The following is a 144179-nucleotide window of genomic DNA, read 5'->3' as shown; positions in this document are numbered from 1 at the left end:
CAGAACCTGTCGCGTCTCCATGGTAACCACCGCACATTGCCAAACTTTCACACACACCCTTTCATCCTCAACGAGGGAGCAGACGATTCTTCCCTTGCGCGAGAAGCACATGGCAACACCGCACTCCTCAGTCATCCTCGCGAGCTGAGCTGTCAGAAATCATCATTCACCGGCCGGGGTATAACTAACTAACTCTATGGCCTATGGAACCCGGAGGTTCAATGCCGCGTTCACAAAAGCTTTCCACTGACCTCTATCCTTAACTAGCTGCATCCAGTTTCTATTTTGTATTCCAACCTCTGCGAGATCCATCTTAATATTGTCCTCCCATCTCCGCCTAGGTCTTCCTAATGGTCGTCTTCCGATTGGCCTTCCAGTCAAGACTTTGAAAGCGTTTCTTCTTTCTTCCATTCTAGCTACATGACCCGCCCACCTAAGTCTCCTAGACTTGACGACCCTAACAATGTTGGGAAAACAGTATAAATTATGTAGTTCCTCGTTATGAAGTTTTCGCCATTCCCCATTCCCGTTCCTCTTGGATCCGAATATTCGTCTCAGGATCTTATTCTCAAATACTTTCAGTCTATGTTCTTCCGTCAGAGTAAGCGACCATGTTTCGCAACCATACAGAACAACAGGCATGATTATCATTTTGTATATTTTAAGCTTCAGATTCCTCGACAGAATTCGCGACGACAAGAGATTTTGAACCGAATAGTAACACGAATTCCCTGCTTTTAGTCGACGTTTAATTCTCCGTGAATATGATTTTCCTATGTTAGTATTGATCCTAGATATTTGAAACTATCCACTTTATCAAAAGTATTATTTAATATTTTAATGCATCCATAATTTCCTGTATTCCGGTCCCGACGCACTTCCATGTATTTAGTTTTCTCTGCATTTACTTTTAAACCCGTGTCCCTGCAAGCGTTTAATAAGATCTCTGCATTTATTTCTATTGTTCTCCTATCATCCCCTATTAAATTTACATCATCAGCATGTGCCATAACCTGGTGAATACCGTTCAACTCTAAGCCCTGGTTGCTATCTTTGATTTTTCTTATATCGTATTCTAGAACAAAGTTAATTAATAATGGCGACAACGCATCTCCTTGTTTCAGGCCATTTTCTAAGTGAAAGCTCGTGGACATACATTTTCCTACCCGGACTTTACTTTGGGATTCATTTAAACATATCTTAATTAATCTAATTAGCTTTCTCGGTATTCCAAGTTCTGTAAGAACGTTGTATATGAAAATATAATGATTCTCTCCTAACCGAGTCGTACAATTTTCTAAAATCAATAAATAGTTGATGTACCGGGGTATTGTATTCCCACTTTTTTTCGAGTATTTGGCGAATGGTAAATATTTGGTCAATAGTTGATCGATTTCGTCTGAATAAGCACTGATAATCTCCAATAATTTGATCTGCGTATAGGGTCAATCTTGCTAATAGAATGTTTGAAAGGATTTTATAGGATGTTGACAGAAGAGAAATGCCCCGATAATTATTACAGTCAGATTTGTCGCTTTTCTTGTGAATTGGAACAATGATTGATTCTTTCCACTCTTGTGGCAATTCTTCCTTGTTCCAGATAAGGAGAATGAGTTTGTGTATCTTGTTCCACAATTTTTCACCTCCAGCTAAAATTAACACAGCCGGAATTTCATCTACACCCGGAGATTTGTGTTTCTTTAATTTCTTTATAGCGGTTTCTACTTCTATTCGGTTGGGTTCTGGAATATACGGGTCTGCGGTGTGTATCTCCTTCTCTCCACGCACACTAGTTTTTGGTTGCGTGTTAAGCAAATCGTCAAAGAAATCTTTCCATCTATTTAAGATGCTATTCGTATCAGTGAGAACTGTACCTTCAGAGTTCTTTAATATATAAACACGAGGTTGATAGCCTTTCTTAAATTCGCTTATCCCCTTATACATGTCCCGGATATTTTTATTTTTACTATTATCTTCAAGTTCCTTAATTTTAGCTTTCAAAAAATCGCATTTCTTTGTTCTAAAAGTTTTGGAAGTTTCCCGCCTGATATCTGCGAAATTTTGTGTAGTTATTTCATTCGGATTTTGTAGCCAGCGTAATTTTGCCTTTTTTCTCTCCTTTGTTAGTTTAATGCATTCTTGTCGAACCATGGTTTGTTCCTACGTATTTCCGCGTGAGCCAATTTTTCTTTTGCTGAAATTTTAATGCTATCTCTAATTTCAATCCAGGTATCCTCAACACTAGTGCACTCCCAATCTTCTAAAGCCGAGAATCTATTCGAAACTTCAATCTGGTATTCCTCTCTTACCTGGCTCTCTTCTAATTTCTTTAAATTAAATCTCTCCGTTTTCGGACAATGAATATTACCTTTATGCAACGATAACCTCGCTCGTATTATCGCTGCTACGAGGTAGTGATCAGTGTCACAATCAGCCCCTCTAAACGACCGGACATCAATTATGCTAGATTGCCTTCTTCTATCTACTAAAACGTGATCAATTTGATTATGTGCTTTTGCGTCTGGCAGGGTGAGGGCCAAGGGAGGGCCAAGGGAGGCCCCCTTGCTCAAATTCTTGGCCCCTCTACACAGTGATATTGCTATAGGTTGACAAACGATGAGTGGGTCGTTGCTACAAGTGAAACTACTACCAAAACGTCTCTCGACAACAGAATTACCAACTGCATAATACTATATGTTGCAATAGTCTGCGTTCCGAATAAAATATCTTTACTCGTTTTGATTGTAGTTCAGCAAGATCTAATTCACTGAAATCTGTGGAGTGGATATGCATTGACCTCACCACCTGAACATTCCTTTTAACCTCTGTCGCTTATCTAGTTATCTCCTTTTTTTGAACAAATAACTAGAAAGGAAAATCAAATCCATCGGCATTCTCATTCGCTTCAATGTTGAAAGTCATACAGTAAAAGCTCCTTATTCGCGCTTCCTTCATTCGCGTTTTCACTATTCGCGGGTTAAAAAAATGCGACCCAATTCCTATATTCGCGGCTAAAGATTTCTTTATTCGCGGATCTAATCAGTACGTACATACATAATAATAAAAAGGATTCCAATAGGTATCAAACCCAATGTCCTTTGTAAACGCCGTCAAATGGACTAATAAAATGTAAAGTAGACCTTATTACAACTTTGCCTAAAGTATGTTGTTAAATGATATAGCCGCTGTATTGTTTCGGACTTTGACATAAGCCGCCTTCGCCACGATCGGTGTTTTTGAGAATGTAAACATTAGAATGAAAGTAGCCTTATTACTCAATGAATAAAATATATTTTTAAATGCCGCCACATTATTAGACGTTGCGTCCTTTGGTAAGAGCCGCTTTGCGTGTTTTATTGTTTCGTCTTTCCATTCGTTACAAAAATTGTGATCGAGTAACACGTCTCTACCGCTGTCTTCCTAATTTATACAGTAATGTCAACTAAAAAAATGAGAAACGAGTTTCGACACGAAAAAAATCTGTTACCGCTTAAAGTGAAAATAGAAATGGTTGATCGCTTACGCCTTGGAGAGTCGTTTGTATCTATATCACGCTCATTCAATGTCAACGAATCAACTGTACGATCGATAAAAAAATCCGAGGATAAAATAAGGTCATCTGTGGCTTCAACTTCACTGTCAGTGAGAATTGTTCGTGATCCAGCAATAGAAAAAATGGAAGTGGCATTGTCATTATGGATCGAAGACCGCAATCAAAATAGGGTGCCCCTGAGTGGTCCAATGGTCCGGTAGAGGGCAAAGCGTCTTTACGCTCATTTTAAAGAACCTGATGGTTGTAGTGGTGAATGTACAGATGGAGGATTTCAAGCATCGGAAGGTTGGTTCAATAAATTTAAGGTGAGACAATCATTGCATAACATTAAAATCGTTGGAGAAGCTGCATCTGCAGACACTGCTGCAGCAGAACGATATCCAGAAGAATGTGCAAACTTATTAGCTGATGGAAGATACAAACCTGAGCAAGTATTTAATGCAGACGAAACTGCACTGTTTTGGAAGAGAATGCCAAACAAAACATTCATTTCTAAAAGCGAAAAGTCTGCTCCTGGATTTAAGGCAGCAAAGGATAGAGTTACACTGCTGCTATGTTCTAATGCATCTGGAGATTGTGTCATTAAACCACTAATGCTTTACAGATCGTTAAATCCCGGGGCTTTAAAAAATCAAAACAAGGACGACCTGCCAGTGTTTTGGCGTGCTAATAAGAAAGCGTGGGTTAAAAGCGCTATTTTTTGTGACTGGTTCCGGAATTGTTTTGTTTCTGAAGTTGAAACTTATTTAAAAAAAACAGAATTTAGACTTTAAAGCAGTTCTAGTTTTGGACAATGCACCAGGTCATCCTCGCGAACTTGAAACTATGCATCCAAATATAAAAGTAACATTTTAACCTCCTAACACGACGGCTTTGCTTCAACCTATGGACCAAGGAATAATCCAGGCCTTTAAGCTCTATTACATTAGACGAACCTTCAAAATCGTATTGGATAATATGGAATGTAATCCTGATATGAATGTTATGGAATGCTGGAAGAAATTTGACATAGCAAAATGCATCGTAAACATAAAAGAATCATTGGAAGAACTGAAGCCACACACATTGAAGTCATGCTGGAAAAAACTGTGGCCTGCTTTGACTGCGGAAAATGACGAAGAATATGTGCAAATTCAAACTTTGACTGCAAACATAGCCGAAATTGCGAATGGAAAAGGACGAGATGGGTTCGAACAGATAGAATCAAGTGACATTCAGGAATTGCTTGAATCACAAGATGAAGATTTGACTGAAACCGACTTGGAGGAAATGTCAAATTCACAGCCCATTGAAGAAGAGGCTTCAACAAGCACTGGAAACGTGATATTTAATTTGAAAAATCTTAGTGAAGGTTTAAGAATGGCAAATGAGCTTTGTGATTTCTTTATGAAAATTGATCCGTCTATGGAACGAAGTCTTATTTTTAAGAGGCAAATTGCTAATGCCACTGCTGAATATCAGTCTGAATTGAAGGAGCTTTTAAAAACTGCCAAGCAAGAAAAAATTACAAAATTCTTCAAATCATTGCCTAAGAATGAAGATAATAATTAATCAATATGGTCAGAAACTTCAATTACAGTAAATTGATTTTTTATATATGTATTTGTTTTTTTTATCTTGTCACCTAGGAACGTATCCTCTACAATCCCATATAAATTACCATTCCGTATTCACGGTTTCTCTATTCGCGGCATATTTATGGAACATAAGTTATACCCTACGAACAAAGAGCTTTTACTGTACTAAAATATGAGATGCTTACTTACAAATAACATACACTACAGAAAAACATTACACTTGCGTTGGACGAAAGAAGTTTTCGTACATTACTTATTATAATTTGTACACCAAGTAATTAATTCCCATTGTTTATGGCGACATAGAACGAATGCATAACATCCATTAAATAATTTGGCATTATTATTATTTTCAAAGCATCTTAATATCGAGCCGTCTTGTTTAATTAACAATAAAAGAGAGCAGAAGTTTTTATTACTTATCAAATAATAATTCCCTCTGTTGTTCGCATCCCGATCGTTTGAGAAAAATTAGATGCTGAATACTACGAGCAAGTACTATTTGCTACCGATATTGGTTCTCCCGCTCGATTACCTTCTGGTCTTGTCTTTAGTACGTCTAGTTGCCTTACGATCTTGGCCACTAGCAATTCTGTAGAATCCTTCTGGTACAATGTTAACAAGCAATACTAGCGGCCTCCAGGAAAACGGAGTCAGCGCTTGATGGACCGATACTACTAACTAAAGCCTGGAAAAATGTAATAAAATTCAGTGATTCTTTGTAAATAAATCGTTCAGAAGTATTTTCCTTTAAAAACTTCAACTGTACTTTAATCCCTAAAATGCTACTTCCAGGAACATTTCAGATTTTGCTTGGGGGAAGGGGCAAGACCCCTTGATATAAGCAAAATTTCGCGTTTTCCATTGATTTACTACTATTCTATTGATAAAATATATATACATCCCAAACTCGGGGGGGGGGGCAAATGCCCCTCCCTGCCCCCCTAAATGACGCCCCTGGCTACTTCATAGGGAAATTCCCAATTTATCACAGAGCCAGTGTTATAATCTCTTGATTATTAATCATCAGGTAAGATACCGAGATGATACAACTTGGTTGCGGCAGTAATGTTATTTTGTGTAATAGTGATAGTCCCATGACCAGGTTGTGTCATCCCGTTATCTTATCTGATATTTAGTAATCAGGAGTTTATGGAACTGGTCTATAAAGACTCCATTTAGTGAGTTCAGTCACTGAATACCAAATTTATTGCGGATTTATATTTGTTCTTCGTCAAAATATACGTAACCATTTCCAAGAAAATTACATCATAGCAATTATGCAGAACAGTAAATCAGTGGTGACGTGAATTTTCAACAGGATATAAGCCTACTAGTTAATGTTGTGCCTTCATATCCAATCTCAAAACTAACAATATTAATTTATTATCGACTACAGGATAGTAGCGTTAAGTTACTTCAACTACACTTGAATTTATTTTAAGGCTTCCCAGCCCCCGCCAAGTGAACTTTGTGGTGGACAAACACCGTGTGCGTGGGTTTCCTCGGGGTTCTCCCCTTTCCTCCTACTTTCTTCATTCCACCCATCATCACCGTCTTCTTTAGCCTAGCCGGCACAATCGTGGAACGTAAAACTCAATAATTTCATTTCATTTCATTTTATTTTAAGGCTTTGAAACACCCGAGGCTCAGAGAATATAAATGAGGGAAATGAGTCAATTGTTCCATAAACATTTCGCTAGTGAACTAAGGAAGAACCTTGGTAAACTACTAAGTCGAAATATTTGCCCACGAGGGATCGATCACATCATCTTCCGAATCTGAAGTCATTGTAATACCGCTAAACTCAAATGCACATCGTTGCTCATACTTTTGTTTTTGTATTCATATGCAGTTTTATTAACAACCTAAGTAAACTACATACTTTTTTTTTGGAATGTAAACTGTTACAAACTGGTATTGATCAATGCTTCTATGTGTTACAGCTGTCAAGCACACAAGTGAAATTAGCTATTTTAACAAGACAGTATAGACGAAGCACTGTTTTTGAAATGTATAATCTTCCACCTTTTCTGAAATAATACTGTCCGTTCTACCGTTTAACATAAAATAATTTGCCTAGTCAGTAATAATACTTGTTTATTAAAAGTTTTAGAAAGGTAACAAAAGTGTATAGTTTTACAAGTGTTTGAAGTGTTATATTTAATGTTTTTCTTTGTTGTGAGAATGAGGAAAAAAATAGAATAAGTTCAGTGTTAATGGAGTTTCCACTAGTCTGTTTGTGAAAACCTAACATAGCAGTATGCATATCAGCTTGGTTTGAAATTACAGCTAAAGCTCTGGTAGCTCTGCCTTCGTATATAATAAGCAAATTCCTAAAATAACTAGCATCATGATATAAGTGCAAATTTCAACGAGGCACTTTGTTCTCTTTTGATTTTGAGTGTGTGTATATATATTTCTCTGCTTCTACGTTCCACCTAAATTAATCAGCCACACATATTTTAAACGCTGTGATTAAGTAACTACTTAGAATGGAAATCAATTGTATAAATGTGCCCTAGTTATTTGAGGTAGTTAATTCTTATATTTTCGCTGTTTTGAAAACAGTAAAATCATGAACAACAAAGATGGAAACATTCATCTTGAACACACACACACACACACACACACACACACACATATATATATATATATATATATATATATATATATATATATATATATATATATATATATATATATATATATCATTGGAGATGGCCCCCTCAACATTTTCTTGGGCCCTTCGTTGGCCCCCCTGAAAATATTCTGGCTACGCTACTGCCGTCTGGTGATGTCCAAGTGTATTTATGAACGTCGTGATGTGGGAATTTTGTACTCGTAACTCTGTACTTTTAATGTTGCAAAGTTCACCAGTCTAACACCGTTGTCATTACTTTCCTTATGCAGACTTTCGTTCCGTATAATCGGTTTGAAAATATCCTCTCGTCCTACTCTCGCATTGAAATCCCCTAATAGAATTTTCGTATGGTATCGCGGGATTTGGTCAAATATCCGTTCGACTTCTTCGTAAAAGCTGTCTTTTATAACGTCATCCTTATCTTCAGTTGGGGCATGTACGTTTAAAACAATAATATCACACCAACGTTATGAGTAATAAAAGAAAGTCTGTCAGTAACAAATTCAACCCGTTTAATTGCTGGTAATATTCGTTTGTGAACGAAAAACCCTGTTCCTAACTGGTGACTTTTATTTCCTTCCCCGTAAAAGAACGTAAAATTTCCGGAATTCACAGATCCATTTCCTTCCCACCTAACTTTCTGAACCCCCTACTAGGTCCATCCTGTATTTCTCTAACTCACTCGTTACGGATTTAAACACGCCTGCCCTATAAAGACTTCTATATTCCATGTTCCAAATCTCATGTCCATTTTCTTTTGCTGAGGTCGTACCAAGTTATCAGTCCTTGTCCGAGGCTTTTGTGAATATTTCTGAACAAGTGCTTTATATATATATATATATATATATATATATATATATATATATATATATATATATATATATATATATATATATATATATATATATATATATACATATAGGATGAGGTTGTTAGCCTTACCCAAACCCCCAAGCTGGAGGACCACTCCTAGTAGGCTGTCCGCGACTGCTTATTCAGTATATTCGCAGCTAACCTCTATATCTAGAGGCCATCTCCTCGATCCGTAACCTGAGGACGCGCCATGCCGTGGTGACAGGAACCCACGTTACACGGTTTGTATTTACATAATGACTGAAAATCGTTGGAGAGCTTCTCTGTAGCGTAGGTCTAGTCTGTAGTTACGGGAACAGAAATGGAGAGACTGATTAACCGCCAACAATTTTCTGAAGAAAGAAAAAAAAACCTTATATTGTATTATAGAGAATTATACACGAAAATCCTAAAAAGCCAGGTTTTTATATTAACAATTTCCTACCGGAACAACTCAGGAATCCCCACTCGACTGAGGGGTATTCGAACCCCCCGGAAGATGGCCGCCAGAATAGACAATCCCTAAACCCGCCCATGTTCAAAACGCCATTTATATGCATTAAGATAAGAAGACACACATACATAAGAAAGAAACAATTCAACATGGCACATCAAAACATAAACTAGATGAACTTCTTTGAAGACATCTCATTTTGAAAAGCAAAGGTAGGAAAAAGATAAAAATGGGGGGGGGGTCAACTTAGAAATTATTTCTACATAAGAATTTTTTTTACGTGCTAAGTTATTTAATTACTGTGTATAAAAATGGATTTATTAACGGTAATTCCAGTGACGGTATGTCTTGATCATTGAAAAACCAGAGGGGGTATGGCATACCACCACACACCGGTACCACCTCACTTCGACCATTATACAGGGTTTTCATAAAGTATGGACGGATTTAATTCGCTTATAATTTACATAAAAATGCTCATATTGAAATCAAAAAAAGTGCAAACGGTAGCGGAAGGATTAAATTTTTACCTGTAATCTGCACCAGCTCAGTTTATTCACCGCCACACCTCCAACTGGGCGTCATTTACGTCCACACATTCGCGTAGGCGGTGCTGGAATTCCCTTACCCTGCTCACTGTTGCAGGCGATGTTGGCGGCCTCCCACTTCGAGGACGGTCCAGGACGCTTCCTGTCTCCAAGAACTTAGCATGCCAATTTCGGATTGCACTCTCAGTCGGTGCCGGCTTTTTGAACTCTTTGGTGAACTTTCGACACACCAGAATTGGTGATTTTAGCTCTGCGTACCACAGAACACATTGCGCTTTTTCTTTCACCGAAGCCATCTTTGATACGGTAAAAAAAATAGTCTTCTCAGAGGAGTTTTTCATTTATTTATTTCTTTAAAAGACACACACACCAATACAGCTTACAACTTACTTTTAACAGTCAACATTGAAACAACAATGAAAACAACAATGGATGGAATTTGGTAAGAAACCGACCCTTGCCCTCCCTCTCCCTCTCTCAACGTGTTCAGAGTTGCCGCTTATCTAACAGTGTTGCCAACTAAAAATTTAATCCTTCCGCTACCGTTTGCACTTTATTTGAGTTCATTATGAGCATTTTTATGAAAATTATAAGCAAATTAAATCCGTCCAGACTTTATGAAAACCCTGTATATATATATATATATGAGGGCATACTGAAAGTCGTGAGCAACATTTTTTCATGACCGTAATCTTTATTTGTAAGTGAAACCAAATATATCAATGTATCACCTCAATCTACAGACCTTTCTTTCACTTTTCCACATAATCTCCGCTTTTTGGCACACATTTTCTCCATCGTTTTGTAAGTTTGAAAAAACACTTGCGATAGAATTTCATTCCAGCAACCAGTAGACACTGACGTACTGTTTGCTGAATATTCTCCAGTATCTCGTAGTGATGGCCTCGTATCTGTTCCTTCACCAAACAGAAAAGATGGTACTTAGAGGGTGGCATGTCGGGGCTGTAGGGAGGATGTGGAAGTTTTTCCTACCAGAATCTCCTGATCTGCTTCATAGTTGCACGTGCAGTATCGAACGTGCATTATCCTGGTGAAGAATGATCTTTCAAGAATGTTTACCACGCAAGGCACGGCGGAGCTTGAAAAGTGTCTGGATGTAGCGGGTAGAATTTATGGTTTGTCCATCCTCAAGATTGTCAACCAGAATGCAACCCTTTCTTCTTCGGTGGCGAATTCAAGTGGTGCCATTCCATACTCTGTCATTTAGTTTCGGGTGCATAATGATGGAACCAGATTTCATCTCTAGTCACAATACTCGTCAAAAAGTCATCACCTTCATGTCAAAATCTCTTTTGAAGAAGGGTTTAGGCAATAGTTTGTCTTTGACGTTTGTGGTCCTTGGTTAATGAACGTGGGACCCAACGGGCACAAACCTTCCGATAAGCTAAGCTGTGAATCATTTCTTGCACCGCACTATGTCCAACACTAAGTTTTGCAGCGATTTCGTTCACAGTGATACGCCTATCTCCCCTAATTGCTCATTAACCCTTACCTCGTTGCGTTCCGTGAAGGCAGTTCGAGGGCGCCCGCTGCGAGGCTTATCTTCGATACTCGTGTTCCCATCCTTAAAATGTTTCACCGACCTCATCACACTGCTGGCACCCATGCACATATGTTCATAGACACGCTGCAGTCTGCGGTGAATTTCATAAGCAGATTAGTCCTCTTCAATAAGGAATTCAATCACAGCACACTGTTGAAACCAAACATTGCTCCCCACCATTTTGGAAATGGTCACGTGCTAGCAACAAACAGCGCCAACGTCTGGAAAGAAAGAAAGAAAGGTCTGTAGATTGAGTTGATGTACTTGGTTTCACTTACAACTAAAGATTACGGTTGTGAAAACATGTGAAATCATCTTATGAATCTCGTTTCGTCTCGGTTTTGTTATTTCATTTCATCAATACTAGTGCATGTGTAGTTTGAAATTAGAATTGCGTTCATGTTGTTAGCTAGTTTTAGTTATGGAGAGAAGAAAGGAGGAGAGGGAGGGGTCTTTTTACCAGACACGATTATGGGATAAGAAGGTGTATATTGGGTGGCTTAGCTGCACGGCGTTTGGTGTCGCAATTTTTTTGATGCGGAGTGTATCACCACTCCCACAGAACCTGGAAGAGTTGGAGAACCGGATCCGTACTGCCATATCAGTGACGCAGGACATACTTGCCCGAGTATGGGATGCATTTGAGTATCGATGTGATATTGTTGGTGTCGCTGATGGAGGACATATTAAACATCTGTAATTTGAACTTTGAACTGTAATTTGAACTTGAGAGCTTCGTAAATATGTGTGTAAAATTTCATACTCGTACGTCTTAAAGTTTAATAAATATATGCATTCGAAATATGTATATTCTTTATGAAACAGGGTGTAGTTGTTGTAAAATTCAAGAATTGGAATTGTTAGGACTTTATAAAGATGTAGAGTTTTCTATGCTCTGCAATCAAATTGATTTACTGACGTTTCTTCCATGTGTTGCAGGACATGTAGTAGTTAAAAAAGGTAACTCCTCCAGAAGCAGAAGAGCTCATTTATTATTTTGATTCAAGTATTCGGTTCATGCAGGAGATTAGGAAGGGAAGAAACTCTGAAAGTAAGACGCTTTCCGCTACGGTTTCTCCCAAAAATTGGAATGTGCATTTGGCTTGGAGAGAACCCACGCACAAATAATTCAAGCGAGGGTTGAACAATAAGTTTTTCCGACTTACTGGGTACAACATCTGTAACCATACGGTTCAGCTCAGTCAATTTTAAGAAGAAATTTTTAACTTTTTGAATGAACCTCGCATAAAAGCACTCTCAAGAATTTTTCTCTCAGCCAACAAACGAATGTGCATATATGTATGTGGGTTTTGACTGCGACGGAAATCGCAGAATTCCCCTCTCCTTCCCATATTAGGAGCTAAAATCCAGCACAATGGACAAACGTCGTCTCTAAAAATTCCAATGCATGGATTGTCATAGTTATTTTTAGCTTCTGACATCACCTAACTGCGAAGCAAAGCGCACTTTTGCCTAGCAACAAGACGAGACGAAAAGAAAGAGAAGTTAGTGTTACTGAGACACCCAAAGAAGCCACCACGAATGGATTAGCTGGTGCGTAAATACAACAGTAATGAAGTATTTGATACATACGTTTCGTAAACTTCTACTTAGAAAATAGAACGAACCACCGAAATGAACGAGCGACGTTGAATAATATTGTTAACAAGTACGAATAAAGTGATTTTGGCAGTATGGAGCTGGAGAACGGCATACAATTCAATTCGCCGCAAGGAAGATGAGGAAAGAGCAACCCGCAACCTACAGGACATCACCCCTGAATATCCAATACAGTCCCCCTTCCAGTGCCAAAGCAAGTGAACAGTGTCTGTGAAAGTGAAATAATCCGCAATGTAACGAAACATAACGAATAATTCGTGTCAACCGCGACATCCGCGTCTTCGATAATCAACGGGCCCAAATTGTATTAAATCAAAATATAATTATCATTACCAAGTATTCATTTGAAGTGCCATAAAAGTGATGTATTATTTGTTCATAAAGTTTTAGAGTTGTGAATTAAAAGCAAAAATCCAAAGGTTGAGTATCCTTTCAAAATAATAATTATGATTTAAATTCATATATGTTAATTTTAAGGAACAACTTAATTCATTTTTCTTTACAGCACGAGTGAATAGCGCCTATGCAACTTAGTAATTCATACATTAATAAATTGCATCAGCGCTAAAGAATACAATTGGAGTTAACTTTGTGCCGGTTTCCCGAAACGTTCTGACCGAACTCTGAACCTGTTGTCCAGCGGCTATATGGTCAGTTGCAATGGTCGATCAATCCCACTAGTTAATGCTAAAGAAGACATTCGAGCGGTGGAGAATCGAACCCCAGACCGTAGTAAAAGCGTAAGCCCACTTTGGGACCGTAGGACACGAACTACGTACAGTAACAAAAGGGTTTATCCCGAAAGGGAGTAAGTAGAATTAAACTCAATACTCTAGTATATGGTTAATCCCTATGTGAGACGTACCTGGATCGAACCCAGTACTGTTATATATGGAAAACAGACAGGGATAGACGAGAATCGAACCCAGGACTGTAATATATGGTTTTCTCTCACGGGAACGTACCAGGACTCGAACCCTAATACTGTAATAAATGGCTAAGCCCTTCACAGGACCAAACTACTGTTATAAACGGCTTCTCCCGAACGGGAACCAAAGAGAATTGAATCCTTTACTGTAATACATCCAACAATATGGAAGTTGGTTTAGTGCCTGCGATAGGACTGCCCAGCAGTGGAGATAGTGATCCTGCAGTATGAAAGGGGGCATCTGCCGAAAAAAAAAAGACAAAGCGAGTGTATGTTGATTTGCAGAACAGGCTGAGGTATTTGAGTTTAGATTACATTGACTTGAAGACTTTTTACGTAGTCATTCACAATGTGAGATTTTAAACATGACGGAATGCAAGGTGGTTATTATTGTTGTATGTACGAGTAATATAAGAGACTAGTACAACGAAGCTAACTGTGGATTTGTATTACACGAAATTAGACAATACAAAATTATATAATAGTGTAGTTATTGTTGTTGCATATAAGTTATGTTGTATATATGGTATTGCGAATTTAACTACGTGATTTGCATTATAAAAACAATAACATTTTATGGTTCCTGTAGTTTCACGTAAATTATGTTCTGTATACAGTAAACATCGATCCAGGAATAATAGAAAATGAAATAAAAGAAGTACCAGAATATTTGTTTGACAATTTGTTTAATATAATCAATTTGTTTCTCGAATATTCCAGTAGTAATAATTAGTCTACAAGGCTAGAAATTCTTCTACTAATACATCCAGGAGGTAAGTTTGAGTAATATATTCCAAAATGTTTTCTTACGTGTGTATGTTACGTACACAGTATTTACATATTGTTTTTCTTTCCTACCATTTTTCCGACCAAAAAACTACCCTGCATCATCCATTCTCTAAATTCAATTACATTTATTTGGAGGAGGGAATATTGTTGTTATTTATTTCAGATAGAAGGCTCTGTTATTCGTCAGCTGAAATAGTTATGTGGTTTTTATGGCCGAACATAATATCTCTATGAATACGGCAGATCATTTAACAGTGTAATTAAAGGTGAGTTCCCTGATTCTAAAGTTGTTAACAAGATTCAAGAAGGTAAAACTAAGGCAAGAAGTGTGATAAAAAATGTCATTTGAAAGAATTGAATAATATGTTACAGAAACAAAAATTCAATTTAATAATCGATTAGTCTACAGGTATTCTGACTACCAAAAAAATGTGTTTGTGTTAAATATGTCGATGAAAATAGTACGAAAATACAAACAAAATTTTGGCAGCTATTACAAATTTGTTTTGATAAAAGTGTGGGAGCTGCACATGAATGCGCCACTTCATATCGTCTCTATGAGGTCCTATATAATGCTTTAACAAAAAGTAATATCCCACTTGGAAATGTAATAGAATTTGAATCCGATGGGTGCAACACAATGATAGGAAAAGATAATTTTGTTGCAAGTAGGATACGTAAGAACTTTTCTGCTGGCATTTTTGTAAAAAAAAAAAAAAAAGCGTATGTCATTCATTGCATTTCTGTGCAAGCGAGGCTTGTAAACAACTGCCAAGTATCTGCGAAGAAATAGCAAGAGAACTCATATATTCTTCAAACATAGTTCGAAAAGAATTGCAGTTTGTTGAGTCTCAAACACCGATTTGGAATTCGAAACTGAAGATTACTACGTAAGTTTATAATATTTTATTACTATTATTAGTAGTAATATACTTGTTTCTACAATTATTACGTTCATAACGAATATATGATAAATTTTTGTAACATACGATAATTTAAAGATGAAAACCGATAATTTTGTTTCTGAGGTTGGCAACCGTGCTATGCACATGAACACAGATATAAATTATATAAGTACACAATATACATAATAAATATTTAAGGCTTCTGTACATCTCATACGATATACGTTGTTAACTTCATATTAAAATAAACTATTCAGATTCAATTTCAGTTGTGCAGTTAATTTTGATAAAACCAAGAAATAATATACCATATTTAATTGTGCCTAAGCGAAATATGTTAATCTATAAATTAATTAAATAAAATATGCACTTTTACTCAGTGAAATAAATATCAATCATACCCCAAAAGTAAAAGAACATCATTTAACGTATGCTTCAAATATCACGAATATTCTAAGCTTGATGTTCAAATTACCTGCTTCAAAGAAGCATCAAGCACTATAGGTGCAAATTGAACAGTGATATCGGTTTTGTTCAGCAACTTGCGCGACCCCGAAAAACAAGGGGTATCAGATTTCAAAAAGGATATCTTTGGAGGGTAATTTATAACCATTTTACCCCAAATTTTCCTTCTAATGTACACCATGAACATGTGTGTATTATCTAAAGAGAATGAACTATGATACTCGGATGAATAGTATTGAAACAGTATCTACTTAACTGAAAGTCAAGATTTTCCTTTTTTTAAAAAAGTAATCTACACTGGTTACGGGACAGAGGGGGAGAGATGAATAGTTTTTAGAAAGTACATCTTATATTGTGGTCTAACATCTCTAAAAAATAAAAACTAAATACTCCCAACACAACCTTTATTGACTGGACTAAAAAGGAAGTTCAACATTCCCATTGAATACAATGGAATATCACTACACATCGGATTTTTATGCAAATGCATATTTTGTTTGCTTATACACATCTCTGTTAAATTTAGTAGGTGTTTATAACAACAATATACTACTCGAATTTGAAGGTTTATAATACATATAATCAGGTGTAATAGTGGATCTGAAAAGGTAGGGGGACGCTTGACGTCACGCCTCTCCCGTGCTTATCTTTGCCCATTGTATTTTTTAGAAAGCGGAGGGACGCCACGGATATTTTTTGGAAGCGAGGGACGACGTCTCCCCGCGTTTCTCCTTACTTTTACCCCCTGCACACACAGAGGTTGTTCAGTCTACATTCGGCCAATTTCGACTTACCTAAAAATTTAGAATTCATGGCGCCAGGTCCGTAAGTGCTTTATGTGTTTCCCTTGGTTCCTAACAATAGCCCGACAGCGTAATTTCCACTGTAATAGGTTTCTCTGAAGAACTGGTAGGGGAATCTTGTCCCATTCCCTTTCCAAAGTCCTTCCACAGTTGTCACACGCCGTTTTCCCAAAGTCCGCTTCAGCAATCCAAATCCACAATAGTCCATAGGACTTGCATCTGAAGATTTAACAGGTACCTCATTGAAAGGTATCACCTGTATACCACTTGCCTCCTCCATCTCCCTGTAGAATGCGAGGGACGATCGGAAGGTATGTGATGAGGCCTTTTCCATGTGAATGCGCACCAGATTGGCGTCATTTCAGTACATTGTTGGAATCTCATACTCGTAGATCGGCCGCATGATCTGCTCCTGAAAATACTGCGAATTTATTTTGCAGTTCTTCGCCACCCTACGAATCTTCAGTTTACCTCGGTAACAGTAGTAGATGTCCCTGCTTATAGATGGCCGAGTCAGCGAAATTTGATCTTGTTTTCCTAGAAATCGATATCATTTCCTGGAATTGGGAGGCAAGTTTCGACAAGCCTTTAGTTGTTATGTTCATAGCCTTTTACGGCTACCACAGGAACCCGTGGGAAATTTTGTGTTGGTTTGTGAGAGCCGGCTGTTGCTATGCTCATAGTCTTGGATGCTCATAATCTTGGCCGGCTATCGGATCTTCATCAGAGTCCTATTAGTTATCACGATCGAAACTTCCCAATTGAATGATTGATTTTTGTCTTTTCGTTATGTTTGTTGTGGGAACCGGGTGTTGCTATGCTCATAGTCTTGGATGCTTATAGTCTTGGACGGCTATCGGATCTTCATCAGAGTCCTATCAGTTATCACGATCGAAGCTTCCCAATTGATTGATTGATTGATTTTCGTCTTTTCGTTATGTAATGAATAGCTGTTTTGCATAGCATTGGGTAGCTATTTTTAGACCTTTACCCCAATCCTTTGATATTCAGTGATCGAAGCGCTCCAATTTGATTGGTCTTCGTCTTTCCCCGTGCAAGGCCAGTACTTCACGATTTAGTTGAATTAATCCTTGCATGAAAAAAAAAATCACGTATTGATTTTAGCGCAGCATATGATATGTACATTGTTCGAAGCTCTTCATTTCGAAGCACTATAATGCTTTCAAGTGTTCAATGCTCCCTTTCTCTCTCTCTATCAGCGAGAATCGAACCCGGACCAAAATGGTATTAAAACATAAATAACAAACATAAAAATAAATTTAAAAAATACAGCATCACATTATTATTATTATTATTATTATTATTATTATTATTATTATTATATTGGATGAGTGAAAGTGAAATCGAACTTGGTACTTCATGATTTTAGAGTTGAACTAGTCCTTGCATGAAAAAAAATTCACTTCGTTTCACGACAGAAAGGAAAGAATTAACTTAATGTCTTAAAATATTTAATGCTTTCTCATCAAGAATCGAACCCGGACCCCCAAGGGTCGCGGTTTTTCGTAAGTATATGGGACATGTATAAACATTTTCGGCTGACTTGCACATCATCGAAACCAATTTCCCCAGAGGAACATTGTCTTAAAGTATTGAATGCTTGCTCATCGAGTAATCCAACTTGAGGTGAGCACTCTATCACTGAGCCTCAGTGCCCCGCATATAGATTAATTTTATTTTAAAAAAAACTTTTCGTCTTCTTTTTTTCTAGTCGTCTTGTATTGGATAGCTAGATTCCCCCTCATCCCCCAGACCCATCTTGTAATGCTAAGAATAGAAGTTCCCAGATTTTCTGCGAAGAGATTGAGGATTTTGACCTGGTCTTATTCTCACGAAACGCCTGGAAAATTTTCGTCTGGAACCTTCTCAGGAAATTGAGTTGATAAGACGGTTGTTGCAGTTCATGGTTGTTTTAAAACCTGATGGATTCCATTAATTGAGCATGTTCTAATAGTGGAACATAGCATATGTTTCAAAAACGTACGGAGAAAGTGGGAGGAAATTTACGTACACGGTGTTTGTTCACCACAAAGTTCACTTGATTGGAACAGGATTTTGAACCTAGGACCTTCCACGCACACGGTGTGTGAGCATCATGTTATTATTATTATTATTATTATTATTATTATTATTATTATTATTAAGTTTTCTGCCTTTCGGTAGGTCCTGGGACTAATGAGGATTTTTTTTTTAATTTTAGATTTCGGGCTGGAAATGTTTCTTCCACTTTTGTCGACCTTCAGCTTCCTCTTTTAACTCCCAATATTTTCTCCTATCTTTCAAATCAACGATCAGCTGTGTTCTTCTTCTTCCTATTCCTCGCTTCATTTCCATCTTTCCTTCTATGGTTGTGTGAAGAAGACATTTTTTTTTCGCAAGATGTTCCCAAATCAATTGACCTTTCTACGAAGGATGGTGGCTAGAAGTGTTTTTTGATTGTTTTAAATTGTGTAAATGGACAAAAATTTTCCTACCCGGATTTTACTTTAGGATTCACAAAAGTTACAGGCATTTCAAATTGCTAATTTTACCTGTCACGCATCAAAAGAGAGAGGTGTTTCTGTACCTTAAAGAAAATAAAGCGAAAAATATTTGCAGTAGCGATGCTTTCTATTCAGAAAAACTTGACGAGTAGCATTTCAGATTTTAATGAAGTCGTAGAAAAACTTGAAGCTCGAAAAGAACGAAGAAAGACCATAAACAAACTCTTTATTTTATTAGCGTCGTATCAAATGAAAAACCTTTATGTTCCATTTTGACGTTTATGTTGGATCCCTTATCAAGTTGGGTATGGTATTGGAAGATATCAAACATTTTAAATTGCAACGTTGGGCCAACAGTAGATAGTGTACAGTGGGCCAATCAACCAATAGACAACAGTTGCTACGTTGAATTACTGTTTTGTTTTCGCTTGTTGGCATCGATGGTTGCTGGATTATCGAATTTGCCGTTGGCATTTTGATAGTGGCTTTGCCATCGATGTCTACAAATAGACAACGGATGGCACACCGTTTGACAACGAAAATGTTACTTGAGCACCCCTGGGGGGCCTTAACTTCAACTCCTTAGATGATATTTACTGATTTCGGACATTTTATATTATTTTTTATCTTTTCGGTTCACTTCTCTGATCCCCCAAGACCACAGACATACAGAAAGATAAACACTTAGATATATTTACATTTATATTTCACAAGTATAGGGACGAATGTTTATGGGGTGTCAAACAATCATTGCATGAGTAATATAGTTTAATCTTTCATTCCAGGGGGCCACGGATGCTCAATGATAGAACGTTCACCTGTGATGCATGAGGCCCCCCGTGTTCAAATCATGTCCCCAAAAAGTGAACTTTATGTTGGATAAAATCATTGAATGAGTGTTGTGCTTTGACCTAGGGGGCCTCGGTGGTTCAGAGGTAGAGCGTTCACCTCTGATGCATGAGGCCCCCGTGTTCAAATCATGACCCCAAAAGTGAACTTTATGTTGGATAAAATCATTGCATGAGTGCTGTGCTTTGACCTATGGGGGAGTCCTCGGTGGATCAGTGGTAGAGCGTTCACCTGTGATGCATGAGGCCCCGTGTTCAAATTCTACTCCCGACAAGTGAACTTTGTGGTGGACAAACACCATATGAATGGATTTCCTTGGGAATTCTTCCGTTTCACTCCACTTTTTTCACTTCATCATTTCACTCATTTCTCATCATCACCTTCCATCCATTAGCCTAGTAGGCATAACCGTGGGACGTAAAACCCATTTTGTTTGATAGCTTTTCGGCTCCCTTCCTCCATTATCATCGTAGGCATAAACGTGGGACGTACAACTCAAAGATTTCATTTCTTTTTTCCCTTGTTCCATATTTTTTATTCTATTATCATTACTTAAAGATAAAGTGACTCGATGTTCCAGGGCTCTCCCAAGCACATACTACAGACATACAGGTAGACATGTTATTATAAAACTTTAAGACACATAACATTATTTAACATAAAATTAAAACTACTGTATTTTTTAACGTCCGATGTTTACTAACGTTTCTCACGGCAGTTGTTATCATTCGTTTAGGAGGACTGCAGATCAGTCTGTTGCCTAGTTGCAATGCGAATCATGAAAACATTTGGAAATGTTATCTTATCTGTTGCTCTTGAAACTAAACACTTTTAAGACGGAATTCAATGTGCTAACAAACAGAGAGAGAAAGAGATACTAGCAAACAGACATCCACATATATGTATGTATGTGTCTGTGTGTGTGTGTCTTTTTTTTAATGTTACAAACTGAACTCAGGCAAACTGAGCTATGAATAAATACATTTTATAATTTGTTGTTTCAACTGTCTTTATAACTAAATGAAGAAAGAACTGGAGGTCTGGGGAGATCGGTTCCGCTGATGTGCAAGTCAGTTGAAAATGTTTATACATATCCCATACACTTACGAAGAACCGCGACCCTTGGGGGTTCGGGTTCGATCCTCGGTGAGAAAGCATTGAATATTTTAAGACATTAAGTTAATTCGTTCCTTTCTGTCGTGAAACGATGTGCTATATACGTGAACCAAAATAATAATAATAATAATAGGGTTCAGGTTCGATTCTCGGTGAGAAAGCATTGAATATTTTAAGACATTAAGTTAATTCGCTCCTTTCTGTCGTGAAACGAAGTGAAATTCTTTTTTTAAATACAAGGACTAGTTCAACTCTAAAATCATGAAGTACCAAGTTCGATCCCAGCTCCCTAGCAAAGTGGATTTTTGTGTACAGAGTCTTTATTTCGTAAGTTAGCGAAGCTACAAAAAAGATTAGTTGTCTGCTTCACTTTCACTCCTCCAATATAATAATAATAATAATAATAATAATAATAATAATAATAATAATAATAATAATAATAATAATGTGATGCTGTATTTTTTAAATTTATTTTTATGTTTGTTATTTATGTTTTAATACCACTTTGGTCCGGGTTCGATTCTCGATGATAGAGAGAGAGAGAAACGGAGCATTGAACACTTGAAAGCATTATAGTGCTTCGAAATGAAGAGCTTCGAACAATGTATATCATATGCTACGCTAAAATCAATACGTGAAATTCTTTTTTTTCATGCAAGGATTAATTCAACTCTAAATCGTGAAGTACTGGTCTTGCGTTCGATTCCGATGAGAAAGCTTTCAAAATGAAAACATATTTAGTGTTCAGGTTCGATTCTCGATGAGAAAGCATTGAATATTTTAAGACATTAAGTATGCTCTTCGGTTTCCCAGGAGGAACGAGTCGGGGAAAGACGAAGACCAATCTAATTGGAGTGCTTCGATCACTAAATATCAAAGGATTAGGGTAAAGGTCTAAAATAACTAACCTATGCTATACAAAATAGCTATTCAATACATAACGAAAAGACGAAAATCAATCAATCAATTGGGAAGCTTCGATCGTGATAACTGATAGGACTCTCCCGGGTTCGATTCTCGCTGATAGAAAGAGAAAGAGAGAGAGAGAGAGAGAGAGAGAGAGAGAGAGAAAGGGAGCATTGAACACTTGAAAGCATTATAGTGCTTCGAAATGAAGAGCTTCGAACAATGTACATATCATATGCTACGCTAAAATCAATACGTGATTTTTTTTTCATGCAAGGATTAATTCAACTCTAAATCGTGAAGTATTGGCCTTGCACGGGGAAAGACGAAGACCAATCAAATTGGAGCGCTTCGATCACTGAATATCAAAGGATTGGGGTAAAGGTCTAAAATAGCTACCCAATGCTATACAAAACAGCTATTTATTACATAACGAAAAGACGAAAATCAATCAATCAATCAATTGGGAAGCTTCGATCGTGATAACTGATAGGACTCTGATGAAGATCCGATAGCCGTCCAAGATTATAAGCATCCAAGACTATGAGCATAGCAACAGCCGGCTCTCACAAACCAACAAAATTTCCCACGGGTTCCTGTGGTAGCCGTAAAAGGCTATGAACATAACAACTAAAGGCTTGTCGAAACTTGCCTCCCAATTCCAGGAAATGATATCGATTTCTAGGAAAACAAGATCAAATTTCGCTGACTCGGCCATCTATAAGCAGGGACATCTACTACAGTAGCCAGTAACGACCATCAACCCTTTTGGGAAGGATTCTTTACAGACACGGACCCATCTTATGAAGTTCTTGGCGCCTTTCTCTCGGTACATGATGGCTCTCAGTTTGCCGCAGTCGGAAAGGTAAATCCATGCTTCATCGAGCGTTACGACATACACCCACCTTTGTTTTGCCATATGCCGTTCGTACAGCTTCCGGGCGTTACACTTTCGTTCCTTTTGGCGGGCATCCGTGAGATGGCCGCGAGCTTTCATGACTTTTTCCAGCTTGAGTTGATGGTGTAACGTCCGGCTCACAGCCCCAAAGACAGGTCAAGACGATTAGCCATACACCTTTGTGTTGGCGGACTTTCTTGCCTTGCCATTTTACGAAGTTTCCTCTGCATGGTAGAGGTGGTCTTGGTGCATTCCCGCTTCCTAGGCAACTTCGTTGGGGATCCAAATGGTGGAGCTTCGTTGCCCTTGTACTTTTTAATAACATTTTTTTATTCCACTTAAACTGATGTTGCAACCATTTTTCTTGCACTGTTTTCTAATGACAGAAACACTAAAAAGTGCGTCATAAAGAGCTGCAATATAGCCTTCCCAAAACCGGCTTAGTTTGGGCGGCATTTTTGTCACAGAGCGGAAACCCATACACTTGGAAACAAATTTAATACAACATCACAACAATGGTCCTGTTTTATGCGTTATTGTCGTCCGCGCGGAAAAACAACTCCGTTCCCAGGAAGCCACTGCACAACACTGCAGGACGCAACGAGCCAGGTTGAGTGAGTCCATTCTGCCCGGGAGGGGGAAGGAGAGAAATCGGCCAAATGTAGGCTGAACAACCTCTGCAATTACATATTTCAAAAGTTAATGTATAGAATAGTGCTTAAAAGCATATTCAGCTTAAAAAAAAAAAAAAAAAAAAAAAAAAAAAAAATCAGACATGCTTAAAGCATGCAGTAAATCCAGTTTTAGTTTTCATTTTCAATACACTTAAATGTCTATGCAACAAGATGGCTTTTTGCATGGGAGGATGGAAGAATGCCTGGTTGCTGGAGGGCCTATATTGTTAGCGCCGATCAGCAGAGCACAGACGCTTACAATTGTCAAGGTGTTAAGAGAAATCTGATAATGATAAAAACCTATTCTAATATCATGTCGAGATCAATTCAGAAACAAGAAACGAGAGAAATGCTCCTCTGTAAATACTTAGTTCTAGTAGATGAAGTTGAGCACGAGCTCCAGTCGGTTCCTGGTAAATTCGGGCGTTCTGTGGAAAAATTGAGGAACGTTCCTGCCAGAAGCTCCGACTACAAAGCAATTGAAACAATGGGAAAATACCTTCAAAGGTTAGATTTCAATTGTCAGAAAATACAGACAGTGATGCTACACTTCCTCCTTTCTATAAATATTGTCCAGTAACATCTCTTGATCTCGTGACATATTGTGAGAGTAATTACGGGAAGCAGTAAATCCTTTAAAAACTTCTTTTTTTGTACAGTGGAATCACGTAGGAAAGTGAGACTCATATTATTTCGTGTTCTCATGTCATTGTGTTCACTTTGATCTCATAATATGCATGTGTTTTAAAAAGAATATATAAACCGTAAATATCATAAAAATAAATCCTGAAGGGAAGTCTCTAAGATAAAGTACATTTTCTATGTTACATTTCACTTACACGACTTTGCCACAACTGTGCTCCATGTTGGAAAATGCTCTCGTTTATTGCATTGTTAATACATATTAAGTGCATATTTTAACACTTTTAACAGCATAGTTGCATGCTTATTTCATGAACAAGTGCATAAAAATCCGATGTCTAAATATCACACACCAAGCAAGTATTTGTCATGCGCAGGTACATTTCCGAACTTCAACTACTTACATATTATTCTGTGTACTGTTCTTCACTCATTCCATCTAAAACTCAATTTTGATTTAGGTGGCGCTTGCATTTATCTTTCCCCGAGCCGTTCAAATTTATCAGTGCTTCCACTACATTATCTATTTGCCTAATTACTATTTAAGAACATTCACTTTGCTAATATTATTGCTTGTTTAATTTTTGCAACTTATAATTTATTTGTCACATTTTCGTGACACTACAGAGAAAGAAAGAAAGAACGAATAAGAAGACGATTACTAATTTTAAAATATATATGTAAATATTCACTATGATACCCTATATGTTATTTTCAGCAAAAACAACCAGCTTAACGAGGTATCTGGGAGAAGAGTTAGACGGGAATACTCCAAAAGTGTCTGTCTAATCCAATTCCTCTTCTCCTTTGTGTTTTCCCATACAAAGGGAAAGTTTGCTTCGGTTATAATGAGGTCAGATCCATGAATGAACCAACATCAATAATAATAATATACGAGTCACCGCACTAAATATTCTCACTCAAATTTTAAAAAAATCATATTATTTCGTGATACATTTATTATGAAAAGATTTATTTATGAAACTTGAATAAAAGGCGTTTGTGGAAAACTTCGTCCAAAGAAAACACACTCCTAAGAATGAACTACATTTCGTCGAATTTTTATGAAAAATGATTCATGCCATATTGTAAGGGTATTAATGAAACATTTGTTTATGAAATATAAAATCGCTTTAGTTGTTTTAAGAAAAGCACATGAAAAGAACTCATCTCAAGACTAAATACCATTTATAGGTCGTTAATTAAATACTAATTTATAAATTTCAAAAAGAAAAAAAATTATATATAAATAAACAAACTAAAATAAAAATAGTTTTCGAGAAAACTGCATCTTTTTTCCCTTCCATATAAACTAGTATTATATTTCGGGTTAAGAAGAAAATTCGCAATTCTCTTCCCCCTCAGAATGATATTTTAAAAAATATCATGGTTCCAAGAATTGTTCATTCCTCAACTTACCCTTCATTTGTACATAGAATAACTGGACTGATTTCTTTCTTTGCCGTAGCCATTAACTTGGGCCTATAAAGACTTCCTTGTAGACGAGATAATGTGATAGGGAATGGCCTATATTCTGAGGGTGGTTGGAACGAAAAGTGGTTTATTTATACCACTTAAAGATTGAATAAAAATTAAACAAAGGCCTCATTTTGGGGGCAGGAGGGCTCAATTATCCCCCAAGAGTTTGAGGAATACATATACTTTAACCGATTGTCTACTAATATACAGGGCGGCCCAAAATAGGTATACAGTCCCGTACTGATCGCCTCATGGCATTTTGTTTACTTATTGTTATCCATACAAGTTAACTTTGTTTCTTCATTATTTGTTCTTAATTCCTTTTCACTCATATCTGAAGCTCGGAACAGACCGAAGCAAATAAATTCATTATCTTACTAAATTGTCATGCTTGATCGATGCTGGTCTGTATACCTATTTTTGGGCCACCCTGTACTAGTATAAAATGTGACAATCTTATGCCGGTGGTGCCCTTTCTCCCCTCAAGCGAAGTCTGAAATGACGCTCCTGAAGTTAAAAGATAAGATGGTACGTATTCTTAGAACGCTCAATCGACTTAAAAAGCTTCTTGTTAACTGTTATAGTATTTGGTCTATGTTAGTCAATATTGAAACCGTAAGTTGTGATGGATTTCTATCATTTCTGATTTTAGTAGAAAGTTAAGGATCGAAATAGGGGACGTTTAATCAATCACAGGAAACCGCTTCTCGATATCTATTGCCGTTTTTCTACATTCTTGCATACTTTTAATAATTGAAGGAAAAAAATTAATTCATCAATTTAATCAAGATGAGAAATCAATCGAGAGAAAAATAAGCGTACAAAGGCAATTTCACTCAAGAGAAAGAAAAGGTATTTTTAGAACATAAATTCCAACAACGGAAATGATTGGAATTTATCGGAATTTTGCAATCTGTGACGAGACGCGCCCTTTCGTGTTGAAGTAATGTATTGTGATAATTCAGCATTCTTTTCCGCTTCCGTTGATAATGTTGTTTTCGGAGATTTTTGTACAGAGAAATTGTATTATTTCCCAAATTTATTTTTGTTTGCAAACGAGCAGGAGGAATAAATGCATAATCAATAATTCTGAAGTAATATAAAAAATTAGTCTCCAATTCTAAATTTAATAAAAATCAATATCATTTATATTTTAATTTTATAGGAAACTCTTCATATGTTTGTTATAAATGGGATCAACTTGCAACTGGGAGGCAAATATTTGATCCCAGACTGAAACAGAGGATCCGGTATACATGATAATCGGCAGTGTATTTGAATTACCCTTCACATCAAGTTGTAACTTGTTCGAAGACGTCAAATTGGTGCATTCTCTTCTATCACTGATCGAGTTCTGGGATTCCAACAGACTGATTTGACTATCCGTGGGTGATTGAACATTCCTCAGTTATTTATCCAGGGTGGCCCGCGATAGGTTTTCAGGCATGTCAAGGTTAGGTCCTGGAGGCAGCAATATGAGTTTCTTCTCCTTTTTGCTTATTTTCCCAACAAGATGAGACACCATGACCTTGCTTAAGGTAGATCGAGCAGATTGATATATCCTTTTAGACAGTTTTTCCTTATTACCGTCATTCTTGTTGACTCAATATTTATTATTATTACTTTTATTGTTATTATTTCTAGAATTAACTCCCTATTTCTTCTCTGATTTCTGTTTGTCATACTACGTCCATTTTGTTGGTGTCGCACGGCGTTTTGTGCGACCATCAAAGAAAGTTTGGTCATCTGATTACCTATTCTTGTAATATCAGAAGGATTATTGACTTGTTCTGAGGGGGGATTTGGACTAAGGTTGAATGTTTGCTGTGGTAAGCCGGAAGTTGACTGAGGAGGGGGAATATTCTGCATTGGCAGTGCAGAAGGCATAGGTTGTAACAACTGAAAAGATAAATTCTGCATAACTTGGGATGTTTGTACAGAGGAAATGGGTGCTTGCGCGGAAGAAATACATTGTTGAATGGGAGCAATAGATTGATGCAGTTGCGAAGGAGTGATTATTAGATTCCTAGTTTTGTTTAGGAGTTGCGATAGTGTTCAGGAAGATTGGTCGTAAAAGGAATACATAGTTTGCGATAGCTCCAGATAATCTCGTTTTCTCACTAGGTCTTGCGCACTTTCTAAACACTGGAGACGAGCTTACAAGACCTGGACTGTTTGGAATGGTTCCAGGGGAATTTTCTGCGGAAAAAAAGTACGCTGAAGTCCCAGTTAAAAGATTTTTTTTTCGAGGCTTCTAGTAGAAGTTGTCGAATTGCTCAAAAAATAAGCGTAAATTGATTCGTTCCCTCTTGTTGAATCTGGAGTAACTCAAGTTCGCCTTATATGCTGGAATTTTTGGATTACTTAATGAAATTAATTTTTGTTTAACTTGTCGTATGTTAATCTGTCTAATTAGTTTTAGTTTTGTAACTGGAGTACTAGATCTACAGCTAATTCTTTTCGTCGGTACAAGATTGTACTGTAGCTAGGAGGTCAAAAAGCGGTCGGGTCCTCAGTTATGCAACCAGACTCTGTCTTGTTGTTTCTATTGTTCTATTTCGTCCTGCCAAGTATTCTTCCCCGTACGGGTAATACACATAAAATGTACCTGTCTTAATGATTCAACTTTACTATCCCAAAAAAGTGCTTAAATAAATGATCGAGGTCCTGTTTTTAGTTAAAAAGAGCGTTCCGTAGGAAGATCACTGCCCAACCGACACGGTTACCATGTATTATTCGGTACCGTAACAGTACACGGGTTTTCTCCTTACCTTTTTCACTATAAAAGACATTATTCATTTGACATACAAGATTACAAATAAGTAATTTTCTAAAGTTCTTTCCTCAATAATTTGAATCTCTTGCCCGTTGCAGCTCAGAAATAGGACAGTTTCTTCTACCAGCTGCAGCCTGGCGATGGGTAAGGAACGGAACCTCTTGCCAGTTGCAGCTCAGAAGTAAGGTTAGAGGAGTCTCTCCCGCCCGATGCAGCTTCGAGATGGGTAGGATATGACCAGTTACAAACTGATGACCTCTGCCTTGAGATATACCCGTTTTTGTGTCCAGTCTTTGGAAGCGGAACCTGTGGGGGGGTTGAAGGGTCCTCTTCGTATCTCTTCATGTTGTTGGTTGTTGGCCGAAGCACATGGTTTTGTTTAATCATATGAAGAGATATTGCAGCATTTAAAAAGTTGGTAATCCCTACCCATTCTCTAAATAGAGAATGAACAAAATTAACCCTACCCTAAAGAAATATTGCTTTTAGATTAGAATTAGATAACAAATTAGTGTAATAATATCGACATTTTGTAAATTTTTTTTCTTCTTTCTTTTAATATCCATGAAATTAGCTTTAACTTATTTGACAAATTATTTTATGGCATTAATGTTTGAATATGATTTCGGGCATGTGGCCACTGCGGCTGGCGCGTAAGGCGTAATCTGGAGGTACAATTTTCATATACTCTTCGCATTAAATCAGGCTCTATTTCAGCCGCGACTGTTGGCTTCCAAGTGCTCAATTGTTTCTGGTTTATCAGTGTAGATATGCGACTTTACATATCCCCAGAGAAAATATTGTGATGGCGTCAAATCGCACGAACGAGGTGGCCAGTTAACAGGTCCATTTCGTGAAATTAATCGTTTATCAAATCTTTCTTTCAGTAAATTAATTGAGGTGCGCGCTGTGTGGTATGTGGCGCCGTACTGCTGAAACCACTTGTCTGCAACATTAATGTCTGTCAATTGAGACATGAAAACGTTAGTAATCATGTCTCTACCGCTCATCGTTGACTGTAACGTTTTGACCATCTTTTTTGAAGACATGTGGACCAATGATTCCACAGGTCCAATGACTCATTGGATGCATGTTATTGTTTAGAGTAAAGGTATTGCGAAAACGATTCATAGTTTCTCGAATTAATCGTTCTGATGGACGATTATGAGCACCGTAAAATGCATGTAATGTCCGATGAGTCTGTCGAATTGAATCATGGTCTTCAAAATAAATTTGCACAATTTGCACATTCTGCTCCGGCATGAGTGTATTCGTGATGAATTGCCAAATCAAACCAAACTTAACCTCAAAACAACCGAGAACTGTAATATCAGCTGTCACATAAAACAGTGTTGCCAGTTTAAAGTTCTCTGCCTCTAAAAAACATCCTTTATTATACATACTAACGAAACTACCTGTACGGCCTTAACCAGTATCGTTATAATTGTGTAAATTTAGTTCATTTTGTCAATGTAAAACATTGATAATTAATCCTACTTTTCTGTAGCACGTTGGTTCTTTTTATTTCCACTTACCCGTTTCTATCACATTGTGAGAGCTTTCTGATGTGAAATCGGGATCCTTGTTACTGCCGTCACATATCTTCTTTCGTCAGATTTCTCTTTTTTTTGTAGCGTTGGTATCCTCCGCGCTGGCTGCCATACTGGAAAATGTAGGTTGTCAAGTCTTTCAATCAAGAAGTTGACTGACGCTGTGTATTATACTATTATATTCTGACATCTGCTGTGGGAATAAGTGCCATAGGTAAATTCTGAGGGGTTATCAAGTTTTTCAACCAAATCCTTCTATTCTTCGAGATTAAGTATCGCATTCTGGCCGGGCGTTGTTGTACCCCATTTGAGGCTTTCTTCCTCATTCTTTCTTTATGGAAAATACGTTAATATTATTTTAGTTGAATATAGTTTAACTAACATACTATCGGAATACTGAGATTTTAATTTTACTGCCTGTACAAGTCAACTCGTCTGCAATAAAATGCCCAACTGCATGAAATTAAAAATTTATTTTAAGATATCTATTTGTTCTAGATCAAATAATACATTTTCTGTAATTTGATTCATTTCGCTGATACTTCTACATACAGCCTTACAATAGAAAAGTACAAGAAATGAAAATTCAGATATGTATGAATTGATACTAATAAGTCATCTATGAATGACAATGGGAATAAAGTCAGTCCTGAATCTTGTATTTAACTTAACAAAAATATATAAACTAATATATATCTTATATATAATTTATTTATGAGAGAGGTACAAACAGAAACTACTCACGAATCGTATTAGACAAGTGAGAAGGAATAACAATTAAACACACTGTCATTGCCATATATACCTAGGTATATTAATGCCATATAGATACATGACTTTATTTGAAGCGATATCTTCAATCACAGTCACCACCCTCATGTCAAGATATGTCATGATCAAATGCTTCAGGAGGTAACTTTCCTGTTTTCTGAGCTTCATCAAACACAAGAAGAACTTTATCTGGATTCCAAGAGTTATCTTCCAGAAATCTGTAAAAAGAAAATTTTTGTTACTTAATTTTAGAAAACTCTATTGGAGAAGATTTAAAATATACATGCTTCGCACAAGTGAAAGCCTATATTGAAGCTATAATATTTTCATCTTTTCAATGGAGAAGTTACCAGCAGAGAAGAAGAAGAAAAACATGTTTAAATACATTTTCTTCATTTATTTAGATTACATATGAATAGAAGAAGTTTCTTTGGTCTTAACGTAATTACGCAACAACGGAGGTATGAAGAATGAAACCTACATCTTAAATACGGCTGCCAGATCTTTCGGTTTTCCTGTAAGTTTTGCATATTTCTGGCACGTTATACGTTTTAGTTTTCCCTGTAAAACGGTTTGTTCTGTTTTTTAATAAATAAAAGAAATCATAGTCCTGGATATTTTGAAATTATTTTTATAATGCAATTTCGTTAGTGTAATTCTTTTAAATTAGAGAAAGTGATTTCTCACACACTAACAATGCAATCCATTGGTGTAACTTAATATTCAGAGAGATCTGTCAACATCATTTCAATCACATCGCAATTTCGATCTATCGTGATATACCGGTATGTGGAAGAGAAGCCACTGTGAACTAATAAAAGCTGAACTCCAAGTGCTTGTGAATTTTGTAAATATGTCCTGTGAATATTTTTGAACGTATATATATATATATATATATATATATATATATATATATATATATAAAGGATTTAGATTATTCAGACGTGGAATCTTTACTAAAATACAGTAAAAAAGCAACAAGAATTTCTGTAATATAATGGGTTGGTTGGATTTGAGCGTAGTGTCTTTTACAACACTGAGGTTATATGAGACGAACACGTGCGCCTTAACGTGGAATTCGAGCCACATTATTTCCCACAATATACTTTTTTGTTTTTTATGAGTCTCAATTGTTCTTTAATAACATTAAAAATCGTAAGATGTCATTTTTTCTCTCTGAAAAATCTAACAACCCTAAGGTTAAAGTGGGATCAAAACCACTACTCAGTTTGCACCCAGAACCCCATGATTACAAAGGCAACGAATCTATCCACGGAAGACACCTGATAGAAATACGTTGTACTCATCTTGTACACTTGTGAATATTTTAAAAGTCACTTCAGGAGGACAAACATATAAACAACTGTATAAGTAAAATCATTACATAGAATTATACAAGTATTAAAATAAATGGACAGTTTCAAAAGACAACGGAGTACAGATTATCTAATTTAGTCAGAATTAGGTTAACGAGTCAGAAATACGACTTAATTTAACTTGCATATCAATAAAAGAAGTAAATAAAGATATGAATAACCTGAGTTCACTCTGACTCTCAATCATTCATACATAAACACATGAAAAAAATACTTTTGATTGTAATATAGCACTTACATTCGTGTTTTCTGAGTTTGTAATATATGAGAAAACATCTAAATGGTTCGAATTACGAGGAGATTTCGCCATAAAGTTCACAAAGTTCACACCATTTTTCTCATTTTTGCTCTTAAATTCATTCATTCATTTACTTTGGTCTAAACCAATAAAAATAAATAAATGGTTTAAACCAGTCAACCCTGACTACCGAAACAATCTGAATATAAGAAGTGTAGAGTAAAAGGAAAGTAACAATAAAAAAGACAGTTTACCACGAACAACAGAAATAGAAATTTCTAAGTACACTATTAATGAGAGAACAAAATAATTATTTTTCTTAACTTCGTTCTAACATCTATTAGTTTTTTTTTTTTTTTTTTTTTTTTTTTTTTAAATCTACATTCTCCTATTTCGGTTTTAATGATATATTTTTCTTTTTTTAAGTCCCTCTATGTTATGGATAACATTCGCACATTATAGCAGGTAAAAGAGCTATAGCATTACTGTAAGCTTTGAACTGTGAGACTGACTCATCAGAGGATATTTTATCAAACTAATTCTTAGTGTTCATTTTACCTTTTAATGGATAAAATTATGAGAATCATGGTGGCACAAAAAGTGTGATTACCATTTATTTTACACTTAAGATCTTGTATTGGGCAGTACAGACGTAACACACAATCAGTATAGTTTGGCCCTTGCATTAGTTATACCTTTTCGACATAAATAATCGGCTTGAAGACTTTCGATGATTTTGTGCGAAAGAAGTTTACAAGGTGCCCGAGATTTCCTCTTCAGTAGAAGCTCAGGTCTTCTTGGACAGGATAAACTTCGAATCAAAGCCATGAAAAGCGCTTCGATGATTGCAGGCACATACACACTGAAGTCTTTTCACACTGGGAGTCCAGCAAGAGTTGTCGACCAGTGAATACCCTTTCCTCAATGCGAAGTCACTAGCAGTGAGTCGTGGCAAATCAGACCGATGCATGGCATGTCAAACCGTGTTTGGCCAGATATGTAGTGCTAATCTGTACCGTAATAGACGCAGCAATGCTATACTGAAATTTGTCTGTGTTCGGTGTTTGAGAATCGATTTGTTGCTGCTATGACGATTGTTTTAGCAGGCGCTTCTCATTCACTTTACAGATAAAGGGCAGAGGAAAGTTGTTTGTTTGCAAAACAAAAAATCTATCATGGCATGTCACTAGTATGATAGTGAAGTGGGATTGGGTTAAAAAAATCAAGATACGTAGAACAATTGCGTCCGAATCCAGAGCGTTATTTCTGACAGGTTGAGAGTGTAAAGCATTGAGAAGACTCAAGTACAATGCGGAATAATATAATGTTAAAGCAAGGATGGAGAAAAGCGAAGGATTTTAATTGAAAATCCGAAACAGTCGTCCAAAATTTTTTTTCTGGTTCCTAGTGGGTTATTCCTGAAGCTGAAAAGCTAATAAGGAACTTTTTTTTTTTTCATTCCTGCTAAGTTGTACTAGGCAAATGTGATCCGACCCAAAAACACTTCTCGTGTGGCGTATTTTTCAGCAACACTGAGCCGTTTATAACGGTTTCTGTAAACTGTGCACTTACCTCCAACCACAAGGAAAACACATCTATGTCTCAACCACACAATTTATTTTCGAAATAACTTTACTTCCAATCAACCGCCTCTTCATCACTAATAAACTGGTGAATGGGTTTGCAAATTCTAATTTGTGATGTTACCTATTGGATTGGGTTCCTGTAACCACAGCATGGCGCGTCCTCAGGTTGCGGATCGAGGAGAAGGCCTCTAGATATAGAGGTTAGCTGCGAATATACTGAATAAGCAGTCGCGGACAGACGACAAGGAGCGGTACTCCAGCTTGGGGGTTTGGGTAAGGCTAACAACCTCATCCTGTAAAAAAATGACACTTGTTCAGAAACATTCACAAAAGCCTCGGACAAGAACTGGTAACTTGGCACGACCTCAGCAAAAGAAAATGGACATGAGATTTGGAACATGGAATATTAGAAGTCTTTATAGGGCAGGCGCGTTAAAATCTGTAACGAGTGAGTTAGAGAAATACAGGATGGACTTAGTAGGAATTCAGGAAGTTAGGTGGGAAGGAAATGGATCTGAGAATTCCGGAAATTTTACGTTCTTTTACGGGGAAGGAAATAAAAATCACCAGTTAGGAACAGGGTTTTTCGTTCACAAACGAATATTACCAGCAATTAAGCGGGTTGAATTTGTTACAGACAGGCTCTCTTTTATTACTCTTAAGGGTTAGTGGTGTGATATTATTGTTTTAAATGTACATGCCCCAACAGAAGATAAGGATGATGATATAAAAGACACTTTTTAAGAAGTATTATGGGTATTCGACCAAGTCCCGCGATACCATATGAAAATTCTATTAGGAGATTTCAATGCGAAGGTAGGACGAGAGGATATTTTCAAACCTATTATAGGGAACGAAAGTATGCATTAGGAAAGTAATGACAACGGTGTTAGACTCGTGAACTTTGCAACATCCAAAAACCTAATTGTAAAGAGTACAAAATTCCCACATCGCGACGTTCATAAATACACTTGGACATCACCAGATGGAAAAACAAATAATCAAATAGATCATGTTTTAGTAGGTAGAAGAAGGCAATCTAGCATATTTGATGTCCGGTCCTTTAGAGGGGCTGATTGTGACACTGACCACTACCTGGTAGCAGCGATAATAAGAGAGAGATTATCGCTGAATGAAGGAAATATTCAATGTCCGAAAACGGCGAGATTTAATTTAAAGAAATTAGAAGAGAGTCAGGTAAGAGAGGAATACCAGATTGAAGTTTCGAATAGATTCTCGGCTTTAGAAGATTTGGAATGCGCTAGTGTTGAAGATACTTGGATTCAAATTAGAGACAGCATTAAAATTTCAGCAAAAGAAAAATTAGGACACGCGGAAATACGTAGGAACAAACCATGGTTCGACCAGGAATGCATTAAACTTGCAGAGAAGAGAAAACAGGAAAATTACGTTGACTACAAAATCCGAATGAAATAACTACACAAAATTTCGTATATATCAGGTGGAAAACTTCCAAAACTTTTAGAACAAAGAAATGCGATTTTTTAAAAGCTAAAATTAAGGAACTTGAAGATAATAGTAAAAATAAAAACATTCGGGACGTGTATAAGGGGATCAACGAATTTAAGAAAGGCTATCAATCTCGTGTTTATATATTAAAGAAAGCTGACGTAACAGTTCTCACTGATACGATTAGCATCTTAAATAGCTGGAAACATTTCTTTGACGATTTGCTGAACATGCAGCCAAGAACTAGTGTGCATGGAGAAAACAAGATACATACCGCAGAACCGTATATTCAAGAACCTACCGAATAGAAGTAGAAACCGCTATAAAGGAACTAAAGAAACACAAATCTCCGGGTGTAGACGAAATTCCGGCTGAGTTAATTTTAGCTGGAGGCGAAAAATTGTGGAACAAGATACACAAACTCATTCTCCTTATCTGGAACAAGGAAGAATTGCCACAAGAGTGGAAAGAATCAATCATTGTTCCAATTCACAAGAAACGCGACAAAACTGACTGCAATAATTATCGAGGCATTTCTCTTCTGTGAACATCCTATAAAATCCTTTCAAATATTCTATTAGCAAGATTGACTTCATACGCAGATGAAATTATTGGAGATTATCAGTGCGGATTTAGATGAAATCGATCAACTATCGACCAAATATTTACCATTCGCCAAATACTCGAAAAGAAGTGGGAATACAATACCCCGGTACATCAACTATTTATTGATTTTAGAAAGGCTTACTATTCGGTTAGGAGAGAAAAATTATACAACGTTCTTACAGAACTTAGAATACCGAGAAAGCTAATTAGATTAATTAAGATATGTTTAAATGAATCCCAAAGTAAAGTCCGGGTAGGAAAATTCTTGTCCACGAGCTTTCACGTCAAAAATGGCCTGAAACAAGGAGATGCGTTGTCGCCATTATTATTCAACTTTGTTCTGCAATACGCTATAAGGAAAATCAAAGATAGCAACCAGGGCCTAGAGTTGAACGTTATTCACCAGGTTATGGCATATGCTGATGATGTAAATTTAATAGGAGATGATAGGAGAACAATAAAAAGAAATGCAGGTCTTAATAAACGCTTGCAGGGACACGGGTTAGAAGTAAATGGAGAGAAAACTAAATACATGGAAGTGTGTCGGGACCGTAATACGGCAAATTATGGATGCGTAAAAATATTAAACAACACTTTTGATAAAGTGGATACTTTCAGATATCTAGGATCAATATTAACAGAAGAAAATCATATTGACGAAGAAATTAAATGTCGGCTAAAAGCAGGAAATTCGTGTTACTATTCGGTTCAAAATCTCTTGTTGTAGCGAATTCTGTCGAGGAAATCGAAGCTTAAAATATATAAAAACGATAATCATGCTTGTTGTTCTGTATGGATGCGAAACATGGCCGCTTATTCTGAGGGAAGAACATAGACAAAGTATTTGAGAACAAGATCCTGAGACGAATATTCGGACCCAAGAGAAACGGGAATGGGGAATGGTGGAAACTTCGTAACGAGGAACTACATAATTTATATGGTTTATCAAACATTGTTAGGGTCATTAAGCCTAGGAGGCTTGGGTAGGTAGGTCATATAGCTAGAACGGAAAAATATAGAAACGCTTTCAAAGTATTGACTGGAAGACCAATCGGAAAACGACCATTAGGAAGACCTAGGCGTAGAAGGGAGGACAATATTAAGATCGATCTCGCAGAGATAGGAAAAGAAAGTAGAAACTGGATCCAGTTGGCTAAGGATAGAAGTCAATGGAGAGCTTTTGTGAACGCGGCATTGAACCTCCGGGTTCCATAGGCCATAGAATTAATTAGTTGATTAGTTAGTTACCTATTGGCTTTTCCACTAACCTTATATATAATGGATAACGAAGTAATTAAATTATATCATCATTCGTATGCTACTGCACATAATACTTATATTTACCACCAGCGTGTCTTTAAATAACGCAGTTTCTTTCATATATAAGTCCTGAACTAAATTGATCAATCTCAGGAAGGTGTGAAATCCTGGGTAGGACAGGAAAAATCCCTCCATTTAATATTTTAAAAATAAAATCCCCCAGTAATAAATTACGGGGGATAAATAAAGGGATACTACTGTCGGAAGTTTGCAAACTAATTATATTAATTCAAATGTAATTAACACGCGCTCCATAGTGTTAACTAACGTGAAGAAGTGGTTAGTGATATCCCTAACCTTCTATAGTTTAATAATTATAAACGTTCAAAGATGTCAACTCTCTATATCGAGGCATTCCAGCGCTAAGTTTTTCTTCTTTCAAATTTATATACTACTACTTCAACAGTTACGAATTCCTACTTCGAATCACAGTAAATTTTTATCCTACATCTTACCAAGTCAGACAGTCTTTAAGTAACAAAAAACTGTATTGAAATCAGTTCATCTATTCAAAAGTTATTAAGGAAAGATATTTTGTCGGAGGGAATCCATTCTTTAAAGTGATTATATACGTATATTTTTTTATTTTGTATTATACATATTTACACTTACAGAATACATATGTATAATGAGCATGGGGAAAATCATGTACTGGATTTGTGATTGGCAATATGTTCTATTGAGTACATATAAAATTTGAGCATTGCAAATAAAACGAAATGAAAAGAGAGAGAGAGAAAGAAAAGGTTATACTTAACCATAGAAAGTAACAGTAAAATAGTTTTGGTGTAGAATGTAAACACTGTAATGCAAGCCTAACTAGGAAATTGATAATGACACTAAAATAGGAAGGAAGGTGAACATGCATTATGCAAGGATGCAAGGAGATAATAAGCTGGTAAGGAGGAATCCCCATGTAGGTAGATGGATAGAAGTCTTTGAGGATAAGACAAATGCCTGTCCGGGAGCAAGTGTTATTAAAGAATGTGTAACCGAGTGATACCATCAAAGCAGCCTGCAAATGAATTAAGAAAATTGTTATGTAAATAGTTTCGTTAATGTCACACAAATATGTACAAAAATAATTTGTTCAAGTTTTAGACTTCTCAACATGAAGAACACAGTTTCTATGGTTGTCTGATAGATAAGTTTCTTAATTTCTATTCCTGCACTAATCAAGTATAGAAATCGTTGATTTTGTCTTAATTTTCCTCGCTTACGGCTTCCTGTTCCATGTCCGTTTTGTTAAGAATGACCAAAATATTTATCAGGTGATAAGGAATGTTTGACATCTCAGCACAAAGAAAATAAGTAGATCCCAATAGCTTTGATTTGCCAAATATATCCATCTTTTAAAATGAATCCTCCGTACGATTCTTAAATTGGCGAAACTAAACCTTCTCTTTAACCATGGAAGATTACATTACATTTGATTATACCATAACACACTGGTTAGTTTTCTCTACGCTCAAGTTGCATACACGTTCACAGGCTCCAACCTTACTGGAAGTACAAGGGTTCAGGTAAAAATCTGGTTGTGACCTGTACCTCATTAATAATAGGCTACATCCTCCACAACCCCGGTGCTGTACAAGAATATCATGCAAAGGTCAAAAATTACAGTACATTGTCCATCACAATCTCATCTACGATGAAATTTCCGTGGCGGTATTTTAAAATTCAATGTCGTATTACGAAGAACTACCAATTCGTATTTACAGTTTCAATGAAAATTTTCGACTCCTTACCTTCTACTCCACAGTTTATTCATTCCAGTCTCATCACTAACTGAGCAGACTAGTGCTTGTTTGATTGCAGGGGATTGTTCATTAAATGCATGCTAAAAAGAAACAAAATTGTTTAGTAGTACCTTAGAATTAAAAAAAGAAAAGTATTTCGGGACAAATGAAAAGCACATCTTAACCAACAGTCTTTGCAGTTCACTGAAAGGAGAAACTGACGTTAGATCTGATAATCGATTCGAAACTGATTTGTATCTTTTCATCTTATGCTACAACCGTAGACCTCGATCATTTCCATTTCCATTTAACAAAACAGTAGAGCAGTTGCTCAAATTTTATGATTTAGACAAAGTTTCTGGGTTAGTTTTATTTTAAGTGAAAAATAAACTAAAGCAGAAAAACCTACACCTGCACACAAGACACAACCTGAGTATTTCAATGGAAAAATTATTTAAGTACTTCAACTTTCTGCAGTCACCGACTTTTGTTTAATATTGATGGTATATCTTTCAGATGTTACTTATTGTCAATTATTTCCAATTTTACATTGTGCTCAATTGTAACCAAGTGGCTAACGTGGATGGTTGTTCGTGCGTGGTCTCGGATTCGATCTGTAGTTGAAGTATTGAGCCTTGAATACAAACCAGAGTAGCATTTAGGATCTCCCTTTAAGGCCGCCTGCACATTGACTGGAAGCAAGACAATCAAACTGAGGAAGAGTGAGGCAGAAGAGATTGTGGAGAGAAAGGCCTGAGTGCATAAATCGTGTGTCTCAACCACAACGTTAGCGAGACCGTTGTCTAGCATGTGTTCGAGTGAATATGCAGTACGAGGTTTTGTTGCATTGCTTACAGTACTAAACCTCGGCTACGCTGTCCCGTTCTCTGGCCAAGGTGTGGCCGACTTAAACAAAAGTTCCGTCTCATATAGCCTCGATGCTGAGAAAGGATTGAGTTACAATAAATAGAATTTTACACACTGTTTAACAGTGACTGATTTTAATAATAATAATAATAATAATTTTTGAAACACACAGAAAAATGAAATTCAAACTGATTTTCCTCAGATTATCTACGGTTACAGTGGCCTCACTTAAAACGATTCTTCTTCAAAGTCAGGCCGCGAAATAAGCCTGTTTCTTCTTCAAACTTACCTCACAATAAACTGAAAATTTTTGAGTACATGCAGTAATGACTATAGTCCTTACCAATATTCAGTGAGTGGAAAAACGGCTATTAAAATTCTACTATATACATCCTGCTAAAATATTTTGTAAGTTAACAACCTATATACTTCTAATAAAATGAGAATCCGTCATGAAGGAATAAAAGCCAGTTAAATCACGAATATGCTCACTCAATTGCACTCAAAGTATAATTTTTGCTAAAACTTACTCTTGCTTGTTGACTTGTGACATCAGAAATATATAATGCGTCGTTGGTAATACAAAATCCATGTTCATATGGTATTAGGACGAAAATTCTCCCAAATGCACGAAGCGGGGTTTCTTTTGAATCTCTTCTTTCCTTCTCATTAAACACTCCGCTTACGGAAACAACTATCTGCTCATTCTGGAAGTAAAACATTATTGTTAAAATAGCGCTTCACTGGAGAGACAAATGCAAAATACAAGCAAAAATATTACAGAATTGTATACTTTAAGTAGGTGGCAGATTACCTTGGTAGAAAAGGTTGTCCATGATTAAAATAGTCGAATTTCACTGGCCTTCCTAAACGACGCATTTATCCAGTTACGTCTCGACACATTGTTGGTTATACTGAGGCCCGTACTTCATGACAATATCAGTTGAGTACGATCCATAGAATGAAGAAGGCAAAAGCGACAGCTTTCTGGGAAGAGTTCACTTATGAACTTTCCGAAGCCTTTTTATAGCCATTCAGCAATCGCAGAACGGTCAGCCGAAGAGTTTAATCATGGGCAAAGTTGGCCTGTCTCTCATTATATGATGATGTGCCCAACAGGGCTCTTGCGGTACGTGGTTGGTCGGAAATTGTGAGAACACGGTCCCAGGCCGCTGGAACTTTTAACACAGTGTGCGTCATTAGGAAAGTAGTGACATACGACAATCCTCCAACTCATAGAAGTTTGGCCATACGACATGGTGTCTCAAAAGGTATAGTTTCCAATATCATACAGAAAAATCTCGAACTGGAAGTATGTCGCAAAGCGCGCGTCCATCGCCTTACAGAATGTTACATCCAGAAGCTATTCAAAAACACCAGAAAACTGTATAACTCGCAGTCAAGGAACGCTTTTATTCCACGAAGTGTCTTTCAACACTAAAGATAACGCAGCTTACTTTCATGGGAATGTCACGCACCTTCTGAATGACACACATCCCCTACCTATGTGGTGAAGAACCCCAAATGCATGGATCTACATGGACGATGTCCATTCCTTCGATCATCCAAAACGTTCTATGCAAGAAAAGCAGAAGAGATGGGAATTCAAATGATTTCATTTTGTGAAAACCCAGAATGCCTCACCAATGTACTACTATGAAATAGAGACACTTGCTTGATGCTGTCCTTGCACTTTGCAGGGTCTTCAGAAAGTTGCCAAAGCGGTACGTTGAGACATTTCTATTCCTATTTTACACAGGAATTTGCTACAATGAAACTACACTGCTGGGCCGTGGACGTCCCATGGAACACAATCGGTGATGGAGAAGGGGTATTTACTACCCAAGTAAGTGTTTCAAATTCGACTACATCGGTAGTTCAAATGCACCTACAATCCCCACAGCAAACTTTATGCTAACCAAACTCATTCTATTTTCTTCTTACTTGTTACAACTACGCTATCTCATTTATATTTATTCAACTACTCTACATTATTATTAATCTGCAGAAGATTTCTTTCTTCTCACGTAACGGAATACGACTTATGAAAAATATTTATAAGGTATACAAACTTTACACTTCCGTCTTTATATATATATATATATATATATATATATATATATACATATATAAATGCCTCAGTTTGGAAACGACTGTACTGTTTGAATACTGTGAAACTCAACGCAACCACTTTGTTCATCAATTATCTCAGAGGATAACAATTCAATCAACAGAATAAAAGTGATTTTAAAAAATCTATGAACTGAGGTGCATTATTACACTAACTGTTATTAAGATCTGTTCAGTGATTTATGAGTAACGCTGTTAGAAACCCGTGATTACTTCCCAGTGTCTGGGAGAAGAAAAAAAAAAGTATGCCTTTCAAATGCCTTTCTGACAAACTTATCAGTCTTACTCCATTGTTACTAATTACTCCTGTAAGCTTTCGTTACTAATTGTTGAACGAAAGTTTCTTCTTTCCGTATTTTGCTGTCAAAATCACGTACAGTTCTTCGTAGAAACAGCTCTTAATGAAATTTTCAATTTGTTCGTAGATATATACACTCTTCCAAATCTTAATTGTGCGCATGAATTTTTTTTTAAAGGAGCAGTTCGACTTAGAAATGCACTTTTTACAATTCATTTCCATTTGTAGAGTTGAAAATTCTAAAAGGAATGGTGTTTGTTTGATCGCGATACGTTCAGTCGTTAGCGAGTAACAGAGGAAGAAAGATTTTGTGATGACGTCATAGGTGGGCAAAGAGCGAGAGCAGGCTTACATACTATAACAGTGCCAAGCATTTCGTTTGTGAGAGGTGCGGTGGCACGTTCTAAGTGCGGTTTCCTTTTTCAGAACTGATTGCAAAGACTTACAAATATCATCTGCATGTAGAAAATTATATCTGATGGTGGGCTGTACAAACGTTTTTATAATATTATAAAACAGCGTTTCCCAACCTTTTTCAACTTGCGGCACACTACGGGTGTAACTTGAATTCTCGCGGCACACTCATAAATATTATTATTATTATTATTATTATTATTATTATTATTATTATTATTATTTGTAAATATAAAATACAATGGTAATTTTTTCCGTGATTACTGATCTCTTTCTTGCAGAGAAGAAAGCTCGATCACTGTCTCTCTCCCATGGTAAATCAATATGTTTATTTTTCATTCTAATTTAAAAATAGAGAAGAATTGCAATAAAAATAGGACTCAGTTTTTTAAAAATGCACTTTCTTTTTCAAAATTGTATCCAATCTTTCACTAAGAAGGAATATCACTAAATAACGAACGAACAAGCAAATCTCTTGTACTTTTAAGACACAAATGTAGGTAATTTGTATGCATGTTTGCTTTGTCGAAAGGATTTTGCGGTATTTTAAAATTTCAAGTTACGAAGTAGTCTGCAAATAATGAAGCAATAATGGTCATAATAGTGGTAAATACTATTTTTAACATTAAAAATGTACAGAAAAGTAGCACAATAGGAAACTTATAATTTATTAAGATGGTTAATAATATACATGACAATTTTCAAATATTATATGAAGGTTATTGTTAAATAATACAGTATTAGTAATGTAACAATCTTTCAATAATATCTATTAAAGGTTACAATTGTTTAATAATAATACAATTTTAAAAAATTGTAAGACGAGTTGGTGCACGAAGCAAAATTAATGTGCAACTTGAGCTTGATGTTCTTTTATGATCTTTTTCAATTGCAGACAGATAGTTGATAAACACCCCCCTCATATCTTCCGGTTGTTACACTTAATGGTGTTCATTGCAGAAAATCTTGCTTCACTTAAGTAGGATGTAGAAAAGGGAATGAGAACTTTCACAACCTTTGTAGAAATAGGGCTGCTGGAGAGAAATCCAGAATGATGCCCTGTCTTGCTGTGAGTGCTAGAGCCTCAAACCTCGGTCATTCCTCACATCGACCAATTCACTTTCTTCCTGAACATTTAATTCTGCTGACTGTAGGAGAGAATTCGCAAAGGGGTACCTCACCCATTCAAATGAAGTCAACTGAAGTGTAGGAAAATACTTCTCAACATTGGTACGCAACAAAGACAGTGTGTCTGAAATGACTGTTGAGAGGTTTGTGTCAATTTTACAGCACTTTGTAAGCTCAAAAATGTCACATTTGTTTTGTTTTCTAATTTTGTTCTACCAAAGTGAGAGTTTCTTCCTAAATGAACAAATTTTGAGTTGAGTTGAGTTAATTTTGTCACTTAAAGTTAGTATATTTTCGTTTTTTCCCCTGCATGCTTTGGTTTAGTGCATTCAATGTTTGGAATGTGTCGGTAAGAAAAGGTACTTTATTGCAAGAAGAATCATTACTAAGGAAATCGGCATATTCACTTTCTTCGGACAGAAAGAATAGGAGAAGTTATTCTTTGAGTGTATAAAATCTTTACAACATGCGACCACGAGACAATTACCTTACTTCTGTGTGAATAAGCAACTGACTGTATTCAAAATTCATTGCAGAACATAGACCTGAAAATAGTTTTGTTTCAAGAGGTCTTGGCTTTATGTAATTAACCATTTTTACCACTTGATTTAATACTTTTGCAAGTTCAAAAACAAGTGATTTTGAAACAAGTGCTTCTCTACGGAAAAAACAATGTGTAAATATTATCTCCGGATTCTTTTGCTTTACTAATGCCAAAAATCCCTTTACGGAACCTGTCATAGAGGGATTGCCATCTGTGCCAACACTCAAACAAGATTTCCATGACAAACCTGCTGCATCAAAATAATCACTTACTATATCAAATATATTTTATCCCTCAGTTGTTTGGGAGAGCGCTTTACAAAATGAAAACGGTATAAATTTGAAAGTTCATTTCACCTCTCTTTATGGACTTTCAATTGAAGCGTAACGTAGCAGTTAACCGTGAAAATGTGTATGGGGATCTGGCAAATAAAATTCTATTACCGAAATACTATCTTTTGCACAGTATTGTATGTATAATAATATACAACAATTACAGTAATTTTTCCATTGTAAAAGTTCATGAAATACAAATATACATTGTTTATGTGTCTTGCAATTTGATTACTATAGAATTAATAATTTTGTTTCGATTTTCTCGCGGCACAGCAGCGGCCCTTTCGCGGCACACCAGTGTGCCGCGGCACACCGGTTGGGAAACGCTGTTATAAAACGTATCCTATAAAGCATGAGTTCAGTGTTTCAAAAAAAAAAAAAAAAAAAAAAAAAATTGAAACCGATATGTAAATAGATGGCGGACGAGATTGCTGCAACACCTAAGTATCTTTTCTTTAATCATTCTTCCGATTCCCAAACATAAGTATGTTCATTTTCACGTTTTGTTGCAATTTTTAACACTGACCCTATAATTTTGTTCTTCAAGGTATTACAGGAGCGTAACATATGAGGCAAAAATGAAATAACATCTGTAAAGTTTGCCAGAATACGAAAAACACTTCACCGGTTAAATTTCTTTTATTCTCATAGCTGTCCCCGGAACAACTCTCATCACCCGTTTCATCATCATTGTCACATGATACAGAGAAATTAAACGATGGATCAATGTCTTGAGGAACAGTCATCGTCACTGATTCCTTCTACAAGCCGGTATATTTCACTCCCTAATTCATATTGTATAGCTTATTTCTAAAGCAATATCTTCAGAATCATGAGTGACATCGTCTCTATTACCCTCTAATGCTTCGTCTTGACTACAACCATCAATTGCGTCTTGTACGATATTTGTATGTTGGTAACTGGACATAGATCGGTGCTTGTTCAATGGCTCGGATTTTAAACCTTTCAATAATATAGTTGGAACAGCATTCTTCATCAGTTTGCGTGTAAATAATTATCTTGGCATTAGCCAGAAGTGGATGTAGACGGTAAAAACTCAGGGGGGGGGGTCAGAACTCAGACTATGATATGTACATCATGTTTACTAAAAACTTTCAAAAATATCTAAATAATAACTTAAATCAATTTTGTCACTCAAAAACTGGGGGGCCTATTAACTTTTCTTTCATTAAACTTGACTTCTCGAAGACAAGCTCTTCAAGATGTTTGGAACACGAGTGATTTTATTTGGTTTCTTTCTTTTTTTTTTTTTTTTTTTCATTGATTTTCTTGGGCCATAATCTATATCAATCTGATGATTTCTCACAACTTAGAAACGTAAGAAAAGATACTTTACGTCCTCAGCTTTAATTGCACAAGAATTACAACCGAAAACACAGCAGGTGTTAGGCATTTCTACTTCACTTCACAGATACAGCACGCGCTGTACTAACATGTGTTTTCTACTTCACACTAGTGTTTCTTTCAGGAAAAAAAAATTCCGGGGGGGGGGGACACTTAGTATTCGGAGAGGCACATAATTTTTCACAGTACTATTATATTTATTACATTATAGACGTATTATTTTGGTCTCCTCCGGGGGAATCTCTCAGAGCTCCGGGAGACAGTGCCACCCTAAAAACGTGTCTGGAAGAAACACTGTTTCGCACAACAAACGTAATTACTGCTCTCTCTCTCTCTACTCTTTTTTATACTAATGCTATAGGAAAAACAACTAACAGAAACCTTCCTCAAGAAATCAACACAGAGCAAGACTGCTAACAAATCCAAAACACAATCTATTAAATCCAATGCACTATTAAAGGTTTATCAGCTGCGTACAAGGAAGTGGTTGCTGACTCACATTGAGTTTCTCACGTCCCACCAATGACGTCACCATTTACGATTCATCAAAAACAAATGCCTGTAGAGGCTGAACGAGACGGCCTATCAAGATATAAAAAAATACGGGTCTCTTATTTTTTGTTTCTCTTTCTATTGCACCAAACTTGTTTTTAACTCGAACTGCTCCTTTAAGTTCCTTAAAATTGGCACTTTGGCAACAGCGCACCGAAGGAGAAGGAGTAGTGAAGAATTCTAAACACTGTTCGTTAGTTAAAATATCCAGTTCCTATGTTATCTAATGCAATGTTACTTCAGAGCACAATAGAGCCTTGCAGAATACAGATAACTTTGTTGAATTAAAAAAAATAAAAAATAAACAAAATAAAATAAAAAACAAAAAATGTTGCTAAGGAGTTCATTGTCTATATACAAGGGTCGTTCAAGGATGACCTAGATTTTCGTACGTTAATAATCGATGAATAGCCGTATCATGATAAAACTTGCGGGTGACGTAATGTATTCCTTCTCGAGTAACTAGCGCCCGGTATTTGGCGCATGCGAAGCAGTTGCAGAGAACATGGCGGCAAGCAGTGTGTTTGTAGAGCAGTGGTGTGTAATCAAATTTCTTGTGAAGGAAAAAGTTAAACCAGCGGAGAATTTCACAAGATTGCAAGCACAGTATGGTGAACAAACGGTGTTACGGACAAGAGTGTACGAATGGTATGAACAGTTTCGCGAAGGACGGGAGCTGGTGACAAATGAAGCACATGGACACATTCGCCCGACTGTAGTCACACCAGTGAATATCGCACGTGTTGAGCAAATGATTCTTGAGAACCGGCGAGTAACAGTGCGGGATATTGCTGCCGAGATGAATATCAGTGTCAGTGTCGGGAGTGTTGAGACAATCATTCACGACCACTTACCCTTCCGCAAAATCTGTGCAAGGTGGGTTCCCCGCCAGCTGACATTTGATCAGAAGTGGACACGCATGACGGTGTGTGAACACCTGAAATGCGCTGGGAAGTTCTGCCCCATCCTCCCTATAGTCCAAATTTAGCCTCCAGTGATTGTCATTTGTTTTTACCCCTTAAAGACCATCTGGGAGGGAAGAAATTCATGACAGATGAAGCACTGCGGAACGATGTCTACCAGTGGCTACGACAACAACCAAGTTCTTTCTACGCCAAAGGAATCAGGGAGCTGCCATAACGATGGCAACGGTGCGTCGACGAGAATACTTTGAAAAACTGACATAGTTTGGTGCTTCTTGTGCTATTTGTTTCCTCTAAAAATATAAAAGTCTCGGTCAGCCTTGAACAACCCTTGTATACAACTGAAAGATAATTCTTCAGTAATTCAATACCATATATGTTGTTTCTCTGGGATTCAATGTTTTAAAAACTAGTTCAAGTTCTATTGGTTGATTTTTCCCGCTATTCTTGCCTCATAGTTTCCGACATGACTAATTTCTTATTTTGTTTCTGCAGAAGGCGTATTTTAGAAAGTCGCTAACTGTCCACGCTTTATTTTTGATAATTTCCAAGTATGGGATGAGGAATTTATATAAAGTACCATGTGTTTTCTAGACATTGGTTAGTGCTGAGCAATTTAGGAGCAAATCTTCAGAGATTTTACAGGCCGAGACTAGTGTTGCAGAATTTCCGGTAATTTTGAACCTGTTAGTAAAAAACAGTTTTTCCCGGTTTCTTTCCGGAAAAACTGGGAAAATAAAAATCTTTGTATTAGGTTAATTTTACTAGTAATTGAATCGTATTTTTTCGAACGCGTGAAAAATATGTTACCAAATTTCAATATTGTGAATATTTAAAAAAGAAGCATTCGAAAATAAAACTACTGTAATAATTCTTGAAAATGAATAGTCTGCACTCATTTCCTTTATGTGCTTTTTAGTTGTTTATTCTTGGTTGTGCATTAATTACAGAACTTTTACACTTGCATACACATCTACCATCATGAAACGTTTCTGTTGTAACAAATAGGGCTCTTGAATGAAACTTAGTTCTTAATGTGCTCTTTGATCCGATTAAGTTTTGTTAATTTTAACCAAATTACTTCTTAAAAGAGAGAGCAGTGGCCAAATTTCACTAATACACATGCACTAAAACATAGAATTACTTTATTTAATATTCTAATCTAATATAGACTTTTATATAAATTTTATGTACAAAATTTTGTATCTAAACAAATACCTACCTGTTTTCTAGTGAGAAAAATTATATAAAAATGAAAGTGACTATATTTGTAACCTAACAACTCTTGAACCACAAGATCGACCTGGATAAAATTTTCAATTTAGATGAGGTTCGCGCCTGGGATGGTTTTATCATTTCACTCTGAAGGTGCAACTTGGAGGGAGGAGGAGGATATATAAAATCATCGAAAATGACCGATATTAATTTTCGGGGTTGCTGAGATGAACAGTGACGTTTCCGATGCCGCTTAAGTCCAAATTCAGCACCAACTTGGGAGAAGGATATATATCGGGTGTTCAAAAAATGGCACCCACGGACCACAGAGCACTATTTCACACGCCAAAATAAAGCGTAAATGTTATATGATGGTATGCTCTCCGGAGCCTCCTTCAGCCAATATGGGGAATCAAAATTTCACAATGTAGCAACATCGTAGATTAACTTGGAGCCAATAGCATTATTCTACGAATACAACAAGCAGTAGAATCGATTGCTATGTTAATAAGTGATGCTAGTATCAATCAATATTGACTTTAGCTGCCATTTGGAAGGAATCAATTTTATTTGCGATGTTGCCACATAGTGCAATTTGTGTCTCCAGACGCGAATTCCAAAGATATAGAAATATTCAATTTTTATTCCCCTCCATTTTGACTTATAGAATAATATTCTGTAGTTTGTGGGCGCCATTTTTAGAACACCCGATGTATATATATATATATATATATATATATATATATATATATATATATATATATATATATATATATATATATGATTGAAAAAATAGCCGATATTAGTGTCGAATACATATTTTTCGGGGCCGCTGAGATGAACAGTGACACTTTCGATGCCATTTAAATCCAAATTCAGACCCGCAACTTGGGGAGGAAAAGATATATAAAAATTATCGAAAATAACTGACATTAGTGTCGAATCCATAGTTTTTGGGATCGCTGAGATGAAGAGTGATACTTTAGATGCCGTTTAAATCCAAATTTAGTGCCCATTAGCACTCCTAAAGGGGGAGGATGGCATGTAAAGGTAATTGAAAATGACCAATACTAGTGCCGAATTCATAGTTTTTGGGGTCCCTAAGTTCATTGATGGCAGTTTTGGAACCCTTTACGTCCAAAATGAAACTTATTCTTCCCGTGCGAATAACGGTTATTCTGATAGTCTTTAATAATAACGAACGGAAGTTTCACATATTAAATTCTTTAATATACTTCTTGCTGCTCAAATTATGCACTTGTGTGGTGTGTGTGTGTGTGTATATGTGAAAATAAGATCATCTCTCTCTTTGAGTTGTTCGAAAAATATACAAATAATAAAGAGGGATTTTTCCAGAAATCAGAAAATTAAAAAGTAAAATTAAAACCTGTTGCTCTAAGTATTTTTCCTGCTAGCGAAATACGTTGTATATATGCTGGAGACACGTTACAGCAAATAAGATTAGCATCAGGCGAAGAAATATTTTTTAAATTATATTTTCCGGTATTTGCTAATATTTCTGAACGAAAGATCTTTTTGAATGGGTTTCAAATTTCCGGAAATTTTACACAGCACAAGATAGATACGTATCTCCAAAAATATATATTTGATTTTAACATACCGGAATTAACTAAAATGATTCGGGTCCCGTTATTTTGACACTTCCCTACCATAAGATAGCTTAATATGATTTAAATGCGTCTATATTAATTAATCTAGCTGGGATTGTATTTTAGTATCTTTTGTAGCCACTAACTACATTCTATCACGATGCTAACTTTAAAGGAGTGGTGCACATATATTCGTTGCCACAAATTTTCCTTATTATAATACAGGAACCACAAGTACTCAATGACCTTAACTGTAAGCTATAAAATAGTTTTCATTTTAAAAGCATAATGTAGTAAAATATTAGAAAATTTCAATTTTTCCCAAATTTTTCGTTTTTCCTAAGCTCGGGAAAAAAGTATTTTTCTTTTTTTTTTTTAAACCCAAAATCATATTTTTTTTTCAGGCCTTTACAACACTAGCTGAGACTCCAGTATTCCTCACAATAATGGCTTTACTGCACTACAGTAGATTCCTATCTGATTAGGTTCGTTTTCCATTTTGGGTGTTTTTGTGTGTTGTTTAGTATGTGTCTGTAATAAAGATGTTTCAGTTTGTCTTTTCTTTACGGAAGTGTGAATGCTACTAAATTGTTATGAAAATGAATAAAATCATTTAATCTTCCTTGTGTAAAACAGGTGAACTCCCGATAGGTAGAAAACTCACCATTTGGAAGAAACACTGAATCTGACCCGAAGACTAAACAGGCTTTAAAGGAGCGAAGATATCCCTGCACCTCTCCGAAACTTTTTCATGTGACACTGTTCGGGGTAAGGACACTACCGGTGTTTTATGGAACTTTGTGAGCATTCTTATGGTGGACTATTTACCAAAACGTGCTACAGTGACCGGAGTACAATACTGTCAACTATTACGGAATTTGCGAGAAAAAGATGTGAAGTCATCGTGGAAATCTGTCTGAAATACTCATGATGCACCAAGGCAACAAAAAGGCTACTACAGATATAACAGCAAACTGCGAGGAAAGAGAACTGCTGCCTCACCAGATTTTATGCCTTCTAACCCGTTTTCTGTTTCCCACCTTTAGAAAGTTAAAAGGACTACGTTGTAGCAGTGATGAAAGAAATTATTAAAGCTCTTAGTGACTTCCTAGAATTAGAACTAGTTTTTATTTCCTTTCTTTCCTTCTCGGAAATTTACAAAAAAGTACTCTGGATCGATGTAAGCAGACTTGAACTCAGGAGGAATTACAATGAAAATCATAAAAGAAAGTTAGTTTCATGCATATGTGATTTTTTTGTCATTTTTGGTTGGGCTTGAAACTTGTCAATCATCTCCGGTATACACATAATAAAAACTGAGGCAAGAGTAGCGGAAAAATTTGAAAAAAAAAAGAAGAAGAAGAAGGATTAACCAGTAAGAATAGAACCAGGTTCAAAAGCATTACACTCCAACATAAAGAAGCAACACGCATAATTACCGAAACAATAGTAGAATAACCTTTTAGTTGTATTTATCCCTAACATTGTTTTCTTCATTTTTTTTAAAGAAAAATCAAAAAGAGAGTTTGTTCTTTAAACTAAAACAAAGTTTTCTCCATTTGCCATGGCATTATTTTGTTCTGGAGGTAACATTCCATTACGTAACAAAATAGGCGTTAAGTATTCCAAATAAAAAACTGCGACCTGTGTTTGGAAGTTTCGTCACTCAATTGTTATTTCTTTGAACAATTTGATAACTCACAGAGCTTTGTTGCAGAGACTTTTAAAAGCCAAATCGTGTTCAGGATATTTCAACACAAAAACAAGGAATTCTGAATACAGTTTATATATATATTTTCAAGCATTTATACCCGCTTAATTCTAACCATATCTAATTCAATACGTAAAATTTTAATCAACATATAAACGCCATTATGAACTACAAATATTTACTTTACTTACAGTATAGGACAAAAGATCAATTCCAAACGACAGAGGATCATGGGCCGTGTCAGGTAGCTTTGATATGAATTTAACAATATCTTGTTTCCCTCTTTTAAGCAACTTCAATCTATCATCCGCAGTTTTCATTTTCAACAAATTTCTGTTATTATCCTGATAAATTGTCAACCTAAATAAACAAGAAAAATAGTTATAAAAATAACATTTAAGTACACATGATATAATATATAATCTAAATTATAGGGGTATATATGAAAGTAATGTATACACTCTTTCGTCGATGCAGTATAATATAGTTGGAGTGCACTTCATGATATATTAAACTGCTCACGAAAATCTCAAGTTGACAAAAAGGTACACAGGAAACATTTCCATAAAGATTCTAATTACAATTAGAATACATTTAAGAACAGAAAATTACTTATGAAATTTTTGCTCCGAGCTTGCCCAAGATCTCCACTCTTCACATCAGAAACTAAGCAGATAATTTAACAATATAATCAACTGCACGTACTTGATATATTTTCATATATATATACACACACTGTATGCTTAAGTTTACAGCTTCACTACGATACACTTGTTTCAGTGATTCTCCAAATGGATGAGACAAAGAGCTGAATCATTTGCTACATTCTATGTCTATCAACTCTTGAATATCTTATGTTTAAAGTTTAGAAAGAGTGGATAAGTTGTGAGTAGTAAGTATGAAAATTCAACAAAAAAACTCTGCATATTAGTAATTATCCTGAAAGCTGTGGTTCAAGAAAGAGATGCTGACGACTATATGTATAATGATGAATATAGCAACCAAACGCATAACTGGCAGCACGTGGTTCCTTTTACATTTACTTTATCTTTGCAGTAAACAGTTTAACAACACGTTATTTTCAAAATATATATATTCACACAGAAAACAAGCACGCACATAATTAATTCTCAATGTTTGAGTTTCGTCTTTGAATCATGCCAAAATGCTTCTGTAGCGACTGCTTTATTTAATTATCAAGCATCGGAAAGTCTGCACAGATCAGGTAATTTATAGGTAGTAACGATTAAACTTTTTTAATGTAATGTCCTTAAATACTTATATATATATATAACACCATGTGGCACCTGCACAAACAAATAAAAAAGGATGCAGTTATTCAACACTTTCAAAGAAGTTTCTCCTTACAGAAATAACATTATTGTCGATATCCAACACTGTCCATCAAGAACAGATTTCAATTTGAGAAATTAAAAATTAGTCACTTTGCGCCAAATCAAGTGAATATATAGGATGTGGAAGAACTTCAAAGATACACTTAGTCGGTAGTTGATGTTATGACTGAATAGAGTAAATGGGTGAATTAGCCTGCTAAGAATTTCTTTTGGCGACTTTCTACGTCTTTGCTCTTATCTGCTATATGAGAATCATTTATTCTGCATTCATAGTCACATAAAAGAACAAGTTCCCAGTAAATTATTGCGCATTCTGGAAAATAGTGATCATTACTTTAACACCGATGCGTGAATCTTTAATTCCGTTGGTCGCCTTTGTCTTTTCATATCCCGAAAGAAGTCGTAAAACCAATCTTTATAATGGATCACGAATTAAATGAAAAAACGTTTAGTACCTGACCATTAAATCCGTAACAATTCTGGAAAATGTGTACTGTTAGCCTCTTGTTCGCTACTCGTGTTTAAACTGGAGTCTGAAAATAGAATTCTTAATGATCAATTAATGAACCACAATACAATCTGATACTATCTAGCCCATTCTGCTATCTGCTGAGTGGACGTCAATAGAGTAGTCAAGTACAGAGTCCATCTTTTCTGAGATGGTCACATCACGCAATTTTCGTAAACGTATATGGTTTTCAAAGCTCTACATGCTGAATCTAAATTGGCTTATACAATGTCTCAGTCTTTCATGATTAATGTTGTAAAATTTCCGAAAATTCTGAACCTGCTGGTAAAAAACAGTTTTTTTCGGTTTCTTTCCGGAAAAAATGGAAAAATCTTTATATTAGGTTAATTTTACTAGTAATGCAACCGTTTTTCTTTCAAACGCGTGAAAAGTGTAAGTTGAGAAATTTCAATATTGCGAATATTTTTTTTTTTTTTTTTTTTTAAAAAAAAAGAAGCATTCGAAAATAAAACTGTTGTAATTATTCTTGAAAATGAATAGTCTGCACTCATTTCCTTTATGTGCTAATTAGTCGTTTATTCTTGGTTGTGCATTAATTACAGAACTTTTACAGTTGCATACACATCTACCATCATGAAGCGTTTCTGTTGTAACAAATAGGACTCTTGAATGAATTTAGTCCTTAATGTGCTCTTTGATCCGATTAAATTTTGTAAATTTTAACCAAATTATTTCTTAAATGAGAGATCAGTAGGCAAATTTCACTAAATACTCATGAACTAAAACATAATTACTATTACTTAATATTTTAATGTAGGCTTTATATAAATTTTATGTACAAAATTTTGTATGCAAACAAATACCTGTTTTCTACTGTGACAAATTATCCATATATATAAAAATGAAAGTGACTATATTTGTAACCTAACAACTCTTGAACCACCAGACCGATCTCGATAAAATTTTCAACATAAATGAGGTTCGGGCGTGAGATGATTTTTATCATTTTACTTTGAAGGTGGGACTTGGAGATGTGTCTAATCCACAGTTTTCGGGGTTGCTGAGCTGAACAGTGACACTTCCAATGCGGTTTAAATCTAAATTCAGCACTGCAACTTGGAGGAAGGGAGAAGGTATATATATATATATATACAGAGTGTTAATGAACTATACCGACAAACTGAAAGAGGTGGCTCCTTACATCAAAATAAGAGAAAAAGTTCATATGGACATATGGGGAAAAGTGCATATTTCAGAGCTAGGGCTCTTCAAAATCGCGAAGAAGCTAAATTTCAACAGGCCCTATTTCGAATTCGAGAAACTATGGATGGTAGTAGTTATCAGGGTAAAGGGAAATACGCATGCGCAATCCAAAAATGCATATTTTATCAGTATTCAATAGGTGTACATGGTATTCCCTGCAGGATGAAATTCCCAGACATGCCGTTAGCCGAATTTTCAGATGTACTCTAAATTTATGCTTGGTCCAAAGTAGGCAAACGATAAGCTTTGACAGTATTAAATACGAGATCCTTTGATCGGATGTCGGAAGTGTTGAGGACCGTCAGCAGCATGGTCTCTCGTATTCGGGAAAAGGCGTGCTGCGGAGTTTTCTCTCACGCTTAGAAGTGCAAAAAACGTGAAATATACCGTGAGGAATTACATCACAGCACACGTTATTCCGAACATAAAGAACATAGAGCTGCCGATTCTTAAATCTTTCGACTTCCCTCCGAAGCGTTGGGTGTTCATTGTTGTCAATGTTTACATTTTGGCATTTGGATCCACCTTATAATCAGGGCATATCTGAAAACAATGTTGAGAGCATATCTGAGAATAGCATCCTGCAGAGAGTGCTCTGCACACCCATTGAACATTGATGAAATATACATTTTTGGATTGCGTATGAGTGACACTTTCCTTACGCTGATAAGGACCACCATCCACAGTTTCTCGAATTTCAAATAGGGCCTGTAGAAATTTAGATTTTTCGCGATTATGGACAGCCATAGCTCTGAAACTATGTACTTTTCCCCATAGGTTTTATATGAACTTTTACTCTTATTTTGATGTAAGGAACCACCTCTTAAAGTTTGTCGATATAGTTCATTAACACCCTGTATATATATATATATATATAATGATTGAAAATAGCTAATATTAGTGTCGAATTTATAGTTTTGGGGCCGCTGAGATGAACACTGACATACCGATGACATTTAAATCCAAATTCAGCGCCATTACTTCAGGGAGTGGAAGATGGATATAAAAAATGATCGAAAATGACCGATATTAGTGTCGAATCCATAGTTTTTTGGGGCTCTAAGTTCATTGGTGACAGTTTTGGTACCACTTGATGTCCAAATTAAACGTATTCTGCCAATGTAAAGAACGGGTATTCTGCTAGTCTTTATTAGGAACGGAAGTTTCATATGTTAAATTCTTAAGTATATTTCTCGCTGTTCAAATTTACGCACTTGTGCAGTGTATGTGTGTATATGTAAATAAAATCATGTCTCTTTTTGAGTTGTTCGAAAAATATATTAACTGATTCATACTAGCTTTGCTATATTGAATAACTTGTACTAAAAATACAAATCGCTGAGGAAAGCAACGTTTATTTATAAAATAATAAATGTGTGACAATTTCGCCAACTAATTGAACATATTAGCTTCATAGGACCACAGTGGCTCAGTGGTAGAGCGTTCACCTCTGGTGCTTGGGGCCCTGGTTGGATTCCAGCTCGCACCAAGTGTGATCTTTGTGATCGACAAACACCGTGTGCGTGAGTTTCCTCGGAGTTCTTCCGTTTCCTCCCACTTTCTTCATGCCACCATTTTATTTCTCATCATCACCGTCTCCTTTAGTCTAGCCGGCATAACCGTAGGACATAAAACTCAGATTTCATTTAATTTTTCATTTCGTATTGGCTTCATCAGACAGTGTCTGGTGAAACCAATATGTTCAGCTAGTTGGCGAAACTGTCACACATTTAACGTTGCTTTTCTCAGTGATTTGTATTTTTAGAAAATATACAGATAATAAAGAGGGATTTTTGCCAGAAATCAGAAAATTAAAAAGTAAAATTAAAATCTGTTGCTTTAAATATTTTTCCTGCTAGCGAAATATATACATTGTGTATGCGGTGCAGACACGTTACAACAAATAAGATTAGTATCAGGCGAAGAAATATTTTTTAAATTATATTTTCCGGTTTTTGCCAATATTTCCGAACAAAAGATTGTTTCTAATGGATTCAAAATTTTCGGAAATTTTACACAGCACAAGGAAGGTACATATCTCCTTAAAATATATATTTGATTTTAACGTACCAGTATGAATTAAAATTATTCTGGCCCCGTTACTTTAACACTTTCTTGCCATAAAGCGGGAACTTCATAAGATTGCTTAAGATACTTTACATGCGTCTATATTAATTAATGTAACTAGGACTATATTTTAGTATCTTTTGTAGCCATAACTGCATTCTATCACGATGCTAACTTCTTGGTAGATCTGGATTGTTATATCCTTTTTTTTTTTCTTCTTTCTTTCAGGTCTTTACAAGACTATTCATGATAGTTCCGGTTTTGGGGAAATCTGCATAGATCTCAGATATTGTGAACACCTGAGCACAAAATATACTATTCTCGATCTGTACTTTTCTTTCTTCTGTGTTTCCAATGTAGTCATATCATTCTTTCCCGCTCCTTGATGATCACATGATACACATTTTTGCCTTTGATGTAGATTCGAAATTTTTTCTGGTAGGATCACATATGATTCGGATTCCACATTAAGATACACGTCCACATCCATATATTCGTATTTCTGAAAAGGTACGTTAAGCTCGAAACCAATAAACCTTTCCTTCATACGGTGCACAACTATATATATATATCCAAATCTATTTTCTATGTACAGTATACTGAGATTACTAATAATATGAAGCTTTACCACAATAATAGTTATTAAAATAATGGAAACACCTGTAGTTCGCTACACGATATATGTATGATGTAATAACACTGAAGATGTATGTGCAGTGCTTGACAATTGTTAGTGATGTGATAACAGCAGAAGATGTATGTTGAAGATGGCAGACATTCTCTGAACTTCGAAAAGGCCAAAAATTGTATGTGCGCGGCTAGTAGGTGAAATTTATTTGATAGTCACTGTGTTAAGTGTGTCACAAGGAACGGTTTTCAAGGTAGTAACGAGCTATGGATTTCATAGTAAAACTACGCCGACGAAAAATAACAATGAAGGGACGAAAAGCTTTATTGAGAGGGTTCACTGAGCATTAAACAGTATTGTCACTAAGAATCACACAATGAATGCATCAAAAGTGACTACGGAACTCAATTTGCACCTGGAACAACCTACTGCTACAATCACAGTTCAATACGAGTTCCATTACCTGAATATCGGTGGTCAGGTTGCAACTGACAAATTGCTGATCACCGTAATACTGCTTTAGTCAAAGAAAACGATGCCAAGAATCTGCAGTCCATTGTCCTTGTAAACCATCAACGGTGGAAATGCGAATATGGCCCGACGAGTCCTCTTTTATCTTTCAACAACAGCCCGAGCTTATGTACGGTGCAACCAAAGAAGCTTATGCTCCGACCTGTCCTCCCTACTGTGAAATTTCGTGGAGGCTCTGTAATGCTGTGGATTGTAATTTTTGTTATTCCGTGGATCCAGTGATTACGCTCATAAGACGAATTACTGCAAGTAATTAAGTGAACGTATTAGATGATCACGTGGATCATATGGTTCACATGTTTCCCACCAACGATGCAATTTTCAAAGATGGCAATTCATTCGGCCATTCCATACTACTGGAAGTGTTGAAATGTAACTTCATGAACATCGGGATAGATAAACTACAACACTTCCAATGGCCCTCTAACAACAATATTACTGAATACCTGTGGTCAGTGTTGGAGCTCCGATTCCAGAGCAGATATCTTTTCCCATTCTCACTGACAGAACTAAGTGCTTCACTGCTAACCATCTGTAAGTTATAATTGAATCACTAATTGGAAATTAACGTCTCTTTTTTGTACCTTTCTATAGGAGACAATGGTTATTGCTTAAACTGAGGTCCAACCCACTATTCGGATCTTTATGCTTGATATCCACTGAGGATCAAACCTAGGAGCGCAGAAATGATACCAATTCTCCAATTGGTTTAGAAAGAACATAAAAATTATGAACTATTTAAAAATAAGAAATGTAAATGAAGAAATGAAAACAAAAAGGCAAGCTTCTCATAATTAGTTTAACATTATAATTGAGTTATCCTCGCAGTAAATCAATCCTCAAGTGTGCGTGAATTAAACAAAACGTACAAAAGTGCTTTAAAAAAATGAGACCGACTTTTATTTTGTTTTTACAATGAACAGAAAATAAGTACTCACGTTTTAGATAATTTGGATGTGGTGACTGAAAATAAAGCATCATTATGGTAGGCTTGCAGCAGTCTATCTCGTTTATTGGAATCAAATATTTTGTAGAATTCTTCCAAAAACTGTCTCACTAGTATCTTTCCATCGCTATTGCACATAAAAGCTTCTTTGGACTCTGGTAACGGTATCGGTAGGTAAAATTTCTCTCCGTCCTGAAAATGAGGCCATAATAATTATACAAGGTTCATCGGTAAATTCGAAAATAATCCGAAATAAATAAATTCAGGATAGTTATTGCTCACCATCGAAAAAAGTACATCATATCATATAAACCATTCAAATAAAATATTTAATGAATTAGTGATATGCACTCAATTCCCAAATCCATAACTATCTTTTACAAACGAAAGAATGGACGATATTCCACTTCCTTCCAAGAATCGTCTGTGAAACGTTCCTGAATACCTCTCACATACTATAGGGTATTCATAACTTCCTTCTAACAATACAAAACTGTATGACAAATGAACTGTTATATTTACAAAAGTACTGTTGTAGCAAAAAAGAAAGGAAGTGAGATGGGAGATAGAAGCCAAAATTTTTATTCTTTGCCGCCTCGAGTACATCTACATTCGATTTCGCTAGTGTTGTGTAACATTTCTGTAATTATGTTAGCAACAGTGTTTGTTACATTTGTTATAAGTATGTCCTGACTAGGTATGCCACGTTCCGTAATCTCTATCCCTGACAAAAGTTCTCAAGGTGGTTGGCAGGCTTGGTGTGTAGTGTCCCTCACACTCCACCCAAAGTTCCAGAGCGTAAGCACCAAAGCTATATGAAACGTAAACCTACAACTTAACGTGGATCCCAACCACATGAATTCCTAACCGAAATCAAAACCGAGCCTCTCGTAAGAAAGACATTACACTAATCATACTACAACAATGAGGGAATTCTAAAACTTCACAGAGAAAATTCCAGAGTAATAGAATATATTGGTGGACGTGGTGGCCAGGGTGTAGGGCTGTTGCACCCAATCCACCTTATGAAAATTATTTAATTCAAGAAATCTCGAAAGAGTAGTCCTGAATACGGCGTAGCTATGTATCTTGATGGAAAATCACTGTGTGTAATAAGTTATTTAGATGAGTTCCACTAAGTTTTCTAACATGTTCAGGTAAGCTATTACTGTGTGTTTGCTGGAAGATGATCAATGACTTTGTCATGTATCAAAATCCACTAGGTATTTGATTTTCTCTTGTTACATGACATGAATATTTTCTGAGCTTCACGTATTTTTCCTGTTCAGTTTCATGGAGATGTGATATGTATCCTCATTGGGAAAGCACAAACTTTGGAAATCTTCATTGCACTGTTGACTTGACGCAAAACCTCGGTAGCGAAAGTAAAATGACAAGGAAGGTTATCTGGTGTCATTGCAGTATATGGATTTTATATACATAAAATGCAATCGTTGTACAAAAGTTTGTGCACTCTACACAAAATTTCGAATTTACTCGAAGCAGAAGAGCAGGCATGAAGAGACTTCATCGAAACATTCTCTACAAAGGTCCGGAAACTATCGGCCACTTCATGAAAGGGAAAGAATGTTGCCAGTCTCCTTGAACTTTGTATACCACGCAAGAATGCTTCCGTAATGAATTTTTGTATTAGTCGTCCTTATTCTCTCATGAAATTCAGATGGACATTAACCGGCGGCCTACGTACGTGTGAAAATGGCATTCTACTCTTCACCCCTTTAATCAATATCAAAAACAATTTCATGTTATTTCTTACAGTCTTTGTTCTATAGAGATCCAATACTGAAATCGAAACTGATAAATATCTACCACTTTCTGTTTCAATAGCAGGATAAGGTTGGAAATAGAATCTATCTTGGATCCTGAATCCATCTTATCATCCAATACCTTTTTATTCAATGGCGATCAAATATTTAAACCAGAGTTGGCAGGTTATTATTCTTTTTTCAATCGATGTAAGGGCAATGATTTAATCTACTTCACAAATCCACTTAAAAAACTTTCTCGTTATGCCTTATACAGAGGTTGTTCAGCCTACGTTTGGCCGATTTCTTTCCTTCTCCCTCCCGGGCAGAATGGACTCACCCGACTGGCTCGTGGCGTCCTGCAATGTTGTGCAGTGGCTTTCTGGGAACGGAGTTTTTTTTTTCCGCGCGGACAACAATAACACACAAAACAGGACCATTGTTGTAAGTGTTGTGTTAAATTTGTTTCCAAGTGTGTGGGTTTCCGCTCTGTGACAAAAATGCCGCCCAAACTAAGTAGGTTTTGGGAAGGTTATGTTGCAGTTCTTTATGACGCCCACTTTAGTGTTTCTGTCATTAGAAAACAGTGTAAGAAGAATGGTTGGAACATCAGTTCAAGTGGAATAAAAAACGTTATTAAAAAGTACAAGGGCAACGAAGCTCCACCATTTGGATCACCAAAGAAGTTGCCTAGGAAGCAGGAATGCACCAAGGCCATCTCCACCATGCAGAGGAAACTTCGCAAAATGGTAATGCAAGAAAATCCGCCAACACAAAGGCGTATGGCTAATCGTTTTGACGTGTCTTTGGGGCTGTGAGCCGGACGTTACACCATCAACACAAGCTGGAAAAAGTCATGAAAGCTCGCGGCCATCTTCTCACGGATGCCCACCAAAAGGAACGAAAGTGTAACGTCCGGAATCTGTACGAACGGCGTCTGGCAAAACAAAGGTGGATGTACGTCGTAACGCTCGATGAAGAATGGATTTACCTTTCCGACCGCGGCAAACTGAGAGCCATCATGTACCGAGAAAAAGGCGCCAAGAACTTCAGAAGGTGGGTCCGTGTCTGTAAAGAATCCTTCCCAAAAGGGTTCATGGTCGTTACTGAGGTAAACTGAAGATTCGTAGGGTGGCGAAGAACGGCAAAATAAATTCGTAGTATTTTCAGGAGCAGATCACGCGGCCGATCTACGAGCATGAGATTCCAACAATGTACGGAAATGACGCCAATATGGTGTGCATTCACATGGACAAGGCCTCATCACATACCTCACGATCGACCCTCGCATTCTACAGGGAAATGGAGGAGGCAAGTGGTATACAGGTGATACCTTTCAATGAGGTACCTGTTAAATCTCCAGATGCAAGTCCTATGGACTATTGTGGATTTGGATTGCTGAGGCAGGCTTTGGGAAAACGGCGTATGACAACTGTGGAAGGACTTTGGAAAGCTGTGCAAAGGGAATGGGACAAGATTCTCCTCGCAGTTCTTCAAAGAAGCCTATTACAGTGGAAATTACGCTGTCGGACTATTGTTAGGAACCAAGGGAAACACATCGAGCCCTTACGGGCCTGGCGCCATGGATTCTTCTAAATTTTTAGGTAAGTCGAAATTGGCCAAATGTAGACTGAACAACCTCTGTACTCTTTGTTCTTTAACAATAAATATTGGAACCAAATGTGATAAGTACATTTCTGCCACTTCGGTTTCAATAGAGGAATTAGGTGAGATATCAAATCTGCTCTTGAGATGTTAATTCCACAGAAAGAAACTATTTCTCGTTATATATTAACAGCTTTTCTTTATGAGATCAATATTGGATCCCGAAGTGGTAATAGATTCAATCATTTCCTAAATACTTCTTCAATTATTGGAAATACCGTGTCTTTTTCTTTTTCATTTGCATTTCTAGTTATATGTCTCAGGACTGCTGATATCATTTGGGATCTTATAGTTTAGAAATTCTTCTAGCACTTTCTAAATGTTCATATGAAAATTTATTTTTGTTCTCATAGCATTTATTTATTTTTGTTAGCTTCACATATGTATTTATTCTGTCTATAGTTTTCTCTCCTATTTCACATCTAATTATTCTTTTCTCATACTTTCTGTTATCTTTTTTCTTCTTATTCTTTTAATTTTCCTCCTATTTGCTTTGGTGTAGAGTTTATTTTTTCTATTATTCTTTAAACAGTGGATTTTTCTCTTTGATATATCTTCACTAGTTTTACTATTTGGTCGATCCTCTATTGTCTTAACTTATGTTTCTTTTGTTCGCTCTTTCTAGTCCTGTGTCCTTAAACTTTCCTTCTTTTGTTGTAAGGCATGTACCGAATTAAATCTGCCATTTTTAAATTGATGTAGTACCTTTATTACGCATTGTACAAGTTTATGTTTTACATGTATTGATAGCACGTACATTAACTTAGAAATTGATATACTTTTCATTGTTTTATGCTGCAGGGTACACATACAACAATGAATGAAAGATATCGCCGTCAACGAGTCGTCGACAAATGGCTCCAAAATCCTTGTCGGCTGTGGAGTTTGATTGCGAAGGACCTGAAAATGCCGCACAGAACTGTCCAAACCATACTGGCATAGTACATTACGGCTCAGTCCATCGAACGACAACTATCAATCGAAATCCTTACGGCCCACGTGACCCTCGACTTCACAAAAGGATCGTGAGTGTCATAAAGAAGAATCCTAGTGCTTCTGTCAGGGATGTTTCCAGGAAGTGCAACACAAGCGTCAGCATGGTGTAGAAATCGAAGCAACGCGAAGGCATGAGGACATACAAAAAACAAGGTGCCAAGAGTTTCAGCAAATCAGCGCACCGTCATCACATCACGTGCTCGCAAACTCTATGACTACCTCGGACGCGAAAATCACCACATCATTATGGACGACGATAGCTACGTTAAGGCCGACTTTTCAGCGCTTCCTGGCCAAGAATTCTATACTGTCTCACCTGGACAGCATCTCCCACGATCCGAAACAACGGTCGCAGTGGGGAAATTCGACGAGAAATATCTTGTGTGGCAGGCGATCTGCGAGTGCGGAGAACGGAGTTCAGTTTTTGTCACGAAGGGTACGGTGAACGCACAGGTCTATGTCCAATACTTGCAGAAGCGACTGCTGCCACTAACTCGAAAGCAGGATGTCCCCACTATATTCTGGCCTGATCTCGCCCCAGCCCACTACGCCAAAGCGACGATAAAGTTCATGAAGAACAACGGGATCGAATTTGTCAAAAAAGACGTGAACCCACCTAAAGTCCCGCAGTGCCGGCCTATCGAGCGTTATTGGGCGCGAGTGAAAGGCGTTTTGAGGAAGACAGGTGAGGCTACGAAAACCATTCAGGAGTTTCAGCGAAAGTGGATTGCTGCTGCCAGGACGATCAAGAAAGTGTCTGTCGAAATGCAATCCATGAACTCTTTGCATTGTTTCTTTGAGCATACTTTAGGTAAATGTACTTGCTCTCAATAAATGTAAAACAGAAACTTGTACAATGTGTAATAAAGGTATTACATCAATTTAAAATGGCAGATTTAATTCGGTACATGCCTTATTGTATACAGATTGTTTTCGTTTGCTGAAATGGCTTCTATGTATGTATATTTCATTCTTCTTTCTTTGGTCATCATACTTACATTGGATATTACTTATTTATTTTATTTATAATCATATATTAATGCTATTTGCATATATAACCTACTACCATTAATTTTCACTTTGAAATATACTATCGACCTACTCGAACTGTTATGTTTGTTAAGTAATTCTAGAATGCTTTAGGCTTATGGGTCCGGAATTCCGTTCCTATTACAGGTATTTGTACTTTCTTTTCTATAATTTCCTCCGTCTTCGCAAAAGAATCTTGAAGTTAGTTGAAAATCTTGTAAAAAAAAAATCTTACTCGATTTTATATGTATAATTTCTTTTCTGTAGTCATATATTGAGTAATATATTTCAAACTGTCTTGAATTATTTCCATTAACTAACATTTTCTTTTTCATATTATTTAAAGTTACCATGTATATCTACCACATATTTTGCAAATCCTACTGGAAATGATTTTAAATTTGGGTTACTGTAGTGCAACACGCAGTCATTATTATTATTATTATTATTATTAAAGATTTATTTCTTTTTCTTCAATAACTATTTCTTCCTTATTTTGGGTGTCAGATGCTTGTGTTTTTATTCACATTTGAAAGTTTAATACCTCTTTCTGTTTATTACACTTTTTTATTCTATCTCCATTCCTACTTATTTTAGATAGATACATATTTGCTTATTTTTCTTTCAAACTTATTTTCTGTATTTTCCATTTGATTCTTTGCTTTGTTTGTTTGTTTGAGTTTGTCAAATTAGTCATAATTTATTTTGGCTACAACTCTCTCTCATACACCATTTTATAAATCTAACATTCCTTTTTGTCTTTAGCACTGCATTTCTTTTCCCTTAATGATACATGGGATACAGATTCTATTTTTTTCTGTACATTCTTTTCCAATGGTTTTCATTCACGCAGATTGTACATCTTTCTAGATATGAATAACAGTAGCAAACAATATGATTGTAATCACTACATTTCATTTATTTTGAACTGATACGTAGTTTTAATGAACAAAGCATCATACATGTGATACACTTTGCCGTTTGCTAGAGATTTTCTTCTTATTTTTTGGTTAACTTTGATTATAATGTGGCGTCTGGCTTTGGTCCTATTCTGAAGCTTAGTTTTTAACATTCTTTCTGTTTCCTTGTATAGTTCTCCCTCCAAATTTTACTCCATGACTGTTTTTTCTATTTCTTCATCTTTTATCTCCGATGGTATATTGTGTATTATCATTTGTGGATTTTTTCTTTTAGAGTAAATTTTTCTCGCATCATAATGTCTTCTGTTGCTGCTGCTTCCAAATTATTGCGTTCTTTGTTGTTCTCATTGATGTTACTTTCAGTTGATCTATTGCTCCTTTTAAGCGTTTCTGAACTTCCTTCAATGTTTCTCTTGCTTTTGGTTTTATGATTATTACTGGTTTTAGCTTTTCTTAATTTCTTCAATTTTCTTCGTTCACTGTGCTTTTGTTGCTTTCAACATATGAACATAGTTTTGTGGGGAGCTAATGTTCTCAGAATCATTTTCATTTCTTTTTTCTAATTTTTTCCTCAGCTGGAACATTCTTGTTTTAAGTCATCGTTTTCTTTCTTTAATTATTTGTTCTGGTCTTTTATGTATTCCAACTTACTCTGTTTTGATAACCATCCACGTAGCTTGTTTTTGTAGTCTTTATCCTTGTAGCTCAATTTTTGCTGGTAGTTGTACAGTATCTACAAATATTAAGGTGTCATTGTAATACTTAATTAGTTCTATATTTACATCTATTTTTGACATTTCTCCATCTTCTGTTTTATCTTTCTTTCTTTCTTCTTTCTTTTTTGTAATCGTTTCAGTATCCTAGGAAAAGATTTCATATCCAAGGTTAACCCTCTACTCAAACCGGAAGTTGTAGAAATCATCCATTTTCGGTTTCAATGTTTACCGAGATAGAACAAAAACGGTAACATAGAACGGCAAACAGTTTTCTGCCAACGATTCAGCGTCTTATGAGAACATACAATCATTACCTGCAACACTACCAAAACTGGAAGTGGTTGAAATTTATTAGTACTTCCGGTTTCAATATTGATATTCATAGAGCATAAACGGTAAACGATATCTAGAATATTCAGCATCTCAAGAATAGATTTCATCTTCTCCGTTGGCTTTCTATTCAAGATTTCATCTTCTTCGTTGGCTTTCTATTCAAAGTGGAAGTGATAGAAACAAATTATTTTCGGTTTCAACTTTGGTCGCTATAGAACCAAATCAGTAGTAGATATTTACAAGCGTTTCTTTCAATCGGTTCAGCGTCTTATGAGAACATGCCATCATCATCTGCAATATTCTACCGAAACCGGAAATGGCTGAAATTTACTAGTACTTCAGGTTTCAATATTGATTTCCATAGAGCAAAAACGATAAGAAATATCGAGAAGTGGTTTTCTGCAATCGGTTCAGCGTCCCCAGAATAGGTCCCATGTTATCTCTTAAGTTTCACTTTAAATCGGAAGTGGTAGAAACAACCGTTTCCGGTTTTAATCTTCAAAGCCATAGAACAAAAGGGTTAACAGACAGCGACAAGCGATTCTTTCCAATCGGTTCAGCGTCTCTTGAGAATACATTATCAGTACCTGCAACACACTATCGAAACCGTTAAGTAGTTGAAATTTACTAATACTTCTGGCTTCAATACTAATATTCATAGAGCAGAAACGATAAGGGATGTGAAAAAACGCTAGCGGATATGAATGAGATTTTGCGTCCAAAGACTGAATTTTTTCTCGAGTTTTGTTGAAACGGATGGTGAAAAATCTACGACTTTTCGGTTACAACATTGGTTGCATAATGGATAAAACTGTAGTTAGCGACAAACAGTTTTTTGATATGGATTCAGTACCAAGAATATGTTTCACCTCTGATTTTGTTCCTCTACTGCAACGGAAAGTGACAAACACCAATTATCACTTATGGTTTTAATCTTTATAAAGCAAAAACAGTAAGATAGTAAGTAGGATTCACCTCCGACGAAGAGAATCTATCTTTGATTTTATCCTTTTATATCAACTAATAGTTATAGATGTACAACTTTGAGTTCTGAATTTACACAGTTTGGAAGCTACTTAGTTTCACGCTGTCTATTTTTTTTTATTATTATTATTATCGTATTCTTTCCTTTACACCGTACCTCATGTTGTAAATATGTTAAACACCTGTGATATGTACATGTCTCTTTCTGTACATCTTTGCGTAATATTTATTTGCTTCTATATTTTTAGTGAAGGTAAGCCACATATCTGCAGCATTCTTATCCTTTTGCAATACGTCTTACATTACTTCGGTGGCTGGTGAAATTTCTAAACGAACTGCCTTGTTACTCGTTTTGTTACTTTTACTGCATATAATGCTATTGCATGGAATCCACTCTTGATTATCTGCTTAAAAGCATAATAGAAAATATCCGAAATATATTCGTTCCTTCAACCAGCTATATCGTTCAAGTACGAATAACTTAATTATCTTGTAACAGAAGTAAAATAATGAGTATACTGTATATTGTTATACGAAGCAATTTTCGTTAAGTTAAATTATCCATCCTGGTCACCATGATGATTCTGTTTTATATGATATAAAGGACTCACTTCCCACAGTTTATCCTCTCTCGCATAGTTTTTTAGGTATATTATTATTCCTTGTCTAATAAAAACCTACATATATAATAAATTCAAAGTTAAAAAGAATTTTATAGTGATTGTGATTAAAAACTACTTACCAATTTCTCCAGTTTTGGAAATATATTCTTTAGAGTACTGTAACAAACAAAATAAAGCAAGTTAATTGAATGTAAAAAATTAACACACATGAATTAAACATTTTCAAACTTATTTTTTTTTCTTTTAATGGCATTTCATATCAGCATGTTAAGGAAATCTCTCTCTCTCTTTCTTTCTTTTTTCTTGTTCTATTTTATTTTGGTATTGTCTAATACGATTATAAACTTTTTAACATTATTATTAAGGAAGAAATTCTTATTACAATATTTGATTTATTTTTTAGCTGAAGACAATCATAACGCAGCTTGAATATCTCGACAAAATCTCTTCTACCTGAATGTAAATAAGTTATAAATTTTAATATATAGCCTATAAGAGGGTGTGTTAGAAAAATAATGATACTGGCAATACTGTGCACGAACCTAAAAAGCTGCTACTTCACCTTCACACGACAGTTAAATTAACCCTTGCCGTTGATTCAGTACAAGTTTGAACATGCTCACGTTGGTACACGATTGTTGAGATCATCTAAAGTGAAGTGTTACGAAAAGGGATCTGCAATCGAGTTTCAGCAAGATTGTGCCATCAAATTTTGTGTAAAGCTTGGTGGTAAAGCTGGCTCATGAAAACCTACAAAAGGATTATGGAGAACGTTTTCTATCCAAGGTACAAGTGTTCAGATGGTACGGTCCGCAGCAAAAAACCTGCAACATGAGCATGTAAGTTTATTGTGAAACTACGTCTAACAGCGCAGGAAATCAATATAACGTCTAAGTGGCACGAATCACGCCAGAAGAAACCTCGGCGCCCTCTTAACTGCACACTTATTTTGGAGCAAAAGACTTCGTCGTTTCACAATAAACTTACATGCTCATGTTGCAGGTTTTTTTACTGCGGACTGTACAAGTCCTTTCTAGAAGGCCAACAATAAGTGGAAGACGAACCTCGTACATGAAGACATTCAATCTTAAAAACGGATGACAAGATGAAAAGGATGAAGTCTCTTGACAGGTCAGATTATCGATTGCCGGAGAGAATGATCAATAGTGAGTTAAATTTGAACGTATTTGCCGTCCATCAAATTATAACACAGAATTTGGACATGAGAAAAACATGCGCCAAGATTGTTCCAAAGAACTAACACATGGCAGTCTCCAGCAATTAATTGTTGGCAGCATTCCTGTGGTGCTTCACCCAATATTGGTTGGTTCTTAGCCCCTGTAACTTCTTTCTATCCCTTCTTGCTTTAAAAAACTTCAAAGGACACCATTCTGGTATTTCGGATAATATTCAAAAGAGTGTAACCGGCGAGATGAAAGGTATTACAGCACTGCTACGAAGAATGGAAACAACGCCTCCATCGTTGTGTAGTTGCCCAAGGAGACTATTTTGAAGGGGATTAACTTTGATTTCTAAAACAATAAAATTTATCGTTATAAGAAATTCTGACTCAATACTTTTCTAACACACTTTATATATATATATATATATATATATATATATATATATATATATATATATATAGAGAGAGAGAGAGAGAGAGAGAGAGAGAGAGAGAGAAAGAGAAAGCACAATAACTTATATGTAAAAAGGAATGTGTTCGTGTTTCTCAGACAGGGGTTCAAACCGATTTTTCACCCTGAGCGTTGCTATGTTTCGAAGAACAGAAAAATAATAAAATGGGTGTGCTCCTGTTTCGTAGAAAGAGAAATTTGACTTTTTATATACATTTGTGGAAAGCCTGTACTGCACCAGAAGTACGCCGATATTTGTATTAGATGTTGAGAGATTGGTTCCATCGTAATATTGTAATCACACATACAAATTGTAATAAAAAATTATTTCATAAATTATTGTGAAAGTCAAGATGGCTGGTATATCGGCAAATCTTAAAGTGAAAGGAACAAAAAGATAGTGACAATGAAACATTTAAAATTTGTCCACATCTAATATCTCATAGTTATATACATTGCACGGAAAGTATTTCGGATATTTTTCAACTCTTCTGCTTATTGCAAAGCAAAACTCAGTCATTGTACACTCATGCTTCAGCAAATCAAGAAAAAAGCTGAAGATTGATGCTTCAGGTTTCGTGTCAAGAATTTATGACTGACTTTGAACAAGCAGCACTAAACGGTACAACAGAAACATTCCAGCAAGCGACATTACACATCTGTTTGTTTCATTTTGCCCAATACAAATGGGGAAAGGTACAAGATATTGGATTGGCTTCACTTTACAAGGCTGATAATGATATGAGGAAATAGGTTACGAGAACAGATGCACTTCCACTCGCTCCTTTTGAAGACATTCGTGATGCATTTCCATATATACGAGACGATGCACCCGACATCTCATAGGCACAGGTTTTCCTAGACTATTTGGCGGACACCTATGCTCACCTGAATGCAACCTTCCACCCGTTAATACAGCAATAAGTTTACTTTTTTATACTGGATTGTTATTTGACTCCTTACGTCGTACTAATTATATTTTTATTAATATTTCATGGCAATAAGAAGCCAATTTGATGACAGCGATAAAAGCACGAACCATGTCAAGGTTTAGCACTTTAAGTTTAATAGGAAGTAGACATAAATAATCCCTATATATACAGATTCATTCTACTTTTGAGCAAACACTGTCCGAGAATGCGGCTGCTGGAAGCAGGCAATTTAACTTTTCGGAGAAGATTGTGGAGACGTTTAGACAGTCGTAATCGGGTTCTTATGAGTAGGTTTAGGTTTGGCGAGGTTGGCCTTATCCCATACTTTAATGCAGTATCTCATTTCATTCATTCGGATAGTTGAAATTACAATCCAATAAAAAAAGGTGATATACTAAATTGATTGCGTAAGGTTCATGCCATTACTGTTCATTGCAAAATATTTTATTTATTTATTTATTTATTTATTTATGTGTCTGTGTGTTTGTAATTCGTTTTTGTTGCAGTAAATCACGACTTCACTTGTGCGACAAGGTTCTATTGCGAGCCGCACCCTTTGGATTTATGTTGGTGTTTTGTTCATTTCACCAAATATTTCTAATATTGAGGTCCTATCAAAACTTGTCATGTGATTATGCGAAACAGAAATGGGTAAACAAACAACGTTGCATAGCTTTAAGGCATTCTGCGAAATAGGAGGTAACCCAAAAAGTCAGCCAAAAGTACTCTCAATTTTTCCTGTATTTGTCTTCTCTTTATTGACTTCAGTGCGTTAAAACCTACTTCTTTCGATGGATTGCCGTAATTTGAAGATATCTATACAGGCTTGGTTGATACTCTATACAGGGAAGGAGTAATGAGTCAAAGCGAGCGAAAGACAGTACTTACAACACAAATCGACTTGGCCCGGAAAACAAAACATTCCAGGCAAAACGCTGGCGAAGGGAATTCGAATACTGTGGTTTAGAGCTTTGTAGAATTGCTGCTTTGCTACCAAATGGTTGTTGTATAGATGAAAGAAAGAAGTGGTCGCTTATAGAAGGATGTATGTGCTTTTCTATATTGTTCACACACGTTCCTAAAGAATAGCCGTTAAGCGAGGTGACCATTGAAAGAAGTTTATATATATTCTACACATTGGAAATATAAAATCAAAAGCGTTAAAATACGTGCAGTTGTGAAACCTTAGAAATATCTATCTTAGGGTTTAAGTATAAGTAAAATAATGGGTATTTGCATTCGTATATGGTACAGAATTCAAGTACAGACATCCAGGAGAAACAGTAATAATAAAAAGATATTTACTTGAGCATATTTTATGACTAATTTCAATCTATATGCTATTTTGAAATCTAGAAACAAAAACTTACGTTTTATATCTAACTGAACCTGTGCAACACTGATTTCCTTGTAATGATAATTCTTCTAGTGCCAATTCTTGTAAATGATCCAACTCTGAGAGAGAGTGCAGCTACAATATGAAATAATATTATACTTTCATATAGATGTTTTTCAAGCATACATAACAATATATTTTTACTGACAAGGAGTATTATTTTATTTTTCTAGTTTAAATGAAATTAAATTTCTAGTTTTATGTCCCACGGTGATGTTTAGGCTAAAGGAGATGGATAACCAATGAAGGTGAATAATGATGAAATAGTTGCTGGAATGGGAAAGTGGGAGGAAACGAGAGATCCCAAGGGAATTTACAAACACAATGTTGTCCATCACAAACTCGCTTGGCCTGGGCTCAAAATCAGTTACTCCTAGCGTCGGAGGTGAGAGCTCTTCCACTGAACCATACGAGGGTGTAGTTCCCGTTTCTAGTTTAAGTAACACTTTGTGGGATGAGTCAAGAATGAACTAATTGGTGCACTGAGAAACGAGAACACTTTCGATTGATTAAGTCTTTCAAAACTGTGGTTATATGAGGAATGCACAGAGTATCTTTATTTACAGGTTTCTGAAACTAAAATACTCTCATTAAAAACAATGCTTACGCTTTTCGAAATACGAAGTCTGTCCAGAAAGAAACCGAATTTAAAAAAAATCTATAAAACTGTTCTTGATTTTCTGCTTACAGTGTCGCTTACTGGAATTTTCCCCAAGTATTTTAACGGTAACTGCACCATCCTGTCTTGTGTCACAGTGAGACAACTGACGCTGAACTGAAGTTGTGTTACGTACTTGTAACGATTTTGTAGTATTAAAAACTTAAGATAATGGAAAGCTACGTGCGTGCTTCAAATTTTGTTTGAAATTGGACATTTACAGAAACTTTCAAAATATTGTAGGAAGTGTACGGGAAGAATGTGTGAGCCGAACCTAGTGCTATGAATGGTTTCACCGTTTGAAAGTACGAACAAGATTCAGCGATGATGATGCAAAACCTGGACGCCCAGCAATATCAGTGATGAAGTTCACTTCTGAAAGTTCGCAATGTTGTATTGAAAAAACGTTGTTTCACCTGCCACGAAATAGTTGAGGACAAAGAAATCAGAAAATCATCCTGTCATGTGATCTTAGTTGAAGAACTGAACATGCATCATGGTTGCTGCAATTCATTACACAGTTACTAACAAATTAACAAAAAGAAACACATATGGAAACCGCAAACGAAGACAATAGCTTCTTGAAAAATGTCATAGTAAGTAACGAAGCTTGGGTCTTCGGCTATGACTTTGAAACAAAGGCACAGTCACTTCATTGGATGGAATAGTCTTCGCCGAGATAAGAAAATGCACGTCAAAATCGCTCAAACTTTAAAATGATGTACATTGTTTTCTTTCGTTTTTCTAGTATTATTTACTACGAATATGTCCAACATGCCACCAACATCATTAAACCATTAACAAAGAATATTATTTAGAAGTGATTAGGCATTTGAGGGAAGCTATGAGGAAGATGAGATCGGAAGCTTGCAAAGAGGAACATGGATTTTGCACTATCACAATGCTCCTAAATATTTGGCACTCCTCGTTTTTGGCGAAGAACAATACAATGTTTCCAATTACCTTACTTGCTTGATTTGACGCGCCTATGGTGTGGGAGACCCGGGCCCGATTCCCGGCGGAAGCTCATGTGGTTCGAATTCCACGTTAATCAGTAGGTCCACGTCTCCTATAGCCTCGCTGCTGAACGGGATGTTAAACTCAAAATCAACTCAACTCGCTTGATTTGGCCCTTGCAGACTTCTCTCTATTCTCCAAAATGAAATCCAGCCTAAAAGGTTGCCATTTCCAATCCATATAAAAGATTTTTTTAAAAAAAAGTTCGCTATAAGGCCTCCAGGTTACTACAAAAAGCGCATTCAAGGATTCGTCCCAGCAGTTGCGCGTTGGGAGCGATGGATTAATAGCAGAAAGAACAATTTTGAAGAAGATAAATCTAAATAGCTTCCATAAAGATTAAGTACCTGTAGGAAGGCCGGTTTGTTTTGGACAGACCTCGTATACGCAACAAATAGGTGCACTTTCTACCAGGTTTTATGAATCCTAATACAAGTACTAAGATCATTTTCTCATTATACTATAAGGTTTATATGTGCATATGCTCTCTGCGAGTCTGCGAGTATCCCTTAAATTTCATACTAGTACACCAAATTCGTAAGCTCTGTGTATATAACTACCTTCCACCTTCGTTTTTCAACTTTGGCTATGATCGCGCTTATACTTAGATAATAGTCAGTTAATGTACTTCACTAACCAAGAAATGAGTTTTTCAACACAATGAAAAGCTGAATGTTCAACTACAAATTACCATATCGTCTACAATATCTGCAAATTTAAAAACAATTCTTCTATTTCAATAACTTTGTTTATCATTTTTACCTCAACTATTGTATTCTGAATTTACACGCATTCTTGTATATTGTAAGAGGTCTGAAAATAAGATTGCAAATTTGTTACCGTAGCCTTACATTTACAATACTATTCAAACAGCTCGACAAGGTTTCATAATCGTGGTGTATCAGTGTCTCACAGCAGATGAGCTTGAGTTTTTGGCTTTGCGTCCTTATGCAACACCAAGGTAATAAACGACAGGACCTACTATTAACGTGGGCTCCCAATCATGGCTAAGGGCTTGAACCCAGTGCAAGATCAACCACCACAGTGTATGCCTTTCCCCACCATACACTCTCGCCTCCAAGAAAGTTAGATTACAGGACTACGGCATTGATCTCGACTGTCTCATAGCAGTGTTCCTGTCAACGTGGTAAGATGTCTTAGTGTCATTTTTTGCTCTGTGCTGTCTCGAGAATTAAAGAAGTTTAAATTACACTGAAGAACAAACATAAATTTCTTTTTATGCTTGTCAAAAGTGAAAGAAAAATCAAGGACATGTTAATCAAAAAGAGAATATTTTCATGCATAAAAAAAAAAAAAGGGTTACAGACGGACTAATGCTTTTCTGAGGAGAGAAAATATTAACAATAAAGAGAGATCCATGTGAGGTTCATTATGTGTAATGAACATAATTCACGAATAAATTTTAAAAATTTGTCGAATTTTTAACCTCAAAATCGTTTGGCTATGAGAAGCAAATAATTATTCTGGAACACCCTCCCTACTAAGCTGATATGGCCCCAATTTACTAGTAATTTACTAGTAGAGTAGTTTGAAAATGACGGCGCTACAGAAATGTGGATATAACGCTTTTTCTAGGATGTAACGCAAACTTAACTATCACACATCGCATCTTAGACAATTTGTTTACCTTTCCTTTTGATAGTACGCTTTCTAAGCTGTCTTAAAAATTGAAATAAAAAAAAAAAAAGAAAAAAGTGGAGGCAGCAAGCATAAGCAGAGAAGGCACAAACTTAAAATAAGTGTTGTTGCTAACAGAGTTTACTTTAACGGATGGGGAATTTTTCAGTGTACACACTTACATGAAATCTCAACACAAGTGCTTCGATTAGAAACTGAATCCTGAATTACGCTCACATTCATCAAGTAATACACATTCGCATACTGGAAAATCTCTAAGAAGTACCCTCGACGAAAACTGCAAGAATAGTATGTGGCACCACAAAATCAAACGTCCAACTACGATTACAAATCCGAACCTGCAATCCAGAGGTCATCGTCTACGACTAACCTATTGTAGCCCAATAGCATCATTTTTATTTATTTATTAAGTCCCATGTTTATATACTGAGGCTAAGGGAGACAGCGATGCTGAGATAGATGGTAATGGTGGAATGAAGAAAGCGGAAAGAAAAGGAGAATCCCACGGAAATCCATGCACACGGTGTTTGTCCACCACAAAATTCACTTGGTGTGGGCTGCAATCGAAATAAGCATTCCACGCACCGGTAATGAGGGCTCTACCACTGAATCACTGCGGCCTCCAAATAGCATCAATATTCGAGAACAAAATATTTTTCTGATTGTAATGCAGAAATCCAACTTTATTCTGTTGGTCGTTTTTTATCTTTCTTATTATCTCACATCATCGGTTTTTTCTTCTTAATATTATTTTTAATCGAAACTGAAAAATGACAAAGATTTATTTTCAAATGTTAATCATCTTTGTAGTAAACGTTATACTATCACAATTAACTAAAAGCTTTCTCTTTTAAAGGTCTCTTTTTAAACGGAACAGAAATAGAGTAAATATAAATTACTTTGAATAGAATTCTACGTTGTAAAAGTCAACATCTCGAAGACAGCTGGAACAATTCATCAAATATTATGCATGAAGCCGTTGGTAATACAGAAAATTTAACTACTCAAGAGAACGGAAAACCGACTCATTAAAAATAATAATAATAATAAAAAATTGCGACTATTAAACTTTATAACTGACTGTAATAACTTGATATGTCTGGCTCAGCTCCTGGGAAGTTAATGTGGCCACCAAACAAGTCGGCTGATCACAAACTGCAGTTTTGGAATCGATCTCTGATTGGAAACATGATTGCACAAGAATGAAATGAATGGTTCGGGTTTGTCTCTGGTTCCGCATTTGGAAGTCATTACTTTAAAAAATATATATAGTTCTAAAATGGATCGTTGCCTTGTTGCTGAAAGGCCATCAGATTTGAATCTCTTAAGCAAACAAACAAACGAATCTGATAATACATAAGTGCATTAAATACGATCCAGAACATTGACATTCATAGATGAAGGAAATAAGATTTTACCTTATATATTAATGAAAGGAGGAAACAACCGATTTATTTTACATACCACAATTCTCTGTAGGTGCGAATTAAATAACTTACAAAGAGTGAAAAAGTGGCTTGACTGGACCGAGACTCGAACCCTGGATCTCCGCCATACTGTGCCAGTGCGTTAACCACTACGCTACCCAGTCCGCATCCCAGAACAGCCAAACCTCTTCTCACTCCTGCAGTTGGTGCTCTCTACTCAGATCACAGGATAGTACCACATCCTAAGCTGCTGTGCTTGAACAATCCAATGTCCATATATTGAGAACATCTTTAACGGTTGTGATTTCATATATGAAGGGTAAGGGGAAAAAAGAAGGAATGTCACAAAACTGTATTTTCGAGAAAACGGCGTTTTAATATTGAAAGCCGCGTAAAAAAGAATAGGATTAGTCAAAACTTTTGCCCCTTTATACATGGATATTTTTACATCTACGAATGCTTACATATACAGTCAAATACTACCAGGAGTCACCAACAGATAGGACAAAGTACCCGATAAAGCACACACATGGACATTCCTTGTTTTTTCCCCTTACCCTTCATATATTAATGAAAGGAGGAAACAACCGATTTATTTTACACATTACAATCCTCTGTAGGTGCGAATTAAACAACTTACGAGTTGTTTAATAGTGTAGGTGCGAATTAAACTCTGTAGGTGCGAATTACATGACACTGGATTATCCAAGCACAGCAGCTTAGGCTGTGGTACAAGCCATGTGGTCTGAGTGGAGAGCACCGACTGCAGGAGTGAGAGAGTGTTTCGCTGTTCTGGGAAGCGGACTGGGTGGCGTAATGGTTAACGCATCGGCACGGTATACCGGAGATCCCGGGTTCGAGTCGCGGTTCAGTCAAGCCACTTTTTCACTCTTTGTAAAGATTTTACCTTGTTTGACATATTTATTGAGTATCCTCACTCAGAAAGCAATTGTATATTACGTACAGACACATCGAAATATTCTTGTATTTCACAAATAAAATGAAAAAATAAATAAATACTTTACATATATGAACTGATGAACACGATTTTGCTCTTTTATGGCCACACATTCATTTCACCATATATACACGACGTATTTGCACATCTCATGTTCCACCAAGCACTGGTGAGAGTGTGAGGAATAGTGAGAATATATCCGTACAGGAAGAATCTTTCTCTGGTATGTAATAGGTATCATATCCAATAATGTACTGAGTAGAAGTGGGACTTCACTGAAATGACGACTTCATTGTCTTTATAGATGATATGTTTTTCTCGTATTAACCCATACTAAAATACATAATCCAACCAATTCAACTTCTTACTAGTATGAAACTTAGAGCAGCAATGAGTGCTTCATTGCTGCACAACAACAATATCTGCACTAAAATTATATTGTCTATAATGTATATGAAGCTGATGCGTTGCTGACACGAAGAAGATAATTCGCGCATTGAAGAAAATTTTCTTAGTTTCCCAACGATCGAAACAACTGTGAGAACGGATTTGGAATTGGCAGTTCATTTCGTAAAATGTTTATATTAAATAAATGAAGGTCTATTTGTGTTACATATGAAGAATAAATTTGGGCTGATATACGCACTCCTGGGGACTCTGTTTTTGATAAGAGTGTCGACAATTTTCTCGCAAACTAAAAGTAAATGTAGCAAATCCACTTTCACAAAAATACAATGAATTTACTATATGTTTACATGAAAATTATATGCAACACACTTCTGAGTATCAAAACAACATCTGGCAATTGTGATTTCTTCGGCATCAGCTTAGCTTTGAAGTATTTGCATTATGAATCTAACGAAATAAACCAAAGTACTCTACTGACGAATATTTCCAAATAAGCAAGTTCTTTGTTTAATTCGGTGAGAAAGGAAGCTAATGTTCGGGGTGTTATGACCCGAAAAATACCTGGTCTCACTTGGAAAAGAAGGAGTTTATTATTCAGTTACAAAGAAAGAAAATTAAATTTATTGTTTCTTGTTCCTTGGGTTATGTCTTTCTCACAGAAATGAAGAAATGTTGTAGACATTTATTTTCATTTAAAATAAACTGTACAGTACTGTTCAAAAAATTACTATGGAACCCTCTAACGGTTACGTAACTTTTACTACATAAGTCAATAATAATAATAATAATAAAAAAAAACTCCGTGGCTAAGCGGTTAGCGTACGCGCCTTTGGCGCGGGAGACCCGGGTTCGATTCCCGGCGGGAGCTCATGTGGTTCGGATTCCACGTTAATCAGTAGGTCCACGTCTCATATAGCCTCGCTGCTGAACGGGACGATAAACTCAAAATCAATCAACTCGATTAAAAAAAAACTTACTTTGTGCCTCAGATTAATAAAATGGGAATCGTCTAATCCTGTAACAACAATCTCAAGTTAACAAATCATTTTTATTTTATACTTACATTATTATTCTCTAAATTAAGTTGTTTTAAGTTAGGTGTCTTCTTACTGAGGATGTTCCAATCTTCTAAAGAACTAATGCCATTGTTTGACAAATTAAGTGAAACTACATCAGGAAAGTAATCACCCATGATGTTCAACACAGCATTTACAGAATTAGGTTTGACCAGTGAGAAGAAAACAGTATTGACTAAGTCTGAAAAATAATAATAAAAAATATTATGTACTTTTAATTTTAAGAGAGTTATAAGACAAATTGCACTCTTTTTGTTTAACTATACAACACACTACAGGGTGGTCCATATGTTGCTGTTTTTTCTTTCTGATTTCTTTATTTTACAAACATTAACAATGAAGGAAGGAAATCAGAATCAAAAGCAAAGAAAGTACATTAAAAAACAGAACTGGAAATAACAAAAAGCATACCCACAGGAACATTTACCACACCTCTAGTAATGTCTGATATTTACACTGCAACTGGTTCAATTGTTAACGCTCCCAAATCTGGACATGCTAGGACGTCTATAGCATAACTACATAGGACTCGTCGAAAGTGTCATAAACAGTGGATGGTAATAATTACCTAGATATGCTGCGCAAGTTTGTGGCTGTATCAACTCAGAACCAGAGGTGACGGGATATTTCTGCTCACCCAACCTGATGGGATTTTGAGTCGATGTATGATATAGAATCCTGTTTCAATAATGTTGCAACGTTGATGTACGACATTTTAAATATTCACAAAGTGAAAATATGTAAAACGAAATCAATACTTGTACAGAAAAATAACTAAAAGGTCATATCTTTAAACTACAGGACCGTATATTAAGTTCTTGATCATCAGTATAATTACTTTGGCCACTTAATTTTTCAAAACTTACGACGAACTAAAAATTGTAATCTGTTCTGTTTACAGAAATAATTGTAATCTTTCTGTTTATAGAACAATGAATTAATCGTATATAAACAACTGAAACTCATTCAATTGTTAACACTATCATCATTATATATGAAACTGATATCAAACAATGTTTACTTAAGTTCAGCAACGAGGCTATATAGAATGTGAAGTTACATTTTGAAGTGGAGTCCGAACAGTGTTGCGTTCAATGCTCTTTCAATAGGAACCAAATCCGGGCATCTATGCATCTTCATCTACTAGAAAACAAATTTGACAAATTTAAACACATTAGCTGATGAAGTACCCGGCGCTGCTCGAGTAAAATATGGTAAGTTGTAGTTCGTTTATTCAGTAGTTCATATACACCTTGGCCCTCCCCACCTCCCTCTCCGTTTAGAAGTGGAAGTTTCGAAAACATTTACACACATGTCCACTTATTTTTAATAAGGAATTTTTATGCAAGTTTTATCTACCTAACTTGTGGGGCACTAAAGATTCTATACTTTTGGAAAATTTTCGAAAACATTGGAACGCGTATCGAATTAGTTTTTGTGAGTATATATACACGTCGTTCTTTCTATTTCAAATCATGCAACTAAACGTCCATCGACTTTCACAGATTCTGGTTCATAAAATATATGTAAATTATCTCATTCCTACACGAATATTCCCAAAATAGTTTGGAATAGTAGGCACTAGAAGGGGCAGTCAGTCCCTGTCGAGTATGCAATCACACATAGATTTTCTTACTTGCACTTTTACTAATGCTTTGAGAAGGTTACACTTAATAGTTCTATATATATACTATGGCAGCGTCCATACATGCGCGCAGCTGAGGCAGCAGCACCATGATATATGTTTAATGCTGCTTATCCCTAATTCAACACCAGACATTTAATGCTGCCTATTCCTAATTCAATTATACACCAATGTATATAAGATTACTGCACTATTTTAATGCATTATTATACTTAGCAAATACTAACCTTTATCTCTATGGAATCTTGTTAAGTCAAGTGTTTTTGTCGCTTTATCAAATTGCCGTTCAACAACACTCTTAACTAGGTTTCTTAATGAAGCTCCTAATTCAATTACTGGACCGTTATCTGGGTAACTTCTTATTCTTAGCTGAAAAAAATAGCAATACAAAAGTAAATACCTACCCAAACAACGAATTGTATCTCACTGATCTATGTCTTAACAAAAGCTCGCTATTCGATCCTCATGTCAAGTCAATCCAATAAGGATCATTCTCCCGCCTTCTTCATAGTATATGAAAAATTAATTTCTTATCGGTTTCCCAACTGGAACCCTATTGTGTGCACATTTCCTATTAAAAAACATATCACACCCATCTTAGACACCTGACCGCTCCGTATGTTATTCGGTAAAAGTTCCGATTTGTGTGAACTATCTCCATTTATCCAATATTCGCCTCTTTATGTGACAAATATAACATCCAACCTTCACAACCATACAGTACAATGAGTAAAATTATATGTATGTGTATAATATGTTTATATATTTTATATATTATATATGTTTATATATTTTTACTGTTAATTCTATCATTCTCAGTTGCAACAAATTCTGCATGAAGTAGTAATGTGAGTTTCGGCTAACTCCGTTTTTATACGATACCACGGTATCTAAAAATAGTGCCATGGTGTAGTAGATAAGGCAGCTATCTACTAACTGGACGGCCCGGATTCTATTCCCGGTGAGGGAACGACTTATTTTTCGTTTCACCTTCGTTGCAAAGAGGTTCACCCTACCTCTGTAAAATGCAGGACAAAAGCGACAAGAGCGTGATGCTGATTACATCAACTCCTATAGATGCCAAAGGCAAGAAAATGTGAAGCGTTACTCCCAATATCACCAGAAAGTTACTTCAGACTGACCCAAACAGGGGCACCATTTACCTTTATCTTTTCATCCACGTATTTAAACTTCCTTTCTTCTCTATATTTTCATTCTTATTGATTGCTGTACTTTCGTTCTTTACATTAATATTATTTTGACTTGTCGCTTCATCCTTTTATTTTGCCCATATTGACTTCAAAAAGAGCTATTTTTTTTTAACATACTATTGGAAAATCCTTACATTTGGCTGTACTGGCCTCATATATATCTTTTAGTAAAGTCGACATCGTTTGTAGCAACTGAGACCGTTCGATTATAGTCCTTTGTTGCTATCTTTAATTTTCTGGTGTTCTCTAGTGAAGTTAAAAAATAATGGGGATAACGTATTTAATTTTGATATTATATTATTTAAACCAAATTATAGGATTTGTTCATATCTCTGAATAATTGGTGAACTGAACTCTCATATTCAGACTTCTTTTCTAGTTCTATCTGAACTGATTTCCTAATTGAATCCAATGATGTCTTTCAATATATTGTTATATGTCTGTTCTTGTTATCTTCCATTCTCTCAATTTTCACTTTTCTTCATGTGTCTAAAACTAGAGGCAACTTCGCTTGTACTATTCATGTATTTCTCTACATTTGCAATAACCAGATATTGAAATCATAATACGGTTACAATGTCATCAGTTTTCTGCATTAATTCATGTTTTTGCTAGCAAATTAGGATTGGGATTAGGAATTAGATTTCTGGGCTTTCAGCACCTATGGCCAAGTTAGCCCGTCACGTATGAGGGATGACGTCCCTCGGCTCCCTTTTGGACCATTATGTTAAGTATCATCCTGGTATTTGCTTGATATGAACGATGAAAACACAGGAAAACCTCACTCAGGATATCCGATTTAAAAAAAAAAAAAACCTTTTACATTTTTTCGACTGAGTGTCCCCACTAGGAATCGAACCCAGAACCGTTTGCACCACAAGCGATAGCGTTAGTGACTATGTTCAAAGAGATCACATGGCTAGCAAATATATATATCTACATGGATTTTCGAGAAATATACCAAATTAGTCCACGTCCACCCTAACAAGTTTTACTTAATATTTATAATAGTTAATAAATATTTGTATTTATTTTGTAATAAAGAGTACAAAATAAATAATTTTTAATAAACAGTAGAATTAAAATACAAATATTATTTAAAACGTAATAAACAAGGAACATAGACAGCATGATAAGTCATCAATTGCCGTTGAGTTCATTTTTTCACTCGCTGCCATAACCTAGACTTTTTGGGTAATTCAAATTCTGGTCACAGTGTAATTTCTATGGATATGCAACTCTGTAAATTCTTCCGATTCATATTTTTGGGTGTAGAATAACATTATCTATTATTGAGGTAAGTTATATTTCATTATCTCTTTTCATTTACGAAAAAACTGGCAAAAGAAAAATTGTTAGCTTTTGAAAAATATTTAGTAGTCTGCCCCCTTAATAATCCTCAAATAGGAACCCTATATTGCTGTTAAAATATTCTTATCTGTTCACCTGCAGACGTCGTTGGTAGCGGGAAAATGATGAAAGACAAAACTGACAGGAAGATGAAAAATACAAATAAAGTAAAACTGAACATTTAAGTATAACATTTAAATGAACACTATAACAACGTTCTTCTACTTCTCTCTATAAGATTTACCAGTACAGAAATACATTTCCTTTTCTTTAAGGATGAAATTATTTATTCTTTGGAACAGAAAATGTTGGTATAAAGACGAAAACTCGGTATTTTATACAAGATCTGTAAATGAGGCAGATTTCTGAGTTTCAAACAGGCTAAATTGTAGGTCCATGATTATTTGGTGCAACTATATCTAAAATGGTCAGCATGTTAGGTGTGTCGCGAGGAACAGTGTCTAAGTTGATGACAGCCTACAGAACTCACGATAAAATACAATTGGCGAACAGTAACAGTTATACATAAAAGAAGAGTCAATAACACGGTTTGCAGAATGCTGAAAAGGAGTTTCGAAGGGCCGTAGAGCGAATACAGCCAAAATGACCACGGAACTCAATCAGCATCTGGAACAGCCTATTTAGACAGCCATAGTCCGACATGTCATAATCTGAACACACACAGTCGGATTGTAACCGAGAACATGCAAAATGGGCGGCCGATGATTGAAATCGGTAAATGGTGCGATAATTCCGCGTTTATCTTATTTCCAACTAGCTTGATTTATGTACGACGGATACTTAAAGGTTATGTTAGGAACATCCCCTCCTTACCACGAAACCTGGCGGTGACTCTATGATAATTTAGCCGCATTGTGCTCACAGAATGCATAACTACCAATGATTATTTTAGGTAGCTATGTCAAAATGATCGTCCAGATAGAGTTTCCGTTCAATGACTCAAGTTTTGAAGATTATAATGAACTAATTCACACCGCTGGAGCTATTCAGGCATCGTTTCATAAATATCCCGGTAAACTACAATCTCTCCCGGCCCATCCAATTCTGAGATCTCAACGTTATTGAAAGCCTGTGGTCAGTTCTGAAGCTCAGACTCCAAATAGGTATCCCCCTTTATTCTCGAAGACGGAACTGAGTGCTGCACTGCGTGAGGAATGGTATAATATTCCTCTGAAACAATTCGTGGATTATATGCCTCCATTTCACGACAAATCAAAGTTGTCCTGCTGTCTAAGGATGGTCCTATGCCGTATTAAACAGGAAAATTGCATTTTCTTCTACTGTTTTCATTATTTTGAAAATTATTTTCATTATGATTATCCATTATTTTGATTATCCATATTCATGATTATCCATATATAATAGAAAGTTACGAATACTTGCCAGTGACGATCTTTTTCGTAATCTTAATATATATGTGTCACGATTACCTCTCTCTCATATTAAACATAGTGTCACTGTATTTAGCATCTTTTCTTTGTTCCTTGATTCTAACATATATGTTCCTTTCGATACTCTCAACATAACTGTGAACAACCACATGCAGCCTGTAAAACCCACCTGGATGCAATGAATTAGGAAAGGATCTTTGAATCATAACCATTAAGGTCATCATCATTAGTAGCATAAAAAAATATTGTTATCACTGGTAGAAAACTTGGCTTAAATTGTAAGCTTCTATGGATTACAATTACCAGAAAACCTCCGTTGTCCATTATTTACTTTTTTTAACTCTTCCTCATTTGCTTTTCACCATGTCTTCTACAGCCTTGAACTCTAAAATGAAATTTCGTTTTTTAAAAAATGTCATAACATATTCTGGAGAGATTGTAATACGAACCATTCTCCCTCGATTTATTACTTTATTTTATAGTTTCTTCATAATTTTATATCGATAATTTTCACAAGTATATTATTCTTCCGAATTTTCCGTGGCACTTTTGCGTACACGTAGCAGTACGTACGTAGCTAATAGTACTTTCGCTAACAACATGATGCTTTGGTCGCACACTACGGAACTGATCGTCTCTTGTATACCAATCGAAAGTGCCTCGCGGAAGGCTGTCTTGCAGTTTTGCTGTGGAATGGCGCCAATTAGATTGGCTGTACTGTAGTTGCCAGTTGAGCAACTTGTGAGTGATACACATAGTCTGATGCGCAGGTGTTATGTATGAAAGTGTGTATAACAGGAAAGGAAATGTTTAATGATAGAGAATTGTGCCCAGATGTTTACGGTCGTGTAAAACTATAAACGTATGTGTTTAAGTAAAATTGATTGTGTTTATCTGTACATGCCTGCGCAATGGCAGATTATCTTGTCCACGAGCTGGCAGATACGCATCTCATTTATGGAGAGGCAAGGGATAATAGAGAAGCGAGGCGCTTACATGGTGACCGTTTCCCTCAAAGGAGAATACCTTTCCCTGTATTTTTTCAAAGTTTCCATATTCGTCTTCGAGAGAAAAGGTCTTTTCAATCTCCCCGATGTGAAACTGGAAGAAATCGCACCATGTGGATAGTTGAATTTGAATACAATGTACTGGGAATGAGCAGAGGCCGTTGTGGTACTAGCAATAACCATGAGGGGTGTGGAAAATCCACTGCAACTCTACTAAACGATCAGCAGTACAGAATTAGTGTGAGCGTGCGCTGCGGTATAGAAGATAATTTTGTGGTAGGACCTTACTTATTACCAGTCTGCATGTGTAAGGATACGTATCTTTCATTTTTACGTGGTGTTCTCTCAAAACTGTTAGAACATGTGTCCTTGAACATAAGATAGCAGGTCTTTACAGCATGAAAATGCACCTGCACATTTTGATAGGAATGAGCGGGCCTACCTATATGAAATATTTCCAGATCGGTAGATTAGAAGAACAGGACCTGTGCTACGGTCACCTCACTCACCCGACCTCACACTCCTTGATTTCCTTCTCTGGGGGAAGATCAAACGCCTTTTGTATGAAACACCGGTCACGACAGCAGAACTTGCCAGAGTTAATATTGCTGCGGCAGTCATCTCCGAAATGCCAGGTGTGTTTGACCGCACTCGGCAAAATTTGCTTCGCTGATGATTTTTGCAATGGGGTCAACGGCGGACAATATCAGCATCGTCTCTAAACTGCTACTTTTCTTAGCTATCTCGTGTACACATACTGCAGTGCATAAATACTGTAGAAGGTACCTCTGAGTATTTCACAGTTATCCTACTATGTACGAAACACGCTAAATCCGTAGTCTGAAACTGTATTTCTGTGTATCATTATGCAACACCCGCAACAGCCTCTTTTTCGTCCAGTTTCATTGCTTCTGTGCACGGAATTATCATCGTCTACGAATTATGTATTACGAGGAGAAAATCCTTTTACGCAGCTTACTTTCGCCCAAACTGTATTTATGCAAGTTGTGGGAATCGTTGTTATCTGGAGAATCCTATGTACACTTGTTTATCACATGTGATTTTTTAATTTTATGATACTACATGCTATGTTTCTTTACATGCCGTCTAACGCCTGACTATCAAATGTACAGCCGTTATAGACCTAATCTGGATCAAAGTTCTTTTCCTCATTTTCACACACTATTAATTTGGGCAGGAAGCCGTTCATTTACCATCCTTCACCGTTAGTCTGGTAGGTATAACTGTGATATGTTAAAGATTTTTCATTTAAACTCTTTTTCTGAGATTTTATTCTGTACCGAGACAAAGTAGATAAATCACACATCTGTAAAATGTGTATCTCTCTTGCTTTCGAGCTCTAAGTGTTCTTTTAACTTGAACGATGTACTATTACTTTCGATTGTTGAAATCTTGTGCTTAATTGTTGTTTATTTTCCTCATTCAACTTTTGATAAAACACTTGAAGGAATACTTGTTTCTTTGGGGCCACCCTTGCGCTGCTCCTGCACTACATTAATTGTACATTAGGCCCATTCCATCTCCATTCAGGCAGGGGGGCCAGGTGACCATCTCCGATTTTTTTAAAAAAAGTATATTTGGTAGTCCTGTTGGATATGAAACCTGCAAAGAGGATTTTTCCAGAAAAAATTTTGTCTTCGAGTTATGGGCTAACGAAATTTGGACGAAAATCACTATTTGTAATACAAAAGTGAATGAGAATAATCTTGAAAGACACGTAGTTCAGTAACTACTTGTGATAATTGGATGATTCTTTTTTTATTTAAAAGTGCTCAGATTACATTTGAGATTCTGATATAAAAAGCAAGAAATACAGTCCAACAAGAGTATTTTGTAAACACCGGAAAACGTAGTAAAAAAGTAAAATGCAAGAATTTTGACATTTATTTTCCGTATGAAGGATTAAAAAAGAGAACCGTATTATTGTGACACAATATAATACTCCTTCTGGGATCCCTATAGATAATTTTGTTTCCCATCTACGATGGCACATGGGAGAGAAAACGTGAGTGAAAGTATGGTAAAACGTCATTTTAGCCTGAAATTTGGGCGGATTTTCTCCAAAAGGCCATTCTTAAAAAATCTGAAAATCTGCCCGAACGATCTTTCATTGTTTCCTATGTGAATCATGCAAACAGAAATGGAGATAATTGTGTATTACATTTTTCGTAAATTTTTAAAATATTGTGTTGCACAGGGGCCGGGTATGCAACCATGCATAGCATTGGCGCCTGTAATGTATGCAATCATGATACTGGAGTAGTTGCATAATATTGCGCAACATGTACCTAGGTATGATGCAAGTGTTTTGCAGTACATCAAACGCTCTGGAATTGCTCCCATTTGGAATTTAGACTGCATTGGAGATACATTGCATTGTGTGAAGTGTTGTATGTCAACGATATTACCCATTGCGCATGTCAATGCATCGTCTTGTTCGTGTTTCACAATAGATATACTATCTAATGTATATAAAAGTTAGTTAGCATTCAAATATGTCTTCACAATATAGTACCAAGAGAGTTAAGTGCAGTGATTATCTAAAAAGACACAAGAAAGTAATATACAAAAGTAACACGAAAAAGTTTACAGTTGTTGGTGATCTTGCAGTCATTACAAAATTATTTCGGATCACAAGTACAAGTAAACAGTGCTGATAACTTGTGCAAAAACTGTTTTATTTATTACAAGGCTCAGATCGAGAAGCCAGCTGCTTCGGTTGAACCAAATAGTGCGATCATTATTACAGATCAAATGACTGCAGATGACGATTCACTGACTTCAGATCCAGTCTACGTTCCAAGTAGTGCAGTGATTGGTACTTTAAATAGTAGCATAAGTAAACTTGATACGCAAGTGTCGCCCGTGAAAAAACCATGGCAATGAAAGAAGAGAGAAGAGTCACGTACGTAAAACGAAAATCAGAAGAACTAGAAAACGTGTTTTCGACGGCAGTGTCTGGAAAATTACAAGATGCTTTTGGTGTAAGTGTACCGTGTTCCTCAGTAAGTTCGTCCGAGAGTTGCAATAATTGTGAAATGTGGTTTTCCAACATCACTTGTGCAATAGAGAAATCACCCTATCGTGAAAGAGTACGACTTCTCAGTATCGTGCCTGAAACCTTCAGTAAACGCATGATCGTCGAACGCATCCCATCTGCGACAAAGTATCTAATAGATAAGTCATGCAAAGTGAAAAAAGAAAAGGGTATGTGGGCAACGCCAGATCCGTACCAAGGACACCCTTTACCGACCGCTTACCTCGAGACTGCATTGTCATATTACGTAGATGATAGTAAAGACTGTTCTAGACAAAGTTCGAATCAAAAAGATGTTTCTGTATATGAAAACGGTGAAAAAGTAAAAAGAGTTAAACGTTTTATGACCCGCTCCATTAAAGAAGCCTTCAGATTGATGAATGAAGGTAATCCCGATATAAAGATATCTATTTCAAAATTTTACTCTTTACGTCCCAAGTGGGTTAAATGTCAGCCGGTGAAACAAACAGCACATGTATTTATTGTACGAATATAAATCTCACATGTACATCCCTGAGCAATCTTACTGAACGAAATGTAGTAGATACAGATCTGTACTATTTGTGTCTCTGTGGCGATCCTACCGAAAAGTGTTGGTTGCAAGAATGTGAGAATTGCCCAGGACTAAATGCAATTTCGGAACAAAGTTTAGAGATACAAGATACTGATGAAATCACGTATGCACTATGGGATAGCGGAGATCTTGTGAAAGAAACTGGAAACCTGAATAGATTTTTAAAGCATGTAAAGTACTGGATTTCAAAAGGAATAACTCATAGCTATATTGGAAAAATCCAGCGAGAAAGCATAGCGGAAATAAAAAGATCTACACTTCTTGAAACATCCTTGGTATTGCATTTCGATTTTGCCGAGAACTGGTCTGTTGTTTTGCCAGATGAAATCCAAAGTTATCATTGGCACAATTCACAGATATCTATATTTACGTGTGTAGTGTACTTCAATGGCAACACAAAAAGTTATGCGGTAGTGAGCAATGACTTGTAACATGATAATGCTCATGCACTTTGTGCAATCAAACTGATACATCAAGATGTTAATGAAATCACCGACTCATACAATGAATTGCTCATAATTTATATTTCAGATGGATATTTCAGTTATCCGGTTTTTAACTGTTCGATTAACAAATAAACGGTTTTGATCATATTTATCAGTGAGTGCAAAATGTTGAACAAAAGTGTTCAAACCAAGATTTTTAAACAGTAATCAATAAATGTTAAACAAAACTTAAAACTGAATGCAGCAAAGATATGAAAATCATTAGCCAATCAGATTGCACGAAAGATAGTGATCAACCGGTCAGATTGCATGAAAAACAGTGATCAACCAATCAAATACGTCACCTTAGTGAATTATGATTAAATTTCCAAGTGTTGTAGCATGTATTGCCTTTCATCTATGAGTCATAAGATTCAATAAGGTTACCTATCAGACTTCTGAAAGCTCAAGGTAAAAATCAACCACCACTAATGATCTTAGACTGTGAGTTGTGACTAATGTTCAAAATATTGTTTCATATCGATCAATTATTGAACATTCAAACTTCGAGCCTCAAACTAAAATTCTGTTATCATAACTCCCAAATTTAAAAGAATGGTCCTATGTACCTCTCTCGATATACCTAAGTCTTAGAATTAACCATATCATTATATGCTGTAGTTAGCTGTCAATGAGATCAATAATCTCCGTCAATTGTTTACCTTAGCAGAACCAACTGTTGGCTAGAAGTGTGTACCCAAACTTAAGAAGTACTACAACAAATTTTGAAAAGAAAATGACACACTGTACACTACTTCCTCCCAAAAGTTTAAGAGGAATATCAATGTACCAATGTCATGGACTCCCATAATCACATCATAGGTCAATAACTGACCACGTGACCATATGACAATAAGAGATGTACCCCTCCCAGAACTTACGATTGATGTACAAATATACCTATGTGTTATGAAAAAAGTAATAAATCCTGTACTCATTCAATAATAAAGCCGTATCAAAGAAGATAAAATAGGCCATTAACCTTCGAAATTTAAATATGTGGCCTTAAGAGGGACACCGAAATTTACAATGGGTCCTAGAGAACGTTTACCGAATTTAATTTGGTAATTCCCAAATTAAAGAAATGGTCCTATGTACCCCAACAAAATTTAAAAATGTAACATCAAAGTATAAAGGAAATGACTCCTGTACACATCCATCCTTATCATAGGGGTCAATCACTTACGAAATTTACATTTTTGACAATTTTTTACCCATGAAAGGAAACGAGATTTTTAATGGTATTTATTAGGGCTTTATACTAGTATACCAAATTGGGGAATTTCCAAATTTTAAGGGGTGAATCAATATACCCCACCTAAATTTTCAATGTACCTATATATTAAGAAAGAAAATAGACCTCTGTACACGTCCATATAATCATATAAGGTAATAAGACTTTATCAAATGGAATAAATTGGGTCAATAACCGAACACATGGTTGCACTATTTTTTATCAATTTTTTAACCATAAAAGGGAACGAGATGGATAACCGAAGTTTATAACTAGCGATACATATTAGAGTCCTATATTATTATATCAAAGTTTTAAATTGGACAATTTCCAAAATTTAAGGGTGGGCCAATGTACCTCTACCAAAATTTTAAGATGAAAGCATCGATGTACCTATATCTTAAGAAATAGAATAGACCCCTGTACATGCCCATATAATCACATAAGGCAATTAGACCCCATCCAAGAGGAATAAAATGGGTCAATAACCTCCGAAATTTGACTTTTGACAATTTGTTACCCATGAAAGGAAACGAAATGAACCACCCAAATTTATGGCGATACATATTAGGGTCCTATACTACTATATTAAATGTTTAAATTGGCAATATCCAAAATATAAGGTAATAAAACCTCATCAAAGGGGGTCAATAACCTCCGAAATTTGATTTTTTGGTAATTTTTTACCCATGAAAGGGAACGAGGTGAACCACCCAAATTTATAGTGATATATATTAGGGTCTTGTACTATTATACCAAATGTTTAAATTGGGCAATTCCCAAAATTGAACGGGTGGGTCAAGGTACCCCTCCCAAAATTTTAAAGGGGTGCATTAATATACCGATGTCTTATGAAAGGGAATGGATTTCTGTACATGCCCATATAACTATATAAGGTAATAAGACCTCATCAAAGGGGATAAATTATGTCAAAAACCTCCGAAATTAGAATTTTTGGCAATTTTTTACCTATGAAAGGGAACGAGGTGGACCACCCAAATTTATAGTGATACATATTAGGATTCTATACTATCATACCAAATGTTTAAATTGGGCAATTTCCAAAATTTAAGGGTGGGCCAAAGTACCCTCCCAAATTTTTAAAGGGATGCATTAATGTACCCATGTCTTGTAAAAGGGAATGGAGCCCTGTGCATGTCCATATAACTATATAAGGTAATAACACCTCATCAAAAGGGATAAATTAGGTCAAAAACCTCCGAAATTTGAATTTTTGGCAATTTTTTTACCCATAAAAGGGAACGAGATGGACCCCCAATACTGATAGAGATACATAACCTGGTCCCAGGCTACCATACCAAATTTTTAGATTTGGGAATTTCTAAACTTTAAGGCTGGTGGTCCTAGGCACCCCTAACAAATATTAGGGGTGGGCCAAGGTGCCCTTACCTGGGTAGTCCTAGGTACCCCTAGGTCATTGACACTGGGCGCCCGGGCTTCAGGGACTCAAAATTTTGGTGGTGCGCCGGCGCCATTAGGGGGCTCCAAAAGTTCGGCCAAGTGGGGCAATTACTACTACAGGTTTTCATCCATAATGATCCAGATGCATATGCTTGGGGAAATATTTAGTCCTTGAGCCAAAATTGGGATGTCTGGTTTCATTTAGAGGGAGTAAATGCCACCTGCATTTCTGAGTAGCTAATATTCTGAACTTTCAGAATAGGCATGATACTTTTCGGAAAACAGTAGCTTTAAGGGGGTAATGTCCCCCCCCCCCAAATTAGAATCTTAAAGACATTTTCACTTAGCCTAGTAGTCTTTTGAAATACCCGTATCTCTGTCCATTACTGTCACAGGACTATAACTATGCCTGTTTAGTGTAGAGTTATAAACCCAGGTCAACACGAAACCCACGACACCAGGACTATACCTGTGTCCTCTTCGCGAAGAACACAAAACTCAAGAGACACAAAAAAGAGCGCAATTTGAAAAGCAAGGGAATTGTGTTGAAAATTAATCTGAGAAGGACGAAAGTGGTATTCAACAACTTAGTCAGAAAATCAAGGATTGAAATTGAGAAGACGGAATCAGAAGCAGTTACGACGTGCATCAGCGTATCCAAGACGTAAAATTTTCAATTAATATGTTCTGCCTGTTTTCGACATACTGAGACGTGGAAACTAACAAAATCAGATATTCACCGATATACTACACAATGAAACATGGAGAGATATGCTAGGAATCACGGCAAAGAATAGGAAAGGAATAGTACGGATCACAATCATCATAAGTATTCTGACATTATTGGCAAGTCACTTGCCGAAAACTACAGAAAACACAATGCATACTGTCTTCAGCTAACCTCCTCGTCTTCATGTACGATTTTTCTATTTTAGTACCTCCATTAATCTAGCTTCTATCACTTCCATTTTTTCGTACCACCGTAACTTCTAGCACCGTCCCTCACGATACAGTCATTTCTCTATGCCCCAGCCAGCTTCTCTTCCTCTTTTCAATCACATCCAAACTTATTTTTAACTCCCCTACTATTTATAATTCTTTGTTATCTCTTGCCGTTTGACCCTATAATTCTCTGCAATCTTCTTCATATCCACGTTTCGAAGGCTCTGCCTCGCAGATACTCCATACGAAAGATATATATGGGGGAGAGAAATTTTGGCTGAGTTTCCCAAGATTATCTTGTTAAACGCAATTATATGGAGTGTGGAAACCATTGTCTTTCAGTTTTGAATAAAAATCCCTCTAATCTTGTTCATTTTCGTAAATATGTTTTGCTTTATGAAACGTTAGCTTTACTATGTTCTTACAGTCAATGTTAATATAGAATTATCCTTCACTTCCATATATTACCTTGAAACTGGAAAAGTTTATTGTTTAAATAACAATCTGATAATTTTTCAGATAAGCAGATAAAAAGATTTTAATCTACAATAGATACAAGACAATAGTTGAAAGACAGGGTCTTTACGTAGGATACAATCACTGTAGCTAAGTATTTCTTAATTTTGTACGGACACAAATGTCCATGAACATAAACATGAAACAGCTTTTTGTAAATAATTTTCTGCTGTACATCATACGGTATACAACATGATTATCTCCAACCGTGGTAGGAGGAACTTACAATCAGACATGAGTAGAACTCTTCCAAAATACACTCACATTACAAAATACAACAAAGTGAACAGTGAATTAACACACCCTTATACCATGTAATAGTGTTCACGGCATTAATACTTTGATAGTATACTGACACAAACCTGATTCACTATCTTTTCTTATTTTTACCTCTACTGTGTGCAGTATCAGTTACCACTGATTGCTAATCAATTTACTTCAAATATCATAACGTTAAAGATTTCAGGTAAGAATGAGAAATAGTCATAATTCTCATTCTTTTCACCTGCGATAACTACACATTATACTTTTACGTAAGCCTTTGATAGATTTTACTAAATAGACACAATCAGATGATCTTAGTTTAGCAATATGAATTATATGGCTCTTAATCTTAAAAGGCTAAAATACAATATTAATTAATGATTTCAAATATTCAAAAATACGAAATATGACTTACAATTTCTCCCTTCCAAGTTTGAATCTTGTTATTCAGTAGTATTAATTTTCTTCCAACTAAAGCGTTGTCTACATAAAACACGAACAGCGGTCCTTCTTCACTGAACTGAAACCACAATTTGCATCAGAGTCTTTAAAAAAATACACAATAAATCGAATTACGAGGACTAAAAGTTTAGGAGAAAGACGGTATAAAGTGCCACATATTGTAGGTGATGATATAGAGTTAAAAAGAATCTAAAGAAGTAAGTAGAACATTTTACTTAGTCTCCTCTTCAACATGGCAACTGCGTGTGTTTAAATTTGTGGCATTTTATATCGCCATAGTTCTTATCAGGTTCTAGCATTTATTTGTATTAATGTACTCAAACATTCACAAAGCCAATATATTAACTCCTCAAGTATGGAATTTTTGGAACAAGTCACTTTTGGAAAATCTTTTTTCTTTCTTTCTTTCTTTCTTTCTTTCTTTCTTTCTTCGTAAAATTTGTTTAAAAATAGAAAAGATAATACAACAAACATTTTTTATTCCATCTACTTCTACAACACTACTACTAGATCTCATAGCGAAATTATGATGCAAAAGCACCTGGGAGATTATTTACGGTATCCACACTCAGATCCAGTAGAATCAAATTTAAAGCGTATACATACGCCATCTGCATTACAACTCTATATTGCAGACGATATATGAGAAATTTTGGGAAGAAAGTAAATTCTGTCATTGAATCTTCTCAAAATTTCTGTGAAATTATTACAGTTTAAATATCAAATGTTCCTTTCTATCAAAAGAGATTATATAAAGTCTTTAACCAAAGCTAAATACTGTTTTAATACTCTTTATTATTTTTTTCAGAGGTATATATGGTTGTGTTACTGAGCTTTTTCGGGAAGTGTCCCTCCCACCAATTAGCTTATCATAATTTACTTCCACACACAGGGTTCTTACAAAATAATTTTTATCTTTTCCCCTGATTTCTCGTTTTTCCCGACAGCGGCATTCCCTAAGACAAAGATCCACCAATGAAAAATGTCTGTAACAGCTAAATAAAGACATGGTTAATAACAATGGGTAAACAAACAAGTAAACTAATCAAAGAATTCCTATTTTAGCTACTGAATAAAATCTATACAACATTTTCAAATGAATACATAAGTTTGAATTATCGACTTATCTCAATAAATAAGAAAAAAGCGGAAGTGGCCCCGCGTGGCGTAGTCGCTAACGCTCTCGAGCGGTCCCGGGTTCGATTCCCGGTGGGGGCATTCAGTCGAAAAAGTGCAACAACTTTTTCAGGACAGCCATCTTGAGTGAAGTTTTTCCTGGGTTTCCCTCATTCACACCAGGCAAATGTCGGGGTGGTACCTAACATAATGGTTCCAGTCCGCTTCCTTCCTTCCCCAATCCTTTCTTCCTTCCCTTTCATCGAATAGTGTGCTCGCCAAGGGACATTATCCCTCATATGCGTGATGGGCAAATGGCCTTAGACGCAAACAGCTCAGAAATCTAATTCCTAATTATTAAGAAAAAAAAATAAATAAATTTAAAAAAAAATTACATAAGCTAAAATTACCAATTTTCTCTGATTTCCGGTTTAAGAACATTTTCCCCTCATACTTCCCTGAAATTTTCGTATTATTTTGTTTTCTGAAGACTTGAAGAATTTCCCTAATACCCAGATCTGTAAAAATATTACATATATCGACTCCATTTTCCGTAAGTGCAAAGCATGACACTGATAATACCAACTACAGAATGACCAGTTGGACTGGATTTGAGTTTAGTGTCTCGTTCAGCGGCGAGGGTATACGAAACGTGGACCTACAGCTTAACATGGAATCTGAACTACATGAGCTTCAGCCGGGAATCGAACCCGGGTCTCCCACACCAAAAGCGCCTATGCTATCCACATAGCCATGAGGGAGCTCTTCACAGGATTATTCTCTAAAATAGGTGGCACTAAATCTCGTTTCTTTTGGCACAGGCTAGTCAATGAATTTCGCCCTAAATATAACGTACTATGCGTTTTACTTACTATCACATCAGCTTTCTCCTGTACGCACATCCGCACCTGTCATTCCAGGTTTTGCTCAGTTGATAGCAACTATTCTGCGTAATGTTTCTGATTTTGATGAGGATTATGCCTTTCAAATCATTAAACGTTCGTGGCTGATTCCCGTACACGCAACTTTTAAGATATCTTCCACAAGAAGTAATCTGATAGTATCAGATCTGGTGATAAGAGGTGGTAACAAATTTTACAACATGACTCATTGAAAGAATCTACTGATCACGGTAACGGACTTAACTCCAAGGATGTTATAAAATAAAGGATCTGCCCATACAACAAAATCGTGAAGCCATACGTCACAGTTTCGCCACACCTACTCAGACCGCTCCGCGCCACTAAGATCGCTATGTTCCGAGCCAACAATCATGGCGGAAACGAGAGTAGCCAATCAGAAGTGGCGGATCAGACGATGCTCGGTTGTTTTTTGGCTTTATTGAGTTCATATGATGTAGATACGTATGGGCAGATCCACTATTTTGTAACATCCTTGCTTAACTCATGTATAGCGCACTGCCTCTCTTGTTGCAAATAACCCTGATGGTGAGTCAATTTAATGTCATCCAGATACTCAACAAAATAAGAAAAGTTTATCTGTACTGATCTATGATTAATGTATCGTTAAAAGATAAAGATAAAGATAATAATAATAATAATAATAATAATAATAATAATAATAATAATAATAATAATAATAATAATAATAATAATAATAATAATAATAATAAAGAGGAGAGGAGGAAAAAGAAAAAGTCCAACTATTCGGCATACCGAAATTACTCACATAATACTCCCAACATTAAAGAGTGCAGGGACGTATGTGGTATGCCAAATCCTACAGGCGTGTATTCTGTAAATATATATACTCAGACAGGTGGAATCAGGCTTCGTCTGTGAACCCTGTTATGCTTAAGACATCGGGTACATTCGTCGTGAAATTCAAACAACGTAAACAATTAACAACTCGTTTCTCATCCGACTCTTTCAATTTCTGAATAATATTACGTATGTAAGGTCTAAATTATCAGTTCTTTGAAAAATAGGGCACAAGTATCCCTCTGTTATGACAAATGATGTAATAAATTCTTGAGTAATGCTCCAGACGAGCCTGAATGTCTTCAGCCATGTCTGGGAAACGAGACGTCAAATAATGTGTCTCTTAGGAAGAATGCACACCTCGTATTCTTCTGGAATGCTCAATAGTAAAAATTAAGTTCAACAGCTTTTAATTTTTCATTAACACACTGAGGCAAGTGCACGGCATTTTGATAACTTTTTCCACTGCAAATAAACAGACACCATTACAACCAAATGTCAACAAATACACCAGTAAGTGCATTACAATATTCACACATCAATATGTGAACAATACTAAATGAAGTAATTAAACGACGATAGTGAACACAACAAAACGTCCAGGGACATCATTCGGAAGACAGCAGACACGACGACCATAGCTACGTCTCATGGACATGAAGAATGAAGAAACAAAGAGAGATTGGCAGTGAAAGTAACACCTCTTACACATCTAAGATAACTCCCGAATTTTTCGTATTGTTCACAGAAAACCGCAGTGTCTATTTGGGTACAATATGCCTACCAGTTGTATGATACAACAATTGATGAACAGCCAAATTTAAAACAAACTTATTTCTACACTCTTCTGCAGGGATTTGAATATTATGATAGTATTCGCAGTCTTGTTCACGAAATAAAATGAAATGAAATGAAATCTTTGAGTTTTTTACGTCCCGCGGTTATGCCGGTTAGACTAAAGGAAACGGTGATGATGAGAAATGAATGAAATGATGGAATGAAGAAAGTGGGAGGAAACGGGAGAACCCCGAGAAAACCCACGAGAACGGTGTTTCACGAAATAAAGATGAGATTAAAAGGGTGTATGGAATATAGTGAGAAATGAAGATTTTGAGTTTATTATTATTAAGGGATGCAGAGAATAATGGTACTACGCCGAATTCTTCTTCGTTTTACAAAATCTCATCCTTCTTTTGCGTAAAAGGATTCGAATACTACCGATATAAATAAAAGATTTCAACAACATGAACATATAGATAGGATTACTTTTATTACGCAGATAATTACTACTCTTGGAGTTCCTTAAACTATCAAAATTTTAAGTGTATACAATACCACTAGCACATTTTACTCATTCCAAACTTTTGTCTGAAAACTCCTTTTAACTCCATCAGAAAAACTTTTTTGAAGTTCTCGTGCGTATGTTCCAATGGACAAAATTCCTATTGATACTCGCTATTGAGATTCCTAAACTATCAAAAATCAAATTAATTATTACATAGTACTTATAACTGAAAAGGCATAAGGATAACAAAAAGTGATGATTTACTTACTGCAATCGGTACAAAATCATACTGTTTCAGAGCCGTTTTAAGCAAATCTAGAACATATGATTTTTTATATCCTAGACTTAGAATCTGAAAGAAAAAAGAAGCAATGAATTATTTAAATAAGTAAACTATCTTTAAGCTTATTTACTTATGGGTGCTATACGATACATATTAAATACAATACATAATGAGGATACAAATTAAGAGTATTATAATCATTAAGTTTTTTACCTTTTCACCTGGAAGTAATTACACTATTGTAAGATATGAGAACCTTATAACACACCAAACTGAACTCAAAACTATGTATAAGCATAGCCAAATAAATAAATAAATAAATAAAAAAAATTTAAAAACAATAATTTCCCTTCCTCTTGAACCTGACACCGTTGCTTTGGGATAATATTCGATTCAACGATTACGGTTACTTTTATCAGAAACAAGTCAATTGAAGGATAGTGTTTTTAGTTCGAATTGTAAGAAGGGATTATAAGCAAAAATAGACTAAATACAAGTATCGTTTCAAGTGAGCAATTTTATGCTGTTGAAAAGCTGTGCTGTATATTATTAAAATCCAGAAATTCAATGGTGCTATTAAGTGCAGTAACAGTGCTTATTTCCGAACGTAAGACTGCTTTTCATCCTAGATCTGCCAGTGTGATTCATAGCAGACTAACGCAGACCTTCGCTTTTTGAGGATACACTTACTACGAGTTTTTTTTTTTTTTTTTTTTTTTTTTTTTTTTGTGTTCAGCCACCAGAGAAGAATCACATGAGATGGCGAAACGCGAATTAGCTAAATCTGTTCACAGAAGATCGCACATCCTCCATACCAGAAGACAGACTCCGGTGCTCAATCATTGTGGAATAGTGAGCGTGAAACCGTATCGAGCGCAAATGAAGCATCCCGCAAGGATGAACTACATGATGTAATTCCATTTCCTCTAAGCGGAAGGGCATAATACAGCCGCAATTCATTAACAAATGATTAAGGATTATGCTGGAAATTTTGTAAGTGATTTGTGTGTGTGCAAGTGCCAGAAAGAGTTTAAAAATAAATAACAGATGTACACGACGAGAGTAGCCAAGCGTGGAAACTTGTAGCGAAAGATGATCCTAATGAATGAGTGAATCATTTTATTTGTGAAAGGGGTAAAAAGATGGTTTTTGAACTGTCTGATCTTGGTATTTTATGGAACTCAGCAGCCGCCTGATAAAATCGAATTACATCGCGTAGTTCACACTTAGCGGGGGAGCTTCGATTATATTCGGTATGTTTACATGTTCGTTACTCCACAACGATTGAACAGTAGAGTCTGTCTTTTGGTGTGGGGGATGTGCGATCTCCAATGAACTCCCAGTTTACCCATGTCACGTGGTTGTCCTCTGGTGGCTTAAAGGTGGTTGAAAAAAATCGTTCCCGCACTTTTATTCAGCAGTTTCATACCTTGTTAATTGAAATTTACAGTGAAGGTGAGGAAGATATTTCAACTCATACAGTCATGTATATATTTATACCTTTAAGACGGTTGTTCAACAATTATTGTCTCTGAAAGAGAAATTGAACAAAACTACTGTGGTTGTTAATATGTTGTACTCTAAAGCTTAGAAGTGAGTGATCAAAGTACACGGCAATGTCATTGGTATTAATAGTATTATCTGTGTTTTACAGGTATTAAGTGCGACGGGATTGAGAAAATGAAGAAAACTGAAGCGTGCCGTGATCAATACTTCCAGATGAAAGGCCTAACCAGACAGAGATACACACTGATATGATTAGTGTGTTGGTCCATAGTACTCGCTCCTATGAAGTAATAAAACACTGATCACCTGAATTTCATTGTAGCAGGCAAAATTGTAAATATGCAGCTGAAGCTAGTTCTCCAATAGTGTGTACGCAATAAAACAATGCTGCAATGAATGACAATATGCAGAGTAAGTGAGATCTCTGATACATCCACCAATTCAACAAAAAGAATTCTGCATTAAAAAATTTCAAGGTTGAAAAAAGAAATGTTTGCCAGATAGATTCCCAAAATGTTAATTGTGGATCAAAAGTGTAAGAATGATAGAGACCAATTTAGCTCTGTTCAAACGGAATCCAGACAACTTTATTCTCATATCCATAGCCATTGATGAGACAAAGGTACACCATTTTGAATCTGAAGGTAAACAGCAAAGCATGCAATAGCGGCACCAATGATGTAGACCGTCCCCAAAAATTCGAAGCCCAATCATCCGCTCGTGAAGTTATGACCCTATGTTTTGGGATTTCACAAAGGGTCTCCTACGTATCTTGAACACGGACACATTATCATGGGACAACGCAGAGTTAATTCTTAATTTACGGGCAGCAAAACAGTGGAGCGTTATTCAGATAAGTTTACTTGCATTCGGATAATGCCACCGCACAATGGCAGCAATTGACACTGTAGGATAATAACTACTTGCACGTCCTCTCTCCTCTCGAGGGGGCTTATTTTGCATCAGTCGTTACATGAGCTGGCTACTGGAGATGCGACGTAAGTCGCTCGAAAGTGGTTTTTCGAATTCTCTAACTTTTTCGTAAGCTAAGTAACGAGATGCGACTTCGTTCAAGTTGACAGCAGAGAACAGAAGAGATCTTACTCGCAAGGGACAAGACGATGAATTTTTCCACTGTTGTTGCTTGTCTTTTAGTTAATTAAACTGAAAATAACCAAATATAAAAGCTAGTAATTTTTTTTTCTGATCGCTGGACCCTTGCGGAGAATTATTTTACAAAATTAATTTTTAATTAATCTCTCATTTCTAATCAATTTCGCGAATAGAAAAATGTCAAATTCAACTCAAGATACAATTTAAGAATCCGATTGTCAAAATTTTGAAAATTTGTGGATGAAATCTATTAATTATCGCTCATTATATTCCTATCTTTCATAATAAAGCATTATATGTTTCCAACGATCAAGATGTACTACTTCATTCTAATTCGAACTGTTATTTATCTTGAAATTTGCAAAGTGTGAACCAGTCAACTAGTACGAACAGTCCTCATGAAGTATGATAGCTGTAACGAATATATGACACTACTTACAAAAAGTGACAGTTGAAGTTCTGTCGTGCTTCTGTTGCGAATCACATGAAATAAAGTACAGGAAGTGTATCGAGAAAGGAATAAAAACAAATACTGACAAATCACATGCAAATACAAAGTAGGATAGATAAATAATATATGCAAGTAAAATAGGTCTACTCTATATAGAATCCGGCCCAGCTCCTAACTCTCTGTATTACTCGCCTGTCCTTGCTCATTCTGGCTACTATAATCCTCGCTTTGTCACCAAACAAATCCCACTGTGGAAACAACCTACTAAAAGATAACTGGTTTTTAAGCAGTCTGACTTGAATTTTTACAAGAAACGCAGAATTCATAGGCATAATGATTACACTCTCCTAAAGTAAACCTGAACTAGGGAATGCAACATGACATTATTATTATTATTATTAAGATAGGAATTGCTGATTTTATTCAAAAGATATGATATGCGTAGTAATTTTCTGTTGGTACACCTATTCTTAATCCGAAATTATTTCGAAATCTTCCTTATGTAGATTCCCAATCAGTGACGACGCTAAAGGGAGCGCAAGGAGGCAGGAAACCTCAGGAAGCAAACCCTGCTCCCCAGACACGGATATTTTAATGTAATTCAAGTAATATAAAATTATCTTTTTCAGTATATATATATATATAGATATATATAGACACAAAAAGAGAGAGAGATGGCCCTTAAAATATGTGCTACTCCGCTTGTCCCCTCTCCCTAAAAAGAAAAAGTAAAGCTGGTCGTCATTGCTCACAATGTAAGTAAGGTACTAGTATACAAGCAACATTAAAACTGCTCGTCATATGATGCACTTGTATTTCAGGTTCTACTTGTAAAGTGCACACCTATAGAACGATTGTGAAGTACCCTACCACTTCGGCGTTCTATCCCTTAAATGGTCTCTTCGGCACCACATTTTGCAGTGGGTCGCGAAACAAACTTCATAGTGTAAGAAGAGTGCCTAGTGAACAGTATTTATAGCAATAGCTTTTATGGTTTATTTTCATTTCGTTTTTGTACCTATACTGCAAATCTGCACACATTTGTTAGATAGTAGAACAAAATACAAGTGCTTTGTAGGTGTTTTACCCTATTCTGACCAAGAAAAATTACTTTAATTATCATCTGAATGCACCTGATTCTTAATCTGCACGTCTTTCTTGTTTCTGAGACTTCTTTGCTGACCTTGAACTATTTAAAAAAACTCATCCAATTCCTTCCAACAACTTTGCTCGTGTTTATTGCTAAAGGTTGAGAATAATTTACCCCTAACTAAATTAGGGTATATTTTTAATAAAGTTGACAATAATATACTTTTCCTCGCGTATTGCTCGTGATTTCTTTTAAAGCATCCTTAACGTAGTCAGACAAATTTACATATCGACAAACGATTATCGAAATCAAATGTGTTATAAGCAACATGATTAGCTGAATGGTGACTAGCCTCTACATAAATTACTTATGCCATATCAATGTTTAAGGCTAACGAGGAAGTAAGTCTTCTCGATAAGCATACAGATAAACCTCGATAAGGTTTTAACATCGCTCACGAAAAGACTGGTAATGAAAACGTCGAAGTCGTTAGCGACTCACGGCTGATCCAGAATAAGCCCCCAGATCTCGCTCCCAGCAACTTCCATTTGTTTCCCAAATTAAAACAACATATTCGCGAGAACTTTAAAAACGACGCGGCTACTACACAAGCTGTGGAACAATAGCTTGTTGATCAACTGTGGAACAGCTTTAGCACATAGGTGGAAGAAGTGCAATTCTGTAATACGTATGCAATGAACGAAACAATAATAAAACACAAATAAATAAGGAAGGACACATTTCATGTGTGTGTTTTGAGTTCCACGTTTGTGCCCAATACATTAAACGAGATTGTGAGAAATGAATCACTAAAACGAATAGTGAAATAATACTAAACATCCAGCTCTGAGCGGGACATGATTTCGCAACTCAACTTGATGTAGTCTGGCTAATGATTCAGACTAGAAGAATACTTGATTTATCAGGGGAAAAAAAAGTACAGTGTGTTCTCCAGGTTGGTTGATAATCTGCTCAAAAGACAAAATATATATCCGCAGGGCAAAGGGATAAAGCTCTGTGGATTTTTCATCCATTTGGAAGGGCTGTGAATATTTAAATGAATGTGCCTCAGACCTGCTTTTCTGTATACCTTCGTATGATATTTAATGTTTCTTTTTCAATATTCTAATAAATCTTTTATACGAAACTACGTTTATTTGTTTATTTTCCTCTATTATATTATTATTATTATTATTATTATTATTTTGAAAAATATTATTACCAAGATTTTTCCTAATTAATTTACTATTTGTCATTTTTATATACTATAAGCATGTTGTCCATGAACTTGTGATATTTGCCTAATTTTAAAGTGAGTTCACTTAAAAATTATGTTTCATACTAATGCAAGACACTTTGCAACGAAGAGGAAAAGTGAGTTTCCCTTAACAAATGCAGTAGGTTGAAAGCATATCTTACTTTGTTTTCTTCCTTGAGTAACTCAATAATTTGATTTATTCCAAATTCCAATCTTTTCTGTAGAAATAACTTTTTACTAACACATTGTGTTGCGATGTCTAACGAGATCAAAAGGTGTATATATTAGGTGTAACAAACCAACCTCTACAACGCAACCGATGGACAGACCAAGGTCACTCTTATATCGTCAAAATATCCGTACATATTCAGAAAATAGTCTAGGATACCTAGTTAGTCAGAAGGCAGTGTACCATTGAACAGCGTCGTGTGAAAGTGCACCTTAAGTAACAGAACTGCGAGTATTTTTTTTTTCCACGAGTTTAAAATGAGATATTGTACACATCTAGCTGCGTGAGTACATTTGGATCGAGAATGGTAAATGAACATACCATAGTCGCTGTTTTATCAAATTACGTGTTGGTGGCACAACAGTGCAAAATGAGGTCTCGACCACCAACTAGACAGTTCTTTGAGTGTATGAAATAACAGGGAAAGATGGATTCTGTCACTTCTGATTAAAGATGGATTTACTATGATAAATGTAAACGGTCAGGATAGTGGTTCGATCGTGATCATCATTCAGAATGGTTTTCAAATCCACTCTTCTAGCATCAGAAGACGTTGCTACAGATGTTGTTGTGGTCTATGGAAGGAATGAGCCATCGTGTTTTTATCCGTACACGCGAAACCATCATTACGGATCGTTACAATCATGAACTCCATGAAACACACCGCAATCATGTCCGAAAGGATCAAGAGACGTGGTATCCTCAAGTTGAAAGATAATGAACGCCCATATGCTCTCGACGAGTTGCAGTATGAAAACTTTTCTCACTCACCATACTTTCCAGACGTCTGTTCTACCGACCGAGACCTCTTCCAGCATCTCAATAACTTCTTGGAAGGAAGAATTTCCTTGATCGGGCGGAGCAACATGCGATTACGGAGTTTTTCACATCGCAGTCTCCAAACTTCTTTTGTCATGCAAATCAACAGTTAGTGAGATATGGTAAAATCTATGGCTGCAGCCAAAGATTATATTGACTATTTAGGTACTGTAGTTTTCATTTTTAAATTTATTTTTATTTTTGCCTTTTTGCTGACATTTCAATCGTACCAACCCAATATCGGTGTTAACTAAATACGTTCTCTTCACATAGTGACTATCTAACGAATCACTGTGTGTGGGAGCGGAGGTGTAGCAGTTTAATTACTTTTGATCAATCGTATATAAATTGTAAGGCAGGTACTGACATTTTACGGTATTTCAGCCCTCAGCAGATAAATAATGCGTAGTGCGTTCTGGATGTATCTTGCTCATTATAGCTTTAGAAACATTCCACAGTATTAGTAAAACTTATCAAAGCTCTAATTAAGATGAGGTGTTATACTGCCGAAACTTGCACAAATATTATGTATATAGCAGTTAACTTTGCCAGCAGTTCTATTAATACTATATGTTCAGGAATATGAAAGAGGATATCCTTGTCACTTTCCTGAAGGCTAGAAAAAATTTCGGTCGCTGAGCATTCTAATTTCCAGAATCAGACTAGAGAAGAGGGCAACGTTAATCTGCAACATGATAATGGCACTGTACATATGATTTAAAAATCCGTGGAACCTTGCCAATTTGGTTTGGACTGTCCCTACACATCTACCACATAGTGTGATCTAAATTCGTCCGATTTCCATCTGTTTGAGTCAATCAAGGATGCCTTGCGTGAACAATCTTTTTGAAAAAATGATGCCATCATCACAGCTATGAAACAGTGACCTAGATCCACTGGTGATTATTTTTAAGAATGCGCTACACAGGCTCTTGTCAGCACTGGCGAAAACGCATAAATATGTCAATTACAAACAAGAATAATGTATTTTAACTTAGATCTGATTTTAACACATGGTGTAACTGTACTGTAAATCTGATGTAGTTTGTCTAGAATGAAATATGAGGCACTGCTTTCGTAGCAGCACTCGTATTTTGTTTATCGTTAAGCATGTATTGAAGGTATGAAACTCGAATGCAAACATCAGAATATGAAATAATTGGGGATACTGCTATTTAAAATAGCTATTTCAACTGGTTTGGTAATATCGCATTATTTAGGGCACCGCTTGTATACACTAAAGCTGCTCATTGATTGCTTAATGCATTAGAGTATGATTTATCCCAAAAGTTTACCATATCTGGATTCATGATCATAACAGTTTCATTACAATGTGACTTCGCTATTTCAGCTGTAACTTTGGAAAATGTCACATTTAAGAGTCTACTAAATCTGTTTTCCATTAACTCATTTTACAGTGAAAAGTACTCCTTTTTATATTACTATCGCTTTACTTATTTATTTATTTTTTAATTTTTTTTTCTAGAAGATAGCACAAATGTATATGGAACTTGGGATGAACGGAATTTACATGAGCATTAATATAAACAGTAAGATGGTCTATTATAAATAATACTAATACTAATAATAATAAAATAATAATTATAATGACTAATAACTGATTTACTTACTGTAACTTTATAAATTGTAAGACTATTATCAACTGTCTCTCTACTTCTGCTTCTACTTCTTTTCTCTGATCTTTCTCTGCTTCTACTACGGCGAATGTCGTCTCGTCGGCGATACTTCTCGGGACTTCTGCTACGTCTGGTTTCACTTCGTAAATCTTCCTTGCTCCCACTCCTTCTGCGACGACTTCTATACCCAGGACTATATCGTTCCCTACTCCTACTCCTCCTCACTCTGTATCTAATGTCTGGACTTCGTTTTTCTCTGTACCTAACGTCTGGACTTCTTCTCTCTTTGCTTCGGTAGTCAGGACTTCGCCTGTCTCTATCTCTATCTCTACTTCTACTTCTCCTTTCTCTCCCTCTATATTCTGGACTATATCTATCCCTACTTCTGCTTCTCCTGTACACTTGTCTTTCGAAACTTCTGCTCCTTCCAGTCTCTTCCTTGAGATCTTCTCGACTCCTACTTCTACGCCTTATATTTTCTACGTTTTCCCTTGGTTTACCTTTAACAGATACAACAATATTATCGTCCCTACTACTAAGTTCTACTTTCCTCCCACTGCTACTATCTTCATGTCTGTAACGTTCAATGCTCCTACTCCTTTTTCTTTTATAATCGTAGTCGTCCCTGAAATCGGTAAAGAAATTTAGAAAAGTAGTAATTAATAACTAATCAATCACATTAACAACAATAAACGTACGCGTTATAACAAAACAGAAAAAGATATGTTTAATTAACAAAATATATCACGCACGCTTAATTACACAAAATAAATCCTATTAAATTAACAAAACTTAAATAATTTCCTTAAGTCAATTACAAAAATACCAAGCGCCAAGTTAAATCGCTATGCGAAGCCTCTTGCACGAAATGATAAAAATAAAACTGCTTTTCTTTGTTTCCTGTCTCGTCACCTGTTACAGTATATAACCTTTAGAGATTCATATTCGAGCATCATCACATCAAACATACAACACACATTCATCACAACATTCGTCTGCTTCAGTTCGCCACTGTATGGCAGGTTGATTTAGGTGCGTTATGTTAAAAATAACTACGATTTTTCCAACACTAAATTAAGACGCACCGTTATAGTGTACTATTGCCTTTACACACGCATGTTTCATCTTCCAACTACTGATATTATCTAAGTATGCTCCGGAAATTGGATCACAGAGAAAATGTTTTGATATTTTGTATTCATCATACCATTATTTTATGCTGCATAAGCTACAGCGTCGAAAGTGATCCATAATGCATAATGTCAAACATGAGTTTTCCTTCATATGAATGAATAATTGTTATTTTGTAAACTTCAAATGATCTATATTGTTAATGAAAATCGAATGAATTATTACGAATCACCCAAATGCTACTTAATGTTAGGATATCTAGGAGAAAAAAAAAAGTTCTGATGCTAGAGCAAATATACGCATATATCATAATTTTAAACATTAAAGCATAATGCTTTGAAAAGTTTACTTAGACATGAAGTTTCCATTCAAGCCGTCCATACTTTAGTGAAAGTACGAAGTACTATGTTCTCTAATGCTGAAAATTGCAACTTCATGAATTCACTCAACCTTACCAACCCTTTCTAAACAAAAGCGAAAAAAGTTGTACTAAATTACTCTAAGCATGATGAATGAAGTCATAGTATTCGAAAGATGATCATCTATTGGTTTGAACATTTTTAAACAAGCTCAATGACCTTTCTACGTACATGCCAAATCTCAGTACTATGGAATGTGTCGGAATTTTGGCCAATATCTTCGAAGATGAAACTTAGTGTAAAATTTATGGGCAGTGCTGGGTAAAACTTTATTTTCATCTCCGTATAAAAAGAAAAAAATTGGAAGTGAAGAAAAGGGAGATGGAAAAAAATTCTGGAAATGAAATAAGGTCCATTATATTTTTATGGTCATAGATATTAAATACGTGGGTTTCGTTTCACGTCATGAAACTAAGGTACACTTCTGAATTATGCGAATTCAAAACTGAAATCGGAAGTAATACATCTATAACTTTCGGCTGCAACAGAGTGATAATGTTAGAAACAGTAACTCTTAAGCAGACGCTGCTGAATCTACATCAAGAATAATTTCTCGCCAACTATTACAATTGTTCTTATGCAGGAATATATATTGAAACCAAAAGTTGTAATAGTTTATACTGCCTCCGGCTTCAGTAGAAGAGTAAAGGTGAGATGAAATCTATTCTTGGGATTCGGAATACATACCCCCTCCCTGAAAAAGTCTGTCACCTCTCATTACCGATTTCTCTCTATAGAAATCAATATTAGAACCGGAAGTGGTAGTTACTCTCTATCACTTTCTGTTGTAACAAAGAAATAAGTCAGAAATTGAACTTATTCTTGCGGTATTGAATTCATTTAAAAAAAAAAAAAAAAAAGAAGACTTCTCTTTATCTCTTACTGTTTTTCACTATGATGATCACTGCTGACACCAGAGATATCAACCAGTTTCGGTGTGGATAGAGGAAGAAAGTACGAAATGAAAGTTGTTCTTGGGGCGTTCAATCCATAACAAAAAGCTTTTCTCCCTGTATTTTACCGTTTCTGCTCTTTGGGATCAGAACTATTAGTAAACTTATACCACTACTGGTTTGTGGAAATGGTACTTTTTCTTTAGACGTTGAATCCTTTCCAAAAGACCCCTTCTCACTACTCCTTTCCGTTTCTGCTTTTACAGAGGTGATGGAATCTGTTCTCGGGACGCTGAACCAATTCTAACAAACCACTTCTCGCTATCTCGTACCGTTTCTACTCTGTGCTACTCAATATTAACACCGAACGTAGCAATACATTTCTACCATTTCCGGATTTTAACAGAAATGCGGATGAAGATGGTATATTTTCTAGAGACGCTAAATCAAGTCCAGGAAACTCCTTTTCGCTATCTATTGCTGTTGTTATTCTATGGCGATCAACTTGAAACAGGACAAACAGTTCCTCGACATCTTTTACCGCGTTTGCTCTGTACTGTCGACAGATAAACGAACACAGCAGCTCTATAAGAGTTCCTATATTGTTGCACAGCATAGTCTGGAAATTTAAAAAATTACAAAATCTGGAAAGATCTTTGATGCTATCCGACGTATTTCATACGGTCTCGAATCGAACACACGGCATTAAGAATCAAAGGTAAACGGCCTCCACTAACTATTCATTTGAATTTAGGAGGTAATAAATTCTGAAGATAAAGGAACCCTGAAATGATTTGGGTTAAGTGATATACGATGCCAGCAAATTTCTTCCAAGAATATTGAGAAAAGTAAGCAGTATTGGAAAGAATCTCATAACGTCAGCCTAGCATACATCACTATGTACAATTATAATAACTCAATATCTCTAATACTTAGAGATCGAGTTCTTTCTTTGGAATGTAATAACTGATATCAAGTAAAACATTAAAAGTGTCGTTGTGAACATACTGTGTAATGAGAAAAACATAACCTTCACTCAATCAAATAACTAAAATTAAACATTTCCAAACTCAGAGACATTACTCATATTTTAAGGTATAAAGCGCACTGAAGAAAACATCTGCGTAGCATCAAATTTGAAACAAGTATAAAATGTTACATGTATATCATCGAATTATTTTACTGCAATGGGTTTATTTCAGTTTTATAATCCACATTTTGTTCTAAGGTTAACAGTGATATTTAATAGTGATGAAACAACAAAGCCCGAAATAAGTCACGTTCGTAGGAGTATTTAGGAACAAATTTATATTACCAGGCAATAAACAAGTGAATATTCTACGAGTGAGAACCTGTAGGTCTGATCTTTTGCTACGTGTAATGATACTTCTTAATGAAAATTATCATTTTAGTTGTTGTTACGAGAAAGATCATTATAATTGTAAAATGGCAAATTGTATGATACTCCCTTTCAATTAGTTTCAGGAAAGACAGGTGGCAACCCCTGCCAAGGAGTCTGTTTTAACTGTTATATCAATTTCTGAAACTCCGAAAGTCGCAATGGTGGTAGGATGGCGCAAAACCACCGCTACTTGCAGCTGCCGAAGCGTGCGCCCCGAGTAGTGAACCTTGCGTATGCATAGCGTTTAGCTGTGAATTTCAATGTCTGGATAGTTAAAACTTCTTTTCGTTCAAATAGAATAACTTTTATGAATTGACATATTAACCTTGCGAAATTCTGTTTTGACTAGTGAAGATATTACTGTGAATGAATGAGAAAGTTATATTTAGTGTTAATAATATTTAATGTTGAAACTGTACATAAGTTTGTTTGGGAATTTTGGAAGGATTTGTTAATTATTTATGTGATGGTGTAGACCATGTTAACCATTTGCTGGAACTTAACGGTGAGTGAAAAATGTAATGGATGTCTTGCTATCCGAACTTATTTCGCATATGTTATTCGAAATTGATAGACATGCTATCCCATTGATTGTTTTCTCACCTAGTTTACGGGAACTAAACCAGTTTTATGGTCTTTCGTATTTTGATTGATTTTTGAAGAAAAAAAAGCAAATCCGAATCAACCTTGCTTCATAATTCATTTTAGTATTGGAAACTTGACTGGTGGTTCCATAGAATGTTTGCTTTGTGTTAAAGAACGTTAAGAAAAAGGGGGGAAAAGAAATTCTATAATAGCAAGTTTATGAAGGAACATTTAACAGACTTGAAAATTATTACGTTTATTCTTTGGCAACCACCTTTCATTCGTTATTATTACAAATACCACAGGAACATTTAACAGTCTTAAAGACTTGAAAATTTTACGTTTATTCTTTGGCAACCACCTTTCACTCGTTATTATTACAAATACCACAAGTTTAGCAGTGTTGCCAACCCAACAGTTTTATTTTTTCAAACGGTACTAGGTCAGATTATCATCCATTTTAAATCAACCTGTAAACCGAGAACTTAGAATGTTATATTTATTATTCAGTGTTGCCAATTAAGGATGCTACAATATCCCAAACATCAACATTTTGAATGGTTCTACCACAGTAGTAACGCAATTGAGATAGAATGGGAGATGCACATCCAAATTAACTCAAGTGTCGGATACTATGACTATGCCTTTCCAATAAATAGGAACAAAGTTACAAGGAATTAGAAATCTGACTTCTTAAAAATGGCTTTCTTACTTCGATAAATTTTATATCTAAGGAGTTATACGGTTTTCAATAGATGAAACAATCATAATGCTGTTTTATACTAATTGGGCTTCTTAAACCATTCTAGATATATGATAAACACTGATAAAGTTTGCAACGCTGTTAAAATGATGTATTTGTAGGGAATATTTAAAATGAACTTTTGCTTTCCTTTGCTTCTACATATAACATAATAGCAATAATGTTTGGTGGTTACTGTAACGGACCGTTTCAGCCGATCCGTTTACAGAATAATGTTTCAGAATAATTTTGTAATGTTCATTTTTATTTCAGCTTTTCAATGTTGGCTGATTTAATTTTATTTGTTATTTGCCGACATTATCTCAATCTGTACTTGTTTGTTTTCATTTATTATTTGTTAATTAACTATATGTAGTGAAATTCATATTCCATTTTTATTAATGTCTCTGGTAATAGGATATGATATTCTTTATCTGCACCTAGGATACTGCACAATGGACTTTCTAGCAGATATAAATTACCTTTGAGAGTTTTGTAACCAAGAATGATACAAAATATACCTTGATACATTGTGTAGTCGTCGTAAAAGAAAAGATAACGACAAATTACTTTGAAATTAATTTTGTTTGATTTGGCATAAGAGGTCTGTGAAAATGATGTGTCTATAAAATAATATCCCTTCGGAATCCTAAAGATAACATTTGTTGTACAAAATATATCGGATGTACTGCTTAAATTCAACATATATAGTTCAAGAAATGATTTCTGAAGACATGTGCGCTTGACCATCTGATGTTTTATCACCAGTCAATTAAATCTTATCAATGTACTTATTCACTTATGTTGTAATTCAGATTTCTCCGTTGGTTAATATAGATGTTTCTGTAAAGAAGATTGAATATATTAATTAAGTATACGTATGATTATTTAGTGGTATATTACTATAGTATTGCAACGATAAACAGAAGCAATTGTATTAATATATATATGCGAGGTTAAGTGGAAAGGATTAAGATTGTATGAATTGCAACTGAGACGATATGCTCATATTGATATTATGGTCGTTGGATGGTCCGTTCATGCTACATAGCTATAACAGTCAGCCACTTGCTTAGTATATTTACTTTAAATATTGTTATCTATAACTTAACTTGTGTACAGTATACAACCGATTTATCGACTACATCCGATTATATTCACCTTCTTCCGAGGGCCACACCGTCGTGTTTCCGAACTTGCAATCTGGATAAAGTTCTAAATTTAAAGACACCAAAAAGTAGATCAGGACAAAATAAAGCTAGTTACACCTTTCAGCCTGCGTCTACATGGGGAACAGAAGGGTGTTTCACCACATTACAAATGCAACAAGTTCTTGCAATTAGATAATTTTAAGTATTGTGTAAATTTTATCAACGTTTATCATATTTCCGTAATGGTTCGAGATACCAAATTGTTTTAAATGACATTATGATTGTTTCATCTGTTGGAAACCATATAACTTCTTAGGTACAATATTTATCTAAGCTCTTTTTCAAAAGAAGGTTTTCTTTAAAAAGTCAAATTTTCAGTTCCGTGTAACTTTGTTCCTATTTATTCGAAATGTATAATTTCACGTGAATATTATACATTTCCCCCATGCCCAATTAGTAAAAGAAGAAGAAAATAATAAAATTGAAAAAACTGCTTTGTGGGACTCTGGCTACATTGTTGTTTGTCGAACGCAATTAAGGGGGGGAGGGAGCACAGAAGTTACTTCTCTGAAATCTGTGTCCCATAAGCTTTCCAACGAGCTATAGTCCATGTCTATGACAATTAGGGGTGTCGTTAGGGCTACCAAAGTGACGACAGTCCATCGAAAAATATATACAGAGTTACCATCGAAGGTATGAAGTTCCGAATTTTTATATCTCTTGCTATTTTATCTACGACCTTTGTTTCTTTTATATGACTGTTGCCAGTGTATGGCGTACATGTGATATTATTTTTTTCCTGCATACGACAAACAACAGTGTTGCCAGCGTCCCACAAATTTTACAAAAAATTGTTTTTCTTCCAAATTTTTAAATTTCTTCTTCTTTTACGTGTTGGGCACGGGGGACACAAAAGTTATCTCGTCGGAATTTGTGTTCAATAAGCTTTCCAACGAGGTATAGTTCATATCTCTGTTACAATCAGGAGGGCTACTAGGACCGCCCTCGTAAAGGTTTACGATTTTCTGCGCCCCACCCCTTTTTCCCCCCTCCCTCAAGTTATCGACTACACTGGAGGGAAACGACATCGGTTTTCATTATCACTATAGTGTCTATGACAATAATCAGAAATGAAATTGCGTTAGGCTTTCCATGCATACTCAACCCCCCCCCCCCTCCTTAGATCCTGGTCTATACGAAGAGGAAACTGGATCCAGTTGGCTAAGGACAGAAGTCAATGGAAAGCTCTTCTGAACGTGGCATTAAACCTCCGGGTTCCACAGAGTTAGTTAGTTAGTTAGCTATCTTTTAATTAAATACGAAACTACTTATTTATTGTACAAAAATACGTTTGGTTAATGAAGCAGAGAAGAAATACTAAAGTGAACGCACTCAAATGATCATTATTATGAATTATATGATAACCTTTGTAGTTTTTGGGATAAATTTAAGAGATATCGATTTCATTTCCTTGAGTTTAAATACACGTATCGAGAAAAGTAACACAAATGCAGAACAAAGGAAACCTGGACCAATATTTTATTAACTCATCAAGTGTATTTTCTACTGTATATAAATACGTTCGTAGTTAATACAAAGTTAGCTCAGCTTTAAATTATTTCTACAGCACAGGAAAGTTATCAATAATGTCAGTCTTCAAGCAATGTTATTTCTTAAGGAGTGAACTGATTGATGTACGTGACAAATCGTCGCGGACAAAATTACCACGGTCTATCGATCGGGTGCTTAGGTGCAATCTTTATTAGTATATCATTTACTCTGAATGTACAGAAATATCTTCAACGAAGTCCCTCAATGGCTTGATTTCATCACGCCTAATTTAATATTATTATTTTGCGTAATAAATTCTGGTTTAAACTTACCTTGATTGTCTACCACTACGGTGATCATGGGTTTCTGTAAGCAAACATAAAAAGCCTAATAAACAACACAGGCATTCATTTATTTTAGGCTTACGTAGCTAATTTAAATAACAGCGAAACGTTCAAATTTAATAATCCATTTACTAGCAGTTATTTAAAATCCCCTTTGCCATGACCAAGCAGCACAACCCATTATACTAATGCTAAAATTACCTGGATACATTTTAACTTCTCCCCAATTTACAAATAAATTAACGAAAATTTTGTTCCTTACTAGTTCATAAGACATCTTTTGGCTGCAGCTGCTAATCGATGTTACATAAAAGTGAAATATGAACAGTAAAAGTTTCGAAAACTCATAAAAATCTTTAAATCGGAATCATTTTTGATATGATGGTAGGATACTTAGTGAAACTTTTTACGATCTCGACTTCGAGAATTTCTCCTATGAAGGGAAAAGGAAACTAAAAATTTATATTATTAAACTTCTGGACATAAAATCCCACATAAAGGAGATCTTTTATACAAAATATAAAAATATTAGTCACTTGCGCAGATTCAATATAGTGGATGCATAAAGTATATAGCGCATTCACAAATACAAAGAAAAGTGAGTTGCAAAGATTTTTATTTCCTACAATAAAAGATTATCAACTGGACACAGTTTATATTACACTGAAATTTTGGAAAATCGAGCTTTCTTACAGGAAAATGAAAATTAAAAAAAAAGAAAAAATGTAACTGAATCATAACGCAAAAACAAACTACGGATCATATTTTGTTTCATGGTCAAAAATATAGGTACAGGTCAAAAAGTAAGGTTGGTTTTAGGGGTTTCGAATTAAAAAAAAAATAGCTTGGAAAGTACAAGGGAAGAATTATAAGTTTATTATTGTTTTCTGCACATCAAACGCGAACTATCAGAGACCTAAAGAAAGAAATCTTTTAATATTATTATATATTTCTTTTGAATAAAACACAACATCTGGTGCATATAAAGGTATCTTGAGTTACTTATTCTCTGATTCCACAAGCCGAAGAGAGAGGGGGTAAACTGAACTTCGTAAACACTTGATGCATTTACATATAATTTTTATGACCTGGCAATGACTTCTTTAAATTTCTCTAAGATTTAAATGTGACTTTGAATTACTATTTAAACTATCTTCTAAACTTTGAAAGATATACAAGTCATAAAGGAATCATTATCCATTTTTTTAAATCAATTTATTTTTTTGTGTGTTAAGGCTTGTAGTTGAGATTCTTTCTGTATACAACTGAAGCAAATTTTTTCCACTTATCCAACATGTTTCTTCTACGAATACACGTGATAACTATAAGCACATGCTATTTTTTTTATCAATAAAGCTACACGCAGGCAATAGGAGGAAGGAACAGGAAGACACGAAGCCGACACGGTGGAATCCGAAGATGGACGAATCTTCCAGAAGACCAAGGTATCAGTTCACAACTGATCAAATAACCTACAGCACCTGCTCTTGAGGTCGCATTGGACAGGGGAGTTCCTAGCTTACTTTATCTCTGGAGTCTGCCCTGGGCTAACGAAATATCCTAATTACAACCATATCTTTGGAGACTGCCATCAGCTAAGGAGGTTCCCTATAAACAGTCTCCCATTCAAAAGGAGATTCTTTAACAAATACTCCGGAGGCTGCCATGAGTTACGAAGTTTCCGTATATACAAAACCATAATTATTCGAAGCCACTTCTGTGAATCTTTACTTGGAAACACTAATATATTGTATTTACAAGGAAACTTCGTAAATTGTTTATAAAACTTAATGGTAATAAAACTGGTGAAGGGCTTATCCCGGACCGTTTCATTGACTCTACCGGAAAAAAATCATGGTGATAGGCGCAGTTTCAGTGCACTTCACTGAGTTCAGGTCTCTTGTACGGGATGCTATTTTTATTAACAAAATTCTAACTTTGATACAAGCACATTACAGGTTAGTATACAGCAATATTTTCTTCTTTCACCCTTTTTTTTTCTTTCTTTTTTTTTTTTTTTTAATTCTGAAAGTGCAATTTTTATGCCTGAAACAAGATCCGGTAGACAAACATATACAACAGAAGACGACAGTAGTGAAATTAGTGACAGTGTGACAGAGGGTGCGTCAAATATGTCATTTAAAATGCATTACTTAGCCAAATATTCAGGACATACAACGAAGGACACTGATAGATTCTTTATGCACTATGACCATATGGCCACTTTGTAGTCATTGTCGCCGGCAAAGAAAAAGGAAGCCTAAACTATGTATTTACAGGATACAGCATTAGACCTAGTTTGCAACTTAAATACCAAAACCCATCCGGCAATAACATATGAACATCTCAAAACCAAATTGTTCTCGTTATGTCGGCCTAAGATTCCATCCTATAAAGCGGAGCAAGAGTTATTTCAGCTACAACCGGAACACTCTGTATTTCTTTCTCTTCGCATACTACTTCTATGTTCAAGTTTCCAAGGTCCATAGTTTTCCTAATATATGTAAAACAAATATATATATTAGGGTGGGCCGAATTTTAACTTTTTTCGAAAATCGGATCGGCGAAGCGGTTAAAGGGTGTCTTTTAGTGGGCAATTCGAAAATCGGATCGGCGAAGCGGTTAAAGGGTGTCTTTTAGTGGGCAAAGTGCCAGATTTTTTCAGAATTTTTAGTCAACGCCTTCATGTGCCGCATCGAAGTTTTATGGGAAATGTATGCAACCCGCAATGTACAGTCTTTTTGACTGTGTAAAACACATATATTCTCGTTTTTTTTTTTTTTTTTTTTAATATTCAGCCTCAGGTGCACCTTGAACTATACCTAATTCATCTTACCCAAAGCTCACTTAGTTCTTCGCTTAAATTGGCCAAATTTCAACGCTTAAGGCAAGAATTTTGCGTTCTTTTATTTGTATGTACAAAAAAATTCATTTATTTTTGTTCAGGCTAAGAGTAGAGTTTATTTACTTATTTATTTATGTATTTGTTTATCTTTTGCTCTAATGCAATTCGTTATCAACATTCACGATCATTTATTCTTTGTCCAAAATAACGCAGAACTCACAACGAGGAGGTGACTGCACTTCGAGTTCCCCTCACTTGAAGCTTGCGTCACCAAACGCACCATTCGCTCTACTGCTTGGGTATGGCATGGAAACGCAGTTATTTCTTCTCCGAGCAGTTTCTCTAATTGCTAGTGCAGCAATTCAAGATGCAAGAGACAATTAAACGGAGCGCAATAACCTTGTTATTGATAAAAATAAGATTAGGAGGGAAAAGAGAAAATTCAGCGCAGTTGTTCAAGTATCGACATAGCTGGAAAATCTGCTAGAAGAGTCTCTTTCGATGGAAGAAAAGACCAGACTCTAACGCAAGCGAAAAAAGGAAAACATTGGAATCAATGGCAGAGCGAAGAACACTTAACTATAGTGAAAGAACCAGATTCAACATATTTGGGCAACGTCGTGCCGAAATCTGGTAGTGAAAAGGACATCGCCGCGTCTGTGTACGAATTTCTGGATGAAAACGGAGCTGATCTGTCAACGGTGGTAGCAGCTGGCTATGACGGTACACCAGTCAACACGGGAAGACTTAAAGGGGCTATACATTAATAATAATAATAATAAAAAAAAAAACCTAAATCGAGAACTTTAATGGACCTTTTGCCTTCTTCACGGAAATGAACTACCACTTCGTTACTTAATAAGACATCTCGACGAGGGAGCATCGGGTCCCAAAGACACTTTCGGGTCTCATCCGGTATCTTGGTTTCACATATTTGGTTGTGTAATATATATATATATATATATATATATATATATATATATATATATATATATACACAGTATATATATATATATATATACACACTTTCTCTCTCTCTTTTTTTTTTAAATATATATAAAGATTCTGCCCTTAGGGACAGCTTGAACTATACCTAATTCATCTTACCCAACCCCACTTAGTTGTTCGCTTAAATTGGCCAAATTTCAACGCTTAAGACAAGAATTTTGAGTTCTTTTATTTGTATGTACACCTTGTCTCAAAAAGGTTGAGCGCATTCCTTATTGGTGTTTTGAGGCAAAAATTTTCCAAGTAGAACTTAGGGTATCTTCGGAAAAAAGTAACCCAGGTTCGAACCTCCAAGCCAGCCTTTGCAATCGGGAAAAAGTTTGCAGATGTGTTTTTCTTCTTTTCAATATAATAAGACTTCCTACTAAGTGTAGAAAAAAAAGCAACATTGATTGAAATACTTAATGATACAATATTTCGGAATCTTGTATTAATGTCAGCACATACCTGTTTGTCATTTAGCTCTCCGTACGTAATGGAACATTTAGATACGTAAACGAATCTTTCCATATGTAAAAGAATGCTCAAAGTTAAGATATAGAACATAATTATCGCCTGAGTACGAAAATAAAAGTCAAAGTAGAACAAAAACAGCGTTTGTAGTGGATATGAATGTCATAATTATCTTGAGAACCGTTATACATCGCTAGAAGCATGTTTCGAAAAAGTCCTTGTGTTAGCTCAGTGGTAAGCTGTTGGATTTCAAATCGTAAGGATGTGAGTTCGATTCTCATCTAGGTCAATGATTTTTTTAATAAAATTATATTTTCCGCAATGGATGAAAAATTATATAAAATAATTACATTAAAATACATCAGTTGTATATATACGGTATAACATAATAATTGCAGAACATAGTAATTATTATGTTTAAAATATAACATCTGAGATAGGTGTTCACACTAGGTCGGTATTATATGAGAATGTTAGATACAAGTTTGGAAAATCGTTTAATAGCAATAAATAAATTATGTAGTGTATTTGTTTGCTGCTATTTGTCATACAGATGTTACTTCTCAATATTCTCATTACAGCATGTCATTTACATTCGTGAAATACAATATATTCCTACGGATATAGGAAGTGTATAAACAAAGTCGGATCCTGCTTCAAGACACACAACTTTTCCCGATCCCCTTAACGTCACGAGAAGAAACACAAATTCTTTTTAGAACGGAATGTAGTTACTTCGAGTTTCATTCGAATACGTTGATATGCTTTTGTATATTCATATCTCTCTCTCTCTCTCTCTCGCTTTGTTTATGTGTGTGTGTTGTTGCGGAATATCCCAAGTTGAATACAACATTTGCAACGTATATGAGCAACATTGTCACCGAATACCGGAAATTAGAAATCGTGTTTCTTCAGGTTGGGTTTGTGTGTTTATGTTAGCTCACTGGTAGAGTACGGGCTTTCCAATGATGTCTTGAGTTCAAAGCCTGCAGCGAATTATCATTTTTTTGTTGTTAGAATTGCACAAAAATCGGATCAAGGAGTAGTTTACTTCTAGAAATATTTTCAGAAACGTTTAGGTAGCCCTGAAAAGGGCTGTTTACGGGAGTTAAGGCGGGGACATTAATATTGTGTCCAAGACCCTTCTGAATTTATTACACGCTCCATTCTTCTGGGCATGGAATCTATTAAATGGGTGACAAATCTATCTCCTTCCGCTACCTCCAGCCATGCCTCGGGAACAAGATGCCACAGGTCATCCCGAGTTCTTGGTGAATCTGCCTCAGGCCAACTGTCCCTTAGAGTACGGTTCACTTCTGCCCACATATTTTTCATGGGATTGAGGTATGCTCCACGAGGTGGCCAGTCAATTAAATCAATCTCAGGCTGCCCCGCGAACCATTCCTGAACCACACGGGAAGTATGTATTGGCGACTGGACCTGCTGGAACTGAATTACACAATCAGGCTGAAATACTCGTACAGATGGCACCATGATATTACTCATAATGTCTAAGTACTGAGCACTGTCCAGATGTCCTTCAATTCTGTGAAGCCGTCCTGCTCCGCGACTGGAAATCCAACTACAACATGAAATAGATACATGGCCACTGCGATTGCAAGCAGCCACATATCCAGGGTCATATCGGGTGCCTCTCGGACGATACAAAAAACGGCGTCCCTCATTTGATGTTGTGAATATGGATTCATCTGAGAAAACTACGTTTTCCCAATTGCGACCCACATTCGCCTGTACAAAAGCGAGACGGTAAATTTTGTGTTCGTCTGAGAGTTTTTCCTTCACGGCAGCAACACGGCCACATAACCCAGCATGACGAAGCCTTCGCAGAGCTGTGTGCTTACTACGAGGAAAGTGAGAAGCTCCCCTTAGCTGTCTCGACGTCCTTAGTGGGTCCAGCCGGGCCTCGTTTACTAATTTCGCATCTTCGGCTTGGGTTGACACATGAGGACGACCAGGAGATCGTAAATTACCAGTCTGACCTGTAGCACCATATTTCCGAATCCATCGCCTTCCTGTAGAGGCCGGGACACCTACTCGACTGCTAGCTGCAGTTGCAGAATAGCCTTCCAACTCCCATAAAGTAATTACTGCTGTACGTCTATCCATAGTTACCGATATTCTGAGCTGTGAGCAGGAAGCAATAGGTAAAAGCTCGTGCCTGACATGTGATTCGTTACTTGCACGACACGCCTATTGTGGGGAACGACTTGGTCAACGACTCGCGGAAGAAATCTGAAAATGGTGCGCCGTAATAATAATATTAAAAACAGTTTTTATAAAGGAATATTAATACATACGAAAAGCTGGTTAAAGAATGAATTTACACGTATGAATACTGACTTTACACGTATAAAAACATATACCATATTCCAAACAGATTGACCGATATGATGATAGCTGTTTTGAGACGAACACTTTCGAAGTCCAACTTCGGGTATCTTGCGAAAACAGTGAACTAAAGCTGCTGGTTCAAACCTCCAAGCCAACCTTAGCAATCGGGAAAAATGTACAGATATGTTTTTCCTTTTGTTAAATATAATAAGACATGTTGAAATGGTATTAAGTGTAGAAAAAAGTAACACTGATTGAAATACATACTGATACAATATTTCGAAACTATGTATTCACACTCTCGTTTCGTCATTGTGATTTCCATAGGGAAAAGAGCATTTACGTATGAGCTCCGTTATATTTCAGAAGCAGCTTCCGAAGAGTGCTCATGTTAGCTCAGTGGTACACCCCCGAGTGTTCAAATCACGAGTTCATGAGTTCGATACCCGTTCAGGTGACATTCTTTTATGATATTCTATTTTCCTCAATGCATGGAAATTATGTAAAATAGTTACATTAAAATTCATCAGCATATATATATATATATATATATATATATATATATATACAGGGTGAGTCAAAAGTCCTTGGACACCTGCGTAAGTTTGAAAATCGACGGGAAAAGTAAAAAGTGATCATGGGAACAGAGGTTTGATAAGGGGCCGCAACTTTTGAAGTGTATGTCATTCATGGCCGCCATCTTGAAATCCGCCATTTTGGATTGAAGTCATTTTTTTTTAGAGAAGGGGGTGTATGACACATCAAATAACACTAACTTGCGCTCAGGAATTTAGTGGTGTAATTTGTTTTTTTCTATCTTGTACAGTTTAGAAGTTATTAATGTTCAAAGGTGGGAAAACACCTTAATACTGACCCAGTTCTCTCTTTGTTCCAGGTGATCTAAAATGGATCTGACACGTGAACAGAAGATCGAAATCATCCTTATATCAGGGGAACTCAGCTACCGAACAATAGCAGCTGACTACAATAGACGGCACCCAGACAGAGAACCGGTATCGCACAGCACGGTGGCTCAAGTGATCACCAAATTCCGGGAGACTGGCTCTGTTCAAGATAGGGCACGTAGTGGGGGACCAAAGACTGCCACCAATGAGGAAACTGCAAAGGCGGTTGTTGCGTCGTTTGTGAAAAGTCCTAAACGAAGTACCCGTCGTGTGTCCCTAGCATGTGCAATAAGCCAATCCTCCGTTGTCCGGACATTGCACGCCAATCAGTGGCATCCTTACAAGCTGCACATGCAACATAAACTGAACGAGGATGACCCAGATCGCCGGTTGGAGTTCTGCATGTGGGCTACTGAACAACACGAACTGGATCCTGCGTTTGCCAAGGGCATACTGTTCAGCGACGAGGCGTATTTCACTTTGAACGGGGAGGTTAATCGACATAATTGTCGATACTGGTGTGACGCAAATCCGAACTGGGTTAACCAGAGTCGAGAACATAGTCCAGCGAAGGTGATGGTGTGGTGTGGCATATGGGACACTCCCATCATTGCGCCATTTTTCATTTACAACACCTTAACTGCACCACAGTATCTGATGCTGCTGCAGGACCTTGTGTTCCCTGCCACACTGAACGCTGACGGCATTTTCCCATCTTATTTTCAGCACGATGGAGCCCCTCCACACTATGGACTTCGTGTCCGTGAATGGTTGGATGAACAACTGCCAGGAAAGTGGACTGGTCGCCGTGATCTCGTGGAGTGGCCACCAAGATCCCCTGACTTATCGCTCCTTGATTTTTATCTATGGGGACATCTTAAGCGGATAGTGTATGCTGAGACAATCCGTGATTTGAGACACCTGGAGGAACGCATGCATCAAGCCTGTGACCAAATTTCAGGAGACATTCTCCTCCATGTGCAGTCAGAGTGGTTGCGGCGACTACAGTTGTGCATTGCACGGGATGGACAACACGTAGAACATGTGTTGTAGCATTCAGTATCAAGGTAATTTCCCACCTTTGAACATTAGTAACTTCTAAATTGTGCAAGATAGAAAAAAACAAATTACGCCACTAAATTCCTGAGCTCAAGCTAGTGTTATTTGATGTGTCATACACCCCCCTTTCCCATTTTATAAAAAATGACTTGAATCCAAAATGGCTGATTTCAAGATGGCGGCCATGAATGGCAAACACTTTAAAAGTTGCGGCCCTTCATCAAACCTCTGTTTCCATCATCACTTTTTACTTTTCCCGTCGATTTTCAAACTTATACAGGTGTCCAAGGACTTTTGACTCACCCCGTATATAAAATCATTTCACGACATAAGTAATTCTTATCTTTAAAATATAACATCTGAGGTATTGACAGAACGTCGGTATGTTATATGTGAATATTAAATATAAATTAAGAAAATCGTGTAATGGCAATAAATAAGTTAGGTAATGTATTTATTTGCAGCTATTTTCATACGCAGGTAACTTCTCAATATTCGCATTACAGCATGTGATTTAGGTAGAACATATCCAAAATCGGATCAAGGTTCAAGACAAAAAAAAAAAAAAAAAAAAAAAAAAAAAAAAAAAAAACTAGCTAGCCTCAAACTGTGACGTAAGAAATTCACGAATCGCAAAGGTAAAGTGAAGAGACTGAGAGCGGTACTACCTTAATCACTCTCCCTCAACTCTCTCTTATCTGTATTTATACATATAAAAGTGTATGTATGTATGTGTGTGCCTCATGTATGCCTAGAGCAGGGTTTCTCAATCTGGGAGTCGTGGCCCCTAGTGGGTCGCGAGATGGTTTAATGGAGGTCGCGAAGGTAAGCGGAAGAGATAAATATAGTAGAATCTAATACCGGAAATTATTTTTAAATATTATTTTGAATTTTGTTCTGATAGGCACACTTATTTTTTATATACACTGTAAAAAACAATAAAAAATAAGTCTACTAAACATTTTCAAAGGGTGCAGAGTTGTTTAAAAATAAATTTAAATGAAAGAGGTATGATATGATACTATGAGAACTGTATATAGAAATACAAGAAAATTACAAATGCAACAAAACCTGCATATTGAAATACAATTAAAATTGAAACCTAATGAGATACCTAAGCATGGTGTAATTTCACTAGTGCACCAATGCCCGGTTCAATCTTCATGACGAACATTATCAAGCCATTTTCAACTGATAAGCGATTTCTTGTCTTTGTTTTAATGTTTACCATAAAAATAAATAAATAAATAAAAACCTTTCGCACAGGTACGATATAGCAAATGGAATTATTACTTTTAAAACAGCAAATACCAGAACAGGATAATCTTCTCTCCTAATTAAGCAGTACTTGTCCAAGTCTTCGTTACAGAAAACCAGTTGCAAAGACTTGTCGCACGATCATTCTATTAGTTGGTCAATAGCACCACTTTTGATTTCTGGAATAGACCGCTTCAAGGTCAAATTAGGGATCAAAAATAAAAAGTAGAATCATTTGGGCAATGCGGACCAGTGACCGACTGGAACGAAATGGGTGTCATTCGATTCGTATCCACACGCACATGAGTACGTAATATACCATTTTCCCGAAAATTCTATTTTGACCCCGAAAATGAAGTAAATCCGGGATTTTGAGGAATGTGGACCACTGACCGACTGGGACAAAATGGGTGTCATTCGATTCGTATCCATACGTATATGAGTGATTAATATACCATTTTCCCGAAAAATCTATTTTTACCCCGAAAATTAAATAAATCCGAGATTTTGAGGAATGTGGACCCGTGACCAACTGGGACAAACTGGGTTTCAATTCGTATTTACACATATACGAATAACTGACATAGGTACCATTTTCCCAAAAATTCAATTTTGATCCGGAAAATAACGAAAATCCAACATCCAAAATTCTAGATTTTCGATAATTTTCGGGGTCAAAATACATTATTCATGTACGTGTTAATAGAATCGAATGATACCAATTTCGTACCAGTCGGTCAATGATCCGTTATGCGTAAATGGATCTATTTTTCATTTCTGACCTTGAAGCGGTCGGTTCCAGAAATCAAAAGTGGAGTCATTGGACACAGCACATTGAAATCTACATTTTAAACCCAAAAAGCTGAAAAATACAGAGCCTCGGTAACTCCCTTTCAACCATCGAATGGTCCTACACCAATTTATGGAAAATTGCAAATTCCGAAATATGAATTTATCCCAGCAGAAAATGCAATCTTACTGCCTCAGAAAGTGTTTCTTACGGTAAGAGTTCCATTACTGGGTTAAGATTAACTTTAGAAAGACGAATCATAAATAGAACGTAAACATAAGACTATAGCATAAAAACCAGTGAAAAAAAAAACCGTTGTTTACACACACACACACACACAGAGAGAAAAAAAAAAGAGGAATGTTCTCTAACGAGATCAGACCAGGAGTGCAGCAGGGGGTAGGGTCCACAAGGAGCCGGTGTTGAGCGACGATGGGTGTACGAATAAGCGAGGATAGTGTGAAAACACTTAATACAAGATAAAAGCACAAGCCTTGAATGTGGCACAGTTTTGCGACATTTGTATGATCACTTTTTACACTGCCTTCATACAGCACTTTGCTTCATCATCCCTTCCTAGTGGAGAACTACGTGGAAAAATGCTCTTTCTTCATTTCGTACTTCTATCTTGTTTTACATGTGAGAGATAAGGTCCTGATTTATTTTTAAAACTTATATAATCCTATTGTGAAATCAATTAACATATTTCTTCGTTGTTTTTACAAATTCATGCTACTACAAACTGTGATAACATACATATATCTATTCAACCTTTATTCTCGATCTGCACCTTAACTATAAATTAAGTTCCGTTAAGTACCGCCGCGATAATTGGAAATTTGGAATATTTACTGGGAAGAATAAGTGAGTGTGGTTATTGTAGAGCGTGATAAGAGTAAAGAGGGTAAAACTTTGTATGTCTGTATGAATAATAGTGATAGCGAAGACGGATCTATTTTGCTCACTGACGTTCTGACGGAAGTTACACCATTTCATAGGAAGTATAATTAGAAAATAATGAACATCTCTGCGGGCTGTGATGTGACAGTGAAGTACAATGAGGAGAATCTGCTGAAATTGTGTTAAAGACACAGGTTAATGAATGTATGGACACAATGTGGGATGTGTAGGAAAGACGTGAAGATAAGGAGAAATAAAGAAAGTTACATTTTTAAATACAATGCAGGAGTGAAATCTTATTAGGAAAAAGCACCAGAAAAAGAAATATTGTTAGTGGAAAAGGCAAACCATTGTGCACGATCTTCTACTACAAGTATATAAACCAGCATAATAAGGTAAATGCTTTGTGAAGTCAGTGTACAAAGTTATGATAAAAACGTTGCAGAGCTGTGCCACACGCAAAGCATGTTTGTATGTTATATGAAGGGTTTCTTCTTTATTCTCGTTTATAACCTACCATCGCAGACGCGCCTTCTCCCTGTAGAGGCAATGCTGCGTTCCTGCCGTAATTCAGACAGCACTCATGCTTTTTAGTGTCCACTTAAGTCGAGCTGGTTGATGATTTAAGTTGGCTTGCGTTTAATACTCGGAACTTCTAAGTCAATTTGCACCCAGTAATGCAACACCTAGTAAATCCTTGCCTAGTACACGTAAACTGTGAGTTGCTAAACAATTGCGGGGTTTAAATGCCTTAACTACTTACGTAACACTCTCACTTTATGCATAATAAATTTTAACCGTATATTTTGCAAATTCTTTATTGTTAGTCACGAACGGTTATACCGGGATTAACTAGGGTCACCAACTCTGGAAATAAAACAAAACTGTACTCCCTCAGATCAGTTTGATATAGGTCTAAGTGTAAAGTACTTCTGTTCTAACCCATCCATGGGAAGGAAATGTACTATCGTGTGAACAAAATGCATTAGCACCTGTATTCTGCATTACCCCACTTCCCGTTTATGGAAGGACGAGAAAAGCCATACTTTTAGGAATTATTCGTTGACTATCTAGCATGTTAAAAAGTAGGTAAGACTGAGTTCTCTCAGGTTCGCAGTTCGCGGAGGTGCCATTTTTTCTGAATAGTGTCGGCGAATGGAAGTTGTACATGGGTCTGCCTACATTGACGTATTTGCCCTTGTACTCAAGGGCGCCCATAAACGGGGGTAAGGTGGGGCGCTCGCCCCCCTAAGAGAAAATCATACTTGGGAATATCGAAAGCCCAATAGAATTTTTACATTAGTTATAGTAAAATTTGAAACTATATTTGAAGCCTCGCTTATATTTGCTCCCCCCTTGGAAACCACATGGGCGCCCTTGCTTGTACTTAAGGTGTTTTTCTAGAAATGTCTGTTTTTATATTGTATGGGAAGAATAATAATGTGCCCTTGTACTTAGTGTATGACTGTGTGTGGGGGGGGTGCCTGTGAGGGATTTGAAAACACATATCGCAAATCCCGTGCACGTCGATACTTTTTACTGTTGCACTACGTACAAAAATGATTCTATTTGATGTACAAGTGGTAATACAACACATAAGAAACGCAGATCACGGTATATTCTCACTCTATGTTGGAGTGTGAATACAATATGATTTGGGTTTGTTGTGTGTTCTTGGCATTTTAGGATGTACAGAATGAAAGTTGCATTTTAAATCTATTCTTCGAACTAAAGACGAATTTGAAAAAAACGGTCATAATGGGGCTGGTAAGAAGTTTGTACCGGTAACCGGCATCAATCAAAATAACAGAAACTTTTCCCACCAGGCCGGTCAAAAACCGGACAGTTGCCAACCCTATAGCAGTAATATCATATTGATTTCAGTTATTGAAACCAACACCAATAATAATTATCAATATTACAAAATGATCATACTCAATGTTAGAAGAATACAAACCAAATATGTCACGTGATGATTTTCTAGAAATTGACATTTTTAAATATATTTATGCATCCATAAGCTGCATTATAAATTTATTCTTTTTCTTCTTCTTCTTCTTCTGCGATTAACTCATAAATTAAACATTCGTCTTCTTCTTCTTCTTCTGCGGATACAACTTACCATAACGAATAACGCTCGCCCGGCAATTATAGACGGTTATCAAAAGAAAGAGATGGTGAAAAGAGATGAAACTTTAGATATGCTTATTAGCTGCGTAAAAACGTAGATCTTTGTAAACAAAGAAAATAGGCAGTAAGAACTGGTGGGGATAAGATGAAAATGAACGAATCTACATTAAATGGACCAGAACCGTGAAATTTATGAAGAATAGAGAGAAATGGCGGGCGATATTGTTGGTAGAGAGGGCAAGAGAAAATGAGATGATCGATGGAGCTACTATCGAGACCACAGTTACAAAGAGGAGTAGTGCGTTTTCGGAGAAGAAGAAATGGAGGTAGGAGGGAGAGAAAGTATGTTGAATGAACCAAGATGAAGAGCGGAGAGAACAAGGATGGTGCCAGTACCAACGTGCCTTTGCACATGAGGCATTATGAGCAGTTCAGCGTTGATAATGAAGTGCAATAAGTCGTGCAAAAAGGTCAATATGTGAGACTGAAAGATTTATGGGAGTGCCGTGCAAGGCTCAAAAACGGGCTGCGGCATCGGCTAGATAATTCCCGAGGATGCTGACATGACCTTTGGACCAAATTAAGCATGTAGTATAGTTGAGAGAAGTCCGACGGTATAGAAGAAAACTATTTTCATAAAGAATCCAGGAGGATTTTGAAGTCCAGGGGAAAGATTGTAGAGATTGGAGGAGAGATTTAGAATCAGTGGCGATACACATAGATGCATACTGATGCTGAAGAGAATGAAGAAGAGTCGCAAACAAGTCATAAGCTTCAGTGAGAAAAGTAGTGATACAATGGGGCAGTTTAAAGCTGAAACATTGCTGAAGAGAGGAATCGTAAAAGGCTGATCCCAAATGCAAGCCCTGGCCAAAACCATCGCAGTACAAATGAACAGTGCTGAGAGAGAGGAGGAATGGATGAGGAAAAACAATGTTGGTAAGATACGGGAGGGAAAAGGTGGGCGGGAGGGTATTGGGGAAAATGATAGTCAAAGATTGGGAAAAGACAGGATAGTCATGGAAATAGCAAGAGAGTGTATACGTGCGCTGGATGTGTAACAGATGTGGTGCCAGATCTAGGTACTGGTGTATATGAAAGGGAGAGATGCGAGATATGGAGAACGTTTGCGGTCTGTATGAAGGTGCCGGAGCAGAGTGAGTTTAGGGAGGAGAGAGGATCATGTAAACGTTGAAGACAGAATTTGTCTGAGAGGTGTTTCAAGTGAATTGCTAAAGGTGGAACTCGAGTATCAGAATAAAGCGCAGTAGCAGCACTGGTAGAAGGAAGGCTAAGAGTACGGCAGAGAGTAGTATATTGAAGGGATTGGAATTTTTGAAAGACTCTAGAAGGAGAAGGAGATAGAAAAAACACCATACGTTAAAATATTTAAGTAAACGTGTTTATATAACAGGATGAGAACACGGAAATCTGTAGACCAAGTAGAAGTGAAAATAGAATGAATTAAACGTAAGAAGGATGATATTTTTTGATGTAGAAGATGATAATGGGGGGTTCAACGTAAAAAAAGTCTAAGACGATTCCGAGGTATTTAACAAAAGGACGGGGAGGAAGAGTAATACCGGTAAAAGTAAGGGAGGGTAGGGCGGGAGTGCGTTTGCGAGTAAAGACTAGAAAGGAAATTTTGTTCCAGTTTATTCTTAAGCCATGTTTGGAACACCAGGTGGAGAATGTGGTGAGAGCTGAAATGAGTTATAGCAAGTTGAGGGGAGGGAGAAGTAATATAGAAGGCTAAATCATCACAATAGATGGTTTAGCGTGATGGTCAATCATCACAATAACAAATTCTGTGTTACTGGTTTGGTGAAGAATAGGGGCCAGAAAGAGATTGAACAAAAGAGGAGATAATACAGAAACTTGAGGAAGACCTTGGGAAGTGGTGCGACCTTCAGAGAGTTGGGAACCGAGGCGAAGATACAACTTACGTTGGACCAATAGGTTGTAAATAATACGGATATATTTCGAGGGGATGCCTTGTTGCCAAAGTATATCTATGAGATCAAAAGGGGAACAGAGTCATAAGCCTGAGAAAGGCCAATGAAGACGGCAAAAACAAACTGGGTACGGGAAAAAGCAAGCCAAATATCAGAGATAAGAACAGACAGACAGTCAGAAACAATGGAACCAAGTCGACAACCGTATTGTTGCTTGTAAAATAAAAAGGTGGTGTTGAGGCGTTGTTTCAGATGCTCGAAGACCTTTAAAAGACATGAGGAGAGGGCAATAGGGCGGTAATGTTCAGCGATACCATGTTGTTTTGTGGGTTTGAGGATGGGAATAATGACATAATCTTTCCACGGAGGAGTAATTCTTTCAGAAGACCACACAGTGTTAAATAAGGTGAGTAGGAAGTTCTGGTACAGTGGAGGAAGATGTTGTAGGTGTCGGTAATGTATGCCGTCTTTGCCAGATGAAGAGTTGGGTAGACGGGATAAGATGGGGGAAAGTTCAGACATAGTGAAAGGAAGATGGATAGGGTGGATGGTTCTGGAGAATAAAGAGGAGAGAGCCAGAGAGGAGTGAAGAGACACATGGATGGTGCTAACTGGGAATGGAATTGATGGAGCCAGGGAGAGGAAATAGATTAACCAGAGGGAGAACGACACTTTCTTGTTACGAAGGGACCGGTAAATTTTCCAAATGGAGTATAAAGAGGAACCATAACATAGGTTTGAACAAAATTGTCGCTAGGCATTACGACGGGTTTGTTGATATACCAGGAAATTGGAATAGGAGCGAGTGGCGAGGTATGTTTTCGGAAAATCCATTGCTGATATTCCCTAGTTCACCATTTAGGATAAAGAGAATGGACAATAGAGGAACGAACTGAGGGAGAGGGACCAGGGTGGGATTGTGCTATTGCCTGGCAAAAGCGAGAACAGAAAGCAGTGTAAAGATGGGGAGGATCACTGTACGAGGGAGGGGGAGAGAAATGATCAAAGCAGGAAGACTAAAGGGGTCAATAGAGATTAGTAGAATATGGGCGACCTATAGGGGAGAAGGAAGGAAAGGGAGGAGAAGTAGAGTTATGTAAAATGATGGGGAAGTGATCACTGCCGTAGGGGTCGGAAGAAACAGTCCATCTGAGGTGGCTAGAGTAAGCAGGAGAACAAAAGGTGAGATCAGGAGCGGTAGGAAGTTCGCAGGGACGGGGAAGACGTGTAAGAGTGCCGGTATTCAGAAGAGTATAGAGTAAGGTGGGAAGTAGGCGATACATGGCAGAGCCAGGTGGGTTGGAAAATGGAGCCCCCAGAACGGGTGGTTACAATTTACGTCACCGCCTACAATCCAGGGAGGGGAAAGGAAATTAAAAAAGACAGAGCCAGAGATGATCAGGAAGGTGAACGTGAGAAGGAATATAAAGGTTAACCAGGATGAGAGAGTGAACGGTGAGCATTTGACATTGAACTTCTGGGTATTGGATGGGAGGAGGGTGCAGAACGTAAAGTAAAGAATTATGAATGCCGAGAGAGAGCCCCCTCGAACGTCTGGGTGAACATCATGAGGCCAATGGTAGGAAGGGGTGTTAAAACGGTAGGAATCTGTAAGCCAGGTTTCTTGGAGTAAGAGAAAAGACGGATGAAATAGAGATATGAGGTGATGTAGAGATATGAGATAGAGATATAAGGCATACTTTTTACTGTGAGAACTCATGTTCCATTGTAAGAGATTAGGAAATCGTGAACCGGAAGGAGAGGAAGGAGAATGAGAAGTAGAAGGCCAACAGATAACAGCTGAATATGAAAAGAAAGCAGAGGTAGGGATAGAGGACGGAGTAAAGCTAGAAGTGGCAAGAGAGGACGAAGTAGAATGAGGAGGTGGATCTCTCTTTCAGGAGCGTTGTGCTGGGGTCGTGGTTAAATACCGTCGTTTAGCATCGGTATAGGATAGATGTTCTGTAGCCATTAGGGTATTAATTTGAATTTGTATGAGGCGTTCAGGACACTGAGGGAAGGTAGCCACGTGGTCACCAGCAAAGTACTTGCACTTGGGAGGTGCAGAGCAGGAAGAAGAGGGGTGGCCGGGTAGGCCGCACGTAACACAAGATTGTTTACCTCGGCAGGCCTGCTCAAAATGGCCGTAAAATATGCAGTTAGTACATTGCTTTAATCTCGGGATATGTGTTTCAACGGGAAGGGGAAAACAGAAAAGGGTGGAATGGGAGGGGAGAGTGTTGGCATCGAAAGTAACTACGATTGTTCCGGTGGGGATGGAAGAGGATGTAGAATCCGGAGCAGAAGGGTGAGAATGGGATGCTGGAGGTAAAGAAGAGTCAAATGTAAGGGGAACTGAGGAATCATCAGACGAAGAACGTTAGGAACATGCGGCGAACATGTAAAATTGGAGCGCTACAGCGCAACGCAGTGATGAGTCCATCGTTCGTTAAGGATGGATCGACTCCTCGTAATATACCCTGACAAGAAACAGCATAATTCGGAATGTAAGCACGCCAATTATGTGCCGCCATAAAACGATGTTGAAGGAAATCGTTGGCGGCTTTGCCAGTACGAAAAAAGACCTTTAAACCCTGAGGGCCAACATCAGTGCGAATATCAGTTACATCTGTTAGATTATTATTGTATGAGAGTCTACCTAGTCTCATAGGATGCTGTTTGCTCAAAGCAGACATGGGACACGTGGACGACATAAGGTCCTAGATAATGAGTTTTATAGCTGTTATTGTTAATATGTGCATAGGGCACATTTGATACACGAGAATTGGAAGAATTAGTAGACGAAGAAGTATCCATATTAGTGGATGGAAGCACGTGTCCTTCCGTAAATATATATTTGGCAGCGACGAAAGAGAAAAAAATTAAGAACCTTGCACTAATACACAACACACGTAGAAAATAAAAGGTGAAGAACACTACACTAGTCAAGTACACAAATCGAGAAAAATGTCACTTGAAATCACAGGAAATCTGCTGTAGTCCTGTCACAGGTGTACATCCAGTTGAAGCGAAATCAAAGCTCTTGTCTTGTCTTGTCTTCTTCACCATTATTGGTGTTTTCATGCTTTTTTGCACTCCACGAAGTATTGTGCTACGTGATGTGAAACACCCTTCTGTTCCCCATGTAGACGCAGGCTGAAAGGTGTAACTAGCTTTGTTATTTTGTCCTGATCTACTGTTTGGACAACAAACTGTCTTTAAATTTAGAACTTTATCCAGATTGCAAGTTCGGAAACACGACGGTGTAGCCCTTGGAAGAAGGTGAATATAATCAGATGTATACTGTACAATTAGATAAGTTGTAGCAGTCTTAAAAGTGTTCAAAGAGACCTGGAAATTATTGCAATTAATGATAGGTTACTAATACATATTTTATTTCGAGAGTTGCAAACCATATTATGTCAGCTCTGCAATTATTAGCATTTACTCGCACATTGGGCATTTGACAAAACTTCATACATACACAGTGAAATAACTACTTTCATTAATTGTTGCAGTAGTAACTCAATATCTTAAAAGCATTTATAGTACATATCGAAGAATATACACATGCATCTATGTTTGTAAGTCAAATTCCAGTTCCATTTTACTAAACAAAATTGCAGGCTAGATGCTCTATTATGACCAATAAACTAAATATCAATTAATTGCTATTAGTACTTTTGCTCAAACCCAATTTTGAAGAATATAAGATCACGTTATCTTCAGGACTCATTTTGTGCAATAAATATTATGAACAACTTACTTGGTTTAATGACATCAAAAGAAAAATTCCACCGATCTGTTTTGTACAGCTAATGTCAATTTTAGGATTCCGAGATAAATATATTTTACAGATTCTTCATTTTCATGAAAATTCTTAAGCCAAAATATTAAACAGGATTAGTTTGAGAATAATTTGTCATTACCCTTTTTAACGACAACACAATGTATCAAGGTATATTTTGTATCAATCTTGGTTACAAAACTTTCAAAGGTAATTTATATCTGCTAGAAAGTCCATTGTGCAGTATTCTAGGTGCAGATAAAGAATATTATCGCATATCACGAGATACGTAATAAACAACCGGAATGTGAATTTCATTGTACATAAACACAAGATAATTAAGAAACACGTACAGATTAATATAATATCGGCAAATAAATAAAATTAAATCAGTCAACATTGAAAAGCTTAAATAAAAATGAACATTAAGAAATTAATTCATGACATTACTCTGTAAACGGATCGGTAGAAACGGTCCGTTACAGGTTGCGACGGGCTTAAGAAAAAAAATATTGAACAATTAGGAAATAAATTTTTTTGTACAAGCGCATTGAAATTCTTAACAAGGCACAATTCTAAATGTGCAAGCGAAATTACGGTTTAACACAGGTATATAAGTATTTAATGAATAGAAACAAGTTAGGAATTAAAGCACAAAATTCTCAACAAAGCACAATTTTTAAATATTTTTACGACCATATAGGGTCCAATGTATGTGTTTTTATATTTAAAAATTAAGAAACAAATCAGAAATTAGAGCGTGGTTGACAAGCATAAACACAAATTCTCATTTTCTATGTACATGATTATCTTCGATCTTTTCCTCTTCCAAACCATCTTGTCTTTCCCTGTTGTACGTTTCCTTTTCCGAAACTTCCAATTTGTTTGAGTATTCCGTCTGTCTCGTTTCTGCTTACAGTACTCTTTTTCTCCTTTCTTCTCTGTTTTCGATGAATAATTCGCTTTTTCCAATTCAAATTTGGGTTTTCATACTTCTTTTCTTCTGCTCTATCATTTTTCCGTTTGATTACCATATTTATTTTCCTCTTCCTCTTCTTCCTGTTGTCAATCACTGTATTTCCACGTACTACTTTCATTTGCAACTGAAGACAAGATTTCCTCTTTCTTTTCTTCCTATTCAAATTATGCTTCTTTCTCCTTTTCACAGTTTTTGCCTCATTTCCAACTGAACTATGATTTCGCCTTTTCTTCTTGTAGTTTTTCACAGTTTTCTCTAAATAAATATTCTGTCCATATGCTTCTTCCCATTTTCTCAGCTTTCGACCAGTTTTCATAACTTTTCTCAAGAGATCTCTTACTGATTACATTACTTTCATTAACAAACTTAGGTCCATTTACGCCTTTTCTGAGTTCAGGGAACTCAAACTTTCCTTCGTCATTTGTTAAATCTAATTTCATTTCTACGTAATTTAGGTTCAGTTCTGCATTTTCTTCCACATCACATTTTGTCACTTCATGGAAATTAGCTATTGCATTTCTGTTTTGCAGTGCTTCGACATTCTCCAGTATTCCTAAACACTGATTTACATCTTCTACATCACATTCCTTCGACCGACTTATTTCTGTTTCTTCTCTTTGTACTTTCGAACTAACGACCTCAAAATTCTCTTCGATACAAACGGCTACTATCTTCAAATCTTTGTTCCTATCTTCACTAGTTGTTCTAAACTCGTCTTTCGTTTCTTCTGATTGTGGTAACAAATTAAAGTTGCTATTTCTATTTGCTTGTATTTCAGTTGACTCTTCTTCACTAAATAATTCCTTCAGACTGACAACTTCTTCATCTTCTGGTTCTAGTAATGTCAAAGGACAATCATTTGATTGCTCATCATCCATATGTTTTCTCGGTTCTTTTCTTTGTTCTTTCATAACATCTCCCATAGCCCGAACTTCCAGGCGAAGATTTCGAAGTCCCTCATGATACTCCTCTGCCTTTTCGACTACTTGGCATAGCTTATTCAAAATCATTTGTAATGTAATTTCCTCTTTTTGCCCTGATGACGCAATATCAGTAGTATAATTGTTCTCCTCGCTCACGTTTCGAGAAGGCTTTGTTTCTAACCGGGTTGTATCAGAGTTTCCATTCAAATTGTCCAATGCATTATTTCCGGACAAACGCAGTATTGGCACATTGTCTTCCCGATGCACGCCATCTCCGTGTGCACTATTTTCAGTTCCACACTTAGTACACAGCCATTTCACTTCACTCTGACATAAAGAATCAAATTCTTCATTTGGTATGTTCATGCACTCGAAATGGTACCAGGACCCACAGCGACTACCATGATAGAGTTTACGGTTTCGTCACTCGACGATAAACCAGTAACTGACGCGCAACACGCGTATTCACTGTCCTGTGTATTAGCAGTAGAAAGTTTATTACTTCTCAACGCCATTTCTGTTTTCATACAATACCCCCGGAATCCTATGTAAACATTGGTGTAGTATTGAATTAGATAGAGTTTCAACACTTCTTCAACGACAACACAACTCCCGCCGTAGTTTCTCAATCAGAAAGTTGTTCTTAAAGCAACCAGATAAATCCTGTCAGGTCGCCATTTTGATGTGAAACACCCTTCTGTTCCCCATGTAGACGCAGGCTGGAAGGTGTAACTAGCTTTGTTATTTTGTCCTGATCTACTGTTTGGACAACAAACTGTCTTTAAATTTAGAACTTTATCTAGATTGCAAGTTCGGAAACACGACGGTGTAGCCCTTGGAAGAAGGTGAATATAATCAGATGTATACTGTACAATTAGATAAGTTGTAGCCGTCTTAAAAGTGTTCAACGAGACCTGGAAATTATTGCAATTAATGATAGGTTACTAATACATATTTTATTTCGAGAGTTGCAAACCATATTATGTCAGCTCTGCAATTATTAGCATTTACTCGCACATTGGGCATTTGACAAAACTTCATACATACACAGTGAAATAACTACTTTCATTAATTGTTGCAGTAGTAACTCAATATCTTAAAAGCATTTATAGTACATATCGAAGAATATACACATGCATCTATGTTTGTAAGTCAAATTCCAGTTCCATTTTACTAAACAAAATTGCAGGCTAGATACTCTATTATGACCAATAAACTAAATATCAATTAATTGCTATTAGTACTTTTGCTCAAACCCAATTTTGAAGAACATATCTTCAGGACTCATTTTGTGCAATAAATATTATGAACAACTTACTTGGTTTAATGACATCAAAAGAAAAATACATCCGATCTGTTTTGTACAGCTAATGTCAATTTTAGGATTCCGAGATAAATATATTTTACAGATTCTTCATTTTCATGAAAATTCTTAAGCCAAAATATTAAACAGGATTAGTTTGAGAATAATTTGTCATTACCCTTTTTAACGACAACGCAATGTATCAAGGTATATTTTGTATCAATCTTGGTTACAAAACTTTCAGAGGTAATTTTATCTGCTAGAAAGTCCATTGTGCAGTATTCTAGGTACAGATAAAGAATATTATCGCATATCACGAGATACGTAATAAACAAAACGGAATGTGAATTTCATTGTACATAAACACAAGATAATTAAGAAACACGTAGATTAATATAATATCGGCAAATAAATAAAATTAAATCAGTCAACATTGAAAAGCTTAAATAAAAATGAACATTAAGAAATTAATTTATGACATTACTCTGTAAACGGATCGGTAGAAACGGTCCGTTACAGGTTGCGACGGGCTTAAGAAAAAAGCCTGGTCCGTTACATACGAGTGTTGAAAAGAGAAAATTTAGTTAATATTAAATTATATTTTCTTTTTCCTCTCTTGGAAATAATATTTTGTTTTCTTAGATTCGGGTGTATAGTTTTCTCTCTCTTTGTGAATTCTGTTGATTCTTTCCATGCGATCTTTAAGTTGTTATCTGTTTATAGTTATTTTATAATTAATTTTGATTGACATATTACTTCCTTGATAATAAACTCTGAATAATAATAACAAATTATTTTTTAAAAAGTTATATGATGTTTTTTTATAAGTTGAGTCCTGATTTTGATAAGAATTCTATCATTATTCTTATGACTTTCCAGTTTTTTGATACCAAAACACATTTGTAAGAGAATGGTTCATATCCCAGAATGGAATGTAATTGTTGAAGTAAATTGGTTTTGTGTAGATTATATAGATCGCATTCAAATATGAGATGATTTAAGGTACCAATTCCTTTATCGCACCAACAGTGATGTTTCTTTCCTTTTAATTTGGAATAATTTTGTTTGAGTTAGTGCAGTATTGTGTAAGATACGATAATATATTATTACTTCTCTTTTTGTCCAGGAAGCTAAATGTTTGAAGAAGTTTTCTTTATTGTTTTCTTGGATCTTCCAGTGAAGTTTTTCAGGTAAAGTAGTGTTCTTTTCTCTCCATTGCTTGAGTTCTGATTTGATGTAATCTGATATTATATATTTAAAATTATGTGGTGCTAATTTGATGTTGATATTTTGACCTTCTTGACATGCACTTTGTAACGTACCGTTTATCGGTACATTAATTATTGTTGTTATTACTTCCTTTGTCTGTTTGAATGGTCCCCATTTGGGAGAATCGTTCCATTCGTTTTAATACTTGTTGAATTTGATTTGTTTCTGAATGTTAATTCCTAATGTTTATTTATGATATGTTAATAATAATATAATGCAAACCCCTAAATGGGGAGGTTATCCTATATATGCACACTATAATTAAAAGTAATGCAACGTTTGAATCAGGATTAATTACGAATGTGATTACCCTTCAAAACTATATCAAATTTTATATGACGCCCTGGATTTTGGCATAAAATTTATCATTCAGTTGTATTATTACTAATATAACTAACTGTTGCAAAAACCATGGTATTTAATTAAACTCGCCAATAATTTCTATACACAAATATTTATGCTGCAACATCCATTCTTAGTGTAGCGCGACGTTAGTCACTTGTTATGTTTCAAGTTGAGTAGCGTCAAAGATGGCGAATTTTTAGATGTAGTAGGCGGTGAGGTGTTCATGTGTGGTTGGACGATTCAACACGGAAATTGTTGACAGAAGTGCAATATACAAATATTTTATTCTAGTTTGAGAGAATATTAAATTCGTTGAATATGTTATACTTACTACTAATTCGATAGGAATTTAAGATTAAAGGCGGTAATTATAAAAAAATTCAGTTTGCAATATGGGGTATCGTGTTGTAGCCCGGGGTGTGTAGTGCCAGGTATTGAATGAAGCACTACCCTCGTTGTTGGTGTAAAGTAATGTGACGCATTCAGAGCCCTCCACAAATATTCAAATTTTTACCAGCAAAACGCTGTATTAGGTGTAACAACTTCGAAATTTCATCTTTTGGTACAACCTGCGTTTATTAGAAGTAAAGTTTTGGAGGCTCTGAAATCAAAATTTAATTTTTAATATTTTTCGGAGTAGCGTCATAATGAAGAGTCATTCATAGTTGCGACGTGGAGATCGGAGCGGATGATTAAATTGTTGTGTGCCGTATCAAGACCGTTTTGGACCGTACCCCTACATTCATGAAGAGGTGAGACCGTATCCTTTCTACTTAGTGTATAATACGAGAAATGCTCACATAAAAATAAGACAGCTAGTAATTCCAATTGAAAGATTGAGTAAGACACTTCATAAAGTTTCAATTTCCGACTTGCATACTCAATAACCAAAAGTTCTCCATCATCGTAATATTGAGCCAGATAACCGGCCAAATTTTCTAATGATGCATCAGAAAATAAATGAAACGGTTTATTGAAATCTGGTTGACTAAGCGCAGGAGGTTCACTTAGCAACTCTCTCAATTGTTGAAACTTACTCATTAGTTCCTCTGTAAAACAATACTTCCTATCTTTCTTTAAAAGATCAAAGAATGGAGCTGTTAATGCAGCGAATTAAGGGATAAATTTTCTCCTCCATGAAAGGATACCTAAAAAGGGTCGTAATTTCTTATTTTTAGGAACCGGAAAACATTAAATAGCTTCGTTCTGATTGGGATTAGGTTTCAATTCGTTTCCATTTACAACATGTCCGAGAAAAGAAATCTCAGTTTTCACAAACTGACATTTCTTAAAATTTAAAGCAGTTTCCAAATTCTAGAATTTGGAAAGTTTTTCCAAATGGACAAAATGTTCAGTCAGATTCGAACTAAGACATAACAAATCATCAAGATAGACTACAACAAAATTTCTAGTGTCTAACCCAAAATAAGAATTCATGACATTTTGAAAAATACTAGGACTAGATTTAAGTCCCGTCGGTAGAAGGCACAAAACATATTGCCGTCCTAGATAAATGAAACTAGTGCATGGAAAGGAATCATGATGAAGCTTAAAACCGTAATAGCCCATGGTGGCATTCATAGAGCTAAAAAAATTTCCTCCAGAAATCCGGGAAAGTATTTCATTTATTGGTTCAATCTGGATTCTAGGGCTTATGACCTTAGAGTTCAGGGATCGGAGGTCGATCACCGGCTCACACCCCCAGAAGATTTTCTTACGCAATGGATGGGGTTTCTGTAACTACTTGCTTGCTCTTTAGCTATTCCTAACTTAATCCATTTGTTAAGTTCTTCCTCATACTCTTTCTGCATGGCTTGAGGAATTGGATATATTTTTCCTACGACTGGTTCCTGATCACTGAGTTCGATTATGTACGGTTCACAATTAGTTGGCTTAGAATAATCGCAAAATAAATGTTTATATTTTAATAACAAATTTTGTAGTTTCAATTTAGTATATACATCCAAATCATTACGGTTATTTATGTATTCTTGAATATCTATTTCCGAAATTTTACCATAAGTATTCTTTTGTTCCTCACAAGCAGAAGGATTTTGTCTTGCTTCAGTTAAAATCCGGTTAATTTCTACATGAACTAACAATATATTTGGATATAAATGTCCAATGTCACTTCTTCTTGATGATTATTTTTGAAAATTAATTTCTTATTACTACTATCCAAAGTGACTTGGAACTTAGCGAAGAAAGGCGAACCTAACACTAGTCCAGCCTTCATATCCTTAACTACAAATACCAGCACATCGAAAAGATTGTTTTGAATATTTATTGTTAATTCCAACAATCCTTTCACCGGGAAAGTATCTTTTCCTGCGAATGCATTTAAATTTACACTGGGCACAGGTTTGAGCTTAGCCGAATGGAAAGAATTTTGAAGTTTCTGCCAAATATTATAATTTAGAAGATTCAGCTCAGCTCCAGTGTCAAGGATACATTTTGAGTTCAGAAAGTCCTACTAAAATTTAATTACAGATTAGATGATAATAATAATATAGGTTGTAAGTTAGTGTCGAACACGTGCTAGGTGGAACACTGATTAAAGTCTCATCGTTGGCCTACCACTTTAGCAAGAACCTGAGATTAACTTCTAAATTCCGTTGCGCATGTAAATTAGAGATTATTTTTTTCTTTAGAATTTGGGCTAATTTTTTTAAGTTTAGCTAGAATTTCTTTCTTTCTCTGTTTATGAAATTTAAGATCTTAACACAAAATGGCATTTCCAACCTAAGATTGCCCAGTACGTTTTCACTTTCTCATTCTTGGACAAGAGCGTCTCAACTTTTAGCTGCTGTATGAATAATGTTAGAATTTGGATCAAGATTGATATGTGCTTTGCTGAAAACAAATGTTATTTGGTGTTTCTTTTCTAACATATTTCTAACGTGTTTGATATTTAGAATGATCCAAGTAGTACGTTTATTCCAATGAGTTGTAATGAGAGAAGTTAGCACACTTAAGGAGTCTGAACAGATTTTCGACTTTATTATTTTATTTCGTTATATATAAAGTAAAGACTGTCGTATCGCGAATGCTTCTCACTCAAAAATAGATGAATTTTGGCTATTTATATTTAATAGTACATGAACTTGCTGGGATATATATTATGCACCAACTGTGGTGTTAGGAAATTTAGAGGCATCTGTATAAATAAATATGGTATCTTCGTCAAATAATTGAATGGTTGCTTTCCAGATGTTCTGGTATATTGCTTGTCTTAAGTCTACGTGAGAAATTTTGATATAATTTAGTACCGGTACGATAGGTTTAAACCGAGTCAGATTTACTTGATAATCCAAAACAAAGCAACTTAATGAATTTCTGAGTATAGAAATTCATATTTTTAAGTTAGCGTATACTTGAATGTACCAAGGTTTGTTCTTGGAAAAAGGCGTTCTTGTTTTCTGTAGAATTAGATCGAGTTGTTGTAGTTTATTGATGATCGCAGAGTTAGATTTTCTCAAAGCATTTAAAATAAATTGATGAGCATGTTGGGAAATGAATATCTGAATTGGGTTACATCCAATTTCTGTTAGTATGGCTCTCTTTGGACAGAATACTGGTTGCGGAAAGATTAATTTCACTAAAGAATATAAAGATTGTTCCAGTTTGATATAATGGGATTTAATGCGGTTCACAAATATAATGCCATAAGCTACTTTTGACATAAATCCTTGTTTGAAGATAGTTGCTAAAGAGAAAGGACTTATTCCTCATTTTTTGATAATAGACATCTGAGTAAGTTCTGATATTTAATTGACTCTTGCAGAAGATGCTGTATGTGTTTCTTCCAGTTTAATTTCCTATCAAGATACGATACATGCCTAAATATTTCATTGAACTGTC

General features: G+C 36.1%; 1 protein-coding gene across 1 annotated transcript; it reads right to left on the bottom strand.

Moving 5' to 3' along the window:
- Positions 1 to 30162: 30162 nt before the first annotated feature.
- On the bottom strand, positions 30163 to 129707 carry LOC145694959 (nuclear RNA export factor 1-like). The gene is made up of 14 exons (XM_081771770.1): positions 129585 to 129707; positions 116047 to 116080; positions 107835 to 108465; positions 99723 to 99806; positions 95286 to 95390; positions 81623 to 81764; positions 79738 to 79931; positions 72522 to 72622; positions 68705 to 68741; positions 59546 to 59745; positions 52486 to 52654; positions 40600 to 40776; positions 39212 to 39303; positions 30163 to 31085 (listed from the first exon to the last, which is right to left on the bottom strand). Exons 1-14 carry the CDS (start codon positions 129619 to 129621, stop codon positions 30977 to 30979), a joined length of 2112 nt encoding a protein of 703 aa, XP_081627896.1. The 5' UTR covers positions 129622 to 129707; the 3' UTR covers positions 30163 to 30976.
- Between the last annotated feature and the right edge of the window lie 14472 nt (positions 129708 to 144179).

This window comes from Thermobia domestica, chromosome 9, assembly GCF_964235325.1.
Source record: "Thermobia domestica chromosome 9, izTheDome1.hap1.1, whole genome shotgun sequence".
Classification (NCBI taxonomy): Eukaryota; Metazoa; Arthropoda; class Insecta; order Zygentoma; family Lepismatidae; genus Thermobia; species Thermobia domestica.
This window is presented reverse-complemented; position numbering and strand designations above follow the sequence as displayed.

Excerpts from the sequence above, each read along its gene's own strand:
- LOC145694959 (XM_081771770.1), bottom strand. The coding sequence starts at position 129,621 with ATGTCAATTTCTAGAAAATCATCACGTGACATATTTG. Across the intron at positions 68,742-72,521 it reads GGTTCAGTTAGATATAAAAC|TACTCTAAAGAATATATTTC; the intron begins GTAAGTTTTTGT and ends TGTTTGTTACAG. Across the intron at positions 52,655-59,545 it reads ACATCCAAATTATCTAAAAC|GTTGACAATTTATCAGGATA; the intron begins GTGAGTACTTAT and ends TTGTTTATTTAG.